The sequence below is a fragment of the Brassica napus genome, chromosome C6, assembly GCF_020379485.1.
Source record: "Brassica napus cultivar Da-Ae chromosome C6, Da-Ae, whole genome shotgun sequence".
Taxonomy (NCBI): Eukaryota; Viridiplantae; Streptophyta; class Magnoliopsida; order Brassicales; family Brassicaceae; genus Brassica; species Brassica napus.
In genome coordinates this window covers 32,409,383-32,552,178 of record NC_063449.1, presented here as the reverse complement: position 1 = coordinate 32,552,178, position 142,796 = coordinate 32,409,383, and the positions used below count along the sequence as shown (strand labels likewise).

General features: G+C 36.4%; 14 protein-coding genes, 3 long non-coding RNA genes, 1 other non-coding gene and 1 pseudogene across 27 annotated transcripts in view; 12 read left to right on the top strand and 7 right to left on the bottom strand.

The window, feature by feature from the left end:
- LOC106386015 (alcohol dehydrogenase class-P) overlaps window positions 1-564 on the top strand; it is a 2,242-nt gene extending 1,678 nt beyond the window's left edge. The window contains exons 6-7 of the mRNA XM_013825913.3: window positions 1-144; window positions 223-564. The exon at window positions 1-144 is cut by the window's left edge and continues 18 nt beyond it. Of these exons, the coding sequence (XP_013681367.2) occupies window positions 1-144; window positions 223-339 (261 nt within the window). The 3' untranslated portion in view covers window positions 340-564. The remainder of the gene's footprint in view (window positions 145-222) is intronic.
- Window positions 565-4,030: 3,466 nt separating this feature from the next.
- Window positions 4,031-7,541, top strand: LOC106386006 (annotated as a pseudogene).
- A 1,636-nt stretch (window positions 7,542-9,177) lies between these two features.
- Window positions 9,178-10,880, bottom strand: LOC106416924 (ethylene-responsive transcription factor ERF037-like). Its single transcript, XM_013857800.2, has one exon. It carries the CDS (start codon window positions 10,407-10,409, stop codon window positions 9,678-9,680), a length of 732 nt encoding a protein of 243 aa, XP_013713254.1. The 5' UTR covers window positions 10,410-10,880; the 3' UTR covers window positions 9,178-9,677.
- A 17,454-nt stretch (window positions 10,881-28,334) lies between these two features.
- Window positions 28,335-29,992, bottom strand: LOC106416908. 3 transcript variants are annotated; one of them, XR_001283339.3, is made up of 6 exons: window positions 29,481-29,982; window positions 29,355-29,398; window positions 29,194-29,243; window positions 28,966-29,052; window positions 28,746-28,860; window positions 28,335-28,641 (listed from the first exon to the last, which is right to left on the bottom strand). XR_001283339.3 is itself a non-coding variant. In XM_013857797.3 (5 exons), the coding sequence occupies exons 1-5, from the start codon at window positions 29,514-29,516 to the stop codon at window positions 28,621-28,623; spliced, it is 309 nt and encodes a 102-aa protein (XP_013713251.1). In that variant the 5' UTR covers window positions 29,517-29,992; the 3' UTR covers window positions 28,335-28,620. The 3 variants fall into 3 exon arrangements, 1 of the variants encoding a protein (XP_013713251.1); XR_007325267.1 differs by having other exon boundaries at window positions 28,746-29,052; window positions 29,481-29,920; XM_013857797.3 differs by lacking the exon at window positions 29,355-29,398 and having other exon boundaries at window positions 29,481-29,992.
- Window positions 29,993-37,189: 7,197 nt separating this feature from the next.
- Window positions 37,190-40,255, top strand: LOC125589252. The gene is made up of 3 exons (XR_007325422.1): window positions 37,190-38,085; window positions 38,284-38,315; window positions 38,421-40,255. It is a non-coding gene; the product is annotated as an uncharacterized LOC125589252 (long non-coding RNA).
- A 3,394-nt stretch (window positions 40,256-43,649) lies between these two features.
- On the top strand, window positions 43,650-44,513 carry LOC106407144. Its single transcript, XM_013847947.2, has one exon. It carries the CDS (start codon window positions 43,650-43,652, stop codon window positions 44,511-44,513), a length of 864 nt encoding a protein of 287 aa, XP_013703401.2.
- A 184-nt stretch (window positions 44,514-44,697) lies between these two features.
- Window positions 44,698-51,585, bottom strand: LOC125589247. Of its 2 annotated transcripts, none has more exons than XM_048761769.1 (3): window positions 50,039-51,585; window positions 49,795-49,967; window positions 44,698-49,570 (listed from the first exon to the last, which is right to left on the bottom strand). In XM_048761769.1, exon 3 carries the CDS (start codon window positions 47,668-47,670, stop codon window positions 44,728-44,730), a length of 2,943 nt encoding a protein of 980 aa, XP_048617726.1. In that variant the 5' UTR covers window positions 47,671-49,570; window positions 49,795-49,967; window positions 50,039-51,585; the 3' UTR covers window positions 44,698-44,727. The 2 variants fall into 2 exon arrangements, with proteins under 2 accessions (XP_048617726.1, XP_048617727.1); XM_048761770.1 differs by having other exon boundaries at window positions 44,698-49,558.
- A 10-nt stretch (window positions 51,586-51,595) lies between these two features.
- On the top strand, window positions 51,596-53,440 carry LOC106416905 (ethylene-responsive transcription factor ERF037-like). Its single transcript, XM_013857786.3, has one exon. The coding sequence runs from the start codon at window positions 51,706-51,708 to the stop codon at window positions 52,513-52,515; it is 810 nt and encodes a 269-aa protein (XP_013713240.2). The 5' UTR covers window positions 51,596-51,705; the 3' UTR covers window positions 52,516-53,440.
- Window positions 53,441-60,341: 6,901 nt separating this feature from the next.
- TRNAS-GCU lies at window positions 60,342-60,423 on the top strand. The gene has a single exon. It is a non-coding gene; the product is annotated as a tRNA-Ser (tRNA).
- A 1,065-nt stretch (window positions 60,424-61,488) lies between these two features.
- LOC111213907 (tetratricopeptide repeat protein 33) lies at window positions 61,489-62,828 on the top strand. 2 transcript variants are annotated; one of them, XM_022715746.2, is made up of 5 exons: window positions 61,489-61,767; window positions 61,868-62,006; window positions 62,084-62,115; window positions 62,319-62,405; window positions 62,472-62,828. In XM_022715746.2, exons 1-5 carry the CDS (start codon window positions 61,558-61,560, stop codon window positions 62,556-62,558), a joined length of 555 nt encoding a protein of 184 aa, XP_022571467.1. In that variant the 5' UTR covers window positions 61,489-61,557; the 3' UTR covers window positions 62,559-62,828. The 2 variants fall into 2 exon arrangements, with proteins under 2 accessions (XP_022571467.1, XP_022571466.1); XM_022715745.2 differs by having other exon boundaries at window positions 61,491-61,767; window positions 62,510-62,828.
- Window positions 62,829-63,049: 221 nt separating this feature from the next.
- On the bottom strand, window positions 63,050-65,890 carry LOC111213906 (PHD finger protein EHD3). 3 transcript variants are annotated; one of them, XM_022715742.2, is made up of 5 exons: window positions 65,654-65,889; window positions 65,352-65,539; window positions 64,437-64,736; window positions 64,252-64,341; window positions 63,050-64,143 (listed from the first exon to the last, which is right to left on the bottom strand). In XM_022715742.2, the coding sequence occupies exons 2-5, from the start codon at window positions 65,505-65,507 to the stop codon at window positions 63,322-63,324; spliced, it is 1,368 nt and encodes a 455-aa protein (XP_022571463.1). In that variant the 5' UTR covers window positions 65,508-65,539; window positions 65,654-65,889; the 3' UTR covers window positions 63,050-63,321. The 3 variants fall into 3 exon arrangements, with proteins under 3 accessions (XP_022571463.1, XP_022571464.1, XP_022571465.1); XM_022715743.2 differs by having other exon boundaries at window positions 65,352-65,530; XM_022715744.2 differs by having other exon boundaries at window positions 64,252-64,323; window positions 65,352-65,890.
- A 25,490-nt stretch (window positions 65,891-91,380) lies between these two features.
- On the top strand, window positions 91,381-93,111 carry LOC125588484 (putative defensin-like protein 280). The gene is made up of 2 exons (XM_048759851.1): window positions 91,381-91,477; window positions 92,848-93,111. Exons 1-2 carry the CDS (start codon window positions 91,417-91,419, stop codon window positions 92,994-92,996), a joined length of 210 nt encoding a protein of 69 aa, XP_048615808.1. The 5' UTR covers window positions 91,381-91,416; the 3' UTR covers window positions 92,997-93,111.
- On the top strand, window positions 91,534-92,573 carry LOC125589243. Its single transcript, XR_007325417.1, has 2 exons — window positions 91,534-91,760; window positions 91,922-92,573. It is a non-coding gene; the product is annotated as an uncharacterized LOC125589243 (long non-coding RNA).
- A 5,470-nt stretch (window positions 93,112-98,581) lies between the features above and the next one.
- LOC125589242 lies at window positions 98,582-100,610 on the bottom strand. Its single transcript, XR_007325416.1, has 3 exons — window positions 99,098-100,610; window positions 98,813-99,015; window positions 98,582-98,734 (listed from the first exon to the last, which is right to left on the bottom strand). It is a non-coding gene; the product is annotated as an uncharacterized LOC125589242 (long non-coding RNA).
- Window positions 100,611-100,856: 246 nt separating this feature from the next.
- LOC125589241 (peroxidase 13-like) lies at window positions 100,857-102,274 on the top strand. The gene is made up of 4 exons (XM_048761765.1): window positions 100,857-101,093; window positions 101,176-101,361; window positions 101,570-101,735; window positions 101,808-102,274. Exons 1-4 carry the CDS (start codon window positions 100,887-100,889, stop codon window positions 102,206-102,208), a joined length of 960 nt encoding a protein of 319 aa, XP_048617722.1. The 5' UTR covers window positions 100,857-100,886; the 3' UTR covers window positions 102,209-102,274.
- A 91-nt stretch (window positions 102,275-102,365) lies between these two features.
- On the top strand, window positions 102,366-106,476 carry LOC111213115 (ubinuclein-2). Of its 4 annotated transcripts, none has more exons than XM_048761764.1 (13): window positions 102,366-102,794; window positions 103,337-103,423; window positions 103,505-103,597; window positions 103,700-103,776; window positions 103,952-104,084; window positions 104,172-104,589; window positions 104,671-104,789; window positions 104,877-104,960; window positions 105,036-105,161; window positions 105,334-105,459; window positions 105,578-105,625; window positions 105,754-105,864; window positions 105,944-106,476. In XM_048761764.1, the coding sequence occupies exons 1-13, from the start codon at window positions 102,567-102,569 to the stop codon at window positions 106,280-106,282; spliced, it is 1,989 nt and encodes a 662-aa protein (XP_048617721.1). In that variant the 5' UTR covers window positions 102,366-102,566; the 3' UTR covers window positions 106,283-106,476. The 4 variants fall into 4 exon arrangements, with proteins under 4 accessions (XP_048617721.1, XP_048617720.1, XP_048617719.1 ...); XM_048761763.1 differs by having other exon boundaries at window positions 104,874-104,960; XM_048761762.1 differs by having other exon boundaries at window positions 103,952-104,087.
- Window positions 106,477-106,707: 231 nt separating this feature from the next.
- Window positions 106,708-108,483, bottom strand: LOC111213114 (1-aminocyclopropane-1-carboxylate oxidase 5-like). Its single transcript, XM_048761766.1, has 4 exons — window positions 108,287-108,483; window positions 107,972-108,204; window positions 107,516-107,881; window positions 106,708-107,146 (listed from the first exon to the last, which is right to left on the bottom strand). Exons 1-4 carry the CDS (start codon window positions 108,386-108,388, stop codon window positions 106,909-106,911), a joined length of 939 nt encoding a protein of 312 aa, XP_048617723.1. The 5' UTR covers window positions 108,389-108,483; the 3' UTR covers window positions 106,708-106,908.
- An 11,493-nt stretch (window positions 108,484-119,976) lies between these two features.
- LOC111214014 lies at window positions 119,977-120,408 on the bottom strand. The gene has a single exon (XM_022715859.1). The coding sequence runs from the start codon at window positions 120,406-120,408 to the stop codon at window positions 119,977-119,979; it is 432 nt and encodes a 143-aa protein (XP_022571580.1).
- Window positions 120,409-122,747: 2,339 nt separating this feature from the next.
- On the top strand, window positions 122,748-124,509 carry LOC106413852. Its single transcript, XM_048759850.1, has 5 exons — window positions 122,748-123,017; window positions 123,075-123,212; window positions 123,333-123,929; window positions 124,008-124,025; window positions 124,102-124,509. The coding sequence occupies exons 1-5, from the start codon at window positions 122,748-122,750 to the stop codon at window positions 124,507-124,509; spliced, it is 1,431 nt and encodes a 476-aa protein (XP_048615807.1).
- The last annotated feature ends 18,287 nt before the right edge of the window (window positions 124,510-142,796 follow it).

Sequence of the window (142,796 nt, the reverse complement as noted above, 5' to 3'; positions counted from 1 at the left end):
CTGGTTGGTGTACCAAGACAAGACGATGCCTTCAGGACTCATCCCATGAATTTTCTGAACGAGAGGACACTCAAGGGTTCTTTCTTTGGTAACTACAAACCTAAAACCGACATTCCCGGGGTCGTTGAGAAGTACATGAACAAGGTAATGAGAATGTTTGCTTTTACAAAGGTATGATCTTTTACAAATATTATCAAATGCTCTGGTTGTTTCTGTCATCAGGAGCTGGATCTTGACAAGTTCATCACTCACACGGTGCCATTCTCGAAGATCAACGAGGCCTTTGATTACATGTCCAAGGGAGAGTGTATCCGTTGCATCATCGACATGGGTGCTTGAATGCTTTTAAATATCAATGATGTCTACTTTGTGTTTTAGTTTCCTTTATGCGCACTCACAGCAATAATAGAAAAGATATAGCAGATATATTATGCTCTGTTTTTATACTCTGTTTTTAAGTTGGTTGTTTTGTGTCTTATCTATTACCTTACCCGTTGTAATAACAGATTAATTATAGTGACTAGTGAGATGTTTATAATATCAATTAAAAATATTACTTCCTCGTTAATGTACCTCACATACATCTGTATGTCCTTATAACGATCCAGCTCTCGTGGAATCCTTAGAGCATCATTATCAATAGGACTTAATAGGTGGTCAAGGACTTTTAATAAAAATGATGATTATTGGTGGGACTTTTTGTTGGTCTTTAGGTTAATTTTTTTAAAAAATAACTCTTAACATATATAAGATTAAACATATTACCATTTTAAGTTGAATAACTAATAAGAAAAATAAATTCATTCATTTAATAGAAAATTACAAACATTTTATTACATTACATTAATAGTCTTTCCTTTTCTAATATTCCTGCTTGCTTTCGCAGCCTTGATACCTTCTGGACGCATTGAAAAGTCGGAACTGACCTCACCCACAGCTGCGCTTGAAGTTTGGGAACTGACCTCCCCACTCTTTCTCTTTGAACCAGTGGGCGTAGGTGTGTTAAGGCTTATCCACTTTTGTTCGTGCCGCAGGACACACCACGCGTGCTCGAGGGTAAACTTCTGACCCTGATCATAGTAGAAGATTTCATGAGACAGCTTTAGGACGTCATTGTCACTCTGACCGCTGGTTATTTTTCTCTCTGCAGCAGCGAATGCGGCACTTGATTCTGTGCCACTTCTGCTTACAATGAACATTCTCTATCTTCTCATGAAGAGTTGCTGCAAAGTACTCATCAACGCGTTTCTAGAAGGTCTGTAACTTCATAGAATTTCCGATAACGGCGTCCTTTGATGTGTTAAGCCACACACTAATCACAACCTCGTCATCACGCGGCGTCCATTTTTTTCTCACCATACGCTCCACAGGTGTGTCCTCAGGTTGGGATGGAGCCTCAGACTGTTGGGAACTAAAAGGAGGGATTTCTGAGGCGCCAATGTCGACAGTGGAAGGATAACTTTCATAAGGAAAGTTTTCCTGAACATTATTATTGTGAACGTTGTTAAGAAGCTCCATATAACCAGAATTCTGGCTATATGGATTCCTTGGATCCATAGGAAGAAGAAGAAAAGAGATTATAGCGAATGGGAATGTTTTAGTGTTCTCAAAGAGAAGGGATGGACGATTTGGAGATAATAAACCACAAGTGTTTTCTAGGGGATTTAATAGGAGAAATTTAACAAGTAATAACTCCAAAACCAACTAACCATTATCTACCTATGTCTAATCAGAAGTTATTACAACTACAACTACAAAGATATCAGCTCTAGTTTAATGGATCATTAAATTTTAGTACGAAAGCTATCACCTCTAGTAATAAACTACAACTACAAAACCTATAAGCTACAAATGGAACTACAATCCAACCAGACAACACAATTTTGTTAAACTATCTTCAAAACCGAAATACAAACATGGCAATCTCGTTCCAAAACAGTTACATTCAAATCCTTATCAATATTAATTTTTTTTTAACTTCAATTAATTTTTTAGAAGCTCTCAGGTCTCTTTCAAAACGTTTACAGTGTGATCAAAAGCTAGAAGAGTAACCAATAAGTTTTGTTACTTCAATACACATTTAAAAGCTATCAACTTTCCTTCAAAAAAAACCAAAAACAACTACTACAAAGCTATCACCTCTACTTCAATACAAATCTTAAACATATCAAGTTTCCTAACAAGTTACAGAAACCATATAAACTACAAGGAAACAATATCAAAGAAACCATCAACGATCATCATCATCATTCAATAAAGAAACATAATTTAATCTACCTAACATTTCATCACAACAAAGATTCACACGAAACTAACATGCGAGGAAACAATCGAGAAACTGAACTTAATCAACCGAACATATCATCACAAAAGCGAATCTACGAAACCCGACTCAGAGCAACTACATCGAGAAAATGAATCTAATCTACCGAACAAATCATCACAACAAAGAATCATCGAACCCAACATCCGAAGGAACTAGATAGACAACGACAGAGGAACACATACCTTTTTGATTGAAAGCGGCGGAGAATGAGGTTGGAGACAGACTCGGGTTTGACTCGTGCGGGATTCGTGAGGGATTCAGGAGAGATGAGAGGAGAGATTCGGGAGAGATTCGGGAGAGATTCAGGAGAGATGAGAGGAGAGATGAGAGGAGATATTCGGGAGAGATGAGAGGAGAGATGAGAGGAGATATTCGGGAGAGATTCGGGAGAGATGAGCGATGAAATCGCCACATGCGTCGCCGTCGAGAGAGAATGGGAAGACGGTGAGTTCGATTTGGGAAACGAAAGTCGGGTTTCCCCGAAACCGACGTCTCCGCTTCATCTTCACTCGACAGGTGGCAAGGAAGGACGACATAAGATCGACCTTAGTTAAGACCCGTCCCGGAAAATTAAACCCATTTTCGATTTATTTTTCGGCCCAAAATCCATAAGGACCCAAGTAACGGACCCCGATAATCATGGCTTTACAACCCTACTAGGAGATGAATACTGTGCACAAGGTGCAAGCTTTTGTCAAGTATATGGACAAAAAATCTATGAGAGAACTGATGTGAAAAGTATCAAAGGCTGCAACTAACAAACCTCTAGTATATGGAGTTAGCAAGTTCAGCTTCAGCCAGTTTTGCTCTGAATATGATTCAATGTCTTCCACTGTAGCGGAACGGAACTTGTTAGAGCATCTGCATCAGTGAACTCCATGGGGAGTTCACACAGTTTTCGAAAAAAAAATATATTCAAATAAACAAAAGAGGTGAACCTGTCTCCTGCAGGGTCACTGCACTGAACCCGGGTCATCACTGTAGCGCAGGCCCCACGGCACGTAGCGGCATGCGATTGGTCTGATTAATTAATTTTTTTTTTAAAACAAAAATCAAACAGAAAAAAAAATAATAAAAAAGTACTTTGTGAACCTCTTTCATGGGGTTCACTGATGCAGATGCCCTAGTGAACTCCGCACTTGTATGGTAGTGTTTGGCAGTCTCTTGAAAGAATAAATTACCATTAAATGACTCGCATAATATCTTAGCTAATGCCAATGCTTCTTTGTCCCATTATGTTCCAGCAAAAGCTTAATAGCTCCTCCACCACCTCCATATCAAGCCTTTCATAGTTCAATCCATAGGTGAGAGATGCAAAACAAAACAAAAAGTTTGCATGTTTCACAAATCAAGGAGGCATAAAGAAGGCTCACATAAAGTTTTGACGATGGTAAATAAATAAACATTCGATTTGAGGCTTCATTTGAGATAGTATAGCTTAGAAATTAGAATCCTAGCGTTCAAACTAAACCGCTGTTGTTACAATAAAGATAAACGCCGTTATGTCTCCACGTTTTGATAAAAGGCTAACCGCCGTTTGTCCTCGTCATCTAGAAAACTGGGTTTAATTGAAAAATAAAAAGTAAGTGGTCATCAAAGGGAAATACACTATAGAACAGGGACTGTTTTGCAAAACAAAAACTTCATTTCCTTCTAAATCAATGGAAGATCATCGGAAAGACTGAAACGAATTCGCACTGCCGGAGATCTAATCAAACGATGGCGCTGGTCACTTCTGTGCGTGATTACATAAACCGGATGCTTCAAGATATCTCGGGCATGAAGGTTCTCATACTCGAGTCCGAAACGGTAGTAACCACTAATCTTCAATGTTTTTTGAATTGTAGGTTAGCAATGTGAGCATCGTGTACTCCCAATCAGAGCTGAAGTGTTTCTCGTGGAGGTGGTAGATTCAATCTCCGTTTCGAAAGAATCAATGTCGCATCTGAAAGCTGTTTACTTCATCCGCACTACTTCGGAGAACGTTCAGAAGCTTCGATACGAGCTCGCCAATCCTAGATTCGGAGAACACCATTTGTGTACCATCCGCTCTTTCATCTTTTCAAGAATCTCGAGTTTTATCAATTGTTAGATAGTTTTATTGAATTTTTTTTCTTAATGAATGTTTCAGTTTTCTCCAATCTGTTGAAGGATACTCAGATTCATATATCTTGGCTGATTCCGATGAGCACGAGGCTGTACAGCAAGTTCAGGTGACCTTTTAGAATCCTACTTTGGCTTGCTGCTTTGTTTAGAATAGGAGACTGATCCTAAAAGATGTTATTTTTAGCTGTCTGTAATAAATTTCTCGGTTTGTGATGAAACGGCACTGATTGTGGAGCTTGTTGTTCCTCTCTACCTGTCTCAAGTTTACTGATTTAAACCTGTGTTGCTTGGTGAACTCTTCTACGTAGTAGTGATTGTCCTTTTTTTTTTTGGTTTTTGTGTTGCAGGAGTTTTATGCAGACTTTGTTTCTGGTGATCCATATCATTTCACATTGAATATGCCATCAAACCACCTATATATGATCCCAGCAGCTGTCGATCCCAACGCTACTCTGATAGGGTCGTTGATGGAATTGCGGCGGTGTTTCTGGCGTTGAAACGTAGACCTGTCATCAGATACCAGAGGACCTCTGATACTGCTAAAAGGATTGCACACGAAACAGCTGTAAGTTTTAAATTGTGGGACAAAAGTATTTTCTTTCCGCTAATGAGTCACATGTTGCTTGCATGTGATTGAACTTATTATCTCCAGCTTGCTTTTAGTCTCGTGTATCTTGTATTCATTTGAAAGATACTTTTATGTTCCAGAAATTGATGTATCAGCACGAAACCGGTCTTTTCAATTTTAGACGGACTGAAAGCTCCCCGTTGCTGCTTGTCATCGACAGAAGAGATGACCCAGTTACCCCATTGCTCAATCAGTGGACTTATCAGGTTAACTTGAATAAAAGTGTTGCTTCCAGATGTCCTACTTTTTCGTAAGAATAAGAGTTTCTCATTAGCGAGATTTTTCTCTAGGCAATGGTGCATGAACTCATAGGACTTGAGGATAATAAAGTGGATTTGAGAGCCATTGGAAGTCTTCCAAAAGATCAGCAAGTTGTGAATCTTTTCAAGTACCCTATGTTAGTTATTAGTTGAAAACCTCGCAGCTAGCTAATAAGTCTCTTTTCCCGGCAGGAAGTGGTTTTATCATCATAACAGGATGCATTCTTCAAATCTAACATGTATGAAAATTTTGGGGATATTGGAATGAACATCAAGCGAATGGTGGATGACTTTCAGCAGGTGGCAAAGAGTAGCCAAAATATCCAGACAGTAGGTAGAAATATGGCTAGTCTTGCTCTTGCAAAGACATTCAGTTTCGAATGCTAGTGTTGATTATAATATGTGAATGCGTTGGTTTTACAGAGGACATGGCCAGATTTGTTGACAACTACCCTGAGTACAAAAAGATGCAAGGCAACGTCTCAAAGCATGTAACCCTGGTTACTGAAATGAGCAAGCTAGTCGAAGCAAGGAAACTGATGACGGTTTCACAAACGGAGCAGGACTTGGCTTGCAATGGTGGCCAAGGAGCTGCATATGAGGTAGTGAATGTTCCATTTATTCGCTGTCCCATGGGAAAATCACATGTTGGATCTATAATCATACAGAGAAGTGATTTTTTTCTGTAGCAAACATGCAGAAAGTCTGACTGAATACTTTGGCATTCAGTCAGTACCTCTGACTCTATTTTCATGCTTATTTACAGGCAGTTACGGATCTCTTAAATAACGAAAGTGTGTCTGACATCGACCGGCTACGTTTGGTAATGCTGTATGCTCTGCGCTATGAGAAAGAGAACCCTGTTCAGTTGATGCAACTGTTCAACAAATTGGCTTCACGGTCTCCCAAGTACAAACCAGGGGTAATGTCAAACTTAGCACTTTTCAGTTTGAATTGCATCTCTTTCTTGTACCTTTGAACATATTCTTATGTACTTCTTTATAAGGTGGAAAATTATTTGTAGTTGTGTTACTTCTATACTTGTTTTCTCGAGTTTTGTCCATGGTGGTTCCAACATAAATTTCTGAATAACATGAAAAAGACCTTCAGTGTATACTTGGGTTGCTTTTTTTTTCATATTATAACTTTGTGGATGTCACACAACTGCAGCTTGTTCAGTTTCTGTTGAAGCAAGCTGGTGTGGAGAAGCGTACTGGTGATCTATTTGGAAACAGAGATCTTATGAATATAGCACGCAACATGGCTCGTGGACTTAAGGTCTGTATCTGGGATTATACCACCTCTCCAAGAACTTAGATCTCCCTCTTGTATGTTATGTTCCTGACTTAAAAATAAATACAGGGGGTTGAGAATGTGTACACTCAACACCAGCCTCTTCTGTTTCAAACAATGGAGAGCATAACCAGAGGGAGATTACGAGATGTGGACTACCCTTTTGTTGGAGATCATTTTCAACAGGGACGGTATGTAATGTTTTGTTATGCGTAAAACTTGCCTTTAACTAATCGTATACATAATTAACTGGTTAATAATAAAGGCCACAAGAGGTAGTGATATTCATGGTTGGTGGAACAACGTACGAGGAATCACGCTCTGTTGCTCTTCAAAATGCCACCAACTCAGGCATTCGGTTTATTCTCGGCGGTACCGCAGTGCTTAATTCCAAAAGGTACGTTCGGATGAGCCTCAGTTCAATGTTCATAAGGCACAAGTCACAAGTCACAACCAAGAAGAGTGTATAATAATAAAGATGTGTGCTGAAAAGTGATATTATGATATATGTGTCAGATTTCTCATGGACTTGGAAGAATCACAAAGAATATCAAGATCTGGTAGCCATATGGTGTGAAAGGATATAACAAAAGAGTTTTGTGTAAATTAGTCTATACTGAGCTTAGAAGAACTAAACATGCGAGAAGATGAAAGAAGATCGCGGACAGAAATCAATTTGGGTTTTGTGTGCGTATTCATCGTGGTACAGGTTAATTGGGATGTTCTTCGTACAAAGTTATGGCTAATCAGGAAATGTTAACTTCAGGGAATGTTGCTCTTGCATTAAAAAAGTTTATAAAGTAGATTTTACTTTGGGTTTACTATCTATCAAATTTGTTGTCCACGTTTTTGTATGTTGCAGGTTGCATAAATTTTAAACATTAATTATTAAATTTTTCAGCTATATGAAATAACGATTTACCACCAATCGCTAACTGCGATCAATCGCTCAAAATTATCAATTGCACTACAATAAAAGGAATAACAAGCGAGTAGCGATGTCACGGTGACATAAAACCAGCAGAAAGATTGCATTAAGACATCTATTTCTTGGCCGCTTATACTTAGTGGGATCATTGGATATTCAGTTGTGATTATCTTGAACCCTTGGCCATGATAATTAACTAAGGTTTGGTGGACAGCTTCGCGTGTTTGAGTTGAGTTTAGGTTAACGACAAAGATCCTTGCTCATTGACCTGTGAGTTATGCTAATTGCACCTCTTTGCACTACAAATTAAACTCTAAAATTTGGAGTATATACTTATTTAAATATAATTATCATAGAAAAAGAACCCTATACGCAGCATCTTCCTTCTTCATTATTTGGCATGGTTACACGAGTCTTTTAATATCAAGCACTTGGTTTCATTATCATATGCATTAATGAATTGTTTCAGGGCTTAGATGACATATATTGAGTAGCCCCCGGCTTATACTTGTTATTTGACTCGGTTTGGTAATAAGTACTTGCTCGAATCAAGTCAATTAACAAGGAATCAGATTTTATTAGTTGCAAGTACAAGTTATAAGTTCAAAATTCTTAATCTATGTGGAAGCCCCCTTAGTCAAGTGGTTTGACTAAATTTTCATTAATGCTTCTACACCAGGAGATCTGGGTTTCGAATCCCAATAAAAGCGAATTATGGAGATTTATGGAGAAAAACATACAAGAGATCTTCGATATGGCGCAAGGAGTATCGTTAGACATGGATCTCATAGGACGGCTCAGGATGATGCAGTTAGGCGTGAATCTTCATAAGACAGGTAGAATTGCCCGCTATAGAATCATCTTGTAATATTTCTCATGATTTGTAATAGCATAATTAACCATCGACAAAAAAAAAATCTTAATCTATTATTTTATGATTTCTTATGCCCAATTTACACATACTTTCGACTATGAAAAATCAAACATAATAAGATTGTTTGTTTATAAAATGTGCCCCAAATAAATAATTAAGAGCGTCATCCCCCATATATTTGAGGAAATTTTAAATAAACACTGTGTTCGTGGTTGGAACCTCCGTGGACCATGGATCCCAATGGCAATGGCCTTTTAATACGGAGTAGTTAAAGGGATGATTAATTAACGTGACAATCAATTTTAGTTTAATTATTGTACGATGATTTTGATTAACTTAATATACACCATTACACCTCATGAGGCGGGTGTTGATTGATGTTTTTTCGTCGAGGAGACTCGCGCAATAATTATTAGTTGGTTTAACCATATACTCAGTGAAATTTAAAAAATGTTCATCTCCATGGCGGGATTTGCGTATGAAAAGTGAACTGTTCATACATGAAATAAAACAAGCACATCATTCAAGAAAAATAAAATAAATAAATAAAATCTCAAATCGTTGGATTTGCATAAGAGTTAGTACATGTACGTGTTAGTTTGTGAATCAAGTCATTAATTATGTCTGACTAATGCCCAAAAAGTCAATTAAGAGTAGATCATTATAATGCTTAACTTACCTGAAAATTGGTTTGAAAATGATAGTTTCTTACTTACCTTGTGTGGTTAATATATTTTGTATCCTTTAATCCATTTTTAACATGGAACAAAATGAGTTTTAAACCCAAAAGTGTATAGTTTTGCTTTTGTATTTTGTAATTCTCAATGACTAGACATAAAAAGTCTTTTTAGAGTTGATTCGATATGACCGGAGAAATTTTGTGAATTAAATTAAATACCAAGTTGGGAAGATTATATGCCAACTACCAAACCATCTGAGAACACATTTTTTTAAGTAATTATACAAACTACACATTAAAAACTAAAGCATATTCAGCCTATACCTTGAAATAAATAGTTTAATTATAACAAAACACCTACAGAAATGAAACAAAAATGTAGTTATCGTCTAATCACATTTGCGTGTTTCGTATTGCATGCTATAAGAGATACTATATCAGATATGATAAACTTGCATGCTATAAGAGATACTATATGATAATCGACTATTTAATCGAGTATATTAAACTCTATTGTGAATCCAATAATTAAATAAACCTCAGACAAATTGGGGTAATTAAAGAGAAAGTTTTAATACGAGAATTAAGGAAAAAGTGGGCAAAAATTGGAAGACTCAAAAGGTTCAGACATCGAAGTGCCATTATCGTCGCTGTGGTAATAAAAGCTATAACATGAGTTATTAAAATACCAAGGCGAAATAGGTGGATACTCCGGGTCAACGTACACGAACTCGCTCCACGTCTCATCGTAACTCGCCTCTAGACTCGGTAACTTCACTATCTCGCTCAGTTCTTCCGCCGTAGGTGACGCTGCTTCTTCGCTCGACGGTGACAACGATGAAGACGACGTCGACGTTGCATAACTACTCGATGACGACAAGTGTATCTCTGGGACGACGGTGGTATGATCGGAGATCACAACGGCGGAGGAGGAGAAGTCCATGGCGGCGGCTACGGCGGCTGCAGCTTGAACATCACGGGGAGAGGAGGAAGCTGGACGTGGAAGGTAATTGGCGAGCTCCGGGAAGTTGAGAACAGCGGAGGTTCCTTTGATGGTGAGAGCAGCCGCGTCGTGTGCACGCGCAGCCATCTCCGCCGTTGAGAAAGTGCCGAGCCAGATACGGCTCTTCTTGCGTGGCTCACGGATCTCGGAGACCCATTTGCCCCACGTTCGCATCCTGACGCCTCGGTAACCCGGGTCGGGTCTAACCCGTTTCTTGTTGTTACTTCGATGGGACTCTTCTTGATCTTGGTGATGGTGGCTCTCCTCCTCCTCCTCCAACGGAGACGGTTGTTTGACAGAGGATACGGTCATTGACACGTGAGTTTTGACTCAGTGAGTATGAGAAGAGGACGTACGTACGTAGGGTTTATATAGAGGCTTGAGATGATAAAGAGAGAGTTTGAAGTATTGAAGTTAGTTGGAGAAGGACAGTGGATCGCTTACTTATTATGTGATATGACAGTTGTGTTCACATGACGTGTAAATGAGTAACATTATTATACTAGTATACTAGATGGTAATCCGCGCAGGTTAATTTTTAAAAAATATGTTATATTTAAATATTATCAATAACACACATTTTGTTATCAATAGTTTTTTTTTTACATTTGATTAAGAGTGAAAATTCGGGTACCATTTGGTTTGGTTCGGTTTGGATCCTTACGGATTTGGTTCGATTCAGATCCTTGCGGATTCGGTTCGGGTTTGGATTTGGGCAAACTATTTAATTTAAAAAAAATTCATATATATTTTAAATTTCTCAAAATATAGATATAAAAATAATATATAACATATAAATTTGAATAGTGTATGCCAAAATACTTAAACTTAACATAAAATTAGTTTAGGTTAAATATTTTGATAGGAAATCAATAGATATTTTAAATATTTTTGGTATTTTGAGTATCATTTAACTATTTTAAACATGTAGTTTTAACTTTTTGTATATATTTCCAAGTATTTTGGACAACTTAAAAACCTCTTATATATTTTGTATATTCTTTTAGATATTAAATATAAAAATAATTAATATATTTAAGTATATAAATATGGTTTAAATATATTCAGATATCCGAAACGGGTTCAAAATTTTAGTATCACGAGAACCAGAACTGAACCCGATCCGATATTTGGTTTGGTATTTTGGATTCAAAATTTTTACCAAACTCTGTATTTTTTATTGTAACAAAATTTTAAACGAAAATGATGTTATGTTCATATTGATTTTGGGTATGCAACCATTTTTAAACCAGAAAACTAACTTCTAGCCCAAGTAATATAAGAGATTTATATAGATCGCAACAGTTATTATAGATCATAAATACAGTGTAATAAATTAAATTATATGAAATCTCCTTCCCCCAAGTTAGCAGCCCCCTTGTCTACGATATACGAATATACGAATCCCCTATAATCCCTTATATCCCTTATATATCCTTATATCACTTATATAAAAATGTAAATATTGAATAATGTAAGATATGATCGTTTACAAAGCAATTACGTTCAATGTCTTGTAATTGGAAATGTTGCAGACTAATGTAACTAATGTAACTAATGTAAATCGAATACTAAAACCAAACGATTTGTGCTATTTTGTTTCATAGCTTAAGTTTAGATATAAAAAATTAAAATAAAAACTATAACTACATTTCCCTCTTTTGCTGAATATGTACCGTCGGGAACAGCTTCCTGTAGTCCTAATTTTCGACGCTCTATATTAATTTGTATGTTCATGACAATAGTATTGTACTTCTTTAACTAAATTATACACTTGAGAAAACATTACATTATGGTTACAGTACCCTGATATTTTAGCCAACTGTACTTGTTCATATACTAAATGTATATAAATTGTTCATATAATAAGAACTCTAAGGAAACGTCTTTTCCTAAAATCTACTAAATTCAATTGTTCGAACATGATAGATATATAAAGCTTTGTACGTTATTATATTCGAATTCAAAATATATATAAATTGTTCATATAATAAGAACTCTAACGAAACGTCTTTTTCTAAAATCTTAAATTCAATTGTTCGAACATGATAGATATATAAAGCTTTGTACGTTATTATTATCAAACCTTTTTTTTTTTTTGATAAAAGTAAGGATTAAACCCGGGTCTATTAAAGACATAAACCTAACCTCCGGGTGGAGGTACAGCCCACGGATAGATCATCTGCTGGGCATTCAAATGAGCTGAAAGCAATAGTCCATATCCGTGTGACTAGCGGGGTTCGAACCAGGGTTCGTCGTATTAGGTTTATTATCTCAAGCGCCACTGGACTATCAGAACTGTTTTTTTTTTGTACGTTATTATTATCGAACCTTGCGTACACAGTTTGCAATTACGGGGTTTTTAATAAAGTTAATTACCATATTCGAACACGGTTCTATATACTATAGTTTTTATTGATCCATTAAACGTTCCGCTTCTTCCACGCCTAGTAAAGTCGGTCGATTTAAAAATTAAGGTTGAGGAGCTATGTGAGCGTGACACGTAAGCATGCTCATCAACGTTGTCATTTAAACAATGCTCCAGGATTAATATATTGGGGATATTTTCGTGATAACCTATGCGCATGGTCGATGTGTATTCTTGGTTATAATATGGTACTAGGATAAGACCTACGCCTTGCGCAGGGTGAGTTTATTTGTATATATTATCGATAGTTTCTTTTATATATTTGATCATTTTATTTATATATATAAAATATTTTTTGTTGTTATTATATAATTTCTTTCCGATAGATTGGATCAATTTTTATTAAAAATAATAGAACAAAACTATAATTAATACATCATGGGTTGATCGGATTGGACATCAAACAAATTATGACATAAAAACCTTATTTTTTCTATCGAACACATTCTTTAAAAAAATGAACAGTATTGTTTTCACAGTTGAATTATTTTGACTTTTATCTTCCATATGGTTTTGAAAGCTTTCAATTCAACCATCGAATTGATACATGTCATTTTAATGTTTTAGTCGTATACTTAAGGAAAACTTACATTTTTGTAATTTAAAGTCGTTTTAAAAAATTCAAAATATAACATATAAGGAAAAATATAACATATAAAAAAATATAACATATAAGGTGTCCTCATTTTTGTATTTTAAAGTCGTTTTAAAAAAAATATATATAACATATAAGGTTTCCTCATTTTTGTAATTTAAAGTCATTTTAAGAAATTCAAAATATAACATATAAGAAAAAATCTAATTTTTTATTATATGGTTAATGCGATTGTTTAATTTTTTTAATAATATAAATTTAAACAAAAATGAAGAAGGATGCAAAAATTGTTATCAAATCTTTATTATTCATAATCATTAATTGCCATATATATGTAAATCATATTAGGTAATTCCGTAGCTTTTATTTAAGGAAAGAATACACATTTCTTATATTTTAGGTTAATATAATGTTCTCTAGTGTTATATAATTATGGAATAATGTGACACCAATTAGATTAAACTATACTTTATATTAGATGCTCTAGAATTCTTTGAAATGAAATTTAGAAGGCATTTAGAGTGTCACCTAGGATTTGGGGTTTTTTTTTAATTAATACAAAATAAAGGTTCTAATTTTTCAAATGCTTCTCAATTAATATATAAGGGATAAACAAACACCCATCTGGAATTGATTAAGAACTTTTTCCTTATGAGAAATAATTAATTGATTAAGAACTTATACAATAGATAAGCGAGAACTGTACGAATAAAATTTTAAATCACAAAAGTATGTAAACTAAATGTTGATAAAGAATACAAAATATATGATAATACGTAGGGTGAGTTTATTTGTATATATTATCGATAATTTTTTTTATATATTTGATTATTTTATTTATACATATACAATATTTTTTTGTTATTATATAATTTCTTTCCGATGGATCAGATCAATTTTTATTAAAAATTATGGAACAAAACTATAATTAATATATCATGGGTTGATCAGATTGGATATTAAACATATTATGACATAAAAACCTTATTTTTTCCATCGAACACATTCTTGAAAAAAGTGAACAGTATTATTTTCACAGTTGAATTATTTTGACTTTTATCTCCCATATGGTTTTGAAAGCTTTCAAATCAACCATCGAATTGATACATGTCATTTTAATGTTTTTAGTCGTATACTTAAGGAAAACTTACATTTTTGTAATTTAAAGTCGTTTTAAAATTTCAAAATGTAACATATAAGAAAAAAATCTAACATATAAGAAAAGTATAACATATAAGGTGTCCTCATTTTTGTATTTTAATGTCGTTTTTTTTTTTAAATATAACATATAAGGTTTCCTCATTTTTGTAATTTAAAGTCATTTTAAAAAATTCAAAATATAACATATAAGAAAAAATCTAATTTTTTATTATATGGTTGATTGTTTATTTTTTTAATAATATAAAATTAAACAAAAATGAAGAAGAATGCAAAAATTGTTATCAACTCTTTATTATTCATAATCATTAATTGTCATATATATGTAAATCATATTAGGTAATTCCATAACTTTTATTTAAGGAAATAATACACACTTCTTATATTTTAGGTTAATATAATATTCTTTAGTGGACATTAAACAAATTATGACATAAAAACCTTATTTTTTCCATCGAATACATTCTTGAAAAAAGTGAACAGTATTGTTTCCAAAATTGAATTATTTTGACTTTTATCTTCCATATAATTTTGAAAGCTTTCAAATCAACCATCGAATTGATACATGTCATTTTAATGTTTTTAGTCATATACTTAAAGAAAACTTATATTTTTGTAATTTAAAGTCGTTTTAAAAAATTCAAAATATAACATATAAGAAAAAATCTAACATATAAGAAAAATATAACATACAAGGTGTCCTCATTTTTGTATTTTAAAGTCATTTAAAAAAAACAGATAAGGTTTCCTCATTTTAATAATTTAAAGTCATTTAAAAAAATTCAAAATATAACATATAAGAAAAAATCTAATTTTTTTATTATATGGTTAATGTGATTGTTTTTTTTTAATAATATAAAATTTAACAAAAATGAAGAAAGATGCAAAAATTGTTATCAAATCTATATTATTCATAATCATTAATTGTCATATATATGTAAATCATATTAGGTAATTCCATAGCTTTTATTTAAGGATTATATTTTAGGTTAATATAATGTTCTCTAGTGTTATATAATTATGAAAAAACGGGACAACTTTAGATTAAACTACAGTTTATATTAGGTGCTCTAGAATTCTTATAAAAAAGATTTAGAAGGCATTTAGATGTGCCACATAAGCAAGAAGTCTTTTTTAATTAATACAAAGTTGAGATTAAATCTTTTCAAATGCTTCTCAATTAATATATATAGGATGTTACTAAATCCTTTACATGCATGATGTTGATATACATATAATACATTAGCTAAAATGTTTTCTGATTGAAATAAATATTTCTGTTACGAAAGTCAAAAATAAGGTGCAGCCGTGTTTCGTTGAAAATATAAAAAGATGTGGGGCCCGCTGCACTATTTGCACAGTAAATTTCTTTCTATATATACGAACGTTTTCGTTCATTGTAAAACACACCTCAATCTCTTCTCTCTCTATAATAAGAAACTCTCTCTTCCTATATCAGTGTTAAAATTTCTACGGGTATAAAATTTTGTCCTTATCTAAATTCCTGCGATACAATAAAATACAAGTTCTTTTTATAACACGTTATCAGCACGATCACTTTGCGATTCGGTAAAATTTATTTGTATCATTTATATCTTGTTATAATGGTCGGTATACCGCCTCTATTATTATTTATATCATGTTATAATGGCCGGAATACCGCCTATATTATTTACTAGTAATTTAATTTATTTATTGGTTGGTCGAGCCGCCTTATATTCTGTTTATTATTTATTGGTCGGCCGAGCCGCCTTATATTCTGTTTATTATTTATTGGTCGGCCAAGCCGCCTTATATTCTGTTTATTATTAATTGGTCGGCCGAGCCGCCGTATAATTTATTTATTACTCTGCATTGATCGGCTGAGCCGTCGTATGATTTGTTGTCATAACATAAATATTTCATTGCCATAATTTTTTACTTTTATGAAATTTTATAGATTTGATTGACTGTTTAATACGATATTTTCATACTGATTTTTGGTGCACTCGATTTAACACCAACGGTCACAAAGAAATTTTTTCAAAAATTTCCATTTTCTCCAACGGTCATGAACAGGTATTTTCATCTATAAATACAACTCATTTTCACTCCATTTCCTCATCCAAAAATATTTCATCTTCTCTCAAAAATTTTCAAATCGCTCTCCTCCGATTTTTTCAAGAAAGATGATTCGCGCACTTTTGTTTTTATGTGCCATTTTTATTTGTGTTTCTATTTATGGTTTATTCGTTGGAGAATTTACTCCGAGTGAATTTAAGATGAATATCTGTTTAATTTTATTTACATCGCTTCTCCTTGTAATTGCTTGCATGATTAATGTAAACGGTTCCTTTTAATATTAATAATATTCTAATAATTTTTATTTATGTGCTTCAGAAATACAAATGGCAAAAATCGAGAAACTTCAGTTTCCGGCATTGGAAGTAACTGGAACAAACTACACGGCATGGGTTACAAACATGGAGCTTCATCTAGATTCCGAGGAAATACTCGGAACAATAAAAGACGGCAATATATCAACCTCTCATGAAAAGGCTAAGGCCGTGATATTTCTGAGAAGGCATCTAGATGAAAATCTTACGCATGATTATGCGAGAACCAAAGATCCCTTAGATCTTTGGAAAGCTCTAAAGGAGAGGTTTGATAACCAAAAGAAAATTACTCTCCCCCATGCACTCGATGAGTGGAAAAATCTACGATTTCAAGATTTTGAAAAAGTTGAAACGTACAATTCCGCTATATTGAGAATAGCGGCGCAATTAGATTATTGCGGTAAGCCTGTCTCGGAAGCAGAAATGCCCGAGAAAACTTACCAAACGTTCCACAAAAATCATTATGTTCTACAAGAACAATATAGAAATTGTGGGTATACAAGGTTCTCTGAACTCGTTGTAGCACTTATGATAGCGGAGAGAAATAATGAACTCCTCATTAAAAACCACAATGCCCGACCCACGGGAACCAAAGCATTTCCTGAGGTAAATGCAACGGATATAAAAAATCCGGAAAAAGGAAATTATTCCTATCGTGGGCGTGGTCGTGGCCGTGGTCACAATCGTGGTTTTGGTCGTGGTCGTGGTTATCGATTTAACCGCAACCATGAAAGGAGTAACAACCCAAGAGGAAGGGGATCCAACACATGGAATCGATCTGATCGGGTAAAAGGGAAAGAAACCCAAGAAAACCCTACTCATAAAAACGAGAACGTCTGTTACAGATGTGGATCGAAGGGACACTGGTCTCAAGTATGTCGAACTCCTCGGCATCTATGTCAATTGTACCAAGAATCTATTAAAGGTAAGGCAAAGGAAGTAAATCTCAATGAACACCTTGTGGGTACAATATCGACATACCTCGAATCCTCTGACTTTATGGGAGATTTCGACGAGGCCACTCATCAAAATAATTGAAGTGCTTGTACTGATCAAGCTTAATAATTTTCAGTGATGTCATAAAATATTATGTATTTCACTTTCAGAATAATTGTGTATTTCAGAATAACTAATGTATAATTATTGTGTACTTGTTATTAATGCATAATATGTTTACTTATGAAAATTTATTTTCTTTACTGATATTAACTGTGTGTTACAGAAATGGATAAGAAAGCAAATGAAACAACAATTAAGCAAATTGGTAGAGAAATTTGCATACCAGATAGTGGCACAACGCACAATATACTGAAGGATAAAAGATATTTCTCTACTTTAAAGTCAGTAAAAATGACTGTAAACACAATATCAGGTCCTACAGACCTGATCGAAGGAATTGCCAAGGCAAACTTTATGTTGCCTAATGGAACAAAGTTTTCCATAGATAATGCCTTATATTCTCCAAATTCTAAGAGAAATTTGTTGAGTTTCAAAGATATATACCGTCAAGGGTATAACACTCAGTCTGCAACTGAGAATGGAAAGAAGTATTTATATATAACTTCTGAAAAATCAGGCAAAGGCTTTGTACTGGAAAAATTTCCAGAACTTCCTTCTGGATTGCATAACACTTATATTGATGCTATAGAATCACATCTTGTGATCAAAAGAAATCCAGAAGATGTTACATTATGGCATGATCGTCTTGGTCACCCAGGCACTACAATGATGCGAAAAATCATTGAAAGTTCACATGGTCATTCAATAAAAACCCAAGATATATACCAAAGTAATAAAATGACATGTGATGCGTGTGCTCTTGGGAAATTAATCATAAGACCATCACCAACCAAAATTGACAAAGAATCACCAAAGTTTTTGGAAAGAATCCAAGGTGATATTTGTGGACCAATACATCCACCGTGTGGACCATTCTACTACTTTATGGTATTAATCGATGCATCGAGTAGATGGTCACATGTTTGTTTGTTATCATCTCGAAATATGGCATTTGCGAGATTTCTAACTCAGATAATCAAATTAAGAGCACAGTTCTCGGATTATCTAATTAAAAGAGTTAGATTAGATAACGCTGGTGAATTCACATCCCAAGCTTTTAATGATTATTGTATGGTATCAGGGATTGAAGTAGAGCATTCTGTTTCTCATGTTCATACACAAAATGGTTTGGCAGAATCATTAATTAAACGGCTGTAACTAATTGCAAGGCCATTGATCATGAGATCAAAACTCCCAACCTCTGTATGGGGACATGCTATTTTGCATGCAGAAGCACTAATTCGGATAAGACCAAGTGCATATCATAGATATTCCCCATTACAATTAGCATTTGGAAAAGAACCAAATATCTCTCATCTAAAAATCTTTGGTTGTGCGGTTTATATTCCAATAGCACCACCACAACGTACAAAGATGGGACCGAAAAAACGGTTGGGAATATATATTGGCTATGATTCTCCATCAATAATAAGATACCTAGAACCACAAACTGGTGATGTGTTTACGGCACGATTTGCCGATTGTCATTTCAATGAGAAAGAATTTCCAACTCTAGGGGGAGACAATAAACAAGTAGGAAAAGAGATTAAATGGAGTGTACCATCTTTATTACACCTTGATCCTCCTACAAAACAGTCAGAACTAGAAGTTCAACGTATCATACATTTACAAAATATAGCAAATCAGCTACCTGATGCATTTGCTGATACCAAAATGGTAACTAAATCACATATACCCGCTGCAAATACTCCTGCTCGTATTGAAATACCACAAAACGGTGGAACGGCAGTTGATACACGTGAATCAGGAACACGTTTAAAGCGCGATAGACCTATTGGTTCAAAGGATAAACTTCCTAGAAAACGTAAGGAAGGTGAAAAGCATGATACTCCCAGAATAGCGGAAAATATTTTGGAAGAAGCGAATTGTGAATCTAACAACAATATAGAGCATCATGAATCTGAAGGAAATCACGAGATTTCTATCAATTACATCCATAATGGAAAGATATGGAAACGAAATGAGATGGATGATATTGATGACGTTTTCTCATACCTTTTTGCAAAGGAAATTAATGAAGAAAACGAAGATCCAGAACCAAAGTCTGTATATGAATGTCAAAAGAGACATGACTGGATAAAATGGAAAGATGCAATTCAAGTCGAACTAGATTCGCTTAACAAACGAAACGTATTCGGACCGATTGTGCTCACACCCAAAGATATAAAACCTGTTGGGTACAAATGGGTGTTTGTCCGAAAAAGAAATGAGAAAAACGAGATTACAAGATACAAAGCTCGTCTCGTAGCCCAAGGTTTCTCTCAAAGGCTAGGAATTGATTATGAGGAAACTTATTCTCCTGTCATGGATGCAATCACATTTAGATTCCTGATGAGCCTAGCGTCCAATGAAAATTTAGAAATGCGTCTCATGGATGTCGTTACGGGATATTTATATGGATCATTAGATACTGATATCTATATGAGAATCCCAGATGGATTTAAAATGCCAGAAACGCTAAGTTCCAAACCTAAAAAGTTATGTGCAATAAAATTGCAAAGATCATTATATGGGTTAAAACAATCTGGAGGAATGTGGTATAATCGTCTCAGCGAACACTTAACAAAAGAAGGATACACGAATGATCCTATATGCCCTTGTGTTTTCATAAAGAAAACAACATCCGGATTTGTGATAATCGCGGTGTACGTTGATGATCTTAATATTATTGGAACTCAAAACGAAATCCAAAAGGCATCAAACTATCTGAAAGGAGAATTTGAGATGAAAGATCTCGGGCAGACAAAATATTGTCTAGGATTACAAATTGAGCATTCTCAAAAGGGTATATTTATACACCAGTCTACATATACCAAACGAGTATTGAAACGCTTTAACATGGATAAAGCAACTCCTCTTAGCACTCCGATGGTCGTTAGATCACTTAATGTTGAAAATGATCCGTTTCGACCATCTGAGGAAAATGAAGAAATACTTGGTCCTGAAACTCCATATTTAAGTGCAATTGGAGCTCTTATGTATCTTGCAAATTGTACTCGACCTGACATATCTTTTACCATTAATCTTTTAGCGAGATTCAGTTCTTCTCCTACACGAAGACATTGGAATGAAATTAAACATGTCTTTCGTTACCTTCAAGGAACAACTGATTTAGGCTTGTTTTATTCTAAAAGTTCAAAAGGTCAAATGATTGGTTTTGCAGATGCAGGTTATTTGTCAGATCCACACAAAGCTCGATCCCAGACAGGATATGTTTTTACAATTGGAGGCACCGCCATATCTTGGCGTTCTCAGAAGCAGACACTTGTTGCTACTTCTTCAAATCACGCTGAGATCATTGCACTCCATGAAGCAAGTAGAGAATGTGTATGGCTAAGATCAATAAACCGACACATCTGTTCAAGCAGTGGGATTGACGAAAATACGGAGCCAACTATTCTATATGAAGATAACTCGGCATGTGTTGCTCAAACGAAGGAAGGATATATCAAAAGCGATAGAACCAAACATATACCTCCGAAGTTCTTCTCATACACTCAAGAGCTCGAAAAGAATAAAGAGATTGAAGTAAGATATGTTCGATCATGCGACAATGCAGCCGACCTCTTCACAAAATCACTCCCTACCTCGGTATTCAGAAAACACATCCATAACATTGGAATGCGTCATCAGAAGGATCTATGACCGCTTATTCGAGGGGGAGCTTACGTGGTTGTACTCTTTTTACCTTACTATGGTTTTTCCCATTGGGTTTTACAAGAAAGGTTTTTAACGAGGCAACAAAGACGTTAAGCGAGAGCGGATAGTGACACCGGCCCCCAAGGGGGAGTGTTACGAAAGTCAAAAATAAGGTGCAGCCGTGTTTCGTTGAAAATATAAAAAGATGCGGGGCCCGCTGCACTATTTGCACAGTAAATTTCTTTCTATATATACGAACGTTTTCGTTCATTGTAAAACACACCTCAATCTCTTCTCTCTCTATAATAAGAAACTCTCTCTTCCTATATCAGTGTTAAAATTTCTACGGGTATAAAATTTTGCCCTTATCTAAATTCCTGCGATACAATAAAATACAAGTTCTTTTTATAACAATTTCTTATATTTTGCAATAATGTATACAGTAACTAATACCAAAATGGAAATTTTGTCTGGTATCCAAAAGGAAGAATGATTCAGTAACACAGTACAAGTAGAAATGAATGTCTTTCGGTGGATCGAGAACTATGGCTTTCATATTATATACTATGATGCAGTGCTACACATACATATAGCATAATAATGTGACAATGCCGTCTTGAACACGATTCTAAACCAACAATTAAACGCTGCAAAATTACATCAACGAAATTCGAGAATGGCAACGACTCTTTGACTCCATAAATTAAGTTCACACACAGGAATATATATTACACAACCAATGTGGCAATGTGCGGATAAATTAGCTAAGCGGGCTGTTACTGCTCCAAATTTGTTTGTGTTTATTTAACTCACAATCAAATTCGGTATATCTCAAAAAGTAGCACTTCTTTTTTGAAGTTTTACTCAAGATACTGGTAATTATGTACAGAACCAGAACCAGGGAAAAAGAAAAAACAAAGACAAAAACAAGTTCAATCTCATCCAGATTGTTTGTTGTGTCTTCATTAGAACGTACGTAATCAAATCTGGCATCATGTACTCGATATAAACTGGTTCTTGGTACGTTACTATAAGAGGCAGGCAGAGGATGCTTTTGATATTCTTAAATCACCTTTTCATGGAAACAACTCTCATCATCTTCCAAAATCTCCCAATTTTCTGTAATGATCGTCTCTAATCTCGGTTTCTCCAAAACCACAATAGCTTTCTCTTCCTCTACTTCAAGCTCCGATGGTGTCTGTGAAGAAGATTCCTCGTCGATCGACTCGTACGGCAACAACTTCGACTCGGAATGCTCCGACGGCTTCTCCGGCGATAACTGGTCCAGATCTTCAGGCTACGCGAGCATCGGTGGGTGTTGATCTTACAGATTCGATTCATTCCCCGTTTTTCATGCACACTTCTGATCATCCAGGTTTACAACTCGTCTCTCTCAAACTTAATGGTACGAACTTTGATGATTGGGAAGATGCGATGAAAATAGCTCTAGACGCGAAGAACAAAATCGGTTTTATCGATGGATCGTTACCTCGTCCTCCAGAATCCGATTTACATTTTCGAATCTGGTCTAGATGCAATAGCCTTGTTAAGTCTTGGATTATTAACTCGGTTTCTACTCAGATCTATCGTAGTATTCTCCGCTTGAGTGATGCTACTGATATATGGAGTGACTTACACATCAGATTTCATATGACGAACTTGCCAAGAACATATAATCTGACACAGGAAATTCAGGATCTGCGTCAAGGTTCTCTCTCTCTTTCAGATTATTTCACTAAACTCAAGACATTGTGGAGTAATTTGGAGAATTATGAGGAAGCTGATGATCTGTGTATCTGTGGGAAGGCACAAAGACTTCAACAGAAAGCTGAACGTGCCAAGATTGTGAAGTTTCTTGCAGGCTTAAATGAATCATACGCTGTGATACGTCGCCAGATAATCATGAAGAAGACACTGCCCTCACTCACTGAAGTCTACAATATCTTGGATCAGGATGACAGTCAGAAGAGCTTTACTACTGCTATCTCTCCGACTGCCTTCCAAGTTTCTGAGACTGTGACTTCACCTCAGGAGTCTTCCAGTATCTGCTATGTCCAATCAGGTGCTAATAAGGGAAAACCAATATGCTCATTTTGCAATAAGGTTGGGCACATTGCAGAAAGGTGTTACAAGAAACATGGTTTTCCACCAGGCTATCTCCCTAAAGGTAAAGCAGCTGATAAGTTTCAAAAGTCTTCCGCTGTCACAAATCAGACTACTTTATCTACTCAGCCTGATACGAAACCAGCTTCTCTTGATGGATTGATTGGAATCTTTCTAAAGATCAGATCCAGAAGTTCATCGCGTTGTTCAGTTCTCAGCTTCAGAAGAGTTTAGTCTCATATCCAACTGAAGCTTCTACCTCTCAGAATCAGAATGATATGACAAGTATCAATTTCTCTCCGTCTACATTTTGCTTCATTGGTATTCTCACTGTTTCTCAAAATATATTGGGAAATGAAACATGGGTTCTTGACTCAGGAGCTACTCATCATGTTTCTCATGATAAAGCTTTATTTGCTTCGTTGGATACGTCTGTACAAAATTCTGTCAACTTGCCCAACGGTTCTTTGATCAAGATTAGTGGAGTTGGAAATATTCGGTTAAACAAACATATTCTTCTTGGAAATGTTCTGTCTATACCTAAATTTTGGCTTAATCTCATCAGTATAAGCTCTTTGACTACTGATCTTGGTTCAAGAGTGATATTTGATCCTGCTTCTTGTGAAATACAGGATCGTATCAAGGGTATGATGATTGGTCAGGGTAGGAGGATTGGCAATCTGTATGTGCAAGATGTTGAAGACATATCTACAATGGTCAATGCAGTAGTAGATATTGGAACTTGGCACAACAGATTAGGACATGCTTCTTACTCTCGACTGGATTTGATATGAGAGGCTTTGGGAACAACTCGACAGAAGAATAAAGGAAGCTCATATTACCACATTTGTCACTTGGCGAAGCAGAAGAAATTATCTTTTCCTTCACCCAACAATATGTGTAATACAATCTTTGAGCTTTTACACATTGATGTCTGGGGACCATTTTCAGTTGAGACAGTTGATGGTTATAGATATTTTCTGACGATTGTGGATGATCATTCCCGAGCAACTTGGATTTATTTGATGCGTACCAAGAATGAAGTTTTAACTATGTTTCCTACATTCATTAACCAAGTCGAGAATCAATACAATGTGAAGGTCAAATCGGTTCGATCAGACAATGCGCAAGAGCTTAAGTTCACATCTTTCTTCAAAGAGAAGGGAATTGTTCCGTATCACTCATGTCCTGAGACACCGGAGCAGAACTCAGTCGTCGAGCGCAAGCACCAGCATATTCTCAATGTTGCACGCGCATTCATGTTCCAATCTCAACTTCCGCTGGCTTATTGGGGTGAATGTGTGTTGACTGCGGTGTTTGTCATCAACCGTACTCTTTCTCCTCTACTTGGTAACAAGACTCCACATGAAATCCTTGCTGGTAAGAAGCCTTCTTATGATCAGATAAGGACATTTGAGTGCCTTTGTTATGGTTCTACATCTCCGAAACAAAGACATAAATTTCAACCAAGGTCTCGTGCTTGTTTGTTCTTGGGATATCCTTCTGGTTACAAGGGATATAAGTTGCTAGATCTGGAGACACATCAGATTTCTATCTCAAGAAATGTGTTTTTTCATGAAGACATCTTCCCTCTGGCTTCTTCAATTATGTCTGAAGATGGGTTACAGCTCTTCACACCATCACATTCTTTGTCCTCAGGTACCACTCCTTTATCACCATCACCAGAAATAACATCACCAGAAATTTCATCTCTTTCGCATCCATCTTCTCATCTTCCCCCAAAAATTTCTTCACGCATACGTAAACCCTCTGCTCACTTGCAGGATTATCATTGTTTCAATGTGGATTCAAATACCACTCATCTTATTTCTTCTTCATTATCCTACTCCAAAATATCACCCTCTCATTTATCCTACATTAATACCATCACAAAGATTCCAATCCCTCAATCATATTCTGAGGCAAAGAACTCTAAAGAATGGTGTGAAGCAGTTGATAAAGAGTTTGGGGGCAATGGAAGCTATGAGGACTTGGGATCTTACTCAGTTACCGGATGGGAAGAAAGCAGTTGGTTATAAGGTTCTTTACTCTTTGAAGTTCAATGCAGACTGCACACTTGAGAGACGTCGTGTGGTTGCTAAGGGTTTCACTCAAAAGGAGGGTTTGGACTACACTGAAACTTTCTCTCTTGTGGCCAAGATGACAACAATTCGTTTTCTTTTGAAGGTAGCGGCTTCTCGGAAATGGTTTCTTCATCAACTCGACATATCTAATGCGTTCTTGAATGGGGAGCTTAACGAGGAGATATATATGAAAATCCCAGATGGTTATGCAGAGAGAAAAGGACTTACATTGCCTAAGAATGCTGTTTTTAGATTGAACAAATCCATTTATGGTCTAAAACAAGCATCAAGACAATGGTTTTTGAAGTTCTCTGCTGCATTACTGCGCTTGGGTTTCTCACGAGCTACTGGAGATCATACACTTTTTGTGAAAATGTGTGATGATGGTCACTTTCTTGCGGCATTGGTGTATGTAGATGATATCGTGGTGGCTAGTACGAATGAGTCTAAGTCTAAAGGTTTGATTCAGGATTTGTCTCAGCAGTTCAAACTCAGAGATCTTGGTGTTCTCAAATATTTTTTGGGGTTGGAGATAGCTCGGAGCAGTGAAGGAATATCGATTTGTTAGCGTAAGTATGCATTGGAAATTCTCACCTCTTCTGGCATGCTTGGTTGCAAACCTATTTCAACTCCAATGGTTCCAAACTTGCATTTGTCGATTAATGAAGGAGCTTCAGTTGCTAATCCTGAAATGTACAGGAGTCTTGTTGGTAGACTGATGTATCTCACTTGATATCTTGCATATTTACATTGTTTTATCCATTTATTCATGTGCATTTTCATCATATAGATTAGGATTTAGCCATGTCTAGGTTGCATTTTGCATACATATGTCTCTATTAGGTATTGGAGTGCCACATGGAGTTCCTGGAGACATTTGGGTGCATTTGGAGCTCAAAGGAGGTGATTAGAGTGATCTTTGGACGAGCACTGCCTGGAGCGACTTCCCGGAGCGACTACATGAAGTCGATGTGCACCACATCCCGGAGCGACTTTCCCAGAGCGACCGCACGAAGTCGCTCGCGTTTTCACGTCTGGAGACACACAGATTTGACCCTGGAGCGACCTCCCAGAGCGACGTGCCGAAGTCGCTCCCGATGTTCAGAGCGACCTGTTGGAGCGACACACTAAGGTCGCTCGCGTCCTCTCGTCCGGAGACACCAAAAATCGGCCCTGGAGCGACTTCCCGGAGCGACACCTGCAAGTCGCTCCGCGTTATTTTGCTGCCGAAAATTATGATTTCTCGGGGACCTTTTGGTCATTTGTATGCACGTTTTGCACTTCCAAAAAAACCTATGTTTTAATACTTTGGAAGCAATTGGAGGCAGACATATCTTTTTCGGGAGAACAACTAGTAAAACTTCTTTTGATTCAGATTTCAATGCTTTTATCTTGTGTTCTTGTTGATTTCTTATCTATTACTCTACATGATTAATCTGAAATGCAATATGGGTTTAAGAGGAATCATGGAGATTAGTGAGTAATCACCTTTTGAATTCATGGGTTAGGAAGATTAATGGTGATTAGGTTAGTTCTAGGATGTTTTAGTGTAGATCATTCTTGTTCTTTGCTAGTAGAGTATTCATAATGCATCTTCTGAGTTGGCCACTCAAAAGTTGATCGATAGGCATCTCCCACCCAAAAGGTGTTTGATGAAATGCCTGAGATAACTCTCCTAGGCTTTTAGTATACTTTGCCAAAGACATTTGTTGTTAAAGGTGCTAAGACAGCTAATAGACTTGTTAGTAATGATTGCTTTCGCATTATTCAACCAAAGACATTTGATGTTTGAGATATGTTAGCAAATGAGCATTCATCTAGACATAGAGCTTGTTTAGAATTGTGTCTAGGCTTAAGGTTGATAGTTTGATTGATCATTTGTCATCCTTAGTTCGAAACTTGATCACCCAAGGTCGAATCCCTATGCCCATGAGTTCTCTTTTCCCTTAGTCAAGAAAGTATCATTCTGTAATTGCTTTCTAGTATTAGTAGAAGTTTAAAACCCATCTAAATCATTGGTTGCACTTAGATTAAGTGAGTACTTGCATTCTCGGTGCTTTGATATCCCTCAGAACTGGTTCGACAATCATTTATACTACAACATTTGTCTTAGGAGCTTTGAAAACTCCTAACATCATCACTATCACAAGACCTGACATAACTTATGTTGTTAACAAACTTTGTCAATACTCTTCAGCTCCGAAGGTTCCTCATCTTCAAGCTGTCTATTGTGTATTACAGTATGTTAAAGGGACGGTTGGTCAGGGACTGTTTTATTTGGCTACTGCGGACTTAACACTCAAAGGTTTTGCTGATGCTGATTGGTCAATCTGCCGTTATAGTCGACGATCAACAACAAGCTTGTCCATGTTTCTTGGAGACTCCTTGATCTCCTGGAGGTCGAGAAGCAGGATACCGTTTCATGTTCTTCTGCGGAAGCAGAGTATAGAGCTCTGTCTCAGGCTGCGAAGGAGATGGTTTGGCTGATCAAGCTGATCAAAGACTTGAAGGTTCCATTGTTGCAACCTCCGATATTGTTCTCTGACAGTACATCAGCCATTTATATTGCGACGAATCATGTGTTCCACGAACGGACGAAACACATTGAGAATGACTGTCATTTTGTTTGAGAGAGACTTAACCGTGGCATTCTTAAGACGCTCCGTGTACGTACTGCTGATCAAGTTGTCGATATCATGACTAAACCACTGTTTCCGCATCAATTTCACCATTTGATATCCAAGACGAGTCTTCAAAACATCTTGAGGGGGTCTATTGGTGTATATAACCCGGTTTACCGGTTAGATGTTAAATTAGAATAGTGGTTTAGTACGGTTAAGTGTACAGCTTACTATATATACATGTAAATGTTCATTATCAATATTAACAGAAGATATTTTGATATAACAAACTTCTTCTTCTCTCCCAAGCTTGATCGTAATAGTTGAGGTAACCAAATAAATACTAGGCTTGAGTTCTTCTCCCCCATGTGCAGGTTTGTCCAATTTCCCATCGGAAGTAATACATATCTGCGACTGAATCTGATTTATCAACAACATCACTAGCGGAAGTCTTTCTCTCTCTGCAATGTAACAGACAAGCCAACAATATAGATTAAGTCACCATAGCAGACATCAATCCTACTTTGTTTGATAAACAAAAAAAGACAGGTGTTTTACTACTTACCGAGAACAGACAATCCAACAGACAGATCTTGTATAGAATGTGAATGTGAAGGCAAATCCGAATGATGATGATCATGATGGCCATGGTGATCATGGTCATGAGCAGTGACCACCACCTGCCACACAATAGTTTTTTTCAGTTTGTACCGAACAGAGTGAATATAGAACACTGGAAATAATTAAGGCATAAAAATTAAGTAGTGAAACAATGCAAATACTACAACGAGATTAGATCACTGTGTCCATTACTGCACCAAAAGCATGGGGCAATTGGTGAAGAGAAAAGCATCCCCCAGCATAGCTCCTGCCTGGTTACCAAATAAACAGGATTAATCAAAAAAGATTCCAAGTAACAACAGAGCACATCTATACTGATGCCAAAATCATACAGTCAATAAAAATGCTGTGCATAGAGATTGCTACATCAAACAGAACACCAAAAGACTTACCCCAAAGAGAGCCAATGCATCAACAAACCATTTTGCAGGCTTCCCTTGAACTGTAGATTGAAACATAAACAAGTTACAACCAAAGACTTGCACACAAAGAGATAACTTTCTCCAAGATAGTCAACGCCAAGACCCTATTGGTTCAAACGAGATTCACTTACCGAACATAACAGGGAGCAAAATCAGACAAATGAGTGACGCCAAGCTAACCAAAAAAAAAAAAAGACAACTCTAATCATATCATCAAATTCATCTACAAGTTTGTAAGAAGTCAACAAATCAATTACCAAATCCAGAAAGATGAGAACTTGATTCGTGATCATGATGATGATGAAGACAAGGCCCAAACCCACACAACCTCATATTTTCCTCCTCAGCCAGCTCCTCCGGCAACTTCATCTTCACCGCTAGTTTTATCGGTGGGAACGACATCTGATTGATCTAAATGCAGGGGTGGGGAGAGCTAAGAAGAGCGGCGGCTGTTGCAGCAAGCGCCTTCGATGGTGATGAAGCAGAAGCAGAAGCAGAAGCAGGCGAGGCAGAAGATGAGAATTATGATTCCGACTATGACCCCACATCCATTTTTTGTAATTAAGAAAATTTATTTTCTTCTTAATTTGTAACTTCCACCCTCTCTTTCTAAATTGCGCGGATTAGATGTTAGGCCCTAATCTATGTGCACGTTCAGGTGTTTGGAACGAATTTAGGATTTTCAATACCATATTCCAAAATTGCATCGAGATATTTTAAAAAAGGCAAATCTCCAAAATATCACATTTCTAAGTTTATATCATAAAAATAGCATTCAAAAACTAAAATGAACAAAATAGCACCTTTCTAAGTTTATCCTTTGAAAATTTTAATTTTTTTATTTTTCAAAATTTGAAATCTTATCCCCAAAACCTCATTTCTCAACTCTAAACCCTAAACCCTAAACTCTAAACACTAAACCCTAAACCCTAAACCCTAAAGCATAAACCCTAAACCCTAAACTCTAAACCCTAAACCCTAAACTCTAAACCCTAAACCCTAAATCCTAAACCCTAAACCCTAAAATCTAAACCCTAAACCCTAAACTCTAAACCCTAAACCCTAAACCCTACATCCTAAACCCCACCCTTTAACTCTAAACCCTAAGTTTGTGACTTTTGATAAAACATTAAGTGCTATTTTTGTGACTTTTGACCTTGAGTACAAGTTTGGGAACAAAAACTTGATTTAGTGCTATTTTTGTCTTTTTCTCTTTTAAAATTTCCGGTTCCGTTCAGTTTTTTTTTTTTTTTTTTTTGTCTAAATCAGATTTTACCAAATATTTCAAAATCGCCAAACATTACTGAATCGATTAAGTTCTTTCAGATTTTAACCACATTTTAATTTTATATTTAATTACATATTTTTTAATTATTTATCAAAAACAATATACAAAATATATCCGTATTAATAATACGAATAAACTACTCAACAAACGTGATCACCGACATCTATGATTCACACGAGACTTCCACAACAAATAACAAAATTCTCCATCATTCAGCCACTTAAAGTATCGGTACCATTCAATAAATAACATTTATCAATGCAGATATTGACACCATTAAAAAAACACGTTTTTGCAATTTTTTTAATAGAAAACTAGGTGGTTGCCGTAAATTTACGGGTAAAAATAATTTTAATTATAAATCTAATATAATATTTTTTATGTTTTTGGTATGCAATAATATATTTTGATATTGTAAAATTGAATGTAAACTTTTGGTGGATAACTATTTTATAAAAATATTTTATTTAGTAATATTTTGTAAAAAATAAATATTATTTATTAGTATTTAGTTAGATTTTCTTCATTTTTAAAAAATATTTTTAAATATTTATAAGGGTTTTAATTTTAGATAAATTAAAAACATGTTAGTATTCATAAATATTTTCTAAACTCTGAGAAATTATTTATTATAAATGATTTTATAAATATTTATAACGTTTTTATATATATTTATAAATTATTTTGTAATCTCTTATTACGATAAGCTCTTTCTCAACAAAAGATGTAAAGTAGTAAAACATTTTTTTTTAAATATGATATTTCAAGTTAAATTTTTATTACTGGATGAATTTTATAATAAATTTGTAATAAATTTTGGGATAGATTATTACTTATAGTATTTATGGTAACTGTGTCAGTTGGTGTATGGTTATTTTCCTTTTTTAAACTGAATTAAATAAAATAAAAACTGAAAAAATCATCAACCAATCAAATTATAACAATTAATTCAACAACTCACCTATGAATGACATATGTACAAAAATCACTAAAGTGACTTCTCAATTAATATATAGGAGGATATTGTTTTTTGCAGTTTTTAAGAAAACAATTTTTTTATAGTTTTGATAAGAAAATCTGTTTTATAATTTTGGCAAAAATATGATTTTTTTTGTTTTTAATGGAAAATATAACTTTGTAGTTTTGATAAAAGATGATTTATGTTATTTTGTTTGTCTAAAACTTAAATCTAAATGTTTTATTTAGATAAATGAAAATTTGCTATTTGTTATTTTGTATAAGTTAATCTCTGTTAATAGTAGACTGACGGATCATAGGAATTAATTTTAAATGAAAATGTGATTCATAATCTTAGAGATAATGTGATTCATAATCATTGCATAAGCTGATAATAATATAACAGATAACGTATAGCATAATAACATAATCTAGTACAATAAAGTTGTATTTTGTAACTTCTCCTTGAGCCACATCGTCACTCCTATGTCTGAAATAGGACACGTGTCCCCCTCTTTTTAAATCATCTAAAGTTTTTGTTGGTTGAGTTGTGTTGATTCATATACTCCCTCCATTCCATAATACTTGATGGTTTACCTTAGTGCACAAAGATTAAGAAAGTTACATTAAAAAAATAGAACATTTTAAAAAATATAGTTTTAAAATCATTTAACCAATTATTAAAAAGACTATAAAATCTAATTGGCTGAACAGTTTCCAATAAAGTTAAAGTTAACCTTAAAACTTCAAAAATTCATGTAAATTGAAACAAAATACTTCGTTTAAAACATCATCTATATTGAAACGGAGGGAGTATATTATTAGAAGTTGATTTAAGAAATAGATTTGGGCCCAGCTTCTATTAGGAACATCCCACAAACCAAATCCTCGCTCCAACATTGTTTTCTTCCTTTCGCGACCCTTAAGGCCTTAACTATCCCCAACTTCCAAAAGAATCGGAAAACGTTTTCTGTATATAACTGCACCATCTAATTACAGCCTCCATCCCACCTCTCCCTCGTATTACAACTTTCGAAATTTATCTCCTATAAATAGGCAAGTCGAACTGAGAAATTTCAATCACTGCAAACACCTTACTATTTGCTGTTTCTTTTTAATCATCGCAAACATCCCAAATTTCCCTAGCTGATTTGATAATCTGGCGATGTAAGCAAAGTCTCCATCGGGTGGCGCTTAATGTGCAGAAAGATTTTTGAGCTCATGGATGCCTATTTGAAAAGTTATCCCCATTCTGTAACACAAGAGAGTTGTGTAGATTTGGAGACTTGGAAAACTCTTTTTGTCTCACTTGAAATGATTTGGATTAACCTTTGTATGGTAGTAACAGAGTTGTAGTGTCATGAACGTTCATTCTTGTCAATGCCAACACAGAGAAATCTGGTATGTGCAAGTGTGTTTCTTGCAGAAAGATTCACTCTCGAAAGCTAAACCAAGAAATACATGTATGCATCAGTTTATGATCCGTATGGTCCCTAGAGCCCAGCCTTCAAGCAAGATCGTGGAGCTAGCTGATCGTGGTCCAAAAGCGTGGACATAAATTTTTTCCTCCACTCAGTGAACACCTGAAGCTTCCAAATCAACAGATGATTTCGTCCAAAGGCATGAGTATGGGAGCAAAACAAGAGGCTGGAACCAGAAAAGCAGATGAGAAGAAGGATAAGACAGTGTTGGTTGTGAAGCTTGAGAAGTTTGATACAGCTGCAAAGATTAAACTAATAAAAGAAGTGAGAGTGTTTACGATTTTGGGTCACAGTGAAGCTAAAATGCTTGCTTACTGTGGGAGAGAAGGGGAGGAAGAGAGATTGAGAAGTTGGAGCAGAAAAGAATCCAACTTTAAAACAAAGAACATAGAAGTAAAACAAGAAACCATTCCTTTATTTTTATGTATCTTAATTCTTTATTTTTACAGTGAATGTTAAATTTTATTTTTGAGGTAGCAATCTATAAATAATGTTCTTCTCCAGATCATGGTCGATGAAACAAATTAAAAGTTGAGAATATTTACCACTTCATTTTCAAATAAAAATTATTGCATTGTTATTCTTTTTATTTTGTCTAACCAATGTGGGAACTTGCGATGTTGAAGATATAAAAAACAAGGTATTTATTGTTTTATATACAAATAATCACTTCTTTAGGAACTGGTTCTTTAAAATGAAAAATAAGTTTTATTTTTGAAATAATGGAATAGGACCGCCAAAAGGAAAAATGATGAACTAGATTCTTCTTTTTGTCAACTTCCTAAGTTTATTAACATGGTTGTTAAATGATTATACAAATACATGTATAATATTTAAAGTTTTAACAGCCTTAGATAATAATTTCCTTTTTGCACTGGTATATTTTAGCTGCAGAGCTATAATAGGTAAAATTATTTTTCATATTTAGCGCCAGATTTTAAAAGATAAATTTATCACAGATTTACAAACATGACATAGAGTAGAAACTCTGTAAATTAATAATCGATAAATTAATAAATACCATAAATTAATAAAAAAAAATCGATTCTAAGTTGGTACGGTCTAAAATATGATACAAATCGATAAGATAATAACCTTTTAGAAAATATATGTATCCCATCAAAATTATAGTTTCATAATTTATATGTATGTATATTTTATATATGTACAAAAAAACTACTATATTGTTTATTTTATATTCTCAATAAAATTATCTTTATATTTTCTTAACATTTACTTTATTGTATTTTATTAAGATTTAGTAAAATTATATCTAAAATCATATTTAAATTCTATGAAATTTATGTTATATACATCAAATAATATATCAAACAAATATGAATGTCGTATTTCAAAAAATTAATTAATATATATACACTAAAATCAAATATTTATTTTATTTTAGAATAAATATATCTTAAGATACAAAATCTAAAAATGAGATTTTTTTGTAAATTTACAACTCTATAAATTAATATAATATCATAGTTCCAACATTATTAAATTATAAATTTTTCATGAATATCATCATATTATTACCTTACAACTAACATCGACTAATAAGTACTGGAACCTCTTAATTGAGTATGTATCTTGATGACAAAAAATACTTGAACCATAAACAATTTGGGTAGTGTTTAAATAATATATTTTTAACCAATTGAATTAGTGCCTCTTAACTAGATTGGTCTTCCAATGATTATTTTATATGTTTTGGTAAGATTTAGTAAAATTATATCTAAAACCATATTTAAATTCTACAAAACATAAATTATATATATCAAATAATGTAACCAAACTAATATGAATGCTGAGTTTCAAAAGTTAGTTAATGTATATGCACTAAAATATTTTTTTTATTTTAGAAAAATATATCTTAAAATAAAAACATCTAAAAATGAAATCTTTTTGTAAATTAATAATACTATAAATTAATACGGCTAATAAGTACTGGAACCAGAAAACAATTTGGATAATATTCAATTATATCTTTTTAACCAATCGAGTTAGAGCATCAACATCGTGGAGTACTTTTTCCAGTCGTTCAAATATATTATTTTAATCAAATAACTAAATGTTGTAACTTTTAATCAGTTGAATAATTTAGAAATTGACATATGTCAAAAACGTTTCTTCCCATGTTTACATACAAGAGGAGGCGTTTCTTTCTTCTTCCTTCCTTATTTTGATTCTCTTTCTTACTTTTTCTCTTTTTATAATTTTATATTGGTAAGAGATTAAAGCTAGAAACCTTTGATTTGGATGCTATTAACGTCAGTTGATTGAATTGGACTTTCAATGATTATTTTATAATTATTTGACATTTTTATTATTAGTCACACACTGATGTGGCTGATTAAGCTTACATTAGCTATATAAAAAGATTAAACGTAAAATTTTCAATTGATTAGTATTGAAAAAAAAATCAAAATGATACATAAGGCGATTCCCAAAATTCATGTTATCATTTTCCCTTTGAGCATCTGCAATGAGAATCTTTAAATAGAAATTCTTAGAAAAAAATAATTAAATAATCAGTGGATTCCACCAAAAGATAAGGATTCAATCTTTAAATAGAAATTTTTTAAAAAAAATAATTAAATAATTAGTGGACTCCACCAAAAGCTAAGGATTCAATCCTTAAAATTCTTAAATAAGAATTTTTTCTTAGTGAATCCTTGCACTATTTGCGGATCCCCACGACATGTGGCGAACCGCGATTGGTTGATATATATTTTTTTTATCTAAAAAAGAAAAAAAATAATACTTAAAAAATCAAAATACATTTTTTCTAAGGACTCTTCTTTGGGTAACACCATTGCGGATGCTCTTAGAGCACCTGCAACGCAGGATTTAAAATAATCTTTAACTGTTCAAAAATTAATAAAATAATTATGTGGGGCCCGTGTTTTTAGGTTTTTGTGTCACCAAAGTTTCAAATAATCTTTGCTTAAGGATTCATTCTTATGCAATATCATCACTGTTTGTGGGCCTCGAATGATCATCTCTTTTTTCAGCTTTAAAAAAAATAAATAACAATAAAAAAATTCTAATTACTATTTCTAAGAATTTGTGCGCAGGTTAACGGTAGCTGATGCCCTTAGGTCCTTCACTATGTGTAAGCTTTAAGAGGTTCAAGATTATCTCCAAAAAGTTGTGAATATTATGGAAACGATACCTAACTTGGCATTGTTACATTGATATCATGATTTGATGACAAAGGCATATAAGACTATCTCCATCACAAAATCATCAACATAAGGCTTTATCATTTCCACATACGACTACAGAAGATTTGTATAGCCTCCGTGTGACAATATTATTTATCTCAATGATATAATAATGTTGTGCATGGCAAAGTCAGAAATCAAAAATACATAATCTATAAACATAAGTGCAAAACAACTTTAGGATACAAGGACCAATGCTAGAAGCACATAAACAATAACTGTACAAGATCAAAATTTCAAAGATCAAGTGGTACATGATAAATTATAAAAATACAAAGATCAAAATTACATGGTATCTCTACAACATTGGAATACATATGCAACACCCGATACTAATATAAACAAATCAAAATGTTGTTTTATGATTTAAACAACAGTTGTTATGTTATTTTTCTTCAAACAAATGATACAACACAACCAAACAGTGATCCCAATCTCACAAGTATACTCGATTACACCAAAAATATTCAAAACATAACCAGAAACTAAACGTACAAAGTAACACAAACAACAAAAATCCATTTAAGAAAAAACGTATAAAGTATTATAAAAATATGTCAACGATAAAGCTATTGCCAGTAACATGAATAAAGAATCAAGGGAATACAGTTTCCAACCACACATAAATTCCGCCTATTGAAAGTAATAACAAATACCGACTAAAACATTAAAAAATAAGAAATTTTTCGCGCGAAGTGCGTACAAACCACTAGTAGCATAATAATATAACAGATAGCATAATAATCCTCAAATAGCATAATAAGCTTTGCAACGCATAATAATCCTCAAATAGCATAAAAATCCTCAAATAGCATAATAACAAATAATCGTTGCAAAGCTCATAACATAAACAAGAGTTTCTTAGATAGTTCACCACAGTTTTTTAGATAGTTCACCACAAGGGTACCCAGAAGTAGTGTGCAAAGGTAATAGTGGGCTCAAGGCCCATATCCTGATGGTTCCTCACGGTGTGTCTCCTTAGGGTGACAGCATGTTCATCCTCGATGTCATAGTGGTTGAAGCTTCCGGCTGCCCTGATGTGGAAGAAAAGACCAAGATTATCATCTTGAATGTTTGCTGCGATGCTAACCGAACCGTGAATCCATTGGTTTCTATCAAAGTTTCTTGGGTTATCAACCCTCCACAGACCCACCGTATGTGGAGGGATGCGATATGGGTTTATAGGGGTACCAAGGAGATCAGCATGTTGGAACAAGATCAGTCATTCGCCAGCTGTCAGATTGTTGTCAACAAAGTGCGCAATGACTGCTTGAACCTCTTGAGGAAGTGCTATGTCTTTTTTTTGTCACAAGCAGTCATTGCGCACTCTGTTGATCGAAATCCAAAATACCCGATCCGAACGCCAACAGGTACCCGAACGCCCAGACCTAATTAGAATGATCTCTTTTGGGTTATTACGTCCAAGAACTTATCTTGTTTTTTTTTAACTTTAAAAGCAACAATTTTAGTAGTTTAATGTGTTTAAGAAACATTATGAGAGATTAGTTACGCAATAAATTAGTTCTTTTTTGTTTGTTTGTTTGTTTTGTTAAGATAAGATATCAATGTGGGTAGAATGATCTCTTTTGGTCTATTCCGTCCAAGAACTTGTCTTGTTTTTCTAACTTTAAAAGCAACAATTTTAGTAGTTTAAGTAACCTTTTAGACAGATTGATTCACATCTCTTATAACTTTTTTGTATTATGATGTGTGTCTGACCCATTGTTGTCACTAGATAACAGGCTGACCTTCGGTGATCATTTCCCTGGTGTAGTGAATCCCTTAGATGGGTAAAACCTCTCTTCTTGTAAAATCATTATATCTTTCTGAAACTCTTTATTCTTGGTTACTTAGTGTGAAGTGGACTCAAGAGGCATTGAATGGCATGTATCAATATTTTATCAAGGTTTGCCTCTACATTACATAGCGAGCATCTGCATATTTTGTTATTTGGAACATTACTGTGATATCTTCTCTATTTTAACTGAGACCTATAAGTAATGGGAAGAGACTTATGAGGATGTTTTGGCTCAAAACATGCAATATATTGCGATGATTATAGATTTGATTCTGGTTTCTGTTTGTTTAACTTTGGGTTGCACAGATGTTAAAGGCCATGTTATTCAGTCAAACCAGGTGAGAAAACAAACCTCTCAGATCAGAGCCTCTTACTTGGCTGTAACTTGTCCGTAAACTGCTCACACCATTTGAAGTAATATTATCTAAGAATTGGGTTTAAAGGTTGGGACTTGGCAGTTCTCTGTGGCTGAGCATTTCGAGAAACAGAAGCAGGACGCACACAATTACTGCCTGGTGTTTTCTTTTTCTATGATCTTTCTCCAATTAAGGTATCTCAGAATCAGACACTGTTGTGTGTGAATACTTGTATGCATGTGTTACTAGTTTATCCTCATTTCTAACAATTTACTTTTTGCGTGTTGGTGCAAGTGATTTTCACAGAGCAGCAAGTGGAGTTCTTGCACTTCCTCAGTAATGTTTGCGCTATATATAGTAGGAGGTGTGACTGATCTCTCTCTCTCTCTCTCTCTCTCTCTCTCTCTCTCTTGCAATCAATGTACATTCTTTGCAAATGTAACATAGAATGTGTTCAGAGCTTTGCCTCCTTTGGTTTTCACTTCAGCTCTCGTAACCGTTAGACTATTCTCACGGAAAATCCTAGTCACGTTTGACAACAAGCATACTCTATCTTTAGTGCACAGTTCCAACTTCAATCCCTATGAGGAGAAGAAGAAACTCATCTTCAGTTACAGTTACTAAAAAGAGTAGACTACTATGTATTACTTTTGCTTCGCTGTCTCTGATTTTACAGGGGAACCATCTATATGTCTCACATAATACTCCTGAAAATCGAAAAAAAAACCAATAAGAGAATGGATTCAGGGTAGATTTTTCTTGTTCTAGTGTGGTGAGATTTTTACCTGATATGCCTCTGTGCCTTCAGTATCAACACTTCCATGGAAAACCACATACTGCATATCTGTCAAAGTACAGACAGTATCAAACAGAAGCTTTGGTCTGTCTTTACATCTAACTGTAAACACAGAGTAATCCTTATCAAGCCAATTATCAACACAAACATCTGGTCTCTGCCTTTCATCTTGCACAGAGGAGGAATCATCGTCCACCACCACACAGTGCTTGTACACTACAAACATCTGGTCTCTGCCTTTCATCTTGCACAGAGGAGGAATCATCGTCCACCACCACACAGTGCTTGTACACTACAAGAAAACATAAGTTTAACGACGGCGGTATTCTTCGTGAGTTCGTCGTAAAAGAAGCTTTACGAAGAATTAGCGAAGAAACACTTTTCGTCGTTACTCGTTCGTCGTAATGCATATTTCCTCGCCAATTCGTCGTAACTTAGCGAGAAAAACATTTCGTCCTAAACACAGAAGTACCATATTGCTGACATATTATATGCGCAACTACGTGTTAACGAATTTGACTAGTTAATAACGAGACACGATGTGCAACTATATATATTTTGATTTGGACAGCAAGGAACTCAATTATATCTTCCTGCAATTCATGCAACAGAAAAACGGACAGATCGATTAATAGCATTAACATATATGATAGCGATGCACACGCGGGCAAACGCAAACTCACGTTTCTATATTCTACGTCTAAAAATATCACAACTATTTAGAGCGAGGAATGGATGCTGTTGGATTTCCATAATGACTGTTTCACGTATTTTATTTTATAATGAAAAAAAGAAGAAGCTATTCATTACGTAATTGATGGTAGCATGGAATCCCTGGTCTTATGACTTATTCGCGAGGCACACCATGTTACTAATTTAAAATTTCAAGGCATCTTATATTTTATGTCAACTATATATTCGCTCAAGAAAATTACACAGGTTATTTATTTTTGAAAAAATAAGAACTTAAGTCTTCCCCCTGACCAGAGAAATTATTGGGTTGACCTCTTCACCATCTAATAGTGTTTGAGTATTTGATATTTGATATCTTTTAAAAAAGGAAATAAAATTGAATATCCAAATTAAATTATATTTTTAAAATAAAATAATAAAAATACATAAAAATAGTTACAAAAAATAAATAAATTAATATTGTTAAGTCTTCAGCAAAATACTAAACCCTATACCCTAAATACTAAACCCTAAACCCTAAACGTTAAATCTTAAACTTTGGATAAACTCTAAACCGTTGGAAAATTTTAAACCCTAAATCATACATTAAAAACTAAATTTTAATAACACTAAACCCTAAATCCTAATCACTAAACCCTAAACCCTTAGGTAAACTCTGAACCCTTGGATAAATCATAAACTCTAGGGTTTAATTTTAAATATTTTTGATTTAGAGTTTATGATTTATCCAAGGGTTCAGAGTTTATCCAAGGGTTTAGGGTTTAGTGATTAGTGTTTAGGGTTTAGTGATTAGAGTTTAGAGTGTAATGTATGATTTAGGGTTTAAAATTTTCCAATGGTTTACGGTTTATCCAAGATTTAAGGTTTATAATTTAGGGTTTGGAGTTTAGGATTTAGGGTATAGGATTTAGTATTTTGCTAACGGTTTAACAATATATATATTTTTTTGTAACTATTTTTATGTATTTTTATTGTTTTATTTTAAAAATATAATCTTATTTGGAAATTCAATTTTGTTTTCTTTTTTAAAAGATATCAAATATCAAATACTCAAACACCAACCACACTATTGGTTGGTGAATCTAGAGGTTCACCCAAGAATTTCTCCTTAGACCATAAGAGCACCATTAACCCACCAGTTGCTTAAGTGAGGGTGCTAAAAAAAAATTAAAAGAATGACCAATTGCGGGCCGCCACGTGTACGTGAGACCCGCGAACAGTGCAAGCAACAGCTGCTTGTGATGCCTAATTAAGCACTCCTTCTTCTTCTTTCTTCTTCTCTTTCCTTTTTTTTAATTAAAAAATGTTAAGCATCCATAGTTAATGGTGCTCTAATTAATGGATGTTCTTAGAGGTAGTCTTACCGTAATTTAAGAATACGCTAAAAACTTCATAAGAACCCACATTAATCATCCTCTTAACAACTCGGGAAAAACCTGCTGATTACACACAGGTTATTTATAACAATTCATATATATCTTTAACACCAGAGAAAATTTGTATATATTTATATCAAGTTTCATAAACTAGCTAAACTTTATTCCACACTAAGATGTTCGTATGAAATTTTTTTAATTCCAATGGTTTATTACTTTATTCTTTAAGCCTTTTTCCTTTTTTAGATTTTTAAAGAAATTTTGTATCGAATTTCATTTTCATTAATGAACATTTACTTTTAGCAACAAAAAAAACAAAATTTATCATATTCGTATGAGAATATACTATATGTATATGTCCTATATTTACTGGTTTTATATTATTCGACTTTATGTTCTCTGTATATTATATTTTCACTTAATTCACCCTTCCTTACACATGTGTTTATTATTAAATCAAATAATCAATATATGTATTATTTATAACTAGCTAGCGTAAGGATTAAACACAATCCACGAAAGTTATATTTTGAATACCGGTGTTCATATTGTAATATAGAAGCTAACAGTGCCTAGTAATACTACATATTTAAAATATACTAGTTTTTTTTACGAAATAAAATATACTACTTTTTGGCTGATAAAATATACTAGCCTTTTAACTCACTTAACCAAAGGTCTATCCTCTATCTGGTATGAAAGAGTTCAGACCCATTGCTTTATGCAATGTATCCTATAAAATCATTTCTAAAGTACTGGTAAACCGTTTGAAGAAACATCTACCGACCATAGTTTCAGAGCATCATAATGCTTTCATCCCAGGGAGAATGATATCTGACAATATTGTAGTGGCTCATGAAATCTTTCATAGTTTAAAAGCACGTAAACGTCAGGCTACTTCTTATATGGCGGTTAAAACAGACATTGCAAAAGCTTATGATAGATTGGAATGGAGATTTCTAAAAGAAGCAATGACATGTATGGACTTTGGTGAACAATGGATACAATGGATAATGGAGTGTGTTTCCACAGTTAGCTATTCAGTGCTTATTAATGGAAGAGCTGAGGGACATATAATACCGGAGAGAGGATTAAGACAAGGAGACCCATTGTCTCCTTATCTCTTTATTCTTTACGCAGAAGTACTGTCTCACATGATGATGAAAGCAATGGATGATCGCTCACTACTGGGGGTAAAAATTGCTCTACAAGCGCCACCAATAAACCATCTGCTTTTTGCAGATGATTCTCTGTTCTTCTCGCTAGCAAATCTTAAAGCAGCAAAGAAGCTAAAGCACATCTTTAACACATATGAGACTATCTCGGGACAATCCATCAATCTGAACAAGTCATCAATTACCTTTGGAAGTAAAGTCAGAACTGAGGTCAAAACAAGAATGAGGAATGTATTGGGTATACATAATGAAGGTGGAATAGGAAAGTATTTGGGGCTGCCAGAGCAGTTTGGCTCAAAGAAATCAGAGATGTTTGAATACATTGTGGACAAGGTGAAACAAGTTACACAAGGCTGAAAGCAACGACATCTTTCGCTTGGAGGAAAGGAAGTCTTACTTAAAGCAGTAGCACTATCAATGCCTATCTTCTCAATGAACATATATCGACTGCCAAAGGAAGTCTGTGATGAGATAAATGCTGTGCTAGCTCACTTCTGGTGGGGCTTCGGGGATAAGAAAGGTCTACACTGGTATAGCTGGAACAGAATTTGCATTCCTAAACGAGAAGGGGTGCTTGGATTTAAGGATCTTGCAGCTTTCAATCAAGCCTTATTGGCTAAACAAGTATGGAGAATCATGCAAAACCCGAATTGTCTCATGGCGAGAGTACTTCAAGCAAGATATTTTCCAGAAGGTAATATCCTTGATGCTAAGCTGAAAAAGAAAGCGTCCTACGCTTGGAAGTCTATATTACATGGCAAGGACCTTATTATTAAAGGGATGCGATATATTATTAGAGATGGATCGTATACAAATATGTGGAAGGACTCATGGTTACCGTTGCACCCCCCTAGACCACCAAGATCGAGAGAAGAAGTTTGTGATAACACCAAAGTACAGAGTTACATGAAGGAAGGGAGTCAGGAATGGAATTTAGAGAAACTCAGAGCAGAGGTAGTGGATGAGGATTATATATAATACAATAGTTGCTTTGAAAATTAGCTCTAAAGCGCATCAAGATCTGTATGGATGGCATTACAATGAGGATGGGATTTATACAGTCAAGTCGGGGTATTGGCCCGCAACACATCTGCCGAATCAAAATTTCATTCCACCAACGTATGGAAATGTGGATTTAAAGCAAAAGGTATGGAAGACTAAGACTCCATCGAAGGTGCAACATTTCCTTTGGAAATTGCTATCTCGAAGCTTAGCTACTGGAAATAATCTGAGAAAGAGACATATTACAAATGATACAATATGTAAAAGATGTTACATGGAGGAAGAAACAGAAGAACATCTATTCTTCACCTGTCCATATGTGAAACAAATTTGGAGAGCATCTGGTGTAGCAAATCCTGTTTTTGATGATCCTAATGAATTGCTTGATTCAAAAGTAAAAGTGTGTATGGAGTTTGCTTCTTCATCAAGGTTAGTGCATTTCCAAAACCTTCCTATATGGTTACTATGGGATATATGGAAGAGTAGGAATAAGCTTATATTCCAAAAGAAAAATATGCATTGGAAAACCGTGTTGAGATATGCGAAAGATGATGCCCAAGAATGGAAAGGGATTGATTTCAATGATGGAAGGGGTCGTGCAACAACTGTCAGACAAAATCAGGAATGCGAGGATATAAGAAGATGGAGTTTGCCAACAAATGGGAGGATTAAGTGTAATGTCGATGGTTCATTCCGAAATGAGAACACAGAGGCTACTGCAGGTTGGTTATATCGTGATGAAGAAGGTCAGTATAAGGGATCAGCACAGGCACGAGGTATGAAGGTTGGTACAGCATTGGAAGGAGAACTACAGGCTATACTTATGGCCATTCAACACTGTTGGACTCAAGGGTTTTGTAGAATTATTATAGAGAGTGATTGCAGGAAAGCTATTGATATCATCAATAAGAAGACTCTACATTTCAATGTTTATAATTGGACAAGAGAGATAAGATGGTGGGAGCAGAAGTTTGAAGAAATCACATTTCAGTGGATCAAAAGGGAAGGCAATAAACCAGCTGACCGATTAGCAAAAACTATTTTACCAAACATGAACTCGTTCTATTTTCATTACTATGTACCAAAAGGGATTACTAATCTCCTACATGAAAACTATGTACTATCACATTTAGTATAAATAAAATTGATGTTATAAAAAAAAAAAACTAGTATAAACTACAATAAACATAAAGAAGACTCGTATATAGTTTTTTTTTTTGTTGATTTTTTAAATTGATTAACAACAAAAGAAAAATTACAGGCAACTTTAGTTTTTGCTTTCAAAGGAAACACAAATCAGCATATGAAACAGGAAATAGAATATGGATAAAGAAAGCTTTAAAAAATTGCAATTAAGATGTCCTTTCGAACCATCTCTGCATTGTTTCGGCATAGAAGGTAGGATTTCTTTGCCTGAGGGAAGATAACCTGTTTCTAATTGTTTTGTCGATGTAGTGAACCATCTGTCCAGTGCTGGTAGGATTGTTGTTGTGTCTCCTGCTGTTCCGCTCACGCCATATGCTATGAATGCTTGCCTGGAGGGCAAGCTTCAACAAGCATCTGTCCGTCTCTTTCCTTCGATTAGAGGTGATGGAGTTGATAGTTATTGTCCAGTCAGGATTTGCATTTGGTCCCAGTATGAACCCCACTAGGTCGAGCCAAACCGTAAAGGAAAAAGGGCATGCGAAGAATAGGTGGTCGCGAGTTTCGTCCGGTTCTCCACATAGGAGGCAAGGTTGAACAATACCCCAAGCTCTTGTTCTCGCTCCTGTCGCCAACCTATCCTTAAAAGCCAACCAAGTGATGAAAGAAAATCGTGGGATGCTTTGTCGGAACCAAACAACTTTACACCATTGTAATTTGGAGTTTGAACCCCGTAATTGCTCCCATGTTGCCGTGCTCGAAAATTTCTCTTTGTATTCTCCATCTCCGTGACGCCATAGAGTCCTATCCTCATCCGCATCCTCCGCTGGAGCTGGAACAGAGTTGATGCAGGCTATCATCGCCCGTAGGTGATAGCCTCGACACCGACGTATGTTCCATTGTCCCCCAGAGGCAGCGTCTGAGACGGTTGCATAGCGGGGGATGCCTAACACTTGCGTTCCTAAAGCACCTGCAATATCAATAAGTCTACCCACCGGTAACCAGTTGTCATACCAGAATAGGGTACCCTTACCATTTCCTATCTCCGATTTCATGAAAGGTGCTGCTTGGTCCCTGAGCTTCAGGAGTTTTCGCCAAATCCAAGATCCTGCGTGGTTGTTGCCATTGGTATCCCAGAAACTATGAGTTTTTAACAAGTAAGCCTTCGTCCAAGCCACCCACAAAGAACCAGAGTTTGTGAGTAACCTCCAAATCAAACTTAGAGCGAAGACCCTTGAAGTATCCGTTAGTCGTCTAATACCCAAACCGCCCTCATCTGTTGGTCGGCAAATATCCTCCCACGCAACCTTTGCCTTTGTGTGTGTATTCGGTGATCCAGACCATAGAAAAGCAGCACACATCCCCTCGATTGTATTGAGACAGGTCTTTGGTAGTCGAAATACCGAGCACCAGAAATTTGTAATGTTCCCAATGACCGTTTTTACAAGCTGTAAACGACCCGCATATGAGAGGCATCTACTCGACCACGAAACCATTCGAGTACGAATCTGATCAATGAGTGGCTCGTAGTCTGCTTTGGTCATTGTTTTCGTGGTGAGTGGCAGTCCTAGATATCGCACCGGTAGGGAATCAGTAGGAATACCATGTCGATGAGCCTCGTCCTTGAACTCCTGACTAATCCGGCCAGCCATGAAGATAGAGGATTTTGCCGGGTTTATAACCAGACCGGAGAGACCTTCAAACTCAGTTAGAATTTCGAATATCCCCTTAAGGGACTCCACTGCACCATCTGTGAAAATCATAAGATCATCCGCAAAACTCAGGTGAGTAAGATTTACCTTCCTGCAGTGAGGATGGAACCCAAATTGCTGAGAGAGAGCTCCCTTGTTTAACATTCGTGACAACACATTTACGGCAATGACGAACAGATACGGAGACAGAGCGCATCCTTGTCGCAAGCCACACTCACTTCCAAAGAACCCCTCCAGTTCACCATTAACATAAACAGAGAATGTGGCAGTGGATAGACAGGTGTGGATCCAGTGAATGAACATTTCCGGGATACCCAATGCTCGAAGTGTACTCGTGATGAAAATCCAGTTTACAGAGTCGAAAGCCTTTGAAATATCCAGCTTGAGGACACTTCGTGGCTGTATTGATTCCTTGTGATAGTTCTTGACGAGTTCCGTAGCAAGCAAGACATTTTCGAGCAGGAGACGACCTTTGACAAAAGCGCACTGATTCGGTTCGATCAGCTCCGGTAGTAGCACCTTTAATCTGTTTGCAAGAATTTTGGAGATCACTTTATATAAAATGTTGCAGCAACTTATTGGTCTGTAGTCTTTTATCTCCCTTGCATCCCCATGTTTAGGTATAAGCGTTAGTATGGTTGCATTGACCCCTCGAGGAAGAAATCCAAACATGAAGAAGAAATGTACTGCAATGATGAAGTCTTTCTTTATGATATCCCATGAAGCTCTGTAAAAATCCGCTGGAAAACCGTCTGGCCCCGGAGCCTTGCTAGAAGGCATGGAGAACAATACATTGCGAATCTCAGCTTCAGATATAGGATGAGTAAGTAGCTGTGCTGTGTGATTCGGGCATCTGAAATCCAAAAGGTCAGTTAGTTGCGCTGAGTCTGTCAACGCCGCCGTTTGTGGGGATTGGTTGAGGAAATTTTCGAAGTGTGATGCCGCAATTCCCTTGATCTTGTGGAGGTCAGTGATTACCTCGCCAGAAGGTAAGGTGAGCTGTCGTATCATGTTGTAGGATGTTCTACTCTGGACAATTTTGAAGAAGAATAAGGAGTTCTGGTCGCCCTGTTGTAGCCACGTGATTCTTGATTTCTGACGCAGAAAACTTTCTTCTATCGATGCCCAATGGTTCCAGTCGTTCATGGCATCTGCAGCCTCCGTAAATGATGTTTCCGTAGGGTCCTGCAATGCCGACTTTTGTTTCTCGCAAAGTTTATCAAAAGCATCTTGAGTTCTTTTTGGTATGTTACCGAATCTGTTTTGATTGAGTCGCCGCAGTAGGGGTTTGAGATATTTCAGCTTTTTGTGGAATTTGAATAGCGCCGACGTGGAATGGAAGATCTGTTCGGTGGAGTTCCAAGACGCAGCAACTGTATCCAAAAAATCCGGATGATCGGTCAGAAAGTTGAAAAACTTGAAAGGTCGCTTCTTCCCCATCGCGATAGTATTTAGCCTAACCCAGTAACGTATATAGTTGTCTAAAAAGACTACTGTGTTATACTCCACTATTACATTGTCTACGTTCTAGCATTAATATCAAAATACATTACAATGATACTCTCGTGTACTGAGACGTCACGATCAAAACGATTACCATAAGAAACCAAAAAAGGTAGATAAACATAAACTGTGAAATGTGTTGAACAGTGATATAAGAGTGGTAAATGAACATTAAATAGCGAATGTATGGAAGAATGATAGATAGAAATTATAAATTAGGGAGATTATAATAAAAGGCACGTGGGAAGGGTGTTGAAAGTTGTCAGAAATGACATGCTGAGATGGGGCAAAGAGCCTTCACTCCTTGTGGGTCTCCTTAATTATCTCTCTTCCTCTTCTCTTCCTTCTAGTTAGTTTCCATGTTTGTCCACTCTGACAGTAAACCATACTCTGTGATATGTTCATCTGCATTTTTTTTATCAAGTTTAAAGTTTAAATCTTTAGCATACATCAGAAAGAGAGAGCATCGGATGATAGAAAAGGTGCAACCGTAAAAGCAGCCAAGCATCAGTGACGAATGTAAAAAGAGCAAACATTATTATGCTATATATGTGTAGTACTGCATGCACCATAGTATATAATATGAAAGCTATAGTTCTCGATTCACCTAAAGACATTCATTTCTACTAGTACTGTGTTACTATATCATTCGTTTTTTTGCGATACCAGACAAAATAAAAATATGTTATATATCTGGAAATATATCTAGTTCTGGTCACCATTTTGGTAATTAGTATACATTATTTCAAAATTTAAGAAGTATTTATTTCAATCAGAAAACATTTTAGCTACTGTATTATATTATATATATGTATATCAACATCACGAAAGGATTAGTAATATATTTTGTTGTTTACATGTGTCTCTCTACACATAGATTATTATTGTTTATCAACATTTGATACTGTAACAAAAAAAAAAAAAAGTTACTAGTTTACATATAGTTGTGATTTTAATTTTATTCTTACAGTTCTCCCTTCTCTATTGTATAAAGTACTTAATCAATTCCAGATGGGTGCTTATACCATATTATATATAATCAAGTTTACACATGGACCATGCGCATAGGTTATCACGAAAAAATATATAATGTTAAGCATCATTAGAGCATGATTATTGCTATAACCCCATTTGGGTTTCTTAGTGATTAGTTTAAGAATAAAAGTTAGTTAAAAAATTTAGTTAAGAAACCCATAGATTTTATGCTTTATTGGAAGTTTCTTAATTAGGAGTTCTTAAAAAAAATAAAATTATTAAAAAATAATTTTTTTTTAAAATAAAATTATTTATTAAATAAAATATATTAAAAGATAACATTTAAAACGTAGATTTAAAAAAAATTGATCAAATGTATCATCGATCGATTCCTCAAAAGTGTTTTGAGAAGAAATAAGTCATATATGGTGATTAAAGAGAGAATATGAGTTTGGTGTGGTGGAAAAAAATTCTCAAGAGTGTTTTGATTAAAGAAAGAAGATGACTTCGGTGTTTTGAACCAAGAGTTGTTCGGAGGATTGAAATAACGAGAAGTTGTTAAGAAGATTAAAATTATTTAGATGAATTTTTTGAACTTGATAGAGAAATGGAAGAATACGAGAAGGAAGAAGGAAGAACAAAGGCTTGTTGAGAATACACTTTCATTACAAGATTGTATTTTAAAGACAATGCAACAAGAAAACAACAAAAACATGTCCATTTCCTGTGACTCAATTCCGTGATACAAGAACACAAGTTGTTCCAATCAACACAGCAAAGTAAGCGTGACATGTGACTTCACCACAAGACAACAGAAGACCACAACACACGGATGACTTCATCACGCCCACTGCTCCCAATGCTCCACTCAGAAACCAAAGACAACCCAAGAACAGCAATGAGACGACAGTAACATGAAACAGAAACAGCTTGTCATTACCAAAACAGAACAACAAGAAGAAACATACAACAAATGATTCAGCCTTCTCATTTCAGCTTCAATATATTTCTGTGAATAGAGTAAGAACCAAGGACTTAATAGTTTTATTTCTTAAAAATTAGAAAGAAGATCATTAAAAAACGTACGGTTGTTGGAGCATTTGACTCGTCTGAAGAACATGATGCGCCATATACATCTGAATTATGAGAAGATACATCAATGGAGTCCCTCATACCACCTTCAGATTCGTCAGAAAAAGAACTTTGTATCGTGGGATTCCTTTGGAACGCAACTTGGGTAAAGGCTTGTTGACAAGTATCTATAACAGAGGAAAGTATGATGTTTTAGATATCTATCTATAACATGTTAGATAAGGTTGGTTAGACTTACCAACTTGAGTCGAGATGGATCAAACTCCATGTCCCTCCTCCCTTAAAAAAATCAAATCCAGGTTCAATCTCATCATCTAATCAGCACCAAATCAATTGTATAAAGTGTGAATCTCAGAAGGATCTAACCGGTTAGAAGAAAGAGGAGATGGGAGGAGACGCCGATTCGATCGAACGGAGGAGACGCCGATCGAACGGAGGAGACGCCGATCGAACAAAAGCGATCTTCGTTGTCTCGACGGAGAACACGAGAGAAAGGAGAGAAGAGGAGAGAAAGGAGAGAAAAAAAGAAAAAAAAACAAAATTCCTTGGTTGGCCGACACTTGTACTAAGAAACTCCCTTCTGATCGGTTGCAAAAAGCATGAAATAAGAGCCGGTTATACAAATTTAATTTGTTTTTCATTTAATTAAATGCCTAATTTTCCTTAAAAACCCAACTAAGAAACTCCAATAATGGTGCTCTTATCCATGGTTTCTTAGGACGGGGTTCTTAGAAAAATATAAGAAACTGTTTTTTATATTTCCCTAAAAACTTTGTCCTAAAAAACCATGGATAATGAGCGCATGGATATTGCAAGTTTCTAAATGGGTTTTTAGAGAAAAAATGATGTGTGGGCCCCTACAAAAACTTAAGAATCGATGACAAAAACCACAAACTAATAACCGACACGTGGCGACCCGCGATTAGTTTTTTTTTTTAATTTTTTTTTATTAGACAAAACAAAATAAAAAATAAAACTTTTTTTAAGAAAACCTTAAGTGGGGTTTCAGGATAATCTTTTTTTTTTCGTCACTGAATTTCATTAAGGGATTAAAACCCAAAAAGGGCAGAGCCCAAACATTACAGAACAAAACCAAAAAGCCCAAATACGAAAGGCCAAAAGCAAAGCTAAATTTATGGGCTATAAGGCCCAACATCAGGAAACCCTAGGCGCCGCTCGATCCGCGCAGAGCGCGAGCCTTGCTTCCTTCTCCCTTCGGCACCAGAATCCACGATATGACGGCTAACCGCGACGTCGTCGTCGGATCTGGGACGAAACCATTCAAAACCAACTTTTCAAAGCAACTCGTATACAACCAACACATACCGCGAATCATAACTAGCCGGATCTACGAATTTATCAGAGGGTAATAGCCGCCTACAATCGATTCATCATCTCCGACATTCATGCATGCGGTACTAGATTCAGAACGAGAGGCAGAGTAACAAGAAAGGCTCAGATTCGTAGATCGAGGTGGGGTAACTCGAGAAACCAGCCGGCGCTAGCGGTGCTGAGGGAGCCACCGCCTCCCGGAAAGAAAAGCCGGCGATCACGGTGCTGAAGAAGCCACCGCCTCCCGGAGACAGAAACCGGCGAAGAAGATGCTGAGAAAGCCATCACCTCCCGGGACAAAATCGGATGGCCATGTAGAGAGGTGTGCCCGAAACTAAACCCATAAGATCTATAACCCTAAAAACGGAAGCCCGCGTTTAAAAGGAACTTGAAACAAATGACCGGACTGACGGTGGTTAAAGGAGCCTCGCCGTCGGCCGGAAATCCTCTCTCTCAGTTTCTCTCCCTTTGTTAGCACTGGTTCTCTATAGTGTTTTCCGGATAATCATGGTCTGATGCTCTTGGTATTTATTTATCCATTTACACGTGATGTGAACACAACTGTCATATCATATGCAAGCGATTCACTGTCCTTTTCCAACTAACTTCAAACTCTCTCGCCTTTATATAAACCCTAGGTACGTACGTTCTCTCGTCACACTCACTGAGACACAAACCCACGTGTCAATGACCTCGTCATCCATCAAACAACCGTCTCCGGTGGAGGAGGAGAACCGCCATCACCCAGATCAAGAAGAATCCCACCGAACTAACAACAAGAAACGGGTTAGACCCGACCCGGGTTATCGAGGCGTCAGGATGCGTACGTGGGGCAAATGGGTCTCCGAGATCCGTGAGCCACGCAAGAAGAGCCGTATCTGGCTCGGCACTTTCTCCACGGCGGAGATGGCAGCGCGTGCACACGACGCGGCTGCTCTCACCATCAAAGGAACCTCCGCTGTCCTCAACTTCCCGGAGCTCGCCACTTACCTTCCCCGTCCAGCTTCCTCCTCTCCCCGTGACGTCCAAGCCGCAGCCGCCGTAGCCGCCGCCATGGATCCCACCACCGTCGTCGTCTCGGAGATGCACTTGTCTTCAGTGAGTAGCTACTCGACGTCTACGATGTCTTCATTGTTGTCACCGTCAAGTGAAGAAGCAGCGTCATCGACGACGGCGGAAGAACTGAGCGAGATAGTGGAGTTACCGAGTCTTGAGACGAGTTACGATGAGATGTGGAGCGAGTTCGTGTACGTTGACCCGGAGTATCCTCCTAGTTCGCCTTGGTATTTTAATAACTCATGTTTTTATTACCACAGCGACGAAACTGGCACTTCGATGCCTGAACCTTTTGAGTCTTCCAATTTTGGCCCCCTTTTTCCTTAGTTTTCTTTTCTAATGTAATACATCTTTTAAAACTGTTCATTTTAGCCCAATTTTCGCAGATTAATATACTCGATTAAATATGATTTTATCATACAGTATTATTTTATATAGCGTTATACTCGGATTTTCAAAAACGAAAGCTAAAACAAATCACGCAATATCTAACACGCAAATGTGATTAGTATTAGACGAAAACTACCTTTTCTATTAAGCAAAAACATGCACTTTTGTGTGCTTTTACTTTTTAGAGAGTCAAACTATTTATATGATCAAGGTATATATAGGCTGGATATAGTTAGAATGTGAAGTTTATACTAAATAACTAGATATAATCCGCGCCGTGCGGGACATGAATAATTTATTAGATTATTTATTATATGTTGTACTAATTGATTCATATAGCTTTTTCTACGGATGTTTATTCAAATATCCGTTCGGATTCAAAAAAAATTCTCAGAGGAGATCCGGACCCAATTTTTTCTGATCCTTCGATAAAAAGATTCATTTTCTTCATAAAAAATAGGAGGTTCTCGTATTTCTCGAAAAAGTGATTCGATTGACGGGATTTGGTATGATACTTATGAAATCGATGATATTGATGAAGTTTATTTTCAAATTTGTCTTCTTAGAACGTCTCTTGCTAATAAACTTTTCGGCCTCATATAAGAATGGAAAACTTGAGCATTTCTGCATTGGTGGATGAAGAATCGCAAACATAATAATTTTTGGTTAACCATGTTCCCAGAAAAAGATACTTTCGAGAAAGGAGGAGCACGGCTGAAGTGGCTATACATACAAATCTATTTACGGATCTATATGCTTCGATTGGATTCAGTTAATATATTTGGGTTTCAGATTTTTAGAGTTAGAAATTTAGATCGTATCGAAAATTTACAAATTTTGGTTTAGATTTGGTTGAAATTATTGTGGGTTTGGTTCGGATTCAAGTTCGAATACTCATCTTAATTATATATATATTTTTAACGAAAATCCAAATATACTTAAATCCTCAAAATCCAAAAATTAAAATAATATAAAACATAAAAATTTGAATAATGTAAGACTAAATATTTAAATTTAAATAAAAACTAGTTCAATTTAAATATTTGGATGGAGAACAAATAAATATTTTCAGTATTTTGAACATTTTATGTTATTTTTAGATATTTACTTGTGACAATCTTGATTTTTTATTGATATTTTCATATTTTTGAATATCTAATAGATATAAAATTTAAAATAATGAACATATTAAAGTATATTATTGTGATTTGGATATTTTTGGTATCCAAAATATTTTAGTTTGGATCTGATTCAGATCTGGTTATCTGGATATTAAAATTTTAGATCCATCTAAGTGCTATTTAATCAGTTTTATTTTTGTTTAGTATTAGTTGCAAATCTACTTCGGTTCGCTTCTTCGGATCCATATATTTTTATCCAAACTTACTTTAGAAAAATAAAATTAATGTAAAACAAATATTCTGGATTTATTTAACATGCATAATTATTGGACCATACTGTACGAATAACAATAAAAATGGTTGGGTGTCGTGTCAATATTGTTGGACATGTTGCAAACATGACTTAGTCTATAACCAATAAAGTGCATTTTCTTCTCAAATATTTTTGGTAAATATAATAAAAACACGATACAATCGAGTGAAAAGTTTCAGAGTTGCGTGGAAAATATTGTGATCTCTTAAGTCGGCACTTGAATTTTGTTTTTTACTCGATTTCATGAACTTTGTTCTTTTAAAGCTTTTCTATTTCTGTTTTTTTTCTAGCAATTTAATTATGTTTCTAATTCTTGGTCTGATATGAAAACTTCGTTAAAAAAAACAACACTACAAGAAAACAGCGGTATTCTGACGGACATTCCGACGGAAAATGAAATCCTCGGAATATCCCGAGGAATTTCCGAGGAAATTCCGAGGAAACACAAAATTTGGTTTCCTCAGAATTTCCTCGGAATATACCGACGGAATTCCGAGGAAATATCAATCCGTCGGAATATTCCGAGGAAATTCCGAGGAAAAATGTAATCCTCGGAAAAAACCGATGAATTCCGAGGAAATATTATAGCCGTTGGGGGATTTTACAAAATTCCGACGGAATTCCGAGGAACACTTGATATTCTCGATCGATCGTTGGGATAATCTAATCGATCGATCACATTGTTACGCTTTGGTCCATCTTAGTGACCGATCGATGCGTTTTCGAACATATATCCATCGATCGATCCGTTTATAAAAAAACTTACAAGATTTTCCGAGGACATTCCGAGGAACGCTTGAGATTCTCGATCGATCGATGGGATAATCTAATCGATCGATCACATTGTTACGCTTTGGTCCATCTTAGTGATCGATCGATGCGTTTTCGGACATATATCCATCGATCGATCCGTTTATAAAAAAACTTACAATATTTTCCGAGGACATTCCGAGGAACGCTTGAGATTCTCGATCGATCGATGGGATAATCTAATCGATCGATCACATTGTTACGCTTTGGTCCATCTTAGTGATCGATCGATGCGTTTTTGGATATATATACATCGATCGATCCGTTTATAAAAAAACGTACGAGATTTTGTTCTCGATCGATCACATTGTTACCCCAAACCCTGTTTCCTCGGAAAAGCCTCGGAATATTCCGAGGAAATTCCGAGGAACACCTGATATACTCTATCGATCGATGGCCTTTTGTACATATATCCATCGATCGATCCGTTTAAAAAAAAATGATGTATTGAAACCCCAAACACTAGTTCCTCAGAATTTCCTCGGAATATTCCGACGGAATTCCGAGGAAGAAAAGGGTTTCCTCGGAATTCCCTCGGAATAATCCGAGGAAATTCCGAGGAAATAGGGTTTTTAAACCGCAAACAACATTTTGCGGTTTGAATAACACCTATATAACCCTTATTAAGTGTCTTACGTTCATTATGAAGTCAAAAATTTGTTCCTTACCGTATAATTAACACTTTTCCGATTGTATGAACGAAATCCCACAACATAAGAGAAACACATATACCTTTTAATGAACGATAAAGGGAATACTTTCAATTAGTTTTGAAATTTGTTATTTCATGGTTTATGCTCATCTATACAAAGAATCTTCAATGGTATGCATTACAATTGTATAAGAAATGAAATACGGCAAAAAAAATTGATGTTTTGAAACCCCAAACACTAGTTCCTCGGTATTTCCTCGGAATATTTTCATTTTACCGGACAAATATTTCGCGAAAATTGAAATTAGAATTCCGACGGAATTCCGACGGATAATATCCGTCGGACCCTAGGTTTTATAACCACGAGCCCCTTCTTTTTCCCCATTTCTCTCTTCTTCCTCTGCGCGACTCCTCTCTTCTCTCCGGCGATTTCCCCCTGAAATCCGATGATATCTCCGGCGATCTCCCCCTTCTCTTACACAAATCATGTAAGGACCCTATCCCACTCTCTTAGGCTCTATTTGTTAGGTTTTTGTGTAGTTTTGATAGATTTTTGTTAGGGTGATTGGTTAGAATTGTGATTTGTTTGTATAATAGGTTTAGAATTGTGATTTGGTTGAATAATTTGTTTTGTTGAATTGATTTAGAATTTTTTTATAATTTTTTTTATTTTTTTGTATTTATAAAATCGATTTTTGTATATAAAATCGATTTTTGTATTTTACAAAACGATTTTTCTATATAAATTAGATTTTCTTGTATTTTACAAAATCTTTTTTGTATATAAATTCGATTTTTTGGATTTTACAAAACATTTTTAATATCTATAAAACTTTTTTTGTGATTAAAAACTATTATTTGGGATTTAAAAATATTATATATATATATATATATATTATTAAAACTATTTTTTGTAATTATTAAACTATTTTTTATTTATTAAAACTATTTTTTGTTTATTAGAACTGTTTTTATATATTTATTAAATATTTTTAATATCTATAAATCTTTTTTTTGTGATTAAAAACTATTATTTGAGATTTTTTTTTAAAAAAATTAATTTATATATTTCTGTATTTATTAAATATATTTTTTTAATTTACAGGTCTCATGATGATCAGACCCAGCCTCGACAGCGTCGTGGTCGTGGTGGTACGGGGAGACAGTCTCGGGATTCCAGCCATTTTCAGGATTTCCCTTCGCCAACAAATGATGGAGATGATGTAGAGGATGTACCCGAACGAGGTGTTCCCGGACGTGCCAGACCCGTAGTTTTTTTTTTTCCAAAAACTCGCAATGTTTTATTTTTATTTGTGAAACTTTGAATATTAATTAATATGATTTCAATTTTAATTTTAATTTTATATTTTCGAATTTAAATTTCAAAATTTTTATTTTTTAAAAAAAATTAATATTTTTTACATTCCGAGGAAATTGATTATATTTTTTACTCGATCGATCGATGCGTTTTTGGACATATATCCATCGATCGATCTGTTTATAAAAAAACATTCGGAATATACCGAGAGACATCTTCCTCGGAATATACCGAGGGACACCTTTCCTCGGAATATACCAAGGGACATGTTCCTCGGAATATACCGAGGGACATGTTCCTCGGAATATTCCGAGGAACATGTCCCTCGGTATATTCCGAACGTTTTTTTATAAACGGATCGATCGATGGATATATGTCCAAAAACGCATAGATCGATGAACTTCCGAGGAAATATCCCGACGAAGTTCTCCCTCGGTATATTCCGAGGAGATTTCCGACAAACTAGTGATCCTAGGAATTTCCTCGGAAATTTGTTTCCTCGGAATTCCGTCGGAAAATTCCGAGGGATTTCCGAGGAAAGAAGAAATTCCGAGGAATTATTTCCGATGACTTGTTCGTCGGTATGTCGTCGGAATAACGTTATTCCGACAAAATTCCGACGATTTTTTCCCTCAGTATCCTTGCTGTTTTCTTGTAGTGCAATATTTGGCTAAACTAAAGATCTGACTTTGTATGTGGTGTTTTTTACATCAATATCCTTAATTCATAACCAATCACAATTATTTATTAATTGTCTTCGTATACAGAAACCTCAACCATGGTTAAGTTCGGCAAGATATGAAACTTTCAATTTCTAAAAACATTATCATTCTAGCATTTTAGTTGATGCGAATCTTAATGATTTTGTAATTTCTTTCTTTCAAAATGATATTATTCATTAGTTGTACGAGAAAAATTCAGTTCACTAATACAAATGTTAAAAATGCAGGAATTAAAAATGAACTGATTAAAAAATTTAGTGTAAACACATTAAATTATTTTCGGTGAAGTTAAAAAAATTAGTGTGTAAATACATTAATTGTTAAATGATTGTGAGACTGGTACGTCAGTATACTCAAATTGAAATCGATGTGAGTCTACCACGTGTCCAGTGTAGCGTGAAATCATTAAATTCTAATGAAATGCTTCTTTTTAATATACATGAGATTACTTACACTGTGTTATCACTTATCATATGGTTTGTTAGTTGGCAGATATGGAATCTTGTCAACTTGGTATTAAATAATTCACCACACACTGAATTTAATTCACAAAATTTCCCCAGTTATATATCGAATTAACCAACTCTCACAAATGAATTTTGTGTCTAGTCAACGAGAATTACAAATATAAATCAAAGCTTACTCTTTTGGTTTAAAAATCATTTTATCTCTGTTAAAAATGGTTAAAAGATATAAAAAAGCTAATCACACAAGGTAAGCAAGAAAATATCATTTTCCAAAACCAATTTGCAGGTAAATTAAGCATTACTATATTGATATACTCTAATTTGACCTTTGGGCATTAGTCATAGTTAATGACGTACGTAACCATTAAATTAACACGTACATGCACCAACTCTTATGCAAATCTAACGATTTGAGATTTAATATCTTCTTCATTTACTTTTAATATCTCTTGAACGATGTGTTTGTTTTATTTTATGTTCGAACAGTTAACTTTTTCATACGCAAATTCAGCCATGGCGTGACAACTTTTTAATTTCATTGAGTATATGTTAAAGCAATTAAGTATTGCACTATTTGCGTGAGTCTCCTCGACGAAAACATCAATCAACACCCGTCTCATGAGGTGAATATTAAGTTAACCTATTTATCAATATCATCGTATAATAGCTAAACTAAACTTAATTGTTAATTAAACTAAAATTAATGCCTTTAACCCGTATGAAAAGGCCATTGCCATTGGGATCCGCGGTCAACGGAGGTTCCAACCACGAGCACACTGTTTATTTAAAATGTCCTCAAGATGACGCTCTTATAATGTATGATTTTTGTTTTGTTGAGCATAATGCATAAGAAATCAGAAAATAAACGTTTGTATCGCAACATCATCCTGGTAAACAAGTCATTAGATGATGATTGATGTGACCTAAAAAAACATTACAAATGAAAATACAAGAATGATGAGAGGAATTAGGCTTTTCGTTTATTTTATGAGGTCTAATAGAATTAAATTATTGCATTTTCATCCTAATTGATGCATTTATATATGAATTCAAGAAGATTGGTAACTCAATTATTAGTTTTCTCTAATGTATAAGTATCAAAGAGTTTTTTTTTTTTTTGCTAACCGAGTATCCTGGCCCCACCGAAGTGGTCCAGACTAGAGATCGAAGTGAGCATGGACGCTGCTAGAGCGTCACCATATGGCTCACCGAGTAACGGTCTTCGGTCTCGGATACTGCAGCCCACATGTAAATTTCCGCAGTGGCCAAGACTCGAACCCAGGGACGAACACTCCAGCTAGAGCTCCTATACCGCTAGACCAAAGCAACTTGGTTATCAAAGAGTTTTTTTAACAAGATATATATGCCTTGCTCTATATAGTGTCGACTACCACCACTAAAAACACTAACACTTACGTTTAAAAGTAAATATTAATATCGTCTACACACAACCCTACTATATATGTGAATTTCTTAATATTATTATACACAACCCTAACTTCTTTTAAGCAGGTTCTGTTTAACATATTTTTGTTGATACGAAAGTAATGGCAATAGAGCTGTTTAACCAAATCGAAAACTTTAAAAGCCTCAAATATAATATTCTAAGCCCTGAAACAATTCATTATTTGTTAATGCATATGATAATGAAACCAAGTGCTTGATATTAAAAGACTCGTGTAACCATGCCAAATAATGAAGAAGGAAGATGTTGCGTATAGGGTTCTATTTCTATGATAATTATATCTAAGCAAGTATACTCCAAATTTTAGTGTTTAATTTGTAGTGCAAAGAGGTGCAATTAGCATAACTTACAGGTCAAACGAGCAAGATCTTTGTCGTTAAGCTAAACTCAATTCAAACACGCGAAGCTGTCCAGTGTCCACCAAACTTAATTAATTATTATCATGGCCAAAGCCTTAAAGATTATCACAACTGAATATCCAATGATCCCCCTATAAGTATAAGCGGCCAAGACAAAGATGTCTTTATATTACCTTTCCCTTCCTACGTACTTTTTATTGATCTCATATAACTTGTTTGATTAGAACTTATAATATTACATGTACATTTTCAAAAATTTAATTACTTATGTAGCTCATCTTTACATTCAATTCGACAAGTCTTCAAAAAGAAAAAAAATGGTTATTATCTGACCTTGTTTAGCAAAGAATGAGCTTGGACAATTGGCATATCCTAAACAGACAAATAAAATTTCTACAAAAGTGAATAAAATACAAATTTTTTAGTTTCTTTAAGAGACGTATAGAAAATTAACACAAATAGCAAGGGTTCAATGACATAAATAAATATTCAATAGCTCTAACAAATATAGCCCTTGGTCAACACACTAACAAGAGGTCGCTTTGGCCGAGTGGTTAAGGCGTGTGCCTGCTAAGTACATGGGGTTTCCCCGCGAGAGTTCGAATCTCTCAGGCGACGTATTTTCTTTTGTAGTAAATTTTTAATTACTGGCTGAGCGGTGCTTTTCCTGAGATTCATGTTGCTCAGTATCCTCTGGGCATGAGTTAATAGGGGTGGATTCGGTTTATGTTCGATTCGGGTTTGTTTTTGGATCAGTTGAATTAGGTTCTTTTTAGTTTATTTTTTTTAAGAAAATTTCTGTTTTAAAACATAAATTACGTAAACATAAACTATGTGAACTAAATTCAATATAAAATTAAAACAAAAACTTTTTAAAAGTCACAAAAGTATATAAGAATTGAAACAAATGAATGTTAACAAAAAAAAAAAATCAACATCATTAGTAATGTCTCTTATATCATTATTAAAAAGTATGCAATAAATTATGTTTCATGTGACGCTGTGGAGAAGAACTTTTGGTTTTAATAAAATTTGCTTTAGGTTTTAGGTTTAGATTTACATTCACGTTTATATATATAAGAATATAAAAATACATATCTTTCTATTTTTTTAAATCAAATATTTTGATGATTACACATTAGGTTAGAAGAATATGTGTTAATGAATGAAAAATAGAAAATATGTGGTTTGGTATTAGAATTTTAGTATTGGTATTACTAATATTTTTAATTTAAATAATTACAAAACACATCGGTTTCTCGGTTCGGTTCGGTTTAAAACCGAACCATTCGAGTTGGGAAAATCTTCAACCAAATATTTTTGAAATAGACTTTGGTTCGGTTTGAATCGTTGGTTTGGTTTGACTCGGTTCGGTTTAGTTTTTTTGCCCACCCCTACTATTTACAATGTTTGGGTTCCGGCAAAAAAAAACGAAAACACACATAGTTTACACTAAAACTTTAGATAAGAATATATATTTTTTGATATAAAACACATCCTACAAAATTAACGTGTGAATATCTGAACTGAGGATATCTGAATTGAAAATCTTAAACCGGTTAAAACCAATCTAAAATCATCCATGCCCGTAAACCCGATCACCAATCCAGTTATTGTTTTTTCATTGGGCTAATTAATATCCGGCCCGCGAAATCATGTAAAAGCCCAACTAAATATTGTCGGAACATCTGAGATTGAGTTCTGTTCTGTCTGATCGATCGATACTCCTTGCGAAGAAAGGTTGTGAAGAAGATGAAGCTAACGTGGAACAAGAACCCTAAGAAACGATCTCGTGTAGCTCTACCGAACATCCTCGATGTTCCTTCCGAGGAGGAATCTCCAGAGACCAAATCTCAGTGCCTAGGAGATGATTTAGAGGTCGGAGAAAATGATGGGAGAGTCGATCTCGAAGCCAAGAAGCTCGCAGATTCGTTTAGAGCACAAGGAGACAAGCTCGCTGAGGTATGTTTGGATATGTCTTCTTGATTAACATCACTTGTTTTGTTCTCAAGCAAGAACATGCTGATATCGTTATCTCTATTGTGAATTTTTGCTAATGAAGGAAGGAAGATACGAGGAGGCTCTAGGGAAATGGGAAGCTGCTCTTAGTATCGTGCCTGAAAACGCTGTCATTCATGAACAAAAAGCTCAAGTCTTTCTTGAGATTGGTGATCCATGGAAAGCACTCATGGCTGCTACACGTAATGCCTCCTATCCCTTTTATATATAGACCCTTGTAACAGACTTAACAGTTTGCTATGATTTTCATTCTTCACAGGAGCTACTGAGTTAGATCCATCGTGGGTTGAGGTACTTTAAGACTCTCTAGTCTATATCATACATTGTTTCTTTATAAGTAGGAAAACAAACGTAAAAGAAAGCTACTTGTAACTAGTGGGGGATCCGTTCTGCTTGTTCTATTGATTCTGTATAAGATTTGATTATATGGATGTTGGAAGCTTGGTTAAAGAAATCAGATCACTTATTTTTATGGTTAAACTCCTTTTGTTTAGGCGTGGACTACTCTTGGAAGAGCACAGCTCAATTTTGGAGAGCCTGACAGTGCTATCAGGAGTTTTGAAACCGCCTTATCCATCAATGTGAGTTCCATAGAAAAATTGAGATTTAAGTTAAAAAGTGTTTTTCACTTTCTTTACGTCTCACAGATAGATCTTGAGGACGTGTTATTTAACCCATTCAACAGGCGGAATCAAGAGAGGCGAAAGAGGATTTACAAGCTGCAAAACAACTAATAAAGAAGAGAGAACAGCTTCAGACGTCAGGACAGGACACTGACGCTAAACGTTTTGTGGTCGGCGACAAGAAAATAGAGCCAAACTAATGAACCAGAGACTTGTACTTTAGGCATAGAGTAGAACTTGTACAGTGTAATAAGAAACAACAAATGGAAGATTGTTCTTCGTCAAGGCAAAGACTTAAGCCATCTGTCATAGAAGAAACTTCTGAAACTTTCCATTATAAGTACTTTTGAAGTCCTGAAAAAAACGCATTCCTTGGAACCATGTACTTTGGCAACTTCGTCTTGTAAAACTCCCTTATCTATCTTTAAGACACAGCCCCGTCATGATACTTCAAGCTCACAAACGCACACGGGAGTCTTTCCCACATCTTTTCTGCCTTAACCACCACAGTTACTTCTTTAACCACCGGGTTTGTGTACACGTGTTCTCTCCGCTGCATATGATCACGTCATTTGATATGTCCTCGACTTCTAAGCAGAAGAGATTGTAATCAAAGTTTTAAAAATATGAAGCAAAACTAGCTCATTGTACAGTTGAGAAGATTGCAGATTCAGCACATCATAAGACACTTTTGATTAAAGGATTCCATCTGGAAATTACCAAAACGTACACAAATTTTTAGAGACGAGTCAAATACTTAAAAGTCTTAAAAGTTAGGAAGATGGACAAATCTTTTTAGAGACAAGAAGCTGTATATACACTGCCTGGTTGCTTCTATTACCATCCTTCATTTAATGGATTGAAAAGTCTCCCCTTATCCTTTCAAAGTGTCAGCTGCGTTTAGAAGCATGTCCATTCCACTATTGCTTTTAAGATTCCCATTTTGTTTCTGCAAAGTCCCCATCTTCTTCTCATAAGCCTCTCTCACTTTACCGACTTTCTGAATTGCAGCTTTACAAGTTTTGCAAAACCATTCTCCATCTGGAACCGATGCAAGTGGAGGTTTCATGCAATAGATGTGATACGCATCATCACACCCATCACACATTACAATCTTATCATCATCCTTGTCAGTTAGACAGTTTCTACACAAGCACGACGAGCAATACCAACGAGCACCGTGTAGTTTTACTAGCTTCGCAGTCAAACACCTGATGTGGTAATACTTGTGTGGGCAAAAAGGGTGATCGCATGTTATGAACCTGCCATTCTCCAACACTTTTGTTCCACAGGTCCTACAGAGTTCGGCATCTCTCTTCACCTCTACTTTGTGACCTCCATGGTTGATGTTGCAGCTTGAATTCTCTTCGGATTCGTTTGAATCTTCTTTACATTCTGTACTTTTATCAACACGTCTGCTATCTGTCTTCATTCTTTCACACACTACGCAATTCTCGTGAGGTGATCCGATTCCATTAACTGTGCAGTTTATACAGTACCAACTGCACGTAGACATCCCTTTCCCACCTGGATGTGCACATGAGACATGGTACATATCTTCACAGTGATCACAAGCTAAACAGTCTGTCACTGCTGCCTTCTCTCCACATAGCTTGCAAGTGTCATAAACACAGACATTTCTGATGTTCTCTTCATCAGGATTAGGCTTCGATTCCCGAGTGTAGAACTTCTTCAACTTCCAGATTTTGAGGGAAAAAAAAAAGAGATATTAGGAGATTAACTAATAAATTAAAGTTTTATTAAACAAGCACTTTGAAGAAGGTCATTTATGTATGAGCCTAACCTGTTCGGTAGAAAACGTCTTTGAAAGCTCTAAGAGGCTATTACCAAGAACAGCCATATCATTACCAACATCCTGTATTTTTTGCCACACCTGAAATCAGTAGTTAGGTTTGGTTCTATGTCTAGTTTAGATCAACCACATTCCTATAAGTTGAAAGTTTGAGTTCAGAGTTTCTATTATATTACCTCTTGGAGATCCGTTGAAAAGAGCACAGGTGAGACTTCATAAACACCCTCTTGCATCCTGGTGTCTATGAGAGTTCTGCAGGTAAGGTCTTCAATCTTGATTTCGGAAAGCAACTTACTTAGAGATGCAAACTCCTTTGAAGCTAAAACTTGAGACAGAACATTCTGGCATCCGGCCGTCACGGTCTCATACTTGGGGTCAGTTGTTGGTTTATTTGGATTTGGAAGCTCAGGGAGTTCACCAGTAAGATCTGTTCCTGTGCTGAACTTTTGATTATCCAATTCAGAAGCAACAGACTCCTGAGCAAAGAAATTTAATGACAGCACAAAATCAAAAACAAGAAGGCGTTAAAACATGTTTTAGGAGCATGTTTGTGAAAGTAAATCATGGCCGCATGAGCTAATCACACAGATACAATGCCACCAATTCATAATTGAATACACAACGCAGTTAACACTTGTCCGATTCTCTACAAGTGTAGCAGCCAGCACTAACGGGAATCTATCATTTGCCTGAAACTAGCGATCACACGCACAAGACAAGATACCCATTTGGTCTGAGAAACAAGAACAAATATAGTTACATAACCGCAAAATCGTCACTTGAATAGCCACACAAAGATTATAAGAAATGGCCCTTACTTATTCTTTAGCTCCATCATCAACAACATAATGCATAACTGAGGCCAACGTTCAGTACTGAAGAATCTACCAACCATCACTAGAATGTAAGAGAACCTAATATGCATTCCCTACTTCATAAAACAACCAAATGTACGCAACACATAACAATTCATGGAAGTTGCAATAACTATACATACTCCAGCAGTAATAAGATGCATAACTGAGGCCAACGTTCAGTACATAAGCATTTACCAAAAATCACTAGACTAATAGAATTTCATGGAAAAGTACCCGGCTTCCTGAGTGACTAACACCGTCCACGGAAACCCTCTCATCTTGTTTACACTTACTCCCAGTTCCAGAAACCGATCTTCTTCCAAGCTTTCTCCGCTTGTATACTAGTAACTTCTTGTTACCTCTGGAACTTGCATTAGCAGAACTAGCCATAGCACCACCACCACAACTATTCACTGTATCAACTTTCACAAACCCATTTGCCTGATTAGCCTTCTCTGTACCTCCACCATTGCTTGTTAAAACGAAAAGAAGAAACAGAACGTTGTGATCTCCCACACTCTGGATCTAGGGCTTACCACTTAATTACAATCCTCGTCCACAGAATCTCCCAGACTCAGAACCTTCAATAGAGCTTCATCTATACACTACGGGATGGAACTATTCACGAGAAGAAAACCGTACCAGAGTGAAGAAATCTTCTGCATCCTGGAAAACCCTAGAGAGTTTCGACGGAGACGATTTTTCTGTTCCCGAAGACTAGACGATTTTTTTTGTTTGTTTACCAACTTGCTATTTTCTCAAGAGAAATATCTTATTCTATTAAATGTCTACAAAATTATGATTTGGTGTTGCAAATCTATTTTTCCCCAAATAGATAATTTGAAATTCAACTATACAGAAATCATAGGTTTAATCGGTTACTCTCTGACAATTTTACCAATTAAATCAAACAAAAAAAAATTCAAATTTAATCACAGGAGTCAATTTAACAAAATAAATATGCAAATCTTTAAAATAATACATTTTAAAAAGTTTTGTCATAAAAACAGGGGAAAAAATTTAAATAACACTCATTTTATAAGTAAGTATATATATTATACTCTCTCCGTTTCATAATAAATGAAGTTTTGGTTCTTTGCATACATATTAAAAAATTATATTTTCTAAATAAAATTTCATTCAAATATAATTTAAAACTAATTTATTTAATTATAAACAAAAATAATAAAAACACAGTTGGCTACACAGTTTTTGATAAAGTTAAAGTTATCTAGATATTTCAAAACATCATCTATTGTGAAATAAAAACAATCACCTAAAACATCATCTATATTGAAACGGAAGGAGTAAGTCCTAAGCCTCCCAGCCACCACCTCTAAATACTAAAAAAGTAAACATAAACTACAATCAACAAAATTTAGGGATATGTTTAATAAAAATCTTGATTGGTAAATAAAATTATTTTAAAGAAAAAACAAAAATCAGAATCTGAATCATAATGACTAATAATTTTTTTTTTTTTGAAAATCTTAAGCCAACATCTGTTTAAATATATAAACAATCAATACCTAAAAATTAAATCCAGATATTATATATTACAGTCTTTTAAGTTTGAATAAATGATATTTTGATATTTTTTTCTCTTGTGTGCTAATTTTGTATAAGATACTTTACTGTTATTTGAGAATATTTTAAAAAAAAAATTATTGTTGGGTTTCATAAATTTAAAAAATGTGTGTGAACTGCAATCAATACAATTAAATCAGCGGTATTTTTTTGAAGTACCCATGATCTTTCAAAGTATTTACACGACTGCCACTCCTAAATTAATGGTAGACTTATTATTATTTATCACTTAATTAAAATTTGGACAACTAAATTATTTTAGAGATTTTATTCTTAATTATTAGGAAACTAAATTGCTCCACAAATACTTCAGTTATTAAAAAAAAAAGTATATGTTTCTGTTCCAATATATTGCAACACACGATAAAAGGCTCTAGCTAAAAATCAAATGAGTACATTCTTCTCTAATTCGTAGACATATATTTTTTAATGAAAAAGATTCTAGAGAAGTAGTTCAAAAGAATAAGGTGGCCAAGACGATCGCTGAAAGTGTTATATCTGGTTTCCGTGTCCAATCTTACGTCGCTTCTGGAAGTCTTCGTTGGCTCCATCAAATGATTCAAGAAGACGCAAGAAGTGTTTGACCCCTCCTGCTTAAAAGGTTACTGGCTCAGGCCATTCATAACCTAGTTTCTGATCTCTCTGATCCTTTCTTTAAAGTACCTACTGGCACTGTTTAGTTTATGTGCTCTTTTATGCTTCTCTTTTTTTTTTCTATGTCGTTTGTATAACTCAGGGGTTCTCCCTAATTCTCGATCATTTTATGGGTCCTCTTATATTGAAGTATTCAGTGTTAAAAAAAAAGGGTAATTCAAAGAGTCATGGAGATTACCAAAACACAATCTAATTTGTTAACATTTGTATGGTCTTTAACCTAAGTGTTTCAGCTTCTCGATCCCTTCATCTTTTCTCTTACGGTGATGACCTGGCTTTACTCACGAGACCAACTTACAGCATGCCTCAAGGGCTTTTTCACTCAAATTGCACCCCATCAGATTGGACCTCAAAATAACCTATGGCTGGGCCACTACGATCAACTGCTTATCTTTTCACTTCTCATCTTTCTACTAGAGTTTGTTTACGTAATCAAAATGTAACATCTTGCCACATTTAAATTTTAATTCACCAAAGTTAAATAAAAAAAAAACATTTGTATGGTCTTCTTCTTTCTTTTCTTCTTCCATCGTATTTGTAACTTCATGATATCTCATTCATTTATTTGTTTTCTCTAACTTCCCAAATTATTTTTGATAAATCAATCACAACCACCGTAAATCCAATATCACTATACCACAGCAACATATAATATTATTTTGAATTGATAACATGTACGCGAATGATATATCCAATTTTAGGAGTTTTGTAAATGCACCTTCAATTTTATTTTTTAATGAAATTTCGAACTTATTGAACTATCAAAATAATGCTATGTACAATTCAGACCCTTTTAAAAACTGAAAATAACTGTTCTATAAAATGATATCTACTTCTATGTTCTTACTTCAAACCATCTTCTCAGAGCATCTCCAAGAAGGAACCTCATTTTAAGAGTGGAAAATCCTCAAAATGAAGGTTTGAGGATAGAATGCTCTAAAAAGAAACCTCAAATTTATCTTTGAAACTTTATGTAATTTACATCTTAGTCCTAAACTTTAATATACATTATTTATAACCACTAAAGTTTATATAAATAAATAATACATACACATTAAAAATATGAAACACAATATTTATAAATGCAATTTATTATAACACAGAAATACATAAAATAATAATATAAAACTCACATTAATTCATAAAAATAAAAATACAAATTAAACACAATATGTGTGTAATCTCTCTTGTAAAATATTTGTGCTTGCATTTTTAATCTTTAAATTATGGTTTGGCTTGTACTTGAGTGAACAGATCATGTTTGGCATGCACCTTCAATTAGTCTAAACTAAACCGACAATAACAATTTTAAGTTTAAATTAAACCAATAATAATTCACCATAATTATCTCAAATAACTTTTACATTGCGGATTTTGTTTTGAAAAATAATATTTAAATTGATAAAATGTATCAAAATATTTTATCTTCTAAATATAAAATACTCAACTAAACTAATATTTCTGTTATTAGATTTTTTATGGTGGAAAGAGTTATGATTGTGTTTTTACTTTTTTTTTTAATTTTTTGGATTATTACATTAAACATGAAAATCATTTGTGAAATACGAGACATGTTGAACAAATAAATTAGCTAATTACTATTATAAAAATATTAAATAATTTTGCATAATACGAGATGATATAAATATATATATTAACTTAATTCAAACTTTAAACATTAAAATTGTAAAACAAGACTATTTATAGTAAATTTATAATGATTATTTTAAAATATTAAATATTATAGTTCCTCTTTAAATAAAGGGATATGTTTACCATTTTCTTTATACCATTATTCATGTTTACCACCATTAAAGATACATTTTCAAAAATACTATCTCCATTAAGTGGCAAAAGACTCTTATATCTTTGTTCTCTATATATATAATAAATAATTATTTAAATAAATAAAAAGTAAAAAAACATAATTTTTTATGTTTTCGAATTATACTTTTTCATATTTGAATTTTTTTCTCTTTTTTTCTCTTTTTTTATGTTTTGATTTTTTTTCTTTCAAAATTTCTTTTTGAAAATCAACCATTATTTTTGAAACTATTTTTTTAAAAAAATTTATAGTTTTTAAATGTTTATTTATATATTTATTAGAATCTTAAATTTCATATTCCAAAAACTCTACCCCACCCTTTGACTTTAAACCCTAAGTCTAGATTAGTTAACCATATTGTTATAAATGTCTTTTATCTTTCAATAAAAATAAGAATAAAAGTGTTTAGCGTACACATGAAAATGGTACTATAAGTGTGGTATTTTCGATAATTTCTCTTAAATAAATGGGCCATGAGAAAATCTAGATTGAGATCTTTAATACTAAAACTCAAATATTGTTTAACAAAAATTATGGAAACTTAACAAATACATATAGACTTTAAATATATCCCTCCAAATTCTCATTATTTACTAAACATTTTCACTATATAAAATTATATTTCACATAATTATATAAGTATTTGTATATTATCAAGAAATCTAATAAAAAAGCATAGTTATAAACTTCGAAACACTCAAAACATTCTATAATTATAAATCTATCATTAAGAATAAGTTTAAACCAGTTATTTATCAGATACAAGACATACTGTACAAACAGACTTAATCTTCGACAAATCAAGAACCGAAAACCGAGATGAAGCGGAACAAAAGAAAAACGTAACAAAAAATGAAATAAAAAACTGAATCAATATTCACAAATATCTGAAAATTTCATATATATCTGAAGCAGAAAACCCGAAAGCAAATCAGAATCAAATCGAGAACCGAATGGATACTCAAAGATCCAAAATACAACTTATATACCTTAAAATAATAATTATATTTATTTTTAAATTTATCAAAAATTCTAAAAATCCTAATTATAGACCAAATTATCCAAAACAGGATTATCCTATTACTTTTTATTCTGAATATTTATATTTACTATTTTTTAGACAGAACCGAATAATCCGAATATTTTTCATATACTAAAATTTATCTGAGTTATCCGATATTAAAATGTGACTTTTACCCAAATTATCTGAAGTTATCCAAAAAAAAAGGGGAACCAAACCAGAACATAATTGAACTCAAAATTTTACCGGATCTTAACATTGTTACCCGAACCAAACTGGAAGCCATAATAATCAAACCGAAATCAAACTCAATTCATAGCTAACCGAACGGTTTTTATATCTCAAGACCCCAAAAATAAACAGAAAACCACAACATCACCAAACCGAAAACCAAAAAAGAAAATTTGAAACCGAACCTGAAACTGAACCCAAACCTAAACATATTAGTGAACAAATAAACGGGTTATAAATTTATCATCAAAAAAATTATCCCGCGCTTTCAAAGCGCGAGTCAAAATCCTGTCTACTCCTTTTAAAAAAGTGCCAATTTAAAATTAACATTTTAATTCATGTGTATATTATAAAAATTGTCACTGAATTTAAAACAACTCATAGAGTTTTCATTATTGGCATCTCATTTACTAAGTAACCATCAAATTTCTGAAATTAATTTGGTCTATACGTTTTGTTATGAGACAAATAAACCATGAATTAATTGCTTTAGTATCACAATCAGTATATTAACTGGTTTGACATTAGGCCCTATTTGACAAAACCAATGTCAATATAAAAATCACTGATGTATAGCATTTTTATAGGTTCATTTTTATGTTTAACTAGACATGGATCCGCACCTTGTGCGAAATATGTATTCTCAATAATTTTTTTAAATATTGGTTTTGAATTCAAACTAATTTATTTAGTTAGATATACATATTGAATTCATTTTTGTGTGTTTAGTTTGATTTTATTTAATCAAATTCTAATGACTCATTGTGAGCGTAGACTTTTTTTTTACGATTTCTATACAATTTTTGTATTTAAAATTGAATTATTTGCTTGATTGAATCTGACTTTAACGAAATTGCTTTCAATATTGAAGAGATGTGATACTTGTCTAATTTTTCTTTTTCTTTTTCTTTTGGTTCGAGTTTGGTAATTTTAAAGTTCTTTTCTTTATATAGCGTTATGAATAAGAAATATATGCTAGATTCTCGGAAAAAAAAACTCAGGGTTTATAAGTTTAACCCACATTCAATAGCTATAACAAAAATTATCTAATAAACATAACGTACCTCATTCAGTTCACTGATATATTTTATTAGGTTTTTAATGAAAATCTCGTCATATAAATCTAGTTTAAAATGGGTATATTTTGGATCCAAGTATTCTTTAGAAATAACCAAATCACTATTAGGTAATTTGGATTTGAAATCAAACACTTTTTTGTAGTTTTAGATCAAAAAGAATTTCAGTGCCACTGAAAGCATTAGAAATAGTCACAGTTCTTGAAACATCAACAAAATAACAATAAACAATAAACAACATATATTATCAACAATTTAGATCCTAGGAATTATAACAAAAAGAACAATATATTTGTCTTTTCTAACACAAACAAATCGAGCAACACATACAACACATGAGGCCTCATTAGATTTTAAAAAAATCTGATACTTTGCATACCCTACATGTTAAACGCGTATCAATAAACATTAAAATTTCAAATTAGCATCATGTTCATGTCATAAAAATAAAATAATATAAATTAACACTGAATAAAACCTATGTTGTATTATGAATAGTTAATTCTAATTTAGCTGAAGATCTTTTTTTGCCATAAGATCTTCTATAGACCCAAAACATTAGAATGATAAATTGATGAACAATGAGAAGATAAATAAGACACATCAATAAAAACACAATATTAAATAGAAAACTCATAGATTAAGACTTCATTTTCATACTGATGAAACATAATTTTTTAAAACACTAATAATTTAAAAATAATAAACTATACATGCCATCGATGAGCTAATATTGACAAATTCCAAAAAGATAATTTTTATAACAAAAAAAATAATATATATATATATATAAAATCTTTTCATGACATATAGAGAAGAAATTTTCTTTTGTATAAAAATAAATAAGATAATATCAAATATTTGTGTATATATATTACAATTATCATATTTTTCTTGCAACTGTTTATTATCAAATATATAAATATTATAAAAACTTTTTGTTAAAATCATTGACTATTTTTTTTGTATAATAATAAATAAGATAATATCAAATATGTGTAGATAATATGTTGTAATTATCTATTTTTAAAAACTGTTTATTATTAAAATATTTAAGTATTATTAAAATTATTTATGAAAACTATTAAATAAGCCTAAAATTAAAGAGCTCCGGTGGTCCACGGGAGAGTAGTCGCAGCGTCGTTGGCGGAGCTCAACGCCAAATGCGATTTGGACAAAACGCTGCGTTTCCCAAACTAACCATTGATAAGTTTCTTGGGCTTCCAACTTAAAACCAATTTGCGATTAGAGGATTGACCCAAGTCTCTTATATATTACTCAAGTCCCTTTCATATTTCCAATGTGAGATCTTCTCTCCAATACCCTCCCTCGAGATAACGGTGTGTATAACCATTAATCTTGCAGAATCCATCATACCCCCTCCGAAATCATGCTTTATTTTCTAGCGGTCTCGGCGGAACTGAGTCTTCTATGGGCCATCAGCTAATGGGATGATCGGGCCATTGTCCGGGCTGGATTAATGGGTCAGGGTATTGGGCCTGCTCTGATACCATGATAAGTTTCCTGGACTTCCAACTTAAAACCAATTGGCAATTAGTGGATTGGCCCAAGTCCCTTATATATTACTCAAGTCCCTTTCATATTTCCGATGTGGGATCTTCTCTCCAATACCCTCCCTCGAGATAATGGTGCGTATAACCATTAATCTAGCAGAATCCATCATACCCCCTCCGAAATCATGCTCTATTTTCTAGCGATCTCGGCGGAACTGAGCCTTCTATGGGCCATCAGCTAATGGGATGATCGGGCCACTGTCCGGACCGGATTAATGGGTCAGGGTATTGGACCCGCTCTGATACCATGATAAGTTTCCTAAACTTCAAACTTAAAACCAATTAGGGGATTGACCCAAGTCTCTTATATATTACTCAAGTCCCTTTCATATTTCCGATGTGGGATCTTTTCTCCAATAAGTAGTCGCAGCGTCGTTGGCGGAGCTCAACGCCAAATGCGATTTGGACAAAACACTGCGTTTCCCAAACACGGTCGCAGCCTCCAGCGTTTGTGTTTGGCGTTTCACTCAAGCACCTTTTGACCTAATTTTAGAGCACCTATAAATATGTTTTAGGGCCGAAAACCCACCTCATCTTCTACTTAATCTTTTGTCTAATCTCTTATTTTTTGATGCATTATATATATCTTCTTCTTGTGTTTTTATTTCTATGTCTCAGTAGTTTCATAGTTGGGTTTTAGAGTTTAAAGGAGAATCAAGAGAATAAATGTTTGAGACAGTTAAATCTAGGAATCTCATTAGAGTTCTTCATCTATTGTTGTTCTTATTGTTTGAACTTGATTCGCTATTTAATTCATGAGTTTAGGTTTTTTTCACGTCCGAAACGTGTTCGATGAAAATCCTGAAAGAACTTAGAGGAACAAAGTATTCGTAGCCAACAGGAATTGATGTTACAGAGCCTTGTGAACGTATCAGAACTTACTCATTAACGCATGTTTAACCTCCTAAGTTCAACGAGAGTTAGTTCATTAGGTTGTTAGATATAGTAATCAAAGCCATGAGAGTGAAAAGATTATAAAACCGTGTTCCGAGTTCTAGAACGGTGCTTAACTGATTCCTCGATAAATCATTTGCATTCATGATCTGAGTTTCTGCGATTCTCTTGTTGCCTAACGCTTTTATTTATATCCTTACATCGCATTAACATTTTGTCTTGCTTTTTTACAATTGAAAATCACGATAGACTGTTGGGGTCAAAATCGGTCACGACGGAATAAATGTCTGAAAGTCCGTAAAAATCGGCATGAACGTTTTTACGAAAAATAAATCTTCTAAAAAGATATATTTTTACGAAGTATCTTGCGGAGAAAACATATTCACGAAAAATCGGAGAAATACGAGAACAAGGTTGCCGCGTAGCAACCAGCGCAAAAGCTGGTCGCTACGTAGCGACCGATCTCTCACCAAAGCTCGGTCGCTACGTAGCGTGCTCGGTCGCTACGTAGGGTGCTCGGTCGCTACATAGCGTGTTCGGTCGCTACGTAGCGTGCTCGGTCGCTACGTAGCGTGCTCGGTCGCTACGTAGCGTGCTCGGTCGCTACGTAGAGTGCTCGGTCGCTACGTAGCGTGCTCGATCGCTACGTAGCGCGTAGCGACCGAGCGATCGTCCCGCTCGGTCGCTACGTAGCGACCGAGCGCTCGTCCCGCTCGGTCGCTACGTAGCAATCGAGCTCGAGCCAAAGCTCGGTTGCTACGTAGCGACCGAGCGATCGTCCCACTCGATCGCTACGTAGCGACCGAGCGCTCGTCCCGCTCGGTCGCTACGTAGCGACCGAGCTCGAGCCAAAGCTTGGTCGCTACGTAGAGACCGAGCGCTCGTCCCGCTCGGTCGCTACGTAGCGACCGAGCGATCGTCCCGCTCGGTCGCTACGTAGCGACCGAGCTCATGCCAAAGCTCGGTCGCTACGTAGCGACCGAGCGCTCGTCCCGCTCGGTCGCTACGTAGCGGCCGAGCTCGAGCGATTGTCTCGCTCGGTCGCTACGTAGCGACCGAGCGCTCGTCCCGCTCGGTCGCTACGTAGCGAGCGAGCTCGAGCCGAAGCTCAGTCACCACGTAGCGACCGAGCGATCGTCCCGCTCGGTCGCTACGTAGCGACCGAGCTCAAGCCAATGTTCGGTCGCTACGTAGCGACCGAGCGCTCGTCCCGCTCGGTCGCTACGCAGCGATCGGGCTCTTCCGAACATCGATACGACACCAGTCCATGCATTCTCGCCAAACCTTCAAATGCTATCTCCCGAAGACCGTAGCAGGCTCAGTCCATGTTTTCCGCTATTCTAACTCATCGATCAAACTTTACGGATTAGAAACCGCGGAAAATTCGTTCATTGTCAGAAGAAATCGTAGTAAACGTGTCGAGTCGGAAGACGGCCCAAAGGGACCTAAAACACGATTCGAGGCCCATCCTACGATTTCTTAACCAAAAGCCCGTAAACCACAGCACGGTTTACGCTTGGTCCACAAGGAAGGATAAATGTCAAGTTTCCGCGGATAAATATAGAAGTTTTGAAGATAATTGTGAAGATCGGGAAAATGGAATATCTCCATTTTATGCTATGATGGCTTAAGGGCAGAAGAGTAAAAGCATAAACCGACCTTGGAGCTAGTATATAAGAAGTCCTAGGCGAGGAGCATGAGGAGGAACTCTTTTAGACTCAGAACTCTCTGCACTTAGAAACTTAGGCTTATTTCTAGACAAGTTCAGTTTCTATGACTGGCACTCAATCACTAGACGAACTCGCCAAGGCAGTTCGATCTCTTGTCCAGCTCTACCAATTGAACTACGTTCGGCTTGATCCTCGAAAGGGGTACGTAGGCAGCCTTTCATAAGGTTCAGTCCGAAATCAATCAAAGCCTTTTAGATATCTTTTTCGTCTTTTGTTATCGAGTTGCGACTCAACTAGGATTAGGGTTTTATGTTGCTAGAACTAGGTAACTCGCTGACGGCCCCTGCGGCCAAAGCCTTTGTATCCTCTTGTAATGATCGTAACGCTCTTACGCGAATTCGAAATAAGATCTACTTTCTTTGTAAATTCGTTTTATCATGTTTTCTCATATTTTCCGCATTTATTTGGTTACTTGTCGTTGGCTCTCGCAGAGATCCGGGTCCTCTGGAAAATTAGGGTTTTCCTAAGTTTCCTTATTTTCCGGAAATCGAGTGTGAATTTCGGTTCCCACAGTTTGGCGCTAGAAGGAGGGGGGGTCGGATTACTCTTACTCATAGCCGCAAAACGCTTGATCAAAACAATGTTTGGATATATGAAAGACAAAGTCGCAGCTCGCAAAAACGTTGGTAAAACAACTCCAGCAGCGACTACTCCTATAGCCAACGCTCATGCAAACGCTGTAGTACTTAACTAAATCGAAAACCTAACGATACTCTTCACCATGGAAAGAGCATGAAACGAGCTCGCGATTTCTCCGTCTAAACAAAAGGGCAACTATAAAACCTGTCAAACCCCGTAACCAAATCGGAGAAATCTCAACGTGTGAGGGTTTGACCAAAAGATGTTTTCCAAAAAAACTTTTCGGAAAAATAAAACTTGCTCTCCTAGAAACTGCGTAAAAAACCCTAGGTTACACGCAGAAAAACCCTAGGTCGCTCGCAGAAAAAAAAGGAGCGCAGCAAATTAGAAACGCAACGTCCAGCTCGTCCAACGGCGAGTCGGACAAGACTCTCAGGATCCCAAGCCTGATCCTACTCTGAACAACGATCGTATAGCTTTTCGTTTCGTCTCAATTGGACTTTCCGTTGAGATTTTACGACGAAAAGAAGTCAGCTCGACGAATCGAGACTGTCCGCATCAGCTCGCCGTGTGGCGAGCTGAGAGGGCTCATTCAGCTCGCCCTAAGGCGACCTGGATCACCCCTCGAACTTCTCTCTCCAGTCTCGATCGTACAGCTTTTCGTTTCGTCTCAATCAGACTTTCCGTTGAGATTTTACGACGAAAACAAGTCAGCTCGACGAATAGAGACTGTCCGCATCAGCTCGCCGTGTGGCGAGCTGAGAGGGCTCATTCAGCTCGCCCTACGGCGACCTGGATCACCCCTCGAGCTTCTCTCTCCGGTCTCGATCGTACAGCTTTTCGTTTCGTCTCAATCGGACTTTCCGTTGAGATTTTACGACGAAAACAAGTCAGCTCGACGAATCGAGACTGTCCGCATCACCGTGTGGCGAGCTGAGAGGGCTCATTCAGCTCGCCCTACGGCGACCTGGATCACCCCTCGAGCTTCCCTCTTCAGTCTCGATCGTACAGCTTTTCGTTTCGTCTTAATCGGACTTCCCGTTGAGATTTTACGACGAAAACAAGTCAGCTCGACGAATCGAGACTGTCCGCATCAGCTCGCCGTGTGGCGAGCTGAGAGGGCTCATTCAGCTCGCCCTACGGCGAACTGGATCACCCCTCGAGCTTCCTTCTCCAGTCTCGATCGTACAGCTTTTCGTTTCGTCTTAATCGGACTTTCCGTTGAGATTTTACGAGTCAGCTCGATGAATCGAGACTGTCCACATTAGCTCGCCGTGTGGCGAACTGAGAGGGCTCATTCAGCTCGCCCTACGGCGACCTGGATCACCCCTCGAGCTTCTCTCTCCAGTCTCAATCGTACAGCTTTTCGTTTCGTCTCAATCGGACTTTCCGTTGAGATTTTACGACGAAAACAAGTCAGCTCGACGAATCGAGACTGTCCGCATCAGCTCGCCGTGTGGAGAGCTGAGAGGGCTCATTCAGCTCGCCCTCCGGCGACCTGGATCACCCCTCGAGCTTCTTTCTCCAGTCTCGATCGTACAGCTTTTCGTTTCGTCTTAATCGGACTTTCCGTTGAGATTTTGCAAGTCAGCTCGACGAATCGAGACTGTCCGCATTAGCTCGCCGTGTGGCGAACTGAGAGGGCTCATTCAGCTCGCCCTTCGGCGACCTGGATCACCCCTCGAGCTTCCCTCTCCAGTCTCGATAGTACAGCTTTTCGTTTCGTCTTAATAGGACTTTCCGTTGAGATTTTACGACGAAAACAAGTCAGCTCGACGAATCGAGACTGTCCGCATCAGCTCGCCGTGTGGCGAACTGAGAGGGCTCATTCAGCTCGCCCTACGGCGACCTGGATCACCCCTCGAGCTTCCCTCTCCAGTCTCGATAGTACAGCTTTTCGTTTCGTCTTAATAGGACTTTCCGTTGAGATTTTACGACGAAAACAAGTCAGCTCGACGAATCGAGACTGTCCGCATCAGCTCGCCCAATGGCGAGCTGGACTACTCCTCGAGCTTCTCTCTCGAGTCTCCATCGCGCATATTTTTGTTTCGTCTCGATTTTACGATAAAAACCGCAAAGACTTGTTTTCTCGTATAAGATCGAATCGATCGTCTAAAACAGCAACGATCGACTTAAACGCCAAAGTTGCCTAAACTATACGAGAAATTTAAACGCAATCCGGTTTTATAAACTTCGGCCACGTTGAGTCGAAAACATCTAATCATAAACATCAGATGGATTTTTCAACAATATACAAAGCACACCTAGTAAGTTAAGTAAAACCAGCAGTACGAAGAAACGAGAACATAAACTCGGATGTTGAAATCCCTTTTTCACTCCGAAACTCTCGTAGGTATTTCGTCAAATTCAATTCGTACGAGAATAAGTCAGAAGACACGAGAATAACGAAGAAGAGGCAGCCCCAAATTATCGATGAGACTAAGGCATGTCTGATTTGAAAATTTTATTAGACTTCTAATTTCTCATAGGAAAGGAATGAAAACGTCTTGGAAACTGCCGAAAACCCTAGGGAACTTAGAATTTAGGTGGATAGTCTAGCAAGCTAAGCCGTAGGCGATTTTTCTATCTCGATCTATTGTTCTCTAACTGTTCAGGCAAAACTCGCAAACCGATCCAATCTCTCGTACAACCGAGAAACGATCGCCACGCATTCAAGCACACCATCTCACTTCCTAAAGAAAGAAGAAACTAGAGACACGAACGTCGTCTTAAAACCGACTCGCTCCTAGAAATTTTCGTGAAACCAACATATTCCAAGTCATCATCAATTAGTCGCGGTCTTTAATCGACCCGGATTGACGATCATCCCTTCGAAGGGATGAAACCACCCCGCGACTGACTCCGCACGGGCTTTACATCGAGCTTCTTAGGCTTTATCTCCCTCGGATAAAAAAAGAAAAAAACTTCCATACGAACATAGGAAAGATTATACGAAACTTTCATCGTATAAATCAAACCTAAAAACGGAAAAACGTTTCCTACGACCATGGACATACTTGGCATATCAATCTCGACAAACGCTACTTGACCCTTGTCCTATCACGCTTCACTTCGATGACGAGCTAGGTTACGGCATCCCCTTTATGGGCAATCCGAACCAACTCGACCTTATTGATAGCACGAAAGTGTCATGGCATAATTATAAATCAACTACGTCCTTCGATATGCGGCTGAATACAACCTTCACGCCAAGCCAAAACATTCGACGGACAATGTAAACATGTCGAAAATCGACTAAGTTTTACATTCTCACAATTCACTCTTTTTCCGAACTGCTCTAGCATGAATCAAACTACTTGACATCCAAACAAGAACATAAGTTTTGGCTGCGACTGTCCGCAAACAAATCGAAGTGTTCCAGCAAAGCAGGGTTAAGACAAAACCTTTGCAACACCACGCAACATCTTCGAGCCCACAAACAATTATCGTACCACCCAAAAACGGGAATCATACGGTAAATTCGTCATAACGAAACTCAGTCCTAACAACCAAACAGTTAACGGAAATGTTCCACTTTTCAAAAATCGACCAAGGTCCATATACTACGAATCACTTTAAGCCCGATGTGTATTACTCGTAAAATGCGGCATGTAAGGAAAACTCGTAACAGAGCTCCTATAGCTATACGGAACATCCTCAAATAGACACGAAAGAAATCTCGGAAGGCCAACACTTCAGAAAGCACTATGAAGGAAAACGCTTGTTCCCATGAACAAATTTACACGACACCTCAGTCATAATTCCTCGATCGCAAATAAAACTATTAGCATCCAAACATGAACAACAATTTTGGCTGCGAACATTCGTAGTCAAACTAGAATGTTTTTCAAACGCATGGCTAAGACTAAACCCTTGCAACATCGCGAAATATCTTCAAGCCCGCGAACATTTCAAGCACGAAACGTGGCATACGAAAGAATAACAAATCTTCAGCATCGCGAGACGTCGCAGACGCCTGAAGATTAGTTCTTCGACGAAATTTCCTTCCTCGATAAAAACACCTTCATGGAAGACCAAACAGTCATACGCACTAACATCTTCTCAAATATTCTTCGCAAAGACTCGAAACGGTATTTTTTACCATCAAGTTTCTTGCTGATCACAACAAACTCTCAACGTCCTAAACAGACATAGCCATCTCACGAAGATGACTCTCTTACATCCGACACAAGGATAATAGCGCTATAAAAGAATCCGAAATTTTGGTCCAGCACTTCCGGTCTCCGGAGAGATGCTCGATTCGTATCAAACAAGTCGTATAAGCCGAGAACCTATCGCGGACTTTAAATCGATACAAATCAGGAAGAAATCGCAACAGGAAAAACGATAGCCGGCCAGTCACCGCACAATCCTTAAACCGAAAGTAAACCTAGGTCTTGCCCTAAACCCAGCGCACTGGTCTCTAACATCTCTAGGCATAGTATCAAACACCCTGATACGAGATCCCAAAATTTGTCTCTTTGCCAATATTCGAACGTCTTCAGAAAAACCCGCAAGTTTACACACTGCGGAAAACTCTCGAAACAGATTATGGATATGGCAATTCACACAGAGTTAGATTACGAGACGACAACTCGTAGTCTTCCCTCTACACCCATATAAAATGCCATCGGCAGCAACATGCCTGATAACCTCTGCATAAAAACCAGACCGTAAAGGTCTCGCTGGAGAACTAGTCATACAAACCTTAACTCCAAGACGAACTACGAAAGGCTTGATCCCTTCAACAAGGGTACGCAGGCAGCCGTCATAAGGTGCAGCCCCAATCTTATTGCATTCTACTTTTAGAAGAGCGAGAAGACCACTTACCACAGACCTTTTCGACCATTAATTCTGCCTAACTCACCTAACTTGCCAAGCCACTCGCTAAAACCTCACGCTAGAAGCTCATGGTCCTAACGAGCTGGGGGGCTAACTGTTGGGGTCAAAATCGGTCATGACGGAATCAACGTCTGAAAGTCCGTAAAAATCGGCATGAACGTTTTTACGAAAAATAAATCTTCGAAAAAGACATATTTTTACGAAGAATCTTGCGGAGAAAACATATTCACAAAAAATCGGAGAAAGACGAGAACAAGGTTGCCGCGTAGCAACCATCGCAAAAGCTGGTCGCTACGTAGCGACCGATCTCTGACCAAAGCTCGGTCGCTACGTAGCGTGCTCGGTCGCTACGTAGCGTGCTCGGTCGCTACGTAGCGTGCTCGGTCGCTACGTAGCGTGTTCGGTCGCTAAGTAGCGTGCTCGGTCGCTACGTAGCGTGCTCGGTCTCGATCGCTACGTAGGGCGTAGCGACCGAGCGATTGTCCCGCTCGGTCGCTACGTAGCGACCGAGCGCTCGTCTCGCTCGGTCGCTATGTAGCAACCGAGCTCGAGCCGAAGCTCGGTCGCTACGTAGCGACCGAGCGATCATCCCACTCGGACGCTACGTAGCGACCGAGCTCGAGCCGAAGCTCGGTCGCTACGTAGCGACCAAGCGATCGTCCCGCTCGGTTGCTACGTAGCGACCGAGCTCAAGCCGAAGCTTGGTCGTTACATAGCGACCGAGCGCTCGTCCCGCTCGGTCGCTACATAGCGACCGAGCTCGAGCCAATGCTCGGTCGCTACGTAGCGACCGAGCGCTCGTCCCGCTCGGTCACTACGTAGCGACCGATCTCGAGCCAAAGCTCGGTCGCTACGTAGCGACCGAGCCCGAGCCGAAGCTCAGTCACCACGTAGCGACCGAGCGATCGTCCCGCTCGGTCGCTACGTAGCGACCGAGCTCAAGCCAAAGTTCGGTCGCTACGTAGCGACCGAGCGTTCGTCCCCCTCGGTCGCTACGTAGCGCTGGGCTCAAACCAAATTTCGGTCGCTACGCAGCGATTGGGCTCTTCCGAACATCGATACGACACCAGTCCATGCATTCTCGCCAAACCTTCAAATGCTATCTCCCGAAGACCGGAGCAGGCTCAGTCCATGTTTTCCGCTATTCTAACTCATTGATCAAACTTTACGGGTTAGAAACCGCGGAAAATTCATTCATTGTCAGAAGAAATCGTAGTAAACGTGTCGAGTCGGAAGACGGCCCAAAGGGACCTAAAACACGACTCGAGGCCCATCCTACGATTTCTTAACCAAAAGCCCGTAAACCACAGCACGGTTTACGCTTGGTCCACAAGGAAGGATAAATGTCAAGTTTCCCCGGATAAATATGGAAGTTTTGAAGATAATTGTGAAGATCAGGAAAATGGAATATCTCCATTTTATGCTATGACGGCTTAAGGGCAGAAGAGTAAAAGCGTAAACCAACCTTGGAGCTAGTATATAAGAAGTCCTAGGCGAGGAGCATGAGGGGGAACTCTTTTAGACTCAGAACTCTCTGCACTTAGAAACTTAGGCTTATTTTTCGACAAGTTCGGTTTCTATGACTGGCACTCAATCACTAGACGAACTCGTCTAGGCAGTTCGATCTCTTGTCCAGCTCTACCAATTGAACTACGTTCGGCTTGATCCTCGAAAGGGGTACGTAGGCAGCCTTTCATATGGTTCAGTCTGAAATCAATCAAAGCCTTTTAGATATCTTTTTCGTCTTTTGTTATCGAGTTGCGACTCAACTAGGATTAGGGTTTTATGTTGCTAGAACTAGGTAACTCGCTGACGGCCCCTGCGGCCAAAGCCTTTGTATCCTCTTGTAATGATCGCAACGCTCTTACGCGAATTCGAAATAAGATCTACTTTCTTTGTAAATTCGTTTTATCATGTTTTCTCATATTTTCCGCATTTATTTGGTTTCTTGTCGTTGGCTCTCGCAGAGATCCGGGTCCTCTGGAAAATTAGGGTTTTCCTAAGTTTTCTTATTTTAAGGAAATCGACAGTGTGAATTTCGGTTCCCACATAGACCATGGATTTTACCCATTATTAACCATGGTTTATGAGTGTTTTACGATATATTATTACTATATAGAGTCTATTTAGAGTAATTACAGGTTCATGTACTAACTGGAAGAAAATGATCTATTTGGAGCGATTTGGAGACTTTCTAGGCTTTGATGGATGGTCGATTATTTGTCAGAATATCGACCAATAGTTACCAAGGAATATCGATCGATGGTGAACTCTTCATATCAATAGACAACGAAGCCACCCGAGAGTTAATGACAAATTAGAAGAATTAAAGTTTCACAAAAGTTTCAATAATTACATTTTAAGTCTCTGGCCACCTGTTAGGCTATTTATTAGGGTTTTGTATCATTTTTAGAGGCAGACTAGCGTAGAGACCTTTTAGACCTAGTTTAGATGAAGTAAGAAGCCATTGAAAGGGGAGAGCTTAGAATTGGAGAGATAGATCAACACTGCAAAACATAGAAGATCTTGAACTCCCTTGCTTTCATTCATTTTGTTGCTTACTTTATTTACTCATTTTATTTAAGTATTATTCAGACCATCATAACTAAGTGTTCCATTAATATGTCTGAGTAATCCTTATTGTTAGATTTAGGTTTCTCAATAGGTTGATAAATGTATTACTCACAACAACAATTTTTAGGGTGTTTAGAAATATAATACTTTCATCTAGTTATGCTTAAAGCTAAGTTTAAGATTGATCAGCCTTTAAACTTAGATCTTAAGATTAATTGGGATCAAGCCATCGCTTGACTTAATACCTGAAAATAACTAGTATGATCTAACTGACTAGATACAGACGAGAGTTGGTCTAGTGAGTTATAGAATATAAATCAAACATGTCCGTAAAGCTTTCTAGAAGAAGTATCGATCGACGCAGCGATAGCTCTGTCGATCGATATTTTGAAAGGTGTATCGATCGACATTCATAAAAAATTATCGATCGACACTTTCTCGTGATTAACATACGAGAGTTGAAATCCGAGATCCAGATTAGATAATCAGATTGATTATATCTTAAGTTTGAATTCAAGAATGATTAATATCAATAAACCCTAAAACCCAAATTAAGTTTTACTTATCATACCTGAGAATATACATGAATTTAGCTATTTCTCCCAACTGTTAACAACCTCAAAACAAATCAATCGAGCAATATACTTGCTCACCACTCCACTTGCTGCTTTAAACTTATAAACCAGTTAATCTAGATTTATTTTAAGACCATAATCTATTGTGTAATCCTAGAGTCTCTGTGGATTCGATCTCTAAGTACTACATCTGAACTTCTTATTTGAGAGAATAATTCACTCCTTAGGATAATTTGAGTGATATCAAATCACAAAACAATTACCTTTTTATTCTAGCTCTACTTTACTCTAAAGATTCGATCTTTAAGTACTACAGCGCACTCCCGTGCACTTGTAGTTTGAATTTAGTGGTTAAAAGAAAATATGTGGTGAAGCCTCAAGTTCGATAGGCTAGAAGTTCGTTGATTCCGAGAGGAATATTCGTCCGACGAGAGCTCGATGATCATTGATTTGAAAGTATAACCGTTCAAACTAGAGTTCTTAATAATCGTTGATTCTAGGCCTGGCATTTTAACTTATACCTAAAAATCCGAACCGGAACCGACCCAAAAATACCCGACCCGGAACCAAAAATTTACAAGTACCTTTTGGGTCTAAATTTCTTTTACCGGAAAGAACCGGAACCGAAAAGAACTGACCCGAATAGACCCGGACCCAAAAAAACCGACCCGAATAGACCTGGCCCGATAAGAACCGAGTTGTACCCGACTTTAAAACATGTATATCTAAAATTATGATTTTTTGTTCAATTATATATATATTGTTTTATGATTTAGTTGAAATATATTTTGTTAACAACATTTGTTATTATTTTGTAACATTTTTTAAGTAATACGAAGCTTTAAAATGTAAAATTTAGAGTTTAAAATTTTTATATTTTAATTATTAATATTTTCATTGAAGTTATTTGTAAAATTTTAGATAAATATCGACTAAATTTGATGAAGTTGAGTATATCATGTCTTTTTCATATCTTAAATACCCGAATCTGACCCAGACCCGATATGGACCCGGACAATTACAAGTATTTTATGGGTATTTTAATTATAGACCCGAACCGACCCGGACCCGAGAAGAACCGATTCGAACCCGAACCAAAAATTTCTAAGGGCATCTTCAATCCAACTCCATTTTTACTCTAAAATGGAGTAAAAGTGGATATGAAGTAAGAAATGCTCTAGCCCAACTCTATATCTCACTTCATAATAGAGTTTACTCCATTTATGGAGTAATCTATTTTTTGTTTGTTCATTACTCCATTATAGAGTGAGAAATGAAAAAAATAGAGTTTTACATTGGAGATGATCTAAGTACCAATTGAGTCTAAATGTTTGGGATCCGAAGGATCCGGTCCCGAAAAGAACCGGCTCGAACCCGACCCAAAGACGCGAACGCCCAAGCCTAGTTGATTCCAAAGAATAATCCCTAAGTACTACCACGCACTGCCGTTGTGGTTTGAATTTAGTGGTTAAAACCTGATCACATCAATCACGACACCGATAACTAAGAAAATAAAATATGTGGTGAAGCCTCAAGTTCGATAGGCTTGAAGTTCGTTGATTCCAAGAGGAATATCCGTCTGACGAGAGCTTGATAATCATTGATTTGAAAGTATAAGCATTCAAACGAGAGTTCTTGATAATCATTGATTCCAAAAAATACCGAAGACAAGGAAAACAAAATGAAAATTCCAAGGTTTTTTATATTCAGTAATCAATAGTATATTTACAAAGCTGTAGATCAAGCTATATATACTATGCTAACGACATGTAATCATATCTTTATACTTATAACTAATGATTGGTTAAATAAAATAAAAACTTTATAAACGCCATAAATCCGGTAAGTCCATGGCCCATCGTATGCGCTGCATCAGTTTGACCACTAAATCCAGATTTCCGAGGAAGAAGATGTTGCCATAGAGGCAGATATTTAAGAAAATTGAATTGGAAGCCATGGAACAATCACGTCCTTTTGTGATTTGGAACATAACAAGTCATATGTCAATATTTGATTGATCATTGTACATTATAAACTCTATACTGGAATATATATAAAAAAAAGTAGTGGATTGCCCCTTTCTCCGGAGAGAAAATATGAATGCCCCGGTGGCTAGCGCGAATCGAACCCAGGTGGCTTTCCATATTGGGACTGAAACTCCCTCAAGTAATCACCACTGGGCTAGCGCACGCTGGTGTATACTGGAATATAATACACTAAATAGGTATCTATTGATTTTTATACAGAGACAAACAACAAGCATGCTGGAACAAAACCAGAATCACTTAAAATAAAGAAAGACATAGAGAGAGTTTCCCTTAACCTTTGGCTAAACTCATAAAAAAACAAACGAATACGTATAAAAATCATGAAACAGAAATGTAATCTGTGGTGAGTCAAGGCGTAATGTTAGGTTAGCAATGTTAGGCATAATGTTTAGGTTATCAATTTGTGTCAAGTCAAGGCGTAATGTGATTTGAGCCTTCTTCTTTGATATTCTCTTGAGATATATTTATTTGTGGAAAAATGGTTTAACGAGATTCTATCACATTGTTTTGATTCTTTATTGAGATAATTACTCAATTAGTATAAAAAGTTATGATATGACTAGAATAACATACATCTGAAAATTACTCAAATGTTGGTAAATTTCCAGTAAGTTGCAATAAACACTTTTGGTTAGTTTTTTTTTTAATTGTGATTATTTATAATTAAAATGATTAAAATTATTAACAAATCCACGTCACTAATAAATGTAATCCATGTCACTGATGATCTCAATTAAAGGATTTTTAACTTAAAACTTCAGTTGTTAAAAAACAAAAACTTATTGTCCTCTCTGAAATCATCTTCTCCGCAATCGTCTTCTCTGCAAGTATTTTCTCTGAAATCGTCTTCTCTGGTATGTTTTGACGATTTACATTGAGTTTTTCGAGTTTGTGGCTGAATTTTATTCATGTTGCGGCTGAGTTAGTTTCTGTTGCGGCTGATTTACTTCATATCAATCTCCGAAAACTTAGCTATAAGCAGTTTGCGTTCTGAGGAGACAAAGCAAATACATTCCAAAAACACCCACATTGACGATTGTGGGGAGTATTCATTGAATATTATCGAGTGTATGATGGACAATGCTTACTTTGTTGGAAGAAACAAGATTCTCGATGGTGGATTATGATGAATATTGGTTATTTCATGAAAGGCCACATGAGAAGAAGAAGAGACGATTGAGGTATGTCTCTCATTCTCTTTCAGATTTTGTATTGTTTGTGATTTGATACTCAGATTTGGATAATCCAATTTTTTTTCAGATCTGAGTGACAGAGAAGCTTGAACGAGAAGATAATGGAGGAGATAGTGAGAAGTGACAGATTCAACAGAGACGACGTGGAGGAGTTCAATGAAGCTTGGAGACAAGGATGAGTTATCAACTGAGCGGTGCAGCAAACCTATATTTTTGTGTTTTCTCTCTAAGAAACATAACTCAGCCATGTCGTTTATATATCTCAATTGTGTCGTTTATATAACTCAAACATACCTCAAACATACTCAAAAATTAGAAAATGTAAATATAACTCTGCCGAGTCGTTTAGATAACTCAACATGTCGATTATATAACTCAGTCATACCTCAAACATACCCTAAAATCAGAAAATGGAATTGAAGTATTTTAAAAAGTTATATTGAAGCTCCTCTTATAAATATCAAGTGAATATAAATCGACTGAATGTGTATAGTTTCTGAATTTTCAAGTTCAGACTAATTTGATCTTGAGATATATTTTTTCTTACAATTACTTATACAAGTACTTAACATTTTATGAAATTAAGTATTTTATTGGATGGTTAGATGGTAATTGATTATAGAAAATTGAATATAAGTAACAATACATGTGTAATTAATTATAAACTCCAAAACATAAATTTTATATTCAAAAACTAACCTCTAACACTACATTCAAACCCTAAACTCTAAACCTAAACTTTATATCCAAATCATAATTTTGATATTAATCTAATATTTTCAAACTTAAACACCAATTCTTAAAATATATATCAATTTATTAAGTTAAAAAAATAAAACTTTAACTTTAAGCTACAAAATACAAAATTTGACATATGATATAACTAAGAAAAATTACGTACAAAGCAAATTATCAAATATGGAATGCCAAAATAAAACTTGCGGCCGATTTATGCACGGAAGTCGGCCCATATCTCATAAGTCAGCCGCATTGTTTAAATCAGCCGCAATATAACCACAGCTCAATCGTCAATACCGTCGTAGCGTTTTACGGCTGAGTTCATTAATACACGTCAGCAATTTTCTACGCGGCGCCTGATTTTTTCCGACGTGACATTAAAAAGTAATGATATTCTTGTAACTACGTTTTTGTCATAATGTAATAAAAGGGCATGCTGGATATTTATAAAATGGTAGTAATAAAAAAAATTACATGGTTCTGGTCATTTTACCTAATTTGTGTGCTGATTAAATTAACTTCCCTTCTTTATTCATTGAATGGATATGTGATTATTATATGTACGCCTGCTATGCTTTCGAGACATGTTCGTGAAGATATTCTAAATGAAAGAGCTGTTGGGTGTAGATTAGATCCTGTCACGGGAAAGATCTACCATTTGAAGTATTCTCCCCCAGAGATTGAACAGATCGCGGCTATACTCTGTAGAAACCTTATTTTACTACATTGAGAACAACTGATATTTATAAAAATAATAAGAACATAAATTAAAAAAAATACAATACCGAAACAAACGAATAAAGAAGAATTGCAGAGTCGAGATGATTAATTTCTTTTCTGAAATCTTTAAACACCCCGTACTGTGACGGTTTCATAGCGCTCAGATTCCCAGGATACAACTGCAGCATTGTTTCTGTTTATCATCACCGAAAAACAGAATCTATCGAACCTAATTTTGTGTTGTACTCTAAGACACAAGAAAAAAAATACTAGCATAACTATTCCCAGGATACAACTGCAGCATGTGTTGTTCGTATATTTCTTTTCTATAATGCTAGCAAGACTTTTTATAGAAAAATAATGAGAAGCACAAGTTTCATTTTTCAACACAAAAGTGAAACCTCCATGGTGCATTAATGGAGTCTTTAATTCTTGTCAATTATTATGTGAATTTATTCTACATTTTGACCAAGAAATTAAAGAGTAAAAATTATTATTGTTTGACCAATTCAAACTAAATAATACTCCCTTCGTTCCCGAAAGAATGATTTTCTAGAGTATTCACGCATATTAAGAATATAATAAATGTTTACAATTGAATTTATTATTTATTTTACTATACATTTTCCAATAAATATCAACCAATAGTATTCAACCAATTCAAATATTTTCAATTAATGTTTCTTAAAAGTATACAACCTTTTAACATTAACTACCAAAAGTACCTTAAAATTTTAGAAAATCTATAATTTTGGAACAAAAAATAAATCTAGAAAATCCTACTTTCGGGAACAGAGGGAGTATATTTTAAAATGAATTTCTTTTTTATATTTTATCAATATAAGATATCAACATATATTTGGTTTATAAGATTAAGTTAATGAACATGAAGTCCAACTAACAAATCAAAAAACTCAAATCCAAGTTCAAATATCCGATGTGTGTATTTGCTACTTTATAAAAGTTTCTCAAATCACACACATTAAACCTCCATTTTTCATTCAAATAAAACCTCATTTTTGACATATGAATACACTATTCATAATGTTCAAAAAATAGTTCCAACATACTCACCCAACGTTTTGATGCTATTGCTGCAGCTTCAATTTCGTCAATAACATGACGAAACCATTGATATGTCTCTTGAACGAGTGAAATATGCGTCATCTATGCTTTGATGGCTGCAATTGAGAGGCAGTTCAACATATAAACTTTAAAAGTGGAAAAGATATCCGTACATGCGGTCGAACTCTAGTTAAGGCTTATATAAGACTGTAACTTTAAAACCTTATAAGCCTTGTTTAATGATCTAACGAGGCCATCTTATATCGTAAAATCTTTAATTTTGGCTTATCTGAAGTACTTAGGGAGGGGTGGGTGTGTTATTAGATTGTGTATTCATAAAAGTTGTGTAGATTTAAAATTTTCAAGTGTAGAAGAGTTATATTTCCATGAAAACCATCATATAATATTAGATGTATCATAAATTATGATCTCTTTCTCTTTATCCATGAAATAATAATTTTAAATTTAATTCTCCATGAAACAACAGTTTGAAACTTATATCTTCACATTTTTAAAATTTAAAAATCTATAAATTCATAGACCAAAAATATTGTCTTATATTAAAATATAAACCATTAATTTAAATCAGAAAAAAATATTACAGAAAAGAATTCTGGTTTTCAATACATCTCTAATATATAAAAAAGACAGAACAAGTTAGACCGATCAACTAATAAAAAAAGATTTGGGTGAATTGGTGAAAAAAAAAATAGATTTATAGAGAAAGGGTAGAGAGAGATAGGAAAAGAAAGAGGAAATAGATAAAAGTTTTGGTTACTTAGCAAATTTAGGTTTTTTTGTGGTTATAGAGTTCAATTTCTGAAAAAATTAGTCAACATCAATCTTCGCAATTAGGAAAAACTATTTTTGCAATTGAAAAAAAAATATATATACCCAGATTCGTTAAAGTTATTGACTATACAAAATTAAGTATATGTTGACCGAATCTCGATGATAATAAGAAACATGAGATTCGGTCAACATATAAGAATCATTGACTGTGAAAAACTAAATATACACAAAATTTTATTTACTAGTCTCTGTCACAAAAAATATTTTTGTTTTAAAAACAAAATTCGTTTCTAAAAAATACATTACTTTTTATTAAATAATAATAATAAACTGTAAATTTCAAAATAGTTAATTGCTTTTACTGTTTATTAATTTTTTATTGGTTGAAAATTATAGAAAATAGCTAATCTAGAATAATATATTTATAATCAAAATTATAGATATTTTCTTAATATGTGTGAAATTTCTGCAACATGCAGTACTTTGAAAACGGAAGGAGTAGTATATATAAAGTGTGTGAGGTTCATTTTCAAACAGAACACAGAAGCCAAAACTACAATAATAATATCTATCAAAGTGAGATGGCTTCTACCAAACATTTCTTCCTTCTTTTTGTTTGCCTTAGTATACTTCTGACCCCAGGTTCAAATTCTCTAGCTCGCCTTTTTCTTCTGCTAATACTTTAATTCATATATTCAAAAATTCATGTAACAAAATTATTATTAGGTTAAAATTCTATAAACATTGGCAGAATTTTATGATGGGAAGAAGTTGATATTTCATCTAAGACTTTCTCTTTTTATGGCCATCCTTCGTCTCTATTTTACCCTCTCTGGCACCGGTTCTCACACCGGAAGTTGTGAGAGGGTCAATCTTTCCTTTTTTTTTTTTCTTTTCTTTGTTTGGTCATCCACGAACTTAAAAGGTAGTCATTTCTCCCTCCTACGGGTATTGGTGTTCTAGATCTAAGATAGCGGTTGGTGATACAATTGTCGTCGGCGGTGCGGGGCTCTGGCTTCACGACTTAGATCTGTGGGGGCAGATCTGAATTGTGACCCCTAAGTCTTTCTCAACTTCTTTCTGTAGATCCACGGTGGCTCGAGCAGTGTTGGCGTAGCGAAGAGGCGGCAGAAGTTTCTCGGTGATAAAGCACGACGTAAGGGTTGGGTTTGGCTATATATTGGAAGCACCGATTTCCTTTTTTCATCTTGCATCTCACTTTTGAGAATGGCGGCAGAGCTAGGGTTAGGGTTTTAGTTACAATGGAGGCGATCCGGTTAGTGGGGTGCGGTCTAGATCTATTTTGCTCTTTGCAACTTTGCACTTCTTCTATTTCTTTTCCTGTTTTGGCCTAACATGTTGCTTAGATCCGTTTGTCTCTTCGTTTCTTTGTGGCGGAGGTCTCGACTCCGCTTTTCTATTCCGGTACTCTTGTCTCCGGTGGAAATAGCATCTTTGTTCGGTTTTGCTCTTGAGATTTCTGGTGGCAGCGATCTCAGCGGACATGGCTTCTCTTCGGTGCGGCTCTGATGGACTTGTTGGTGGCGGTTTTCTATTTCGCCTCTTTGTTTTCTTGGGTTAGGTTAAAGACTATTCCTGGTCTGGGTGGACCGGATTAGAATGTGGTTTGATTGTTTTTCGGTTTACTTTATTTTCTTCATGTTATTTTTTATGTTTGTCAGCTGTTTCTTTATCTTGAAAAGAAAAACAAACTTTTTTAATATGAATTTTTTTTTTTTTTTAAAAAAAAGGGGGGGAAAAACATTATACCCAAACTCATATAGTATAATTTGTACTCTAGTTATGATTTAGTTAGAAAATAAGAGAATAAGTTAAAGGAAAGTGTACTAATAGCACAAATAGCCTTATAATATAATAAAAAATTATAATGTTATATTATAAGGCGAACCTGAGTGTAAAACACTACACTCTTCCAAATATACATGCATTGATGTTTTATGTTCTCGAGTTAAATATTTTTTTTGACATCCTTGATATATTTTTTGGGACAGGGTTAGGAGACAAAGTACAATTTGATTGCAGTCCAGATTTTACTGACAAAGACTGCGATAAATACTGTAAGGAAACTGGTCATCCGGGAGGCTATTGTGGACCGGACCACGCTATACCAGCTTTACGAATGTGTTACTGCAAAGGTTAATAAAAATGTGGTTCGAATATATCTGATTATCGGAGTTAAAACATAAAATAAATAAGAAAGACGTATAAGTAGATTGTTCGTCTATTTAATAATGATTTATAATTTCATCTCGTAATCTTTTTATCACTTTTAAGCTAAACATATACTTCAAAAAGATCAACTTTGTTTTAAAAAAAAAAAAATCTGGAGTAAACGGTTGCTCGAGATAGAAATTAGATATCTGACATCATAAAAATGGATTGTATCTCACATGGTAAGTTTTGAACTCAGAGTGTTTAACACCGTTTTGAGTCCGTCTTACCACCCAACTATTGTGGTTAAGATCAAACTTGTTTTGCCACAACCTATTATACTTTTCAAAGGATGATGAGAAAATTAGCTGTGTAAAGAGAAAAAGAGAGATATGGAAAAGAATTCTTATACATAGTTCTAACGTCATCTTTTATCACCAATCAATGTGTCACCTAAATTAATAAACGAAAAAAATAATTTTTTATAAAAAAATACAAAATAGCTGAAAAAAGAATGCTTTTGTCGTTAAAATCGCCAGCAAATTTCTAAACCCTAAATCTAAACCCTAAACCTTATACCACTAAACCAAATCCTAGACCTGAAACCCTAAACCATTGACCCTAAACCAAATTCTAGACCCTAAATCCAAACTCTATCCTCTAAATTCTAAACCCAAACTGTATGCCCTAAAACAGACTCTACATCCTAAAAGAACGACGTTGACATTAACACCGACATTAAAATTTAAATTTAAGGTCTAGGGATTAGGATTTATGATTTGGGGTCTAAGGTTTGGTTTAGGGTTTTAATTTAGGATCTATGATTTAGTTTAGTGTATAGGGTTTTTGAGTTTAAATTTAGGATTTAATATTTATAATTTAAGATTTAGGGTTCGTTTAAGTTGGCGTCGTCATTCATTTTTCTAACTATTTTGTATTTTCCAAAAAAATAATATTTTTTATTTATTAATCTAGATGGCACATTGATGGGTGATAAGAGAAATAATCTACACGACAGTTAGTATGAGTCGTACCATCACAATATAACATTATTACGATATTATCAAAGCAAACTCCGATCATTCCGTCTACTTTTATGAAGGTCCATCTGTTAGTTGTCAACAAATCTGGCCATGTCCTCAGTAAAACCAACACATTCACAAATATAATTGTCATTATCACCAGAAACCGAACGTCTTTGCAGGAGCATAGTTTAAGACTAGCCATATCTTTACATACTGTCTGAATATTTTGGTTACTCTGAGCCACCAGCTGAAAGTCATCTACCGTTCGCTTGATGTTCATTCCAATATCCCCAAAATTTTCATACATGTTAGATTTGAATAATAATTCCTCTTGTTCTGAAGATAAAACCACTCCCTGCCAGGAAAATAGACTTATTAGCTAGCTGTGAGGTTTTAATATGGTATTGGAGAAGCCTCACAACTTGCTCATCTGTTGGAAGACTTCCAATGGCTCTCAGACGACCATTTCCAATGGTTTCCTTCATTTTTTTCCTCAAAATGAAATAAACTTAAAATGAGTTTGTGATTTGCTCCAATAGTTTCCCTTATTTTCTTCATCAATTTTTATTATATTCATTTTTCAACTTCTTATTTATTGCAGATAACACCTTTATTTTATAAAATTTTAGATCATACTCACTTATTTTTAAATTCTACAATTTAACCAAACTTCAACTTATAAAAAAATATATATTACATTAATAAAAGTACATAACAACATACAAAGTAATAGTAGAATTTTACTTAAACAGTACTATTACTATAATTTTTCCCACAATGATCAATCAACGCATTTCGAAGAGAGAAAACAGCTTCTTTATCTTTGATTTGTCTAAACCGACTCAAAAACTTTTGGAATCAGGTAGTTTGATCTTCAGCTATTTCAACTTCGGGAGGTGAAACTTCTCTTCCAACTACAATTGGTGCATCGAGATCACGCTCATCTTCAATTACCATGTTGTGTAAAATTACACAAGTAAACATTATGTCACGAATCACATCTTTTTAGTGTTAATGTTTTGTTTATGCATAAAATAAAGATTGTCAAAAAGCAAAGGACCATTATGTAAGTAAAAAAAGGTTGACATCAAAATGAGGTTGTGAATAGTATTCCCTCAAATTTGAGGGAATACTGTTCATATACTCATTTTTTCCCTGAAAATGATGTACCATTGGAGATGAATTTCCCTCATTTTTTGATGTTTTCCCTCATTTTGATGTACCATTGGAGATGCTCTCAAGTCCACTTTATTACCCTGAAGTCCTATGAGTTCGTGCACCATTGCCTACATAAATATCTCGCTAAATGAGCAAGTCTTATTCTTAAAATCTTACAAAAAGGTACGACATCTGGACATCTATATATATAAAGTTGGCTTTTTTCTCTTCTTATGACATGTGGAAGGGGGGGGGGTTTGTTGACATGTGTCCTCATGTTTTTTTTTTTTTTGTATTTTAAATCCTTCATCTTTTAGATTATTGCAATTTGCTCCATCAATTTCTAATTGTGTACTATCTAATCTTTATCACATTTATTGGTCTCCAAAAATCAAGAAATAAATAAAATAATATAAATATATTTTAAATATTTAATTTATTCACAACTAAAAATAGCATAAACTTTCACCATTGTATTATTTTTACTAATTTTTATTATTTCATTTACAAATTATATATTATTTCACTATTAATATCATAAGATAATCAAACTAAGAATAAGAAACTAGAGCACCAGCGCAAATAACCAAGAAACCGGGCCAGAGGGAGAATAATAATCGAAATGCCAAAGCCACCAAGAAACATGAAGATATATGTCTAAATCACCGAAATCACAACCAGTAGCTAAAAGATAAGAAACGACTCACAAACTAAACAAGAACATACAAGACGGCCATGCAAGTGAAAAACCACAAAGCTCTGGATAGAAGGGACCAAAGCTCCAAGAGACTAACTCCTCACACTTATACCAAGGGAAACACATAAAGAAAAGAAACAACTTGAGCGAGGGAGAATGAAAGACAACCACCGAGAAATCAGAGACTAAACTTGAGACCAGAATAACCTTCCAAGCCCACATAGCATACACGAACGAAAACATTATCCAAACCTCGAGTGGCAAACATGGTGAAAGGGAGAGCCACCAGATATGCGATGAAATATACAAAGAGATGCGAGAACATAGAGGGAAAGGGAGACAAAACGAAATCAGCAAACTATGGAGCCGTTCTTGAGCTATAAAAGAGAGCATAGAAGTCAAAACACCAAAAACTAGATCTTGAAAACCAAGACGAGCAGAGACTATTGACGGTAAGCCAACGACGAGGAATACAACATCAAAGATGACTAAACTCTGGCCCAACCAAGGAGATGTAGTTCCTAATATCAGCTGAAATCTAAGGAAGAAGAGAAGCAGTCAATATTGACTGGAACAGCCTTCAATGCCGAGAAAATCAACCGCACAACTGAAAACTCATAAACCCGATCTAAAACAAATATCATATAATCTTACAGGTGAAAAAGGCAAAGAAGAATAAGAGAAAGAGGTGAGTCTTTTCCGTGATGGTGAGAAGCACCGCACACCAGAAAGGTAACGAAATACATAGACGGTGACGGTTCATGGTCAAAATATGGAGAGAGAGCAAAAAACATCTTAAAAATTATAATTTTCAAAAATATGAAAAATATAATACAATTTTGACGCGGAAACCGTTAATTTTAAAATCAACAAATGCGTAGATGCAAAGTTATTGAAATTCAATATTCTTTTACGTTAGAGACTCACTTCACTACTAACAAGTACTATATACACAACAACACATTATTCAAATAACAAACACAAAATATATTAACATATCACCTACTATTACATAACACGCTAAAAACACCAAATAATGCTCTTAACAAATAAAAACGACAACATAATTACATTATCCAAAAAATAATGCTCTTAACAATAATAGAACAATATTCAGCTCGGACACCCCGTAGTATTATATACAAGAGAGTAGCACAATAATAACCCTTCTAGTCAAGTTAACCTGATATGTCCACTGATTGAGCAACCGGGTCATCTCTTCTGTCAACTACAAGCAGCAACGGAGAGCTTTCAGTCCGTCTAAAGTCGAAAAGACCGCTTTCGTGATGATACATTAAGGCCCTGTTCGTTTGCTCACCCAGATGGATCATCTGGGTGAAGATGCAAATTGATGTTCGTTTTGTACATTATAATGCTACATCCAGATGGATCACCCTGCTGAATTTTTAAAAACTCATCTCAAATTCTCACCCAAATGAAGGTGAGTCTTGATGGTGCATCTGACTGCAGATGCATCTAGTTCAGTCCAAAAAAAAAAATGACAAATATGACCTTTTAAAATCAAAATATTATTTTCAAACCCGAAATTCTATTTTTTTTTGCATATACATTTTTCTCCTATAACCAAAAAATGTATTTTCTCGCAAAAACTGAAAAACACATTTTTCCGCCAAAAACCGCAAGATGCGTTTTTCCGCAGAAAAAACGCAAAACACACATTTCCATAAAAACACATTTTTCGCCCAAACAGTAAAACCGCACTTTTCGACCAAAACCGAAAAATCACATTTTTCCGTCAAAACAAAAAAAAAACGCATTTTCCCGTCAAAACCTGTAAAAACGCAATTTTCCCGCCAAAACCGGAAAAACTCAATTTTTCCGCCAAAACCAGAAAAATGCATTTTCCCACCAAAACCGGAAAACACAATTTTTCCGCCAAAACCGGAAACGCATTTTCCCGCCAAAACCGGAAAACAGAATTTTCCCGCCAAAACCGGAAAAACACATTTTCCCGCCAAAACCGGAAAAGACAATTTTCCCGCCAAAAACAGAAAACAGAATTTTCCCGCCAAAAACGGAAAACGGAATTTTCCCGCCAAAACCGGAAAAACGCATTTTCCCGCCAAAATCGGAAAAAACGCATTTTCCCGCCAAAATCGGAAAAATGTATTTTCCCACCCAAAACCGGAAAAATGTATTTTCTCGTCGAAACCGCAAAAATGCTTTTCCCGCCAAAATCGCAAAAAAAACTTTTCCCCCCAAAATCGCGAAAAAAAACTTTTCCCGCCAAAATCCTGAAAAAAAAACTTTTCTCGTCAAAAATACTTTTCCCGCCAAAACCGCAAAACACAATTTTCCCGTCCAAACCGCAAAACGTATTTTTCCCCCAAACCCATAAAAACGTATTTTTCCGCCAAAATAACAAAAATGCACTTTTTCGCCAAAAACACATTTTTCCTCAGAAACCGCAAAAATATTTTCCGCCAAAACCGTAAAAATGCTATTTTTCCGCCGAAACGTAAAAAGTTATATTTTAATCATTTTATTAATAAGTCCACCTGGATGTAGATGGAAGTTAAAAAATGAAAAGCAAACGAACATAGTTGCATTCAGATGATTCATCTGGATGCATGGACGAAATGAAGAAACGAACAACACCCAGATGGAGCATGTGGATAAAACATCTAGATGGACCATCTGGACGCATCTGTACAAACGAACAGGCCTAATTTCTGAAACAGAAAAGTATCTTTCAATTCGAATAAATACAGGATACACGAAATTCTCAGACTAAACAAGCTGGAAATTAGTTCCATCACATGCATGCAACCTATGAGTTCAGCCAAGATATATGAATCTGTGTGTCCTTCAACAGATTGGAGAAAACTGAAACATTCATTGGAAAAAAGAGATCAACAATTGATAAAACTCGAGATTACTGAGAGATGAAAGATGGGATCGTACACAGATGGTGTTCTCCGAATCTAGGATTGGCGAGCTCGTATCGAAGCTTCTGAATGTTCTCCGAAGTAGTGCGGATGAAGTAAACAGCTTTCAGATGCGACATTGATTCTTTCGAAGCGGAGATTGAATCTATCGTGTTCCACGAGAAACACTTCTTTCTGAAGCAGCTCTGATTGCGAATACACGATGCTCACATTGCTAACCTGCAACTCAAAACACATTGAAGATGATGCCTACATTATTGTGAATCGGAGAAGATTAGTGGTTGGTTACTGGATTTTATACCGTTTCGGAGTCGAGTATGAGGAGAACCTTCATGCCGGAGATATCGTGGAGCATCCGGTTGATGTAATCACGCACAGAGGTAACCAGCACCATCGTTCGATCAGATCTCATGCGAATGGTTTTGTCAATTTGCAAGGCTTGGCGAATTCCTTTGAGTCTTTCAGATCTTCCATTAATCTAGAAATGAATGAATTGCCGAGACGGAGAAATTAAGTTTTTATTTTTGCATAACAAACCCTATTGGATTGGGTATTTCCCTTTGATGAACACTAACTTTTTTATTTGTCAATTAACTTTTTTTATTTCCCTTTGATGAACACTAGATGATGAGGACCGAGCCTTAGCAAAACGTACCCCCCTCCCATTTTACCTTAGAAACAGAGCATATAGTTCATAGCTTGAATGCTTCCAGTGCACTCCACACCACACCACACCACACCACCGCCTGTCATCTCAGCGATGACTTGTTGAACTGGTTTTTCATGCTCTCTAGGGTTCACAAATTCGACCACACCCAACTTCTTTAGCTGCTAATAGCATATCAAACTCATTATAAGTGAACGACATTAGATTAGAGAAGGACACAGTCAAACACTAATCAATTTCTAACTACCTTCCTCGAATCTATTGGGGTTGGGACCGACACCAATGATCCTAGCAGCACCAGAGGTTCTAGCACCTTCTGCAGCGGCCAAAAACCAACAGCACCAAGACCGAAAATGGCAACACTTTGACCTCTCTTTGGTTTAGCTACATTCAAGGTTTCTCCTAGTCCAGTGTATTAAACCACAGCTAACTATGCAGACTTTGTCCAGAGGAGCATCCGGATTGACCTTAGCGACTTGGCAGGTGAAGGTCTGGGGGAGCTTGGATCTGTGCCTTGGTCTGTGGATGTGTCTGCTCCTTCAGAGCTAGAACAATCTGTTTCTCTGTTTGCTTCTGCTAAAGGGTTGCTAGAGCTTGAGGATCCCTTTACTTTATCATGTTGCAGCTTTGGCTTTGGTCTACGGATTGGTTGCATCTCTCATCTATGGATTGTCTCTGAAAGGCTGGAGATGGAGGTGGTAGAGGAGGTGTTAAGCTTTCTGGAACATTATGGGATGAAGAAGCATAAACATTAGCTGAGAAGGTATGCGAGTCCTTTTATGGTGGTTTATGCTTTCACCTTTCAAGACTTTGCTAAGCTCCACCATACAAGTGTGGAATTGAGCGGCTCACTAACAAGTCAAATTCCACTACAAGGGAAGACACATTGAAGCATATTCAGAGAAAAACTGGCTGAAGCTGAACTCGCTAAGTCTATACCGGACAATATCTCTCTAGAGTCTAGTTACAGCCTTTGAACCTGGTTTCATCTCCTGGTGTCTAAAGGGTAATAAGCAATTCCACAGGACCTGGTTTAATAACTCGAATATTTTTAACTTATAACTATCTTACTAGAATTAATCTGTTACGACGGTCAGGTAAAAAGATAAGACACGAAATCAACTAACTAAACAAAGCATAAAAACAACGGTTATATATCTGTATGTCATTGGGGATAAGAGTGTAATTTTGTGAGTTACTGATTCGATTAGGTGGCTTTCTCATTAAACACTACCTAATTTCTATTCTTCACCTAATAACACTTACACTCTCACTACACCTAATGGTCAGGTATCTAACACTTACACCATCAACTAATGTTCTTCATCATCCAACACTAACCATCTCACACTAACTATCTAACACTTTCACTATATATATATTATCTTAATCAAACACATTTCTCAATCAAACATCAAAAGCAATGATCAAAATAGCGATTATCCTAGTTTTGTTAATTGCTCGTGGCAATATACATCTTTCAGAAGGGAACCTAAGGCCGGGGTTCTACAAGGAAGAGTGTGCATCGGCGGAAGAGATCGTCCGCGGCGTTGTTGAAGGGAGCGTGGCGAGGAACCCAAGAAACGCGGCGATATTACTCCGGCTGCAGTTCCACGACTGCTTCGTTGGAGTAAGCTTAGTCAGTACAAACATGTTTCTTTTTTTATTTCTTGAGAGATTTAACATCTCTTTTTGGTTTCTCACTTTTGAAGGGATGTGACGCCTCAATATTGTTAAAACGAGATGGTGAGGACGATGAGAGTTCCGCGGTGGGCAACGCAGGGGTGGGAGGATTTGAAATCATAGATGAAGCCAAAGCTGCCACTGAGAAGGCGTGTCCAGGAGTTGTGTCTTGCGCTGACATCGTTGCTCTTGCTGCTAGAGACGCTGTCGTTACGGTAAATACTTTACTTGCGACCAAAGAAAGAGATAATATTTTTTTGTTTTTTTTGGGGTTATATATATATATATTACAAGAGTATAGTGATAGTAAATTCATTCAACTCTGTTTATATATTTGCGGCATTCACCGAAACTGAAAGTGATTGGATGATGTATGTCTCATTTTTCTCTCCGGGATGAAACTAATCATAATATATGGAACAGGCAAGAGGACCTCATTATGAGGTCCCAACAGGTCGGAGAGATGGCCTGACAGCTGAGAAGATGAAGGCAGCTAACTTGCCAGATCCTCAAGAGTCCATCAAGACGTTAAAGTCGAAGTTCAGAGAGAAGGGCCTTTCAGAGAAAGACCTTGTCATTCTCAGTGCTGGTAAGCTATGCTATTATTCTAATTAATCTATCTACACAACTCATTATTAAACTATATATTTCTGTTTTATAGGTGCACATACAATAGGCACAGTCGCCTGTTTCTTTGTCACACAGCGTCTGGACTCTGAGGATCCTACTATAGACCCAACATTCTTCAAAATGCTGAGGTCTACATGCCCCCAAGGTGGGGATGTCAATGTGAGACTTCCCCTGGACTTGGGAAGCTCATTGACATTTGATGGCCATATCTTCCACAACATCAAAAAGGGGAGAGGAGTCATCCAATCCGATGCTGCTTTATATCAAGATAGTGACACAAAGAAGATCATCGATTCCTTATTGTCTGCTAATATGACTTTGAAGGATCATTTCTTTTCAGATTTTAGTAAATCAATGGTGAAGATGGGATCTATAGGAGTGAAGATTGGTGTCGAGGGAGAGATCCGACACCAATGTAACACCACAAACTAAAATTTCGATTTAAATAATGATGTATAAATTTTGGTTGATTCGGTTTATTTCAGTTTATTTGATTTATGTGGTCAAAATGTCTCAAACTGGTCGGTTTTTGCTTGCCGGATGAACCGGAAACTGACTAAATCTTTTAGTCCACCAATCGGTTTATAACTTCAACCGGATAGTAAACAGAATCGATTTTTTTTTTTGTCAATTCGGTTCCAACCGGAAGCTCAGGACTACTTTGAGAGTTAACAATCGGGGCTCACAACATCAGACTTGGCTCCTGATTTGATTCTTTCTCCAAAGTCGCGTCTTCTCCGATCTGGGGGTCTCTCCACAGACTCTACCTCTGACCCTACCCAATCACTCCATGGGGGAACACAAGGCCGCCACCGACGGCGAGTCGTCGAGGACCTCGCCAAAGTTATTAGCTGCTGCTGATCGGAAGTTACTCAAGGTGGAGCTCCGGCGAGGCGAGACGACGTACGTCTCGTGGAAGAAGCTTATGAAGGAGGCTAGCAAGGCTCATGGTTCATCGGTTTCGGCGTCTGACCCGGTTCCTAATGCTAACCCTAATCTTGAGGCTCACCTTGCACCGGTGAGTTCGTAAGCTCTGTTACATTTGCATAGATTTTGACACTTTTGCATCGAAAGGACCAACCTTTGCCTCTAAAGGACTAACCTTTGTCTTGTCCTCCTCCTGGGAGTTGAAATTTGCTTTTGGGAGTTCATCCAGACAGAACCTCACTGTTTTTAACTGATTGTCGGAATAACTCTTTTCTTGTCGGGTCGGATTAACTTTGTTATTGTCGGGTTAACTGATTGGTCGGGAAGGTTTCTGTAAGTCTTGGTAAAGTGAATTGTTCTGTCATTGCTCCTTGGCATTGGGTTTCAATAAGTAAACTGTTGAAGCTAAGAAAAAACTACAACTTGACAGTGATTTGTTGTTGTCTAGTCTCGTTCAGTAATTTGAACTGCGGTTCGGTATGTGATTTGGTTTCATCGCTAGTGACATTGTTGCAACCTCGTTTTGGTCGAATATGTCACTCACAATTTCATTTGAAGGAAACTGGAGACGTTTCTGGCATATGATTTGGATCATGTCAGTTTCTAATGCTTTTGTTGGTATATCCAATGCAGGGTCCACCAGCAGAAGGTGAAATGGTCGACCAACCTCATTCTAATCGTTTCAACGCCGTTATTGAGAAGATCGAAAGGCTCTACATGGTATGTTTCCCTATTTTTTTCTCACCATTGTTGTGTCTATTGTTTAGCAGTACTAGTTAGATGAATGTTTTTGATTTCTAGGGGAGAGATAGTAGTGATGGGGAAGAGTTAGATGGTGCTCCAGACGATGACGAGTATGACACTGAAGATTCATTCATCGATGACGTTGAATTGGTCAGACAGTATAGATATCCTCCATATGTTTGTTTTCCTTATAAGATCAAAGTGTATCTTGATAGCTGACACATTATTCTTCTTTTTTTCTTTGCATTCTAGGATGAGTATTTTGAAGTTGATGATGCGAAAATTAAACATGATGGGTTTTTTGTCAACAAAGGAAAGTTAGAACAGATGTAAGTCTCTCTTGTCCTCTTAATTGCAAAACGCAGTGACCAATAAATACCATTTCATAGCAGTGTGGGCTCTGATTATAGATAGGATTCATGTTCTCACAGTTTCTCTATACATATGCTATCTTCCATTTACCAGTTTTATCTAAAATTGTGAATTCTTTTTTTTCTACAACAGTGAACCGTCCACAGCAACAATGTCAAACCAAAAGCCAAAGAAAAGGCAAAGGAAAGAGTCAGCAAAACCTCCCGGCGATGTTGTTGATGTATCCAGAAAACAAGCCAAGATAGCCAAGACAGATGGGGGAAGGGTAGTAAGTACCATTGCTTGCAAATGACTTTTTGAATCCTTAAGAGTTTCAGTCAAGAAGATTGATAACATGAATGCTAAATTCCAGGATCAATCAGCTGCTTCTGGGCCTTCGCTGAAGAAAAAAATCAGTGATTCAAAGACAGTGCAGGATTCGGTTTCTCCTTTAAAACCTCAAAGTGGCAATGACTTGGAAAATGTGAAGCATAGTGATAAAGCGAATCTGCTGAGAAACGCCCTAAGTCCGAGGTCAAAGGCAGCTGAATCTTCTGGGGCCCTTCATATGAAGCACAGCAACAAAGGTGCTCATCAGCTATCTAATTCCCTGCCAGGGAAATCTGGGCCAGATGTTTTGGCTAAATCAACAGTAGTCCGTCAGAAGGAAAACACTGACAATGCAATATTAAGCAGACAATCTATTCAGAGAAAAGGCGGTTCTAATGCCAGGCCTAAAACCTCAACACTTGAGAAAGCCTTCAGGGAATTGGAGAAGGTGGTCGCTGAATGTGAGTGAGCACTTCTTCACTACGTGTATTGGGAGTTTAAATACAATTTTAGCAAACTATAATGTACAATTTTTATTGCAGCAAGGCCTCCTGCTGCTGCCACTGAGAATCAAGATGCTGATACCTCCTCATCCCAAGCAGTGAAGAGGAGATTGCCAGGAGACGTTAAATCAAAGCTTGCTAAAGTTGCTAGGATTGCGGTAATCAAACTCTTATGTATGTTTCTTTTCTTTTTTCTCTTAATACATCTTCCAGATGTATTGAGATTTTTATTTTCATTGAAGCAGGCGAGCCAAGGGAATGTATCAGGAGAGTTGATCAATCGTCTCATGAGCATTGTCGGTCATCTAATACAAGTTAGATCGCTGAAGGTACAGAGACTTGTTATTTGAATGGAGTTGTGATTCTTACTTAGGCATAAGATTATATAATGGTTATTGTTACAGAGGAACTTGAAAATCATGATTGATTCCGGAGACTCTGCAAATCGAGAGAAAGATAACAAGTTTCAACGTATCAAGAATGAAGTTGTTGAGATGTTAAAAACACAAGTTCCATTGATTGAGTCCCAGGTTCTCTCTCTTCTACTCAAGTAATTTCACTGATTTGATTTTCAAATGGTTTTCTTATCTGGTGCTTTTAGATAGATACTTTTGTTCTTGTCTCTGTTGTTGGCTTTAAACATCCATTGTCAATGAATGCTTCTCTCTGATAATGGTTATACTGCCATAAATGGTTTCACAGGCAACCAATCAGGAAGCTGGAACATCAGACGATTTTCAAGATGTTGGTCCACCTACGAAGAAGAAGTTTGTCATGGATGCAGCGATGGAGGACAAACTATGTGATCTATATGACATCTTCGTTGATGTAATTAAGATTTTTCCATCTTTTTGGCAACCTTACATAACAGTGCTTAACTTGTTAGATCCAGACTTGAAGTGTGAACATAGTTTTGTGTTCTGTTTTGTTTTTTGGTAATAAATAGGGATTGGATGAAGATTCAGGTCCACATATCAGAAAGCTTTATGCAAATGTAAGTTCTTTATCTTTTTTGCTTTCTAAGCTCATTCAAAGTCACTAGACTAGACCTTGCTTAAACTTTAATATTGGTAATCATATCTTCCTTACCTGAGTTTTTTTTGTGATTTATTCATGCTCCAGTTAGCTGAACTATGGCCAAATAGGTTAATGGACAATCATGGGATCAAGCGTGCCATTTGCCGGGCAAAGGAAAGGCGGAGAGCATTGTATGAAAATCATGGGAAGGATGTGGTATGATCATAGACTGTTTCCGTTATCTCAGCAAGTCTCTCTGCAGTATGGTCATTTATCAGCTCTTTTCTTATTGAAGGGTCAAGGGAAGATGACTAAGAGGAAACAGACGCTACCAAAACCAGAGGGTACTACTGCCTATCCCGAGAAGGCTTCAAGTGTTGGAGATAAAACAACAGGTGTTGTTGTCCCAAGCGCAACCACCACGTCCTTAGACACCACTCAACCTACAGTTGACAAATCAAAGCAGCAACATGAGAAACTGAAGGGATCCTCAAGCTCTTCAGCAGAAGCAAAAGCAGCCAGAAAAAAGACAGAAAAGGCTGTTGAAGTTTCTCACTTGGCCACAGAGAAAGCTATTGTTCTTGCTCTGAAGCAGCAGACACAAGCTCCCCCGGACCTGAACCTGCCAAGTTAAAGCACTCCGGCCTAGTTTCTGTAGTTGAAGCCTGGCTCTAGCCTTGCCTTTGTTTGTAACTTTAATGTATCTTCTAATTTTGCGTCTAGTCATAATTTTTCCGAGTGTATTTTCTTTGAAGTAGGAGAGGAAGTCCTACTTCCTCTCTCATGTGTACAAATTATCAAGTTTTTTTCAAAAGAAGCTTGTTTTTATTTGCTTTTAATTACCAAGCAAGTATGGTTAGAAATGGATGTTTATGAAATAATAACATTCTCATGACTAGCTGCATCAAAAAGTCATGAATCATATGTAGACATAGTTACATAGTTTCTGAAATGTTGCAGACATTATTATGACTCTGTTGCTTCATTATATGATGAAAATAATGACAATAATAATTTTACTTATGCGATGTTTGCTCTATAGATTTAACTAACAAAATGAGACAAAGAAAAGCGCACATACATTTATATTCAGAAACTAAGAACACAAGTGACAACAAAGATTCAAAATCACTTAAAAAGAAAGAAAAAAACAAAATACAAAGCCAGAAAAGCAGATGCCAGATTATCAATTATTAAATTTGGCATTAAGAGAAAATAATACAACATGAGGGCAAGGAAAAAACAGTGATAGTAACATTTTCAGAGAGTCTTTACAGCTAGAAAACGAGGCTCTTTAGGCATGAACTTCTGGTTTGCATAGACATCCATATAATCTCCAAACACATACTTTGGATACTTCTTCTCACTTCCTTCCTCCGCCGCTGCCGTCATCTCCGGTGGACCAATGGCCGCCTTGTACGACGGGTTGTAGAAGGAAGCTATTGACCTCCGGTTTCCATTTTCCCTGGCCAACACTCTGTGCCATGCACTCTTGTACCTGCCAAATCCATCTTGGTTTAAAATCTAAAACCCAAAATCTCAAAACGTATTTTGTTAAACCGGTTTTATTCTGAATGAAAATGAAGCTAGAAATGTTTAATCCAGATAAACCAAACCGGTCTAGTTCCAACACAATACAACCGGAAAATGTCTGATTAATTTAAATTTTAATTTAGTCAAAATGTATATTTTTGAATATTTTAAGTTGTGAATTTTATTTCTTTATACGGTTTTTAGCATATACTCCGCTTATATATCAATAATTTATATTTTTAGTTCTGTATGATTTTAAGGTTTAACAGTGTAACTTTGATATAATTTAATAATATATTTGATATATGATAAAAATGAGCTTAAAAGGTGTTACCTTCCATTGCTAAGAACTTCAATCTGATCACCAGTGTTGATAACAATAGCATTAGGCAGCGGCTGAACATCGATCCACTCTCCATCTTTCAACACCTGAAGACCATCGTACTCATCGTCTTGGAACAGCAAAACGACACCTCCTGCATCAGTATGAGCTCGAAGGCCATTGACGAGCTCAGGATGAGGACAAGGTGGGTAATGGCTGACTTTGGTTCCAAAGAAAGCCGTCTCTTCTCCATCTTCCATCCCTTCGTTAAAAGCTTTCTTTATGTAACCTTTAGGTAAGCCCAAGTTCTCGTCAATCACTTCCATCATCTTGCTCGCTAGCTTCCTCACTTCTCCTCTGTATTCTACCATCGTCTCTCTGTTTTTGGAGGAAAAAACAAAATGACAAAAAAAAGTTTTGGTTTTTTGAAAATGGGTTTGAGTGAGAAGAGAGAGTTTGTGTGTTTACTTGAAGTTGGAAGTGTTGCATGGCCATTCGTTTTCGCTGTGGTCTAAGAGAGTGAAGTTATCTTCCCAGTCAACGTTTTCGAGTTTCTCGGTGGAGTTTTTCTGAAGCAGGTCGTTGAGCAGCTTCACAGGTGTTGAGGTCTTGAATGCTTCTGCTCTCTCTGTTTTGTAGCACTCTGAGCTTAGATTCTTCACCTTTTCAAGAAGCTCCAATGGAATCCCATGGTTCACCAGCTACACAGAAACAGAGTGATGAGCTCATCAAAAAACAGAGAGAAACAGAGAGACATAAAGTTCTGATTTTTAAGAGTTGAACCTGGAAAAATCCCCATTCTTCGCAAGCTTTAGCGATTTCAGAGAGTGTCTTCTCTCTTTCGTCACCATTGATCTTGGAGAAATCAATCACAGGAACCGCCATTTCAGAGCGAGATGTGTATTAAGGCAAAAAGCTCTGTTTTTAAAAAGTCAAAGACGACTCTGTTTTTGTTAATTAGATTTAGTTGTGAGGATTATGGAAAGCTTAGGACTTTATTTATAGTACACCCTGATTTTCCCCTTTTGTTTTTTTTTTTATTTTGTCAAAGAAAATTAGATTAAAATGTCAACTATTCATTTCTAAGTATTTGCTTTATTTCATTAACTTTTAAGCTTAAAGATACAGTTGGATCTTATATTCATATTAAAAAGGTTTAAAGGTTATAACAATCACCAAAATCGATGTGCATAGGTGATAAGGTTTCAAGCTTATAATAATCACCAAAATCGATGTGCATAGGTGATTTTATTATCCTGAAGCAGTTTCAGTTTTGTCCATCCATCTTCTTGACTTGAAATTTTGATGTGGAACATTATTAGTATGGCAATTGGAAAAAAAATTAGTTCCTTTTACAAGACTATTTCATTGTTCAAACAATAAAAGTGAACTCCAATCATTTTGAACAATTTCTCCCATTTGATTGTTATGAGACACGTTCTTTCTCATAATTTATTATTTTTATACGTGAATAATGAATTTATAAAATTAAAGACAGGGTTACTATTGTCATCGAAATACTAAAAACACACATAATTTGAATATCATATTTTAGTATACAATATAGATATACTTGAATTCCATTAGATACGCAAGGCGGTTAATATATCCAATGTTGATAAAAACATTGTTTTATACATTAACGTCGGTTAATTATAATATTATAAATTATGAAAAATGTTATATAAATAATTTTATAACTATAAATGTTCTTCTTTGAACCGCTTTATGAAAATTCACGGTTTTACTTGTATTTTGATGAAGATTTATTTATTTTATTAATTTGTATTATTTTTTTTGTGGCTTGAACTCTAATCTCTTAATATAAAGTACTAATTAACTCTCTCAATTAAACCAATGGACTAAAAGTGTTTCAATATTAGATATAGATATACTTGAATTCCATTAGGTCTTGATGTTAACACAAGACGGTTAATATATCCGATCAAATTTTTTTTTTAATTGGTGCCGAATCAAATTTAGATTACTTAATAAAAACATTGTTTTATATATTAACGTTGGTTAATTATAATATTATAAATGATGAAAAATGTTATATAAATAATTTTATAACTATAAATGTTATTCTTTTGAACCGCTTTATGAAAATTTACGGTTTTACTTGTATTTTGATGAAGATCTATTTACTTTATTAATTTGTATAAAAAATTTTGTGGTTCGAAACTCTAATCTCTTAATATAAAGTACTAATTAACTCTCTCAATTAAACCAATGGACTAAAAGTGTTTCAACATTTTGTTCTGTATTGCGAGTCAAGATTATATTAAAATTTATCCCAAAATTTATGTTAAAATTTATCCCTATTACTCCTCACTTTAGATTAAGGTTGAGATCATTCATACGTGATTAGTTAGCATAAAAAGAAAGAGACATAGATATGGGTTTGAATAACTGGATGCCTCTTTTATATCTTTACGAGTTATGAACGTGGAAAGTAATGATAGGTTTTGAGAATTATATCCAAAATAATCATAGACACTTGTTTTCATGACATATGTGGACAAAGGGAACACATGGGAAGAGGGAGGGGGGGATTGATTCATATACAGATATCAGTGGAAGAAAGAGCATATGCATTTTACTTTTGTAAAGCTACAAACTATAATAGTCGAAGATGATTCATATATTTTTGTCGTCATGGTAGAATATAATTAACAAAAAAATATTTAGAAAATTAGAGGTAATGCTATTAGTTGAAATATTTGTCTTTACAGCACAGCCATCTCTGCTGTACACATGAGCAGGTGATGCCTCTTTTTGTTTTCGTCCCAAATATCCATGCCTTTGTTAGCATATACGAGCATGGTAACAAATCTCCTATATATTAATTGAGAAGCATTTGAAAAATTAGAACCTTAATTTTATATTAATTAAAAAAAACCCCAAATCCTAGGTGGCACTCTAAATGCCTTCTAAATTCCATTTCAAGGAATTTTAGAGCATCTAATATAAAATATAGTTTAATCTAATGGTATCACATTATTTCATAATTATATAACACTAGAGAACATTATATTAACCTAAAATATAGAAAGTGTGTATTCTTTCCTTAAATAAAAGCTACGGAATTATCTAATATGATTTACATATATATGGCAATTAATGATTATGAATAATAAAGATTTGATAACAATTTTTGCATCCTTCTTCATTTTTGTTTAAATTTATATTTTTAAAAAAATTAAACAATCACATTAACCATATAATAAAAAATTTAAATTTTTTCTTATATGTTATATTTTGAATTTTTTAAAATGACTTTAAAATTACAAAAATGAGGAAACCTTATATGTTATATTTTTTTTTTTAAAACGACTTTAAAATACAAAAATGAGGACATCTTATATGGTATATTTTTCTTATATGTTAGAATTTTCTTATATGTTATATTTTGAATTTTTTTTAAAACGACTTTAAATTACAAAAATGTAAGTTTTCCTTAAGTATACGACTAGAAACATTAAAATGACATGTATCAATTCGATGGTTGATTTGAAAGCTTTGAAAACCATATGGAAGATAAAAGTCAAAATAATTTAACTATAGAAACAATACTATTCACTTGTTTCAAGAATGTGTTCGATGGAAAAAATAAGGTTTTTATGTCATAATTTGTTTAATGTCCACTAGAGAACATTATATTAACCTAAAATGTAAGAAATGTGTATTCTTTCCTTAAATAAAAGCTACAGAATTACCTAATATGATTTATATATATATGACAATTAATGATTATGAATAATAAAGATTTGATAACAATTTTTGCATCATTCTTCATTTTTGTTTAATTTTATATTATTAAAAAAATAAACAATCACATTAACTCTATAATAAAAAAATTAGATTTTTCTTATAAGTTATATTTTGAATTTTTAAAAATGACTTTAAAATACAAAAATGAGGAAACCTTATATGTTATATATATTTTTTAAAACGACTTTAAAATACAAAAATGAGGAAACCTTATATGTTATATTTTTCTTATATGTTAGATTTTTTCTTATATGTTATATTTTGAATTTTTTAAAACGACTTTAAATTATAAAAATGTAAGTTTTCCTTAAGTATATGACTAAAAATATTTAAATGACATGTATCAGTTTTGTGTTAAAAAAAAGAGACATGTATCAATTTGATGGTTGATTTGAAAGCTTTCAAAACCATATGTAAGATAAAAGTCAAAATAATTTAACTGTGAAAACAATACTGTTCACTTTTTCAAGAATGTGTTCGAGGAAAAAAATAAGGTTTTTATGTCATAATTTGTTTAATGTACACTAGAGAACATTATATTAACCTAAAATATAAGAAGTGTGTATTCTTTCACAAAATAAAAATTACGAAATTACCTAATATGATTTACATATATATGACAATTAATGATTATAAATAATAAAGATTTGATAACAATTTTTGCATCCTTCTTCATTTTGTTTAATTTTATATTATTAAAAAAATAAACAATCACATTAACCGTATAATAAAAAAATTAGACTTTTTCTTATATGTTATATTTTGAATTTTTTTAAATGACTTTAAATTACAAAAATGTGGAAACCTTATATGTTATATATATTTTTTAAAACGACTTTAAAATACAAAAATGAGGACACCTTATATGTTATATTTTTCTTATATGTTAGATTTTTTCTTATATGTTATATTTTGAATTTTATAAAACGACTTTAAATTACAAAAATGTAAGTTTTCCTTAAGTATATGACTAAAAACATTAAAATGACATGTATCAATTCGATGGTTGATTTGAAAGCTTTCAAAACCATATGGAAGATAAAAGTCAAAATAATTCAACTGTGAAAACAATACTGTTCACTTTTTTCAAGAATGTGTTCTATGGAAAAATAAGGCTTTTATGTCATAATTTGTTTAATGTTCAATCCGATCAATCCCATGATGTATTAATTATAGTTTTGTTCCATTATTTTTAATAAAAATTGATCCGATCCATCGGAAATAAATTATATAATAACAACAAAAATATTTTATATATATAAATAAAATGATCAAATATATAAAAGAAACTATCGAAATATATACAAATAAATTCACCCTGCGCAAGGCGCAGGTCTTATCCTAGTTATTTAGTATATTCTATTTTTGAATATCCTCTTAGCATATTTTTAATATACTCAATACAGATGCTGGGATCAATATTACCAAATATGATCACATCATATAATCTGTATAAAATTTTCATATTTTGGTCAAGTCGGTACAAAGTAGATCATTTGTGGCTGACTGTTACACAAATTAATTATCTTTATGTCTATTCGTTAATAATGTACTGACTGACGTACTTCGGGAGTTGTACATTTGTAGCAAATATTAATTTGTTTATTTATTCCTCTCTCCGTTTTTTAATATAAATCGTTTTAAAATTGTGCATTTAGATTAAAAAATCATTAATTTTTTATATTTTTTAAACAAAAACATCATTAATTATTTATCTAACCACAAATCAACCAATAATAAAATAAAATGTATATTATTACTAATCAAATAATATTAAGTGTTAATAAATTTTATATAGAAAACCAAAAAATCATATAATTTAGAACATACAAATTTCTCTAAAACTATTTATATTAAAAAACGGCCGGAGTATGTACAAGGTTAACATTATAAACTATTGAAAACAAGTGTGCACTTATCGATTTTGTTTTTTTTGTCAACTGACAAATAATTTTCCTTAGACTAAAATTTGAAGTATGTTTCTAACACGATTTTTTTAATTATGGTACTGCACTCCCATCTGTCGGTGCATGTGTATGTATAATGTTTTTTCAGCTGCTATATGCATGCTTAAACGTAAATCATCAAAGTTTGTGACAGAGTTAGAATTAGATCTGAATTATTTGATTTTGCTAGTAGTTATGATAGTGGTTTGTCATATGGATCTCTGTTGTATGTTTGTTAGTATTATTGACATTATTGATACATTTCTATTCTATGGTTTAGTGATAGTTGATACATTTTCATCTTATAATTATTTGATTTTGCTAGTAGTTATGATAGTGGTTTGTCATAAGGATCTCTCACTACAAGAAAACAGCGGTATTCTGACGGACATTCCGACGGAAAATGAAATCTTCGGAATTTCCCGAGGAAATTCCGAGAAAATATCAATCCGTCAGAATATTCCGAGGAAATTCCGAGGAAAAATGTGTTCCTCGGAAAAAACCGATGAATTCCGAGGAAATATTATAGGGATTTTACAAAATTCCGAAGAAATTCCGACGAACTAGTGATCGATCGATGCGTTTTTGGACATATTCCCATCGATCGATCACATTGTTACGCTTTGGTCCATCTTAGTGATTGATCGATGCGTTTTTGGACATAAATCCATCGATCGATCCGTTTATAAAAAAACATTCAAGATTTTGAAACCCCAAACACTAGTTCCTCGGAATTTCCTCGGAATATTCCGAGGAACACTTGATATCCTCGATCGATCGATGGGATAATCTCATCGATCAATCACATTGTTACGCTTTGGTCCATCTTAGTGATCGATCGATGCGTTTTTGGACATATATCCATCGATCGATCCGTTTAAAAAAACATTGACGTTTTGAAACCCCAAACACTAGTTCCTCGGAATTTCCTCGGAATATTTCGACGGAATTCCGAGGAAGAAAAGGGTTTCCTCTGAATTCCCTCGGAATATTCCGAGGAAATTCCGAGAAAATAGGGTTTTTAAACCGAAAACAACGTTTTGCGGTTTGAATAACACCTATATAACCCTTATTAAGTGTCTTACGTTCATTATGAAGTCAAAAATTTGTTCCTTACCCTATAATAAACACTTTTCCGATTGTATGAACGAAATCCCCACAACATAAGAGAAACACTTATACACTTTAATGAACGGTAAAGGGAATACTTACAATTCGTTTTGAAATTTGTTATTTTATGGTTTATGCTCATCTATACAAAGAATCCTCAATGGTATGCATTACAATTGTATAAGAAATGAAATACGGCAAAAAAATTGATGTTTTGAAACCTCAAACACTAGTTACTCGGTATTTTCTCGGTATTTTCTCGGAATATTCCGAGGAAATTCCGAGGAACAATATAAATTAATAGAAATACATGCACAGGATATTCTTTTTCCTCGAATTAATGAAAATATTCCGAGAAAATTCCGACGGATATTTAAGTGGCCGTCGGAATTTCCTCGGAATATTTTCATTTAACCGGGCAAACAAGCCGCCAAATATTTCGCGAAAATTGAAATTGAAAATACTGAGGGAATTCCGACGGAAAATATCCGTCGGACCCAAGGTTTTATAAACTCGAAACGCATCTTCTTCCCCACTTCTCTCTTCTTCCTCTCCGGCGATCTCTCTCTCCTTCCGGCGTTCTCCACCTTCTCTCGCGACGATCTCTCCGGCGAATCCTTTCCATTCTCTTACAAATCATGTAAGGACTCTATCCCACTCTCTTAGGTCCTATTTGTTAGGTTTTTAAGTAGATTTGATGATTTTAGAAGGTTTTTGATAGATTTTTGTTAGGGTGATTGGGTAGGATTGTGATTTGTTGTGTAATAGGTTTAGAATTGTGATTTGGTTGTGTTGAATTGATTTAGAACTTTTTTTTATAAATTATTCATTATTTTTTTTATTTACAAAACGTTTTTTCTATATAAATTCGATTTTACAAAACGTTTTTTGTATATAAATTCGATTTTTGGATTTATAAAAGATGATTTCATATTTATAAAAATATTTATATTTATTAAAACTAATTTTGTATTTATAAAACATTTTTTTGATTTATAAACACTATTTTTTTATTTTTGTATTTATAAAAACTATTTTTAAATATACAAACCGTTCTTTGTATATAAATTCGTTTTTTGGATTTATAAAAGATGATTTCATATTTTGAAATTAATTTTGTATTTATAAAATATTTTTTTGATTTATAAACACTATTTTATTATTTTTTGTATTTATAAAAACTATTTTGTATTTATAAAATGATGATTTCATATCTATAAAAATATTTATATTTATAAAACTAATTTTGTATTTATAAAACATTTTTTGATTTATAAACACTATTTTATTATTTTTTGTATTTATAAAAACTATTTTGTATTTATAAAAAGATGATTTCATATTTTTTAAAACTAATTTTGTATTTATAAAACATTTTTTTTATTTATAAAAACTATTTTATTATTTTTTGTATTTTAAATATGTTTTCTATTTCAATTTTAATTTTATATTTTCGAATTTTAATTTAAAAAATAAATTAATTTTTTTTTTTTTTAATTTTGGAAATATTCTGAGGTAGTTTATCCCTCGGAATATTCCGACGACATCTTCCTCGGAATATCCCTCGGAATATTCCGACGACATCTTCCTCGGAATATTCCGAGGAATTTCCGACGAACTTGTGGTCCTCGGAAATTCCGAGGAAATAGGGTTTCCTCGGAATTCCGTCGGAAATTTCCGAGGGATTTTCGAGGAAAGATGAATTTCCGAGGAATTATTTCCGAGGACTTTTTTCGTCGGTATGTCATCGGAATAGCGTTATTCCGAAGACATACCGACGATTTTTTCCCTCAGTATGCCGTTGTTTTCTTGTAGTGTCTGTTGTATGTTTGTCAGTATTATATATTGATGATACATTCATAGATAGTTGATACATTTTCATCTCATAGTTATCTGATTCTGCAATTGTAGTTTTTTTTTTTTTTTTTTTTTGTCACTGGGCGCTCTCTGGAATTCCGGAGGAGTCGAATCCGTGTGCCTTGAGATCCAGTTCACTCTAGTGTTTTACCACTAGGCTATTCTGCAATTGTAGTTATGATAGCGATTTGTTAGATGGATGTCTGTTATCGAGACTATTAATACATTTCCTTTTCATGATTATAAATTCGTTGGTATATGATTAATTGAAGAAAACTGTTTGCTCCCACTGTTTCACATGCACCACTATATTTTTTTTTTTTTGTCATTGCACCACTATAACCCTTAATATTGCACCACTATTTTTTTTGTCAATGCACCACTATAACCCTTAATATTGTGATTAACTATATACAGTAAAACTTTTATAATTTAATAATGTTGGAACTTTGGAAAATTACAGTTCAAAATTACTATTTATAGTATATTAATTTATAAATTTTTACTGTATACGAAACACCAAAGGATATTATTAGTACTTTTTATGTATAGTACTTTTTAATAGTTGATAAAAGGCAAAGCCGTCCATGATCACATGGGACTACACTTGGAAGTGGTGTTTGTATTAATAAATTGTTAGTTAATAATCGTTACTTTATTTATATAATATAAAGAGTAAATGGTTTGTCATCCAAATGCATTCCCCCATGCCACTGATCTAGTAAGATCAACGAGTAAAAATACTGACAACATAATAACTAGTAATTTATTTTCCAAAACAAATTGATTAACTTTAATATGTAAATGAAAAATTAAGAGAGGGGAGAAATACTAGATTAATTAGTCTTGAAGGGGAAACTGAGTGAAGCACATGGTGCTGTGATCTCTGTCTCTTTTATAGTTTTATGTTGCAGCAGCCAGCATGCAATCGAATCTAGGGACTATAAACTCCACTTAACTATAACATCTTTGATCGTAATCAGATAAATAAGTAGGGTCCTCTTATTGTACACGCACTAATTTTTATTTACATCAATCAGTCAATCGAAAATCGAAATGCATGTTATATCCCGCTGAAAGAAATTATCCACCGACATAAGAAAAGTATAAAGATTCTACAGTATCATATAATCAGTTAGTTTTTATCATTATAATGTCCGTTTATGATGCTCTTACATAGTCATTTTGTTATAATGATCAGGGTATTCCACATATTGTTAATACAATTAGGATCGTAGTAGTAACATGCGTAATAACTTACATATATAAATTTTAATTACTATTACTGCGGTGTGGTTTTAACCATTACCATTCAAACTCATAGTATCAAAGTATATGCCCCGGCCACTTTTTTTTTGTAAGTTTTTATATTTTCTATAATAAGAAAATAAAATCTTTGAAACAGAAAATGTTTCATGATGACAAGACAATCTTAATAACCAGCTTAGTTCGATGTATGAACATCTTCCTCGATATTGTATGAGCATAGCTAACTTGAAGGGGGAGAAAACTAATTAAAGCTTGTAAGAACTATTGTCGACAATGCTATAAATTCTCGAATCTAGTGGACGTACTACTTAAATAAACTACTCCATATAGTAGTATTAATTAAGAAAATATTTTCTTCTTGGTTTGCCTCTTACTCTGTAGTGATTCATTCATAAATAATGTTTCATCATATTATTCACTTCCGGAGAAAATGAAGACACATTAACTAAGAGTTTAACTGGTAATCTTTATAGGATCACTAAATGGAAAATGAATAAATATGAATAAAATTGTAGGAATAATTAAGAATGATGATTCTTTATTAAAATTAATGAGAAACAAACTTGTCCTATAATTTTCTACAATAAAAAGAATGAGAAAGAACGTAAAAGAAAAATTATTCCATATAAAAATGTTAAAAATGTAGTTTTCCACTTCATTTATTTGGTCACCATTTTAAAGGTAAATGCGCTTGTTCCGCAAAAGTAAAACAGTGAAAAGTGGTCGGTTTGTTTCCATACATTTTGGAGTATTAATTGACCATAACTTACCGTTACCGACATTTCCATGTTTCCATGTATTTTGGAGTAACTAATTGACCCTATTAACTTGTGTATGTGCTTGACCAAAAAAAAAAAAAACCTTGTGTATGTGCACAAAATCAATGTATATAGAAATGTCTTTATTCATTGGTCTACGGTTCTTGGCTTTCCATCGACATTCGACACGGTCACACGGAGAAGCTAACTTCAAAGACAATTTATTTTTGCTTTTTGTTAAATAACTTCAAATGCAATTTATTGCAAACTAATTAACTGCATTACCAAAAGTCAAAATGTCTTTTAAATCATTTCTTTCACCCATTTTTACGTTAACTTTCGGTTGATTATATTCTTATAGCTCAATCACTTTTCATTTTCAAAAGCATCCATATGCCTAGTCATCTTATGTCGTTAATCTGATCTCTCTGTAGAAATGTATAATTTTTTTTGGTTAAAAGGTAGAAATGAAATGTAGAAATGTATAGTTAAGATTACTTTTCTTGGAGTTTTAATTGTATGATAACTAAGTTTAAGTTTAAGTTGAATAACTATGTGTCTAGATACACAGCAAAAAACGTCATTAGAACATCTCTAACCCCATTAATCATATGGTACCCTCCTTCTGCTAGTTCCCACATATTGTTGGGCTTTGCGGTTTTATCCCTTTGCCAGTTCTCGCAAATTGCTCCATTATTGCAAACCCGAACATGTTTTGATTATATCAGCGGCTTTTTAAGCTGCCTTGACTTGTCCTTCGGCGTCTTGCAGGTTGCTTGACGTGCGCGAGACTTGGAACATAAGGGCACATGAGTGGCCAAGCATTGATTTTGGCAGAGTTTCCGAGATCCACTACTCTTAAGTCTTAACGGATCGATAGCTAATCAGTCATGCATCTATGACACTGTATTTTGCGTCGCTATTTTACTTGTATTTTGCTCTTAGTTTCAAATCAGATGACAGATTGGAAGCTAAAGTAGAGTCAAACAGAAGAGCTTCTATTATTGTTCAAAGTTTGTATTGCTCAAATAGAAAAGCTTTTATCTTTAGACATATAAACTAAGGAATGCCACAAAACATTTTGAATGAAAAACAATATATTTACCATTGTTACAATTTTGTTGTTTTGTAAAAGATTTATATGCATGATATTTCAAAATATTATTGTTATATTTATTTATATAATTTTGACTCGATCAACACTTTACTTTATCTTTTATATTTTATTCTCAAAACAATAATATATATTAAGTTCTACATAATTTTACTAATATATATTTACATAAGACAACAACCAACCAAGATGCAAATAACAAAATTAACCAAACAAAAAAAATCTATTATAGTTGAATTCGGAGAAATATATGCAATCTAATATACTCAAATGATACCCAAACCGACTAGATATTACATATCTAAAATAACATGTCCAATTAAAATAATATAATTTTATCAATATAAATTATTCATATAAAATATAAAATGATTTGAAACTAGAAGTAAAATATTAATCAATTATTATAATATATTTTCTGTATAAATATTTGGAGAATCACCCTAGTATGTATTATTTGTGGAGATTGATTAGGTCACACTTATTGCATTTATTTCACATACATACATCAGACACAAGGAGTAACACTATATCATCATTAATATAGGTGACAATCTCTCGTTTTATTTATGAATACAAAAGAGATTGTGAGCTTGTAGAGTATTATTAACATACGCGGAGAATTGAGCATGCTCCACCAATCGCTTAAGGGTTGTCGGTCGAACCAGACGCATAGCCACCTGCATCTCCGTAAGCGTATGCATTACCCTTGGCAGTTTTGGGACCCGCTGCAGCATTAGAACCTGCAGAACCGTAAGTGTAACTGCTACTATCAGCCCTTGCGTTGGGACCTTCCGCAGTGACATATCCATAGGCATATTTGTTAAAACTTCCTGAGGAACTAGAGCTGGGACCGCTGGCACCCCCATTAGCATTGGAATTGGTATATTCCGTATTGTAAGAACTAGTACCAGTACTAACGATACGCTCAGCATCAATGCCGTTGGTGGTAACAGTCTCGGGAATAGAGATGCCAAATCTGGTCTTTTGGGACACTTCATCGAGCTGCCTTGCGCCAACATTGGCACACACAACTCCAACAAAGATCAGGAGCACAACAAACTTTGTGGCATTCATCTTCGTATTCTCTTTTTTTTTTGTACTTTCTAGTTTTATTTGTAATAAAGGTGATTGTGTTTTATGTGGTGACTTATGTTGTCTTCCTCCCACACTTACCCCTATATATACACATGTATTTTTCAAGAAACGTTTGACATGATTTACAAGATAGATACAAGCTTCAATGCATTAGTTAATATTTTAACCCATAACTAACAGTCTTACCAATATGTCAAATTAATGTTACCATCGAAATAACTATCGCCAGTATCGATCTCAATCATAAACTTCAAACGTCATCATATTTTGAAACTATAGGTTTCTATATTCCTGGGATTTGATTATCAAATATTTAATTAGTTAGTTGTCCAACTTAAGAGCATTCTGGTAACGTAAGAAATTATAACTTTCTTTTTACGTTCATTTTACTGACAGCGGGAATTACCGTAACCCTTACGAACTGAGATCTAAAATATATCTACTAGAGTTCGTCTGCACGGGTGTTTTTATTGATCAAACACTAGATTGACTATGCCAATTTAATTGTTGGAGAATTTATCAAAACTAACTCACAACTTGATTTTAACCCCAAACTGATATTCAAACTTGAATCAAATGCAAAACTAACCTAAAAGTCTTGTGAAATTACAGTCCAGTCCCTTGTAACCAAAAAAAAAACAGAAGTCATTTTTACGAATATAGCCCAGTAAGTCATCTGAGATGTCTTGACGACTTACTTGTAAGTCGTCTGGTACCAGTTTATCTTAAAAATAATTTATAAATTTTGTAAAAAATATTTTGATGAGTGAAAAATAAAAATCATGTAATTATAAACAATTTTAAGTGATATAAATTAAGATGTGATAAAATTGATTTGTTTTAAGATAGATGAGTGTAAGTAGTGAATCATGATATTCTTTGGTTTAGGGGTTTGGCAAACATATGTTGTAGTATTGTATGTATTCTTAAGGTTAGACTTTGGAAAGCTGAAATGTTTTTTTCAAAAATTAATTTTCACCTATATGTATTTATTTATGTGTATAGTAAATACTTTTCAAGTTTGATTTGAGTTTATGAAGTGTCTAATTAGATAATTAAGTTTAGGGGTTATGTTTAGGGTGTGGACGACTTATATTTCAGTCGTCTGGTGAATAATTTTACCCAGACGACTTATATTTAAGTCGTCCACATCGTACTGAACCTTTAATTTTACCAAAGTACGTTTTAACCTAACAAGATCATTTACCGGACACATAAAAACTATTTTTTCACTTTTTCACAACTTTACGAAACCCTAGCGCTATTTCTCTCTAAGGGCGATTTCGAAGGCGATAAGACGAAAACCCTACCGTGATCGTGTTCCGCCGTTCTCTTTGCCGGTAATCTCTCCGATTACAACGAATCTCGTTTCTCCTTCATGCCGTAGAGTATTTTCGTAGTTTAAACTGACCATCCGCTTCCTTTTTTTCAGATCTGAAATCTCGTTTGCCAAACTCCACCGCCGGTATGTTATTTCTCATGTCTTAAGGCGTTTAGCCGCCGAAAAACCCTAAAAATTGTAGTCTTGATTCTTCTTTTCCCTTCGATTTGCAGATCTGTAACCGCTTGGGACCACATCTTCTCCGACCATATCTTCTCCGACAATATCTTCTTCGACTGTAAGTCATTCGTCTTTTGTTTAAAAGATGGTTTTTCTATTTATTCAGATATGCATGCTTAACAAGATTTTGAGATCAGTAGGAGGTCGGTTGTGACGATTGTTGTAGTCTTTTACTGAAAGACTACTCGGACGACTTCCAGGAAGTCTTCTACGTGTAAGTCGTCCAGAGTGTAAGACTTCGTAGAAGACTTCCAGGAATGGAACCAAGTAGTCTTCTCACTTCCTGGAAGTCGTCTGCAAGTCTTCTATAGTATTTAGAATAGTGCGCTACCTATGTGTTTGAGATGGTTGTTTGTGATTGTTTGCAGGCCTTAAAATGGATTTACCAGAACTCCCGTCGAGGATGTTTACAGTAGGAGAAGAGCCCGCTGCAATCAGGAGCATTTCGTATCATTCTGATGACACAAAGTTGTTTACAGCTCTATGTGATTGTCTCACAGCTGACGAATATGAGGATCTGAAAGCGTCGAAGTTGGGAGTCTTCATCAAGTTCAAGGAGCTTGGCTTTGGTTGGACTTCAAGGCTGGTACATTTTATTCTCTGTTTCCCGTTGGACATCAAGAAGAAGTTTGAGCTCTGGAGTCTTGTCGTTTCACAACCTGTGAGGTTTTCACTGATAGAGTTTGAACACCTCACTGGTCTGAACTGATATAATATCAAGGACCTGGAAAATCCAAGGTGTGAGGTTACGAAGGAGATGGCTGCTTTCTGGGAGAAGATGGGTGTTGATCTCGATACTGGGCCAAGTATTGAACAAATAACAGAAGCATTTTACAGATGCGACAATTGGTCTCGGGATGATCGCAAGCGGCTGGGATACCTTGCCATCTACGCAGGATACATTGAAGGGAAAAAGTTCTCAACCGCTACACGGGCTAGTCTTACAAGGCTAGGGATGAATTTAGAAAAATTTGAGAATTATCCATGGGAGAGAGTGGCGTTTAAGGTGCTGATGGATTCTCTGAAGGCAAAAGACTTGACGCAAACAGGTTACACTGTTGATGGGTTTATACAAGTTATCTAGGTGTGGGCGTACTATGCAATGCCAGAATTGGGTGCTAATTATGGGTCTCCCTTACCAGACGGACCGTCTCCACTGTTGCTGGCTTACAAGGGTGGCCAAGGACGACGCAGATATTTTAAGTCGGCTATCAACAGACATGTACTTAACTTCACTCCCTAAGAGTTCTCAGGCGACTTAACTTTAAGTCGTCTGGAAAGTCTTCCAACAAAAATACCACTCAGATGACTTAACTAAGTTTATATGTTTTATTTACTGCAGATTAACGTGAACAACTTTGTTCAAAAGGACCTTGATGAAATGTTTCCAGAATGGGACAAAGACGTAGAGGACCCTGTCACATATAACATAATTAAAGTCATGTTTAATGGTCCTGGATGGAAGTGGACCATGGACTGCTGGAAAGTAACTGGTACTCACAAGGTTGTGAAGATGGAAGTGAGTCCAGTGAAGAATGAAGTGAGTTCAGTTAAGACGAAAGCGACTACAGTGAAGTCAGAGAGTGTTGTGAAGGAAGAAAATAGCAGACCTCGGAAGAAAGCTCGTAAAGGGTCTTCTGTTTCTGCTGAGGCACCTGCATCGGGTAGTGATGGCTTTGGGATGACGAAAGATCAGATTGAAAGGGCCTTCAAGGACATATCTGATGCCATTAGTGATGGCTTTGGGACGTGCCTTAGGGAGATCAAGTTGTTGGGGGATAGGATGGGAGCTGTGGAGAAGATGATCACCAAAAAAGGGAGTTCATCTGATGATATTCAACTTACAACCGCTTCAAATCCACCAAAACCCGTGCACGAACCCGAGGTTGGTACCAAAACCTCTCCCAAAATTGCAGAGAAGAGAGTCACTAGGCAAAGTGTTAGGAAGAGTCAGAACTGATGTGCTTTGATGAACCATTGTGTGCTTTGATTCTGAACATGTGTGTTTTGTTTCTAGTGTGGTTGGATCTTTGCTGTATGGATTTTGTTTCATGTGTGAATTTCATCTTTGGTTAATAGTTTATAAACACATTGTGAATATAAAATTGCAGAGTGAAAGTGTGAATGGGGCGAAAGCAGGACATAATGAAGCCAAAGAACATAGTGTTACTACAGAACCGAGTTCCTCGACAGAACTCTGTCTTGTGAAACCTGCAGATGACTTACCGAGTGATGAACCTAGCGTTCTTATATTGGACAAACAAGTATACACTGCTTCAGATTCACTCTTGGAGGAAGCTAGAAGGCAGCCAAAGAAGGAGACTGCGATGGTGAATCTCCGTGAAAAAAGTGAGCGAGAAAGGAAACTTGCTCCCACACAGCAAACTCCTTTTAAGGGAAACATCACTGCCAAACAGATCATTCCAAACAAAAAGGTTGGTCGAGGCTATGATCCTTTTGCACCCTATGACAAGAAGAAGTCGAAGGAGCTCACTGAATGGCTGGAACAAGATCCGTAAGTTGCTGGAATGTCCTATAAAACAGCTCTTGAAGAAAAATGATTGATTATTTACATTTTGTGTTTGCAGTTCTTATAAACTGCCTCTGGAAAAAAAAAACCACGTAGATGTCCAAGTCGGTTTTATCATGTCCTCCGAACCTCCTTAGAATGGCTGACCGACCATGTAAGTCTTTTGCTATTTTCTTACTCTTATACGTAAGTCGTCTGGTAGTTCTTCTGACTTGTATTGTTTTATATGCATCATATGGATGCTTTTATTAATTTACTGAGGCAGCGGTACCAAGACCATCCACAACATTTCAGGAGCGAGAGAATGTGCTTTCTTGATCATATATTTTTTCGGCAGTGGAGGGCCTCCTACCCTGATTTTAAGAGCGACAAGTGAGATGCCAATGGTTTAGGAAGAAGACTCCCTGGTGGGGCGTGGAATTATCATGCAGGCGAGATACCTTCTTTTTGCCAATCTAAGAAGGTTTGGGGGGTGGATGTGGATGATATTTATGCACCTGTGAACTTCAAGAACCAGCATTGGTTTGCTATATGGATATCGATCTCTAAGAGGCACATAGTCATTTGGGATATCATCATCAAACATATTAGCCCTGAAGAACTCGATGAGGTAATGAAGCCTTTTGTCACAATGGTCCCTTTTCTGCTTGTTGAGTGCGCTGTCTCTGATGAACAAAAGGTTCAATACACATTGGAGCCATACACATACGAGAGACAAACTGTTGGAGTACCTCAGTGCCGAGCTGGTGATTGTGGCCCCTTCACTCTGAAGTACATTGAATATCATTCTCTTGGGATGGAATTTCCCAACGCGTTTTGTACTAGAAACGGGAAGACCATCAGGGAGAAGATGGCGTTGGATATATTTCAAGAGCTTCCTATGTGCCATGAATGGGAAAACCAAGACAATGATGAGAACCTGGGAACATATAAGTAGATATTGGATGTGTTATTTGTATTTGAACTTGATGCTTTTGTGTACTGTTGTATAGATTAGGCTACGTTAACAGGGTCAGGATAGGATGATGTTTTTTGTAACCTATCCTCATACCAAACTAGAATTCCGTAGGAAATTAGTTTGGTAGTGCAGTAACCTTTCGGATAATGTAATGTTTGACTTGTCTTTTTAAATTGCATTGTCGTTGGAGGACTAACCAGAAGGTCTTCTGGACGATTTACCACCACTTCCAACAAAAAGACTTCTCAGACTACTTAAAGTTAAGTCGTCTGAGTGGTATTTTTGTTGGAAGACTTCTCAGACGACTTAAAGTTAAATCGTCTGGAAAGTCTTCCAACAAAAAGACTTCTCAGATGACTTAACTTTAAGGTCGTCTACAGATAAGTTCATAAAACATAAAGTCTACAGAGAAGTTCATAAACATAAAGTCTACAGAGAAGTTCATAAAAATAGAGTTTACAGAGAAGTTCATAAAACATAAAGTCTACAGAGAAGTTCATAAAACATAGAGTCTACAGATAGATAGATATATTCGAAGACATGAGAGAATTCTAGTTAAGTCGGTGGACGACTAACCAGAAGGTCTTCTAGACGACTTACTTGAAGGTCTTCCACGTCAGTTCTTACATTGTGGACGCTTATGGCCAGTTTCTTTGCAGACTGAGCACCTATAAATCATGTGTTGCTTCCAGGGTGTGCGTCCTCTCATCCTGGACAGCTCCAACCAAGATTGCCATCTTGATTTCTTCTGTCTCTCCGGACCACGCTTTCTTTCCGGAGGAAAGCATGTGCGTGCCTCAACTTGTTGTCCAACACAAGGATATATATTTTCTGAGTATCCTGCAAACAAAGTATCCTTTGAGTAGACCGGCCATACAAGTGTGGAGATATGCAAACCAGCTGTTGTTCCAGCTGCTATAGCATGAGAGCAAGGTATTTTCTCGACTTGATAGACACCACAATCACACTTTTGAAGTTCCAGATCAACATTACAGTCCCCATTGCCACCTTTCACAAAGAACTTCCATCCATCAATTTGTTGGACTCTCAGAGTATACACGATCTCCTCTCGAACAGCAAGCAAGTGTTCAACACCCCGACTATGTTGAGTTGTAAGACTCAAAGCATCTCCTCTCATTTTCCAATACCACCTTCCTAGCTTCTCCCTTATGAACTCCAGCAGGAACTGAATAGGAAATCCTCTTGCTCGCTTCAGTGCGGAATTAATTGATTCAGCGATATTGCTTGTTTTTAAGTTGTACATGTCTCCCTGACAATGAACCCTTGACCATAGGCTCACATCGGTATCCTCCAGATACTCAGCAAGATCCGGATTTGCACTCCGTATCTCATCCATGTACCGATCAAAATCGTAAAGTGTATGAGCATAAGCAACACCTTTCACCAAGTACAAGAGATGCTTCCCTTTATACTTTTTGACAATATTCTCTTGAAGGTGATAATAACATATTCCTCGGGTTGCCCAAGGAAACACCTTTTCACACGCTTTTATAATGGAGGAGTGCCTGTTGGAGACTATCACCAGAGGATTCGCATCAGATACACAACTCGCCAATTTTGTGAAAAACCATTCCCAAGATTCATCATTTTCACCAGCTACGATCCCAATAGCCAATGGATATATCTGAAAATTACCGTCTTGTGCGGCTGCAACCAACATAGTACCCTCATTCTTCCCATTAGGTGAGTCCCATCCACTACAATGACCCTTCTCTGATACTTAAAACCTCTGATAGAAGCTCCAAAAGAGAGAAATAGATACTTAAATCTATTCAGAGAATCAAGTTCTATAGCAGTGATAGAACCCGGATTTGCTGCCTTGATTTGCTCCAAATATGAAGGTAGTCGCTAATACCCATCTTCCGCTGATCCTCTCACCATTTCTTGCGCATATAACGATGCTCTGTATGAAGTGGTGTAATCAAGTGTCATGCCAAACATGTTCTTCATTGCATCTTTGATATGCTGCTGATTCAACCCATTAATGATTCCAACACGATCTATGAAAAGTCGACCAATGTACTTTGGAGTACAGTGTTTCCGCTGAGCTATTCTGTCTGTGGTGGAACATGTATGAGTTTTCACATACTTGGTTACCCAAAACGTTTTAGTCCCATGTTTCACACTTGCTCTGACCTTCCATTGACAACCACTAACACGACATGTTGCCACAAAGAGAGTTTTTGTTGACTTGTATATTCTGAAGGAGAACCTACGCCTCACCGCTGTCAACCGTAACTCTGAAAGCAGTGCATCCCTACTAGCAAAACTCTGGTTGACATAGATTCTGTCTGCAGATGATCCTTTTCCTTCACAACCATATGCCCCTTTGTAAAATTCAAAACAGATTTCATCATCTTCTTCCTCATCCTCGTCTTTAACCTTTCCATACTCACTATAATCCTCAGCATCAGCGGCAACAGGGATGTCAGCATCCTCCTCCCCATCATGATCCTCAGCTTCATCCCCCTCCTCAGCTTCATCCCCCACATCAGCTTCATCCCCCTCCTCAGCTTCATCCCCCACATCAGCTTTATCCCTTTCCTCTGAAACCGTTCCCATCTTGCTAAAGCTTGATACACAAAGACGTACTTCATGCGTTTTAGTTATCTCGAGCAAGTTCCGAACTTGTCTATCACTTGTAACATGAATTGGAAGAAGGTCTGGAGCCATTTGTTGTAATGAGTAGGTTAACTCCACAGACTCTGTGTTCATGTCCAGGTTATAATCTTCTTGAGTCATTGCAACAAGATCAACATGTGTCGAACCTTCACTCAAAAAAACATTCTCGCTTCTTTGAAATGATCAACCACAAAATTCCAACATCCATCTTTCAACAATCATTCTCCATACACAGCATGTAACTGACGCATCCTCTGAAAAAGTCAAAATAAAACACATTAGCAAACATAGAACAAAGAAAACGAAAATTTATTAAATATCAACGCAATTGACTTTGAAATTTGTTATCGGAGACGACTGAAAAATAAGTCGTCTACTTTTGTTTGGTTAAAAAAAAACTCCAAAAAGCTAGACGAGTTACATTTCATTCGTAATATGTTAGTTTTGCATTTGACTGGATTATTTCAGAAGTTTGACTTTCCTGGGCGACTTACATTTTAGTCATCTGCTAAAAAATTGAAATATCAATATTTTATTTAAACTCGACGACTTACAATTAAGTCGTCATAGGTTAGTTTTGCAATTGAAAAATAAAACTTTAATATTTAATTATATATAGACGACTTACAATTCAGTCGTCCGGCCGACGACTTACATGTAAGTCGTTCAGGATTTACGAGGTTTGACCAGAATCTCGGAATAAAATTCTGGACGAGTGAATTGTAAGTCGTCTATATATAATTAAATATTGAAGTTTTATTTTTCAATTGCAAAACTAACATATGACGACTTAATTGTAAGTCGTCGAGTTTAAATAAAATATTGATATTTCAATTTTTCACCAGACGACTGAAATGTAAGTCGTCCAGGAAAGTCAAACTTCTGAAATAATCCAGTCAAATGCAAAACTAACCTATGACGACTAAAATGTAAGTCGTCTAGGTTCTTTGGAGATTTTTTTGTAACCAAACAAAAGCAGGCGACTTGTGGGAACCGAAATTCACACCGTCGATTATAATAAATAATAATGGAGAAAAACCGAGTGAACCCGTTTTTCCTTGAAGGTACGAATTCTCTGCGTAATCACTTTAGAACGATAAAAAGATAGATAATCGCTCAGAGACGTTTTATTGAATAGTATGAATACAATATTTTCTCCGAGAGGAGTAGAGATATGCTAACTATCGGAACAACAGGACAAGAGGCGGTCAAGACGTCCTAAGCCTTGCCGTGCTAGTTTAACCACCTAAGCCCTAAGTTCTCTAAGTCTAAATTCTCGGATCCTTTTTCTTCTGCTCCTGCTCTCCTTATATAGTCGCTCTAGGTCGGTGGCCCATCCTTCGCCTTCGGGCCCAATTCTATCTCTTTCGGGCATATTCCAATTTTCGTCGATCTTGATAGTTATCATCAAATCTTTACATTTATCGTATTTCTGCGAGTTAAGACAAACCGTCATAACTTTAATGGGCTCGAATCCCTTCTGAGAGCGTAGATGGGCCTCTAGACCAGTCTGGATCCTTGCGGACCGTTCTTAGGCCTTTTGGCGTTTATACGATATCTCGGTTTTGGTCATAAAACTTCGAGAATAACTTTAATCAAAACGAAACGAGAAGTATATGGTCCCGAAGGTCGGATATCACAGCTAGACGGAAGATACGGGAGTCGAAGTAAGTCGGACAGGCCGGGATCAGGTCGAGCTCGCCGGGCGAGCCGACTCGCGTGACGGCCGAACTCGCCGGCGAACACAACCACGCGAAGGTTCAGCTCGCCGGCGAGCTGACCGGCGCGATGGCTGAGCTCGCCGGGCGAGTGCAACCACACGGCGGTTCAGCACGCCGGCGAGCTGACCGGCATGATGGTTGAGCTCGCCGGCGAGCTGACCCGCGTGACGGTTCAGCTCTCCGGTGAGTGGCTTTTGTGCGGGATTCGTTCTTCGTTCACTTCCGATATTTCTTTCAGTGAATGTTTTGCGAGAAAACCGTGAATAAGAAATAATCATAGCCGTTGATTTCGAAATAACCGTTTTTGACCCCAACAGTTAGCCCCCCAGCCCGTAAGACTAACGATTTTGCGGGCGAGTGATATGAATTAGAAATCGAAATCTTTGGCTAAGAATATTTATTGCGGAAATCCACGTTACCCTCATATCCCTATAAGTAGCAACTCACCACTCCTCATTCTTCACACATCTCTTTCTCTCACATTCTCTTTTCTTCAAACTATCTATCAAGAATGTCTTCCTCCCCAAGTGAAAAGAAAAGCTCCGACGTCGAGATGGGTGAGGCCAACTCGGCACTTCCGACTCCGGCCATGCACGAAGCTACTCCAACCTTCATCGCCGGGTTTCTTTCTTTCAAAGAGAGACTGTCCAGACGCAGTGCCGAGAAGGAAGGGGGTCGGATTCAGCCTGAGGTGCCAGCTATCCTTTCTTCGCCTGCGATGTCGACCTCGGCTGGTGGAAACAAGTCCCCTGGTGATGCCATGCCCCTCGCAGAATCGGCCATGGTTCCTGTTCAAGTTCCAGAGGTCTCGGCTCAACCCTCGGGCTCTTCGACCACACCAGTCCCAGCTCCTAAGGAGAAGAAGGCTACAGAGTTGATGCCTCCACCTTAGGATAGGAAGGAGATCGTCCTAGGGCTTCCCGCGTCCAGTGCTGCTCTTTTGACCAAAAGCCGCAAGAGGACTGGCACTGCGACCGAGACCGTCAAGAAGAGGAGATGTACCGCTGGCGCGGAAGGGGAGCCCTCGGGACCTTTGTCGCAACATCGTGCCAAGGTTTGTTTTGAATATTTTCAGCATGAGCCACCTTGTTCTACGATTATCTTGACCCTTATTTCATGTATAGTTTGTATCCCTGATTGACGGGATGCTCAGCGACTGCAGTTCAGAGATAGAGCGTTCGACAAGGGGCCTGGCTGAATCGCGAGAGGCGTTGAAACAAGCAGAGGCCGCGTTGAAATCTACTAAAGCCGCTCGTGCTGCTGAGCTCTCTCAGCTGGAGGTTCGGGTCAGCGATCTCGAGCGGGACCACATAAAGTCGGCGAGTGCATTGTTCAAGCTGAAGTAAGAGAAAAAGAGCAAGGCTTCCGAAGTCCGTCGTCTCCAGCGTGAAATTCAGAACCGAGAAGAGTCGAGGACTGTTGTTTCGAGGGATGATTTTCACGTTCGCCTGACGAGGATGGCTGTTCTGTTTGATTCCCTCATGGCGGTCCATGAGAAGGACCTGGCTCTGGCGAGCGTCGAGGGAAGCCTGAACGAGATCCACCTGCTTAAAGGCGACATGGTTCCGACTCTGGACTCCGAAGAAACCAGGCTGTTGTCTCGCAAGGAGGAATTGAAGGCTTCCGACGGGGACTTCGACTCGATCTTCTCTCAGCTGCAGTTCGAGTGCACCCTCACGCTGTGTTCGGGAGAGACCGAGGCAATGGCTGTGAGGTTGAGGATGAAGGTAGTGCTCCGAGGAGTGCTTAGGGTAATGATCCTTTCGGGGATTTTTTTATTTTGTGTCTCGGCCTGTTTGTGAGGCCACAGTTTGCATGTTTCGGGACTGGCCGTTGGTGGCTTTGAATCCCTGCCTTGTTTGGGCTCAATCTATAAAATCTTTTCGGCTTATTATAAATCGAGAGAATTCCGGGTTTTTCGAAGTTAGAGGGCGAAGGAGTGAGTTGTCGTCTCGTTCCTTGCCCCCGGACGATCACCGTATCCATAGTCTGTTGAGCGCACAGCTTTTGCTTTGTGCGAGGACTCGTGAAAACGTATAGACTTAAGTGAAGAGACAAGTTTTGGGATCTCATATCGGGATGTCGATATTATGCCTTTGAGATGTCAGGATCCAGCAAGACTGGGTTTAGGGCAAGACCTAGGTTTACTTTCGGACTAAGGCTATGCGATGACAATTCCGCTTTCGTTTTGCCTGTTTACGATTTCTACCTGATTCATACCAATATAAAGTCCACGAAGTGTTATCGGCTTATATGACTTGTCTTGGCATGAATCGAGCTACTTCCAAAGGCCGTTTGGAGCTGCTGGCCAAAATTTTGGATTTTCTTGTATATCGCGCTATGGTATCCTTGTCGGCTGTAAGAGAGCCTATCCTTTCGAGGGCGGCTAGTGTCTGTTTAGGACGTTAGGGTTCGTTTGTTGTGATCAGCAACACATAAGCGATACCATTTAAAAGGCATTTCACCGTTAGAGGTATGTTGATTTTGGAAACAAGAGTGTTGTTTCCATAAGTGTTGGAAAGACCGTAACTTCAAGCGTGTTGCGACGTCTCACAGTGCAAGAAGTTAATCTTTTTTTTTGTTTTGAGTCGCGTTTTTCTTGCGGGCTTTTTACCAAGGATGCTCTTTTTTTTTATGAGCATTCGTGGGTTTGTTGGTTTTAGCGTGATAGCTGATTTAGGCGTTCAGAGCGAGTTCTGGACCGCCGTTCTGGCCGTTTGTTGGGTAGTCGGCTTAGCGATTGTAGCGTCGCGTTTTCTTTTTTTTTTGTAAAAAGTTCCGAAAAGATCGACTTTTTTGAAAGTTGTGGGAGTATACGAGTATACGTACCCATCCCCCCCCCCCTTTTTTAAGATGGGGGATAGCTGAACTCGCTGGGCGAGATGCCTACGTACCCTTTTTCGGGGATCAAGCCATCTCGTAGTTCTTTGGATCCACTTTACGATTAGTGGTAGTATTTCTTAAGATGCATCGCGTTCCAGGTTCTTTGGATCTTGACGTCCTGCATGTTTGCGATTTGGTATGATCCTGGTCGGATTACCTTTATGACCTTGTATGGGCCTTCCCAGTTTGCTCCCAGTTTTCCTGCGTTACGTTCGACTGTGTTTTGGAAGACTTTGCGAAGGACCAGGTCGCCTTCTTTGAACCTGCGATGGCGAACGTTTGAGTTGTAGTATTTTGCGGCGGCATGCAGGTAATTTTGGATCCGTATGAGAGCTTGATCTCGCCGCTCGTTAATAAGATCGAGTTCGTCTAGGAGCATTGCGCTGTTAAAATCTTCTCGTTCGAGGAGGAATCTTCTCTGTACTCCGGGAAATTCTACTTCCGCAGGGATCATACATTCCGTTCCGTAAACGAGGGCGAATGGGGTTTCACCCGTAGCCCGTCTCAGGGTCGTACGATGCGACCAAAGAACTCCTTCGAGCTCTTCTACCCATCGCCCCTTTTTGGCGCTTTTTTAACCCATCGAGGGTCTCTGCCTGGCCATTGCACTGCGGATATCTGGTAGTCGACTTGGTCTGTCGTATCTTCCACTTCTCGCAGAATGCTTCGAATCGGGTAGAGATGAACTGAGATCCGTTGTCTGTAACGATTTCGTAAGGGACCCCATGTCTGGTGATGATTTTTTTCCATACGAAGTTCTCGACTTGTACGTCTTTGATACTTGCATAGGAATCTGGCTCTACCCACTTTGAGAAGAAATCCGTGAGGACCAGGAGGAAGCATTTCTGCTTCGAGTTGTGTAATGGCCCGACGATATCCATGGACCATGAAGGGATACAGAGATGAGATGGACGAGAGGACTTCCGCGGGTTGATGGATTGTCGGCGCATGCCTTTGGCATTTTTCGCACTTCCATGCAAATTTCTCGCAGTCCTTGATCATAGTTGGCCAGTAATAACCATGGCGTTTTATTTTTACGGTGAGAGATCTTCCGCCGGAGTGGTTCCCACATGATCCGGAATGAACCTCCTCCATTACTCTTCTTGCTTTTTCGCCTTCGGCGCAGTTCATGAGTGGGCCAGAGAATCTCCATTTGTAAATTTCTCCTTCAACCGTTACATATCGCGCGGCCTGTGTCTTGATTTTGCGGGCCGTCCATTTCTCAGTGGGAAGTGTTCCGTTGATTATGTATACTCAGATTGGCTCTAGCCATGGGCTGTCGCAGCCGTATTCCGACTGATCCACGTTTTCTTCTGGTGGGTCTTCGACTACCTCCGCATTTTCGATTTGTGCTCAAATCAGATTGGCGACCACTGGTGGTCAGATGCTTGGGTGTTCGATGAACTCGACATGGATTACTCGTCTTAGTCCAAAATCCGAACTTGATGCGAGTGCGGCCAAGGCATCCGCCTGAGTGTTTTCCGAGCGAGGAATCCTAGTGAGGGCGAAGTGGTTGAAGTCTCGGGAGAGGTCTTGGATGAGTTTTAGATATGCATCCATTCTCTCGTCCCTCGCTTTGTATTCTCCGCTGTACTGATTTGCGACTAACTGAGAGTCACAGTAAGCGTGAATGTTGCGGATCTTAAGCCCATGGGATAATCGTAATCCTGCGACGAGTGCTTCATATTCGGCCTCGTTGTTCGATGCATGGAATTCCAATCGGAATGATTGTTCCAAGACTTCACCGGTCGGAGACGTGAGCCGGATTCCGATCCCGGATCCTTGTTTGGACGACGATCCGTCAACGTAAAGGATCTAGGTTGAGTCCGGTTCCGTGTTTGTCATATCCCCCGTGGGCAATTCTACCAAGAAGTCTGCTAGTACTTGAGATTTTGCGCAGGTTCTTGGGCGGTACTCCATGTCGTACTCGCTTAGTTGGATTGCCCATTTTGCGAGTCGTCCTGACTGACTCGGACTGTGCAAGATCGTTCGCAGGGGGAAAGTGGTGAGGATTATTATGGTATGCGACTGAAAGTACGGCAGGAGTTTCTTTGCCGATGTCACAACTGCGAATGCTAGTTTCTCCATCAGGGGATACCGGGTCTCAGCGTCCAGTAACGTTTTGCTTATGTAGAAGATTAGTTTTTGCTCACCGCGTTCCTCTCTAATCAAAACGCCGCTTACCGCTGTTGTGGAGACTGTGATGTACACGAACAAGGGTTCTCCCTCCACTGGTTTTGCGAGGACGGGAGGAGTGGCTAGGTAAAGTTTTAGCTGTTGGAAAGCTTTCTCACATTCCTCCGACCATTCGAACTTCTTATTCCCTTTCAGCGTGTCGTAGAAAGGAAGACACTTATCCGTCGAGCGCGAGATGAAACGGTTCAAGGCCGCGACTCTTCCGGTTAGTCTTTGGACTTCCTGTTTCATCCTTAGCGAGACCATCTCTATTAACGCGTTGATCTGCTTAGGATTGGCTTCGATCCCACGACACATGACTAGGTACCCGAGAAATTCTCCTGATGCCACCGCGAATCTACACTTTGCATGGTTCAGTTTCATGTTGTGGGCGTTAAGTTTTGCAAAGCACTCCTCCAAATGGGAGACGTGGTCGTGCTCGTCAAGAGACTTTACGAGCATGTCATCGATATATACCTCCATATTCTTGCCGAGCTGTTCGGAGAAAATTCGATTGACAAGTCGCTTGTAAGTGGCGCCTGCATTCTTGAGACCGAAAGGCATTACTTTGTAGCAATATGTTCCCCGATCGGTGATGAACGCAGTTTTCTCACGATCGTCGGGATTCATCATGATCTGATTGTACCCGGAGAAGGCATCCATAAATGATAAGAGTTTGTCCCCTGCTGTTGCTTCGAACAGTCGGTCGATGTGCGGGGGTGGGAAGCAATCCTTTGGACATGCCTTGTTGAGATCGGTGAAATCGACGCATACTCGCCATTTGCCGTTTTTCTTTTTGACCACGACCGGGTTAGCAAGCCAGTCTGGATACCTAACTTCTGTTATTGATCCGACCTTTAGGAGTCTTTCGACTTTCTCATTTACCGCGGTGGCACGCTCCGGTTCTAGCTTCCGCCTTTTTTGTTTGACAGGTCTGTAAGTCGGATCGATGTTGAGCTCATGACACGTTATGCCGATATCGATCCCTGGCATGTCTTCCACGGCCCAAGCGAACGCATTGAGGTTCTTTTTGAGACAGGAGATGAGCTCTGTCTTTAGTGGCTCGCGGAGGTTGGCTCCAATCTCGACGCATCGTTTCGGAGAGGATTCGTCGAGGCTGATCAAAATTACCGGTTCGGAAGTCGGTTCGAGCTTCCCTTCAAGGTATTCAGCCCTTTGAGATTGCCAGAAGACTTCCGAGTCTCGTTCCGGGGCGTTCTCATCGAGAGTCAGCTTTCTTTTCTTTTTATGGGAAGTTTCGATCGCCAAGTTCTTTCTTTTTAACTCGGCGGCGAAACATACTTGCGACATCCTGCGGTCTCCTTGTATAGTTTCGACTCCACGAGGGGTTAGAAACTTAAGGCACAGATGGAATGTCGAAGGGATCACTAGCATGGAATTCAGCTATGGAGTACCGACAATCGCGTTGTACGATGTTGGGCGGTCGATGACTAAGAATTCCATGACTTTGGTGATGCTCCCGGCTTTAACAACGAGGTCGATCGAGCCGAGAGTCATAGTAGCATTTCCCGAGAGTCTGAATATCCGTCTGGGTCTTTCCGTAACGGCGCACAGATCGATCTCCATTCTTTCGAGGGTGCTTTTGTAGATAATATTGGCCGAGCATCCGGTGTCGACCAACACTCTCGCTACGTCGATGTCCTGGATCGTCAGCTCGATGACAAGGAGATCGTTGTGGGGTTTGGCCTGATCGGCCGTTGCCCGGTCCTTGAAAGAAACGACATCGTTAGCTGCTGGAGCGGACATCCTGTGTCTTTTATCGTTTAGTGATTTTTGAGTTAGAGAATTCGTCAAATCCCCCTCCTTCTAGCGCCAAACTGTGGGAACCGAAATTCACACCGTCGATTATAATAAATAATAATGGAGGAAAACCGAGTGAACCCGTTTTTCCTTGAAGGTCTGAATTCTCTGCGTAATCACTTTAGAACGATAAAAAGATAGACAATCGCTCAGAGGCGTTTTATTGAATAGTATGAATACAAGATTTTCCTCGAGAGGAGTAGAGATATGCTAACTATCAGAAAAGAGGCGGTCAAGGCGTCCTAAGCCTTGTCGTGCTAGTTTAACCACCTAAGCCCTAAGTTCTCTAAGCTAGCAGGAGTTCTCTAAGTCTAAATTCTCGGATCCTTTTTCTTCTGCTCCTGCTCTCCTTATATAGTCGCTCTAGGTCGGTGGCTCATCCTTCGCCTTCGGGCCCAAGTCTATCTCTTTCGGGCATATTCCATTTTTTGTCGATCTTGATAGTTATCCTCGAATCTTTACATTTATCGTATTTCTGCGAGTTAGGACAAACCGTCATAACTTTTATGGGATAGAATCCCTTCTGAGAGCGTAGATGGGCCTCTAGAACAGTCTGGATCCTTGCAGACCGTTCTTAGGCCTTTTGGCGTTTATACGATTTCTCGGTTTTGGTCATAAAACTTCGAGAATAACTTTAATCAAAACGAAACAAGAAGTATATGGTCCTGAAGGTCGGATATCACAGCTATACGGAAGATACGGGAGTCGAAGTAAGTCGGACAGGCCGGGATCAGGTCGAGCTCGCCAGGCGAGCCGACTCGCGTGACGGCCGAACTCGCCGGCGAACATAACCACGCGACGGTTCAGCTCGCCGGCGAGCTGACCGGCGCGATGGCTGAGCTCGCCGGGCGAGTGCAACCACACGGCGGTTCAGCTCACCGGCGAGCTGACCGGCGTAATGGTTGAGCTCGCCGGCGAGCTGACCCGCGTGACGATTCAGCTCTCCGACGAGTGGCTTTTGTGCGGGATTCGCTCGTTCATTCACTTCCGATCTTTCTTTTAGTGAATGTTTTGCGAGAAATCCGTGAATAAAAAATAATCATAGCTGTTGATTTCGAAATAACCGTTTTTGACCCCAACACGACTTATATTTCAGTCGTCTTAGAAAACAGATTCAAAGTCAATTGCAAAAATAACCTCTGCATTGACCAGACGACTTCCAGGTAAGTCGTCTACAGCCAGACGACTTACCTGGGAAGTCGTCTGGACGAACAGATCTGGAAAAAAACTCGATTTCATACCTTAAATTGGTGAGATAACTTCCTTAGCACACATAAGGCTTCTCCAAGCACACAAAATCTCAAACGAAAGTGACTCACTCACAATCGTTAGCTTCTATGACTCTATGAACCATAAAAATGTAGAATCAAAATCTTGGTTTTTTTTAGCTGAACGTGGAGAGAAAGTGAGAGAGATGTTGTGTTTAGTTCATAAGAATGAAGAAAGAAGAAGGGTAAATCGATTTTGGGAGCATTAAGAACTTCAAATTGGTTGTTCATGGTGGTTGGGGGTATTGATGACAATGGCAATCTTGTAATTACTTGAAGATGATGAGAGTGAGAGAGTAAAAATGTCATTTTCGAAAAGAAAAAAAAAATTGATGGCATTTTCGTGAATTATATGAATTTGTGGGGTGAATATGGCAAAACTAATTTCCAAAAAAAACGTGGTTAGTTTTGTGTTTGAATTTGAGTTCTAGGTCAATTTTGCAAAAAAAACTCTTAATTGTTTTACATGGTGTTTGTTGCTTATGTAGCTTTTAGATATCCATGTTAACAAAATGATGTTATATAACTTAATTGATAATTTTAATAGTAATTTTTTTTTGTAGTGTATTTATTTTTAAATTTTTAACATTTAATATGTGATTAATAAAGCTATTTTCGGAAAACATTCATGTCTAATATTTGATATAACACGATTTCATTTTTATATTGATCAAAATTTGCTGATACGACAAAATAGTTAAATTAATTAGTTTAAAGGACAGTACTAGGATTGAGAATGAGAAGATAGAGGAGATACAAACTCCTTATGATGGAGAAACAGAGGGAGACGCCAATATGCAGGAGGCTGCGACCGAGGAGCTCGATGGGGAGAAGGATGTGGAGGAGGAGGATGATGGTAAAGAAAAGGCTACTGGAGAGACAGAAAAGAGACAGGGTGGTCGTCGAAGGCTCCTCAAACCGGCACTGGCCACAGGAGCTTCAAACAAGTTGAAGATGGCTAAGATGGTGATCAACAAGCGCATGGCAGCAAAGACAGGATCGCGTCAGGGGGATCATTCCAAGCAGGTGGAGGAGAAGGGCACATCAAACCCAAACACTGATCCTGCAAAACAATGAAGCTTTTATGGCAAAGAATGATCAACATGTGCATGGGGGTGTAACTTGGCTTTGCTTCAGAGATTTGGCAAGATGGTATATGGTACTGGTATCGGTTTTGGAGCTGGTACTGTGGCGGATCCTACCAAACCAAGTGCGGTTAGGTTCTGGCTGTTACATTGGGATTCAGAAAATATTTCTTGGCTTATGTTATTTACTTTTAGTAAATTATATTAACCAAGCGGAGGACTGGTGCGAAAATAAGGTGAGAACAAGGGTGTCAATTAGGCCATTTGGCTTTTACGAGGTTTTTTTTAAAACTTATGCGGAAATCCCGGTATTGGCATGGCGTGTGGACTGGAAAAGAAATACATTGCATCTTGAGTCGGGTATTTTTTGGTTTTTTGGAATCTATTTATCTGGGGGCGCAACTTGATTTTGGTATTAACAAATTTCAATCCGGAGGTTTTAACAAGATACTTATGTATGGTATTAGACTATGATTGCTATGATGGTATTCTACTGGTAACACGGGCTTTCCTTGGGCATTTCTGGGGGCTTTGGAGCTTATTATTATTGGAACATACTTTCAATTTGGCTCGGGTCTTTAAATGGACGATCATGACGGTTTTGATTGGCGACTGGTGCATAGTTGAAAAGTGGCCCAATAATTATTATCCGGCAACTGATATAGATTGGTGGGTGTTTGTTTTATATGGGATTGACGAATACTTGGATGCAGTTAGGCTATGGTGGCAGTGGGGACTTGATGTTAAAATATTTTCGGGTATCATTAAACCTGCATCTTCTGGTTCGATGGAGCAATACAAATATTTTTATATATGAAAATACTAAGCTGGAATTGTAGAGGACTAGGAAGTCATTGGACTATAAGTTATCTCCGAGAAATATAGCACAAACATAAACCAGAATTTTTATTTTTATCTGAAACGAAACAAGACTTCAATTTCGTCCAAAGGTTTCAATCTCATTTTGGATATGATAGTTTGGTTACTGTGGATCCAAATGGAAGGAGCGGTGGTTTAGCTCTTTTTTATAACAAGGAATATCAAGTTAAAATTATATATTCTAGCAACAGAATGATAGATGTCGAGGCGGTGGCCAAAGGAAAACAAGTTTTTCTTACCTTTGTCTATGGGGAACCGGTACAAGAGCTAAGAGAACAGGTTTGGGAGAGATTAACTAGATTTGGATTATCACGATCGGAACCTTGGTTTATTATTGGAGATCTAAATGAAATCACTGGAAATCATGAAAAGGATGGGGGCTCCCTACGATGTACAACTTCCTTCATTCCTTTTAACAACATGATAAGGAATAGTGGTCTTTTGGAATTTCCGGCTCGAGGTAATACACTGTCTTGGCAAGGAAGAAGGGGCAAAGGAAAAAGAGCAGTGATGGTCAGATGTCGATTGGATCGGGCTTTGGCAAATGAGGAATGGCATACACTTTTCCCATGTTCTTACACAGAATATTTGAAGATGGTGGGTTCTGATGGCAGGCTGGACGGAACCTCAGGGAGGACAAACAGTTGATTTTGTTACAAAAATTAATAATTGTCGTCATGAAATATCTTCATGGTGAAAAGATAATCAGCCATATGGGAAGGACACAATTAAAGATCTTCAACAGGCCCTAGAAGAATTTCAAATGGATAATAGCAAATCACAAGAAGAGATTCTTGAGGTTTCCAGGAAGTTACAAGAGGCATGTAAGGATGAGGAGGAATATTGGCATCAGAAAAGCCGGAATATGTGGTACTCGTCTGAAGATCTTAATACTAAGTTTTACCATGCTTTGACAAAGCAGCGTAGGGTTCGTAATAAAATAGTGGGACTCCATGATGAATTGGGTAATTGGATAACCGAAGAGAAAAAAGTTGAGAAGGTGGCGGTCGATTATTTTGAAAGTTTGTTTAGATCCACGGACCCAACAGATTTTGATAATTTCTTGGAAGAGATAGTTCCATCTATTTCCCACCAAATGAATCAAATTTTATTGAGAATGGCAACAGAGGAAGAGGTCCGACTAGCTTTATTCATGATGCATCCGGAGAAAGCGCCAGGCCCGGATGGGATGACAGCTCTTTTTTTTCAACATTCATGGCATGTTATCAAGAAGGATGTGGTTGAGATGGTGAATAATTTTCTCCTTACAGGAAATATGGATCCACGTTTAAATATTACTAATATCTGTATGATTCCGAAAATAGAGAGACCCACAAGGATGACAGATCTAAGGCCGATAAGTCTATGTAATGTTGGGTACAAGATTATCTCGAAAGTTTTGTGTCAAAGATTGAAAATTTGCCTGCCACTACTAATTTCAGAGACACAGTCGGCTTTCGTGGCTGGCAGGTTAATCTCAGATAATATTCTTATAGCGCAGGAAATGTTTCATGGACTGAGGACCAATAAGTCTTGTCAAAATAAGTTTATGGCAATCAAAACGGATATGAGTAAGGCGTATGATAGGATAGAGTGGAGTTTTATTGAGGCTCTTCTTCATAAAATGGGATTTGATCCTCGTTGGATTAACTTAATGTTGGAGTGTATTTCTTCGGTTCAATATAGGATCCTTCTCAATGGTCAGCCACGTGGTCTTATCATCCCACAGCGGGGCTTACGGCAAGGGGATCCTTTGTCTCCGTATTTATTTATTATGTGCACTGAGGCATTAATTGCGAATATTAAGAAGGCGGAGAGGGTGAAACAATTATCTGGTCTAAAGGTAGCAAGAGCTTGTCCAGCAATCTCTCATTTGCTATTTGCAGATGATAGTCTTTTCTTTTGTAAGGAAAATAAGGAGGAGTGTCAAACCATTCTCAGGATTTTGAAGGAATATGAGGCTGTCTCAAGGCAACAAATTAATTTCCAGAAATATTCAATCCAATTTGGACATAAGATTGAAGAAGCTAGTCGTCAAGAGTTGAGAGATATTTTGGGAATTCAGAATATAAGAGGCATGGGATCTTATTTAGGTTTACCAGAAAGTCTTGGAGGATCTAAGGTACAAGTGTTTGGTTTTGTACAAGAACGCTTGAATAATAGGGTTAATGGATGGATTTTTAGATTTTTTACTAAAGGAGGAAAAGAAGTGATTATTAAATCGGTGGTTACGGTCCTGCCAAATCATGTTATGTCTGTTTATCGGTTACCGAAGGCTACAGTAAAAAAGTTAACGAGTGCAATAGCTCAGTTTTGGTGGAGTCCAGGAGGAAGTACAAAAGGCATGCATTGGAAATCATGGGATAAATTATGTGTGCTTAAAGATAATGGTGGACTAGGCTTTAAGGATCTTATTGATTTTAACACAGCAATGCTTGGTAAGCAATTGTGGAGGCTGATTGAGAAGCCAAATACTCTTTTTTCAAGAGTCTTCAAAGGACGATACTACAGGAATGCTTCACCCCTGGAACCGATCCGCTCATACTCCCCGTCATATGGCTGGAGGAGTATTATTTCTGCTAGATATCTGGTTTGTAAAGGACTAATTAAAAGGGTGGGAACAGGTTCATCTATATCAGTATGGAATGATCTTTGGATCCCAGCCACTCGCCCGAGACCAGCAAACAAAAACCTTCAAAACAGTTACCCGGATCTCACAGTGGATTCCCTCATTAATCAGGAATCCCGAACATGGAATTTACAGGCAATCATGGCTTTGGTGGATCCTCATGATGTAAAAATTATTGGAAGTATTCCATTAAGTCGTAATCAGATGGAGGATA

Excerpts from the sequence above, each read along its gene's own strand:
- LOC106416924 (XM_013857800.2), bottom strand. The coding sequence starts at position 10,409 with ATGACCGTATCCTCTGTCAAACAACCGTCTCCGTTGGAGGAGGAGGAG.
- LOC106416908 (XM_013857797.3), bottom strand. The coding sequence starts at position 29,516 with ATGATCACGAATCAAGTTCTCATCTTTCTGGATTTG. Across the intron at positions 28,861-28,965 it reads CACAGTGATCTAATCTCGTT|GTGGTGGTCACTGCTCATGA; the intron begins GTAGTATTTGCA and ends ATTGTGTGGCAG. Across the intron at positions 28,642-28,745 it reads TGTTGGATTGTCTGTTCTCG|AGAGAGAAAGACTTCCGCTA; the intron begins GTAAGTAGTAAA and ends GTTACATTGCAG.
- LOC106407144 (XM_013847947.2), top strand. The coding sequence starts at position 43,650 with ATGGAGGAAGAAACAGAAGAACATCTATTCTTCACCTGTCCATATGTG.
- LOC125589247 (XM_048761769.1), bottom strand. The coding sequence starts at position 47,670 with ATGGGGAAGAAGCGACCTTTCAAGTTTTTCAACTTTCTGACCGATCAT.
- LOC106416905 (XM_013857786.3), top strand. The coding sequence starts at position 51,706 with ATGCAAGCGATTCACTGTCCTTTTCCAACTAACTTCAAACTCTCTCGC.
- LOC111213907 (XM_022715745.2), top strand. The coding sequence starts at position 61,558 with ATGAAGCTAACGTGGAACAAGAACCCTAAGAAACGATCTCGTGTAGCT. Across the intron at positions 61,768-61,867 it reads AAGGAGACAAGCTCGCTGAG|GAAGGAAGATACGAGGAGGC; the intron begins GTATGTTTGGAT and ends TTGCTAATGAAG. Across the intron at positions 62,116-62,318 it reads TAGATCCATCGTGGGTTGAG|GCGTGGACTACTCTTGGAAG; the intron begins GTACTTTAAGAC and ends CCTTTTGTTTAG.
- LOC111213906 (XM_022715742.2), bottom strand. The coding sequence starts at position 65,507 with ATGGCTAGTTCTGCTAATGCAAGTTCCAGAGGTAACAAGAAGTTACTA. Across the intron at positions 64,737-65,351 it reads TTAGTCACTCAGGAAGCCGG|GAGTCTGTTGCTTCTGAATT; the intron begins GTACTTTTCCAT and ends TTCTTTGCTCAG. Across the intron at positions 64,144-64,251 it reads AGACGTTTTCTACCGAACAG|TTGAAGAAGTTCTACACTCG; the intron begins GTTAGGCTCATA and ends AAAATCTGGAAG.
- LOC125588484 (XM_048759851.1), top strand. The coding sequence starts at position 91,417 with ATGGCTTCTACCAAACATTTCTTCCTTCTTTTTGTTTGCCTTAGTATA. Across the intron at positions 91,478-92,847 it reads TAGTATACTTCTGACCCCAG|GGTTAGGAGACAAAGTACAA; the intron begins GTTCAAATTCTC and ends TTTTTGGGACAG.
- LOC125589241 (XM_048761765.1), top strand. The coding sequence starts at position 100,887 with ATGATCAAAATAGCGATTATCCTAGTTTTGTTAATTGCTCGTGGCAAT. Across the intron at positions 101,362-101,569 it reads CTAGAGACGCTGTCGTTACG|GCAAGAGGACCTCATTATGA; the intron begins GTAAATACTTTA and ends TATATGGAACAG. Across the intron at positions 101,736-101,807 it reads CCTTGTCATTCTCAGTGCTG|GTGCACATACAATAGGCACA; the intron begins GTAAGCTATGCT and ends TCTGTTTTATAG.
- LOC111213115 (XM_048761760.1), top strand. The coding sequence starts at position 102,567 with ATGGGGGAACACAAGGCCGCCACCGACGGCGAGTCGTCGAGGACCTCG. Across the intron at positions 105,460-105,577 it reads TATATGACATCTTCGTTGAT|GGATTGGATGAAGATTCAGG; the intron begins GTAATTAAGATT and ends GGTAATAAATAG. Across the intron at positions 105,626-105,753 it reads TCAGAAAGCTTTATGCAAAT|TTAGCTGAACTATGGCCAAA; the intron begins GTAAGTTCTTTA and ends TTCATGCTCCAG.
- LOC111213114 (XM_048761766.1), bottom strand. The coding sequence starts at position 108,388 with ATGGCGGTTCCTGTGATTGATTTCTCCAAGATCAATGGTGACGAAAGA. Across the intron at positions 108,205-108,286 it reads AAGAATGGGGATTTTTCCAG|CTGGTGAACCATGGGATTCC; the intron begins GTTCAACTCTTA and ends GTTTCTGTGTAG. Across the intron at positions 107,882-107,971 it reads TGCAACACTTCCAACTTCAA|AGAGACGATGGTAGAATACA; the intron begins GTAAACACACAA and ends CTCCAAAAACAG.
- LOC111214014 (XM_022715859.1), bottom strand. The coding sequence starts at position 120,408 with ATGAATGCCACAAAGTTTGTTGTGCTCCTGATCTTTGTTGGAGTTGTG.
- LOC106413852 (XM_048759850.1), top strand. The coding sequence starts at position 122,748 with ATGGCTGCTTTCTGGGAGAAGATGGGTGTTGATCTCGATACTGGGCCA. Across the intron at positions 123,018-123,074 it reads TGCTGATGGATTCTCTGAAG|GTGTGGGCGTACTATGCAAT; the intron begins GCAAAAGACTTG and ends CAAGTTATCTAG. Across the intron at positions 123,213-123,332 it reads AGTCGGCTATCAACAGACAT|ATTAACGTGAACAACTTTGT; the intron begins GTACTTAACTTC and ends TATTTACTGCAG.